The sequence below is a fragment of the Anabas testudineus genome, chromosome 15 (assembly GCF_900324465.2).
Source record: "Anabas testudineus chromosome 15, fAnaTes1.2, whole genome shotgun sequence".
NCBI lineage: Eukaryota > Metazoa > Chordata > Actinopteri > Anabantiformes > Anabantidae > Anabas > Anabas testudineus.
The window spans coordinates 18126240-18270418 of NC_046624.1; the positions used below are offsets into that span (position 1 = coordinate 18126240).

The 144179-nt window shown below is 39.4% G+C and overlaps 1 protein-coding gene across 1 annotated transcript; it reads right to left on the reverse strand.

The window, feature by feature from the left end:
• Positions 1-25512: 25512 nt before the first annotated feature.
• cdh11 (cadherin 11, type 2, OB-cadherin (osteoblast)) lies at positions 25513-98108 on the reverse strand. The gene is made up of 16 exons (XM_026354589.2): positions 97618-98108; positions 65627-65692; positions 50168-50494; positions 49071-49210; positions 47887-48181; positions 45770-45889; positions 44437-44604; positions 39565-39752; positions 34331-34444; positions 34013-34152; positions 33463-33599; positions 31635-31756; positions 31370-31487; positions 29314-29565; positions 28337-28488; positions 25513-28076 (listed from the first exon to the last, which is right to left on the reverse strand). Exons 3-16 carry the CDS (start codon positions 50313-50315, stop codon positions 27711-27713), a joined length of 2460 nt encoding a protein of 819 aa, XP_026210374.1. The 5' UTR covers positions 50316-50494; positions 65627-65692; positions 97618-98108; the 3' UTR covers positions 25513-27710.
• Between the last annotated feature and the right edge of the window lie 46071 nt (positions 98109-144179).

The window sequence follows — 144179 nt, forward strand, 5'->3', positions numbered from 1 at the left end:
TTGTTTCTTTAACATAAGGCTTTAATCTTAAAAATTTAATCTGTCTCATGGTTTACTGTAAACTGTACATGCAGCAGCCTAGAATTGACTAGTGGTCTAAACCCAGTACAGTTGGGAACATGTTGGCTGTATTTAGCATTTTTAGCATTTTTTTAAGATTTAAAGTTACTTAATGGTTTGTAAATCCTAAAGGATTATGAAAGTGTTTTATGATGCAGTTTTTCTGTTCTCCACACTATACTGTATTTTTTCTGGTAGCAGTGACAATGAGCAGATCTTTAAATTATTACAATTTTATAAAGATTAATTGTCTTTTTGCATTTTCAGTGCTTGGTTTGTGAGCAGTTAGCTGGTTTATGTTTTCTTTAGATAAATATTTCTGAAGGTTTGTGCTGCTTCTGTTGCACTGAGTACAGTATATGGTCAGTTGATGAAAATTAACTGCATTTGACCATATGCTTAAAGTGCTTTGTTTTTACAGCCTGAAACTTAACTGTTTCAGTAAAGATGTTGTGAAAAAGTGGCTGCACATATCTCACCCAACACTAAACTTGATGCTTTTTTTACTTTGGGATTTTGCTGACCAGTAACCTGCAGCTTCTCATGTTTCTCATCTTCTGAACCTGCATCTTTAGTGCAAAGGTGTTCAGCTATGCTTTGTTTTTGAACCCCGAACCTTCTGCATCCAAAGCAGTTACTGCATATTACAAAGTGTTAAGAATCAAATGAACATTACCAGAAAAAGTACCATGCTTTAAGTATACACTGTTAAAAACTATGTAAAAATTATGTTAATCAACAACCAGTCATGTTTCCAGTCTAGAAATATGTAGTGCATCGGCACAGGAACAGAACAATTTTTATTAAAAATAATTTTTGTTCTTTTAGTGGTACCTCATTGCAGCTGTTGATGTTATTGATCATACAGTGTTAATTGATTGCCTTGAGCAGTAGACGGGCATCTCCAATTCAGCACTGTGCTGACTCAGGTTCTACCTGTCAAACAAGCAGGTTTTCAATAAAAACAGGCAATTCTTCATGTACCTCAGCGGATGTCCCTTTTGGGGTCCCTCAGGGTTCATTTCTAGTCTCTATCCTCTACTCCCTCTGTTTGTTTTTTGTTGCTACTATCTTTCAGAGGTTCTTTTCTTGCTGCTGCTTCTGAATAACTGCATTGCTCTAAATGTATCTCTGCGCTCTCTGATTAAGCTAATGGATGAAAACTATTATTGGAAATTACCATCTGTAAATATATGATATTTACAGATGGTAGAAGGTCTTTCAAGCTCTCATGTCATTTTGAGTTCTACAACAATGGCTCTTACTGCCTCGCTCAAAAAATGCTCCTACACCTGCAAAAGCTGAATAAACAATATTTATTCTGTGTACCGGGATGCTCTTATATTGTTGGTTCTTCTGGGAAACGTAATTTCCCCAACCCTCAAAAAATCTATATGTGAAATCAATCAGTGCCTGACAGATCTGACAGAAGGGAAGTTTCAGGTTTAGATTATTTAATATAACCACCACAGAAACTTGTCAATGCCTGTAATTGTCAGTGCTCCAGGGGACAAAAGATTTTGTGTTTTGTAGTGGGTGATTGATTAATTCATTATGTGCCTGCTTTTAAATTGATATGTAGTATATTGTGAATAGGCATACAGGACTAAAACTGCATTTTGTAATTAGTGACAATAGTTTTTCTATCATAACTTTTTCCAAGGAGACATCACAGACGCCCTTATTTGCATTCATTTTATGTTCATAGTTCCATCTTGACCTCATATTTTATATTGTCTAAGTTAGAACGTATTACTGTTATTAAAACCAGTATAAACTGCAGGCATCAGTATGAAGGATTGTTGAAACACATGCATAGATTTCTGTTGTCAAGAGTCTGATTATGAGAACAACATTACTTCCTGGGGAAACTCCAGCTGTGACTCAGCACAGAGTTCGCCTTATGTGCTGAGCAATGTGGGTTTGGGTCTGCCTCAACATGTTCAACACTTGACAGACACTGGTTCTCTCTCAGCAAGTGTCCGACAGATGGCAGCTAGTAGGAGGTGGCCAATTCAAAATCAACCAAGAGGATTTTCATGCTGACATTTTGACAGAAAAATATATATGAAAGGAAAAAAAATCACTGTGTTGCTCTCAAATCATCGGTCTGATATCTTGACTTCAGTTCAATCAAGGGGTTGTTTTGACATTAAGTTATATAAAATTACCTTTTGATGTACCATTGTTATCCCGTCTTTGGATGAATCCGTTGTTGTTTCAACTTTATTTAAAAAATAAATAAAATTAGTTCTCAGAATTGTGTTGAATTATTTATATAAAACATATTTGCTTTTGCCCCTATGTTTTTCTTTTCTATACTATAATAAATCACAATGAAATGCCAACCTTGAACATTACAATAAGTCAAAGAGAACACAATAACTGAGTCAGCTGCTTCCTAAATGTTGTTTCTTCTGAGGAACACAGCAATAACAGGGCTCTTTGGCTTTTACTGCTGGCAGTAACTTTGAAAGCCACAACAGAGAGCTTGACATACTGGCTGTGGGAAAGCGCTTCAATTCACTAGCACCAATGACAGAAATATCAATTTGCATGTATTTTTATGTAAGCTAAGAAAAGAAAGGTGAGGGGGCACACAGGAAAAAAAAAGGCTGAGAAGAAGGAGGAACAAGAACAGACTGTGCTCTTCTTTATTTTAGCTAACCCATGGAGTGTTTGAGGAAAGGATGAAATTGCTTTAGTCCTGACTAAAGCTGTAGATGATGCAGTTACAAACCATATCTGGAGTGACAGCCATAACAAATATACAAGTATACAAGGTTTTCACTCACTAGGGCACAGTTTCTTGTGATATTAAATAAATCAGTGGTTTGCAGTGTGGTTGTTGCTTGTTATTATTATTTTTTTCTCCTTCAGCCTTCACTCTTAGGATTTCAGTCAGTGCCTCAGATAACCAAAGAACCTGGTCTAATGTGGTGCCAGGATAATTCCTTTAAGTGATTGTGATGCTATATTAATGACATCAATCATCACAATCACAAAAGTACAAGCAGTTTGCCTAAGTTAATTGGCTCAACCTCACATCATTCACATCATTGGTCAGAATCAAAGGCAGATCACATCATAAAGTACTTTTTGGATAACAGACTGACAACTGGCAAATGACATGTGCTGTGGAAAAGGCTTCACTCAATTAAGTTCATATAATAGCTAACATTTTACCAATAATAGCATTTTTTTATTCAATATGATTATTATTAGTATTCTTTATGACTATGACAATACACCTTGATGCCATGTCTTGTTTTACATGCAACACAATTCAGTTGTCTTGCCATCAGTCATATTCATTTTCTTTCTAGACATTGTGCTGTATCCCCCACAATATCAATTCCAACCCAGTAGTAATCTAACATGTTCATATCATGAGAATCTGTATGTGTTCGTCTTTGTCTGTGTGCCTTGACAATGTGATAGATTCAATACATGCTGCAATAAATCATCACTACTGACAGAACACACACACACACACTACAGATGTCAACATGACAAGGCCAGATGTATGTGTTTGTTTGATGTTTTGCGTTATGTCCAGATGGGACAGTGCTGCAAATTATCAAGTAAATGATGAAGAGATGAGAAAAGATGAGCGATGGAGAAAATATGAGAGAAAAACACAAGAATGAAGCTGTGTAATCATCAGTCAGGGATTTGTTAGACATTTGAACAACATCTGTGTATCTGTGTATCTGTGTGTGTGTGTGTGTGTGTGTGTGTGTGTGTGTGTGTGTGTGTGCATGTCTTTATTTCCTTGTGTGAACACATTTTGTTTAAATGCTATTCCTGCTAGGACATTTTGGTCTTGTGTCTACACAAATTGTGAGTGGTTGAGGTCACATACGTGTTGTTAGTCCAGCAGGCTGTCCCGTGAAAATTGCATCTGTATGCAGTGACTCCTAACCTAGGGAATGGATGTCAGGGCAGCATTGTAAGTGACTAATAAGTGTATGGGTATTTATTTGCACTCCTATTTTTTGGCTATGATTGTCCTTGACATGCCACTGCCTCTAACAATGAGGCTTTTAATTAACCCTGTTACCATCAGTAGGTGTTAAAGCCATAAGATGTGCTTTTGAAGACACCAGTTTATGCTAATTTGCCTCTTTAGCAACGGTGACCTTTATAAAAGGGTTTGAATGAAAACCACATTTCTGCAGTTTTGACCTTTTTTGATGAGCTTCTTAATTGAAACTGAAACTTTACCTGCCAAGTGATGTGCTGAGTCAGTTCTTACGATCTAAGGCCTGTAAAAGTCATTAACATGAAAACAAAGTTGTTTTCAAAACTGTTAAAACCTGACTTTTTACACATTCTTTTGCGACAAATGTAGTCTTTGATTTGTGTGATTTATAAACCCCAGAAAACAGACACAAGTGTGTTTTAATTCAACACAGACGAAGGGAGGAGGTCCTTGGAACCTCCTGTTTTCACTGCACTCCTCTGGTTAGAACTCATGATAGATAAGGGCACAAACCTGTTTCTGTCTGTACTACAATACTTCTGGTTTAATGCACCTGATCCTCTCCGATATCAGCGAAATAATCATAAGGCATGCAGCATATATCTGAAATACAAAATGAGTATTTGATTTAATGATTCAATCACAATGCCTTACATTGAATTATTGATTCTTACATTCATAACGTGTAGTACCCTCTCTGTCAATGCCTTGAGATTGTTGAAGATATGCAGTGTGTTCATTCTACACTCACACTCATCATAAATTTACTGTGCATTTGTCTCATACTCTCTGCATGTTTGAGAAGTGAAGTAATGAAAGTCAAAGTCCAAAAGAACTTTTCCCATGGGAACAATAAAGAAAGCACACATAACGCTGTGAACCAAATGTATTTAGGACGCTTGAAATATGAGATATATGGTAGGCTATATAAATTAAAAAGAGAAGACCAGGAGCTCTTCACAGCTAAATCCAGTCCACATTACTCAAACATGTAGACCTCTCTAGTGGTAATGGAAACAATAAATAATCTTACTATGTAAAATGCTTTAAGATGATTCTTTTTGTTGTGAAGTGGCACTATATAAATAAATTGAATTGAAATTGAATTAAAAGACAAAATGTTCATGCAGCCTCACATGTTGCTGTTGTTATGCTTCCTGTTGGTCTGACTTTCTCCTCCTCCTCTATAATGTCTGATATCTTTTGTTACCAGCAGCTGTGTTGAACTGTTTACAGGCTGCTATCAGTTGAATGTATGCTTATGTTAATATGGAGGATTTCTAGTAGTGGTGGGTCATATAGGCTCATCATCATTTTTCAAACAAATTTACTCACTTACTCAGTGAAGCAGCTTTCTCCAGTAGCAACCTAATTACTGGAAATCCAGCTATGTATGCAATCCGATTTCTTCTCCATCAATTACTATTTTTTAAGCATTACAGACTTTAACAAGCTGCTTTCTAACTTTCTTCTCATGTGCCAGGAAATGTATATACGCCATCATGTTTCTATATCACTGATCTTGTAAAATGACACTTTCTTTATCAGGTAAAGGTTTATGTGGAACTTCTAAAATGCACATCTGGTATTTTGTTTCTGTGTTTTGTGAATCTGATTTAAAAAAAAATACATACCCTTGATTTAAAAAAGATATACACACTCGAAGTTACCTCAAATAGTACACAGTAAGTAGGTTCTGATCAGTAAATCTGATGTGTTGCTCAGTACGGGTGAGTCATTGCTTTTGCCAAAAAGTGTTTTGAAAAGAACCTCTCCCCAAAAATGTGAAGACATTTACTGTTATATAGAAGTTGAGGAGATAAAGGGAAAAAAAAAGAGATGTATGAACAGAAGAAACGGAGAGGAGAGAAGGTTAATGAACACTATTCTTAGAGAGTGGTCTCTGGATTCCCCAGAGGAAAATCTAACATCTGATTTAACCCTGCTTTATCCAAATGAAAAATGTTTTTGCATTAAATCAGCCTTTTAAAAGGCATAACTGGATTACACAGGGTTTAAGATTTTACATTGCAGGGGTTTTCTAAATATAGGCCTGTCATATTCAAAGGATTTGTGCGAACAGCCATCAGTTCTACATGTTACAGAGCAGCAACTAATGAGCTTTCAGTATAGTTCAATACTTAGAAGGAGAAATGTGAGCTGAAATCCAGTTTGTTCATAGAATTTATTTTTAACTCCTTTGAAAGCAGAAAACATGTACAGTAAAAAACACATGCAGAAAACTGTGCTTTCTCTGTAAGCTGTATATTTTAATATTAACATTATTGTACTGTTCTTGTTACTGCAAGAATACAGGGTGTAAAGGTTCTGAAACCAAACTTCCACCACCAGCCTCCTACCACAGGCATCCCACCTACTGCATAGTAGTCGTAGTCAAATTCAATACGATATTCCAGAAATCTCATATTTCTACAACTATCACTTGGCTTTAGGTAATGAAAGTAACACTGTAGATTTTTAGTTTCCAACCTAAGGTGATCTAGAGAAATTAATCACTAATGGTGCTACCCTGACGACCATTGATGTGTAGTAGTCTTCAAATTCAGGTCTATGTTGTCAAAATTTGGGGGGGGGGGGCCGGAGGATTCAGCTGAACAAAAAAATAGTCCTCATTTTGCTGTGCATTAGTAGTAGTTTTCTTCTGTAATTAGATTTTAAGATGGACATTTTATCACACAATAATGTATAGTGTCATACATATTTGTGTGCCACTGCTGTTAATAAACAGTTTTAATTAATCTGCCATTTTGTTTTATGTAAATCCTGGAATAATCTGATAAATCTTAAAATCAGAGACACATGACTGCCAAGGGTATTGGATGATCTGCGTAAATATCACCTCTCTATTTTGAGTGAGGATAGTGGTGATATTGGAGCGAACGGCTGTAATTTACAGCCTGTGATTAGCTGATGAATGGGGAGCAAAGTCGCAGAACTAAAAGCCCTCCAGCCAACTGGAAGAGTCAAGATAATCATGTACGCTTAGCCATTTAATATCAATACAGTAGATATGAATTTCCTCATCCAGAAAAACAAACAGTAATGATAAATTGGGGACAGAATTGCCATTAGAGACATTCAATGTAAAAATTCACTGAATAATTCAAAGTGTTTGTTCTTGGAGGGAAGCCACAATATCACTGTGATTGAAGCAGTCATCCATTATTATACACATTACAGGTGTTATTATGTACAAAGATTACACTGGGACATTTATATCATTAGAGGGACCTTTGATGACATGCTAGTGTCTTTCTGTAAAAGTTTACAAAACTAGTAAATATTGATTACCTGTAAAATAGCATATTAGATGGTGTTCTCCCGTTCCTCTCATGGGAACAAACTGCGTTATTGAAAAATAAAACAACAAAGTTACTGTGTTTGTTGTGTGATTTATCAGTGTTTACTCTAGATATATGTTTTTTTGGAAGTTATATTTTTTTGTACTGGACGTGCTGTCTCTGTGTAGCTGCTGTATCTACTGTGAGCATGTAGAAGTTAATTGCCTCGCTAAGAACAGCAATTGAGGACATAGGAACATAGGTTGTTTTTTTATCACACAAGCCTGTTAGAGAATGAATTCCTCAAGTGTTGATGTGGAAGCAGAGGTGTTCAACAGGATTTCCATATATCCTCTACTGCTTGTCAAGAGCTAAATAGCCCCTTTCAATCTGACGGTGTTTCATTCAGTCATGTCAGTTTTTACATTTAATACAACTGAAGTTTCTATTAAGAATTAGGAACAGTTGAGATATAAACATGTCCTTCATTCTGCTCAGGAATATTTGAACAAACCTATGCCTTAAGTAACATAACATACTAGAATATAATTTTCCAGGTTGTGACAGAATTCTATAATCTGTTCCTCTTAACACATTTTATTAATGATTTCAGCATCACACACTTTCAGGCATCTAAAGCACAAATATTTGGAAAAATTCAAATGTGTTCTTTGTCTGACTGACAGCTGTTTACTGAATTTAGAATTTAGTTCTGTGTGCCCATAATGGCAATGAAAGCAAAAGATTATGACATAAAAATGACACTAAAGTTTGCAATTTATATCAGTTGAGTCAACCACAGTGGCATGTTTTAAATTAGCTACTGATTCACACTGACTGGCTTTTTCTTGTAGGCTTTATAGAATTTAGTGGAGTCCGCCATACCAAACCTAATGTAAAAAATAATCAATTATAACAACTTTGCTGTGGGTGTAATTTGACTCAAAACTTTCAATTCAGTCTGGTGTATTTATTCACTTTCACTATGTGGCCGTCTTTTGATTGGATTTTAAATAGACTGTATCTTCAACAATTCATTGACAGCAGGTGCTGCATTGACTTTTTTTCCTGCTCTTCAAATGGTTCTTCAAAATGGTGACTGTAAGATGTCTCTTTTTCATTTCACTGTGGCCTTTACCTTTACTCAGATCCATATTTGCTTGGGATGGAGAAACAAAAGCCACTGGAAAAGTCACTGGATAATAGGAGCCAAGAAATGCATCAGTAATCCTTAAGAACAGCCAGCTATGAGGAACTGAGGTATATGTTTTAATTAGCCAGCAATAACAACTGAAGGTAATATGTTCTAATTAGGCAGTAATCATCACACAAATGTATGATTAAATTAGCTATTTTTGCCGATTGAAGGTGCTATATGTTTTAATTAGCCAGCAATGAAATGCTGAAGATATACATTTTAATTAGCACCGTCTCCTGTGGCCTTAAGGCCTCGGGACTTAAACATTACGTAGAGTGTTAATCAAACCTGCAGAAATGAGACTAATTGTTTTCATACAGCAGTCCTCCTGTGGCATGACAGAAATAAGCCTTTCACATCACACAGCTTTTTGTTTTTTTGTTTTTTTTATTTTAAGTTTCAGTACAGTAGAGGTGCATCTCGTGCTGGTTGGCCTACTTTCATCTGCTCCCAAGTGACCTGTGGGCTTCAGCAGGTATATATACAACTTCATCCCATGTAAAACTCTCACATCCTGTTTTGATTTTCACAGGAACACAAAAATTATCACTTGTTACTTTGGCAGTTTCCCAAAATATCAAGATGGTTTCTCTAACTGAACACATTAAAATACTCTTTTTATTCATGAATAAATCTAATTATTTAGCTATTACCCGAGTCATTAATCAAATAAAATACATAATCCCATGCTCTTTTTGGGAAATAAACTTGTGCAAGGTTATCATCCTGTCCGCAGTTAACAGAAAACCTTTTGATTTTGATATGCACAGTAGTAACGCAAACCTTCAAAGTTCACAAAGTTCAACAACTGGTAGAGCAGGGTACTGACAGTCACTTAAGTAGTCCATCAGATGAAACATCATGTCTAATTTTATTGCTAGAGATACTACACAGATGGATGGTAATGCAAATGAAAACTGATATCAAAAGTCTAACTTCTGCACTGCGCTATTTTTGCACACTAAGGTTCCACAGACATACATCAATCAAACACTGACGACTGCAGAAGGAAACCTGTGTTCACTGTGATGGATGACCTATTTCACATAAGTTTCAAGTCTCTGCAAGTTAATTTCCATAATGTGCAGAAATGAGTTAAAACTACTATCTGCAGTAAGATAGAAACATATTCAGAACACCACAGTGATTGTCAGCTGGCTAAGAAATGCACAAAAGCGTGTGTGGTCCTTTCCACCCTAATTAAGAAAGTCACTCGCTGTATATTTTAGCATTTATCTTCACATGTGGACTAGAACAAAACAAACACACACAAAAACACACTAGTGTAGTCAATTACATACTATATTCAAGGAATTACTGTACGCTGTGTCAACTGTCTGTATTCTTTTTGTTTCAACAAATCAGATACTTCAGTTTGTGTTTGTGACAACATATAAATTGGGACTTCTGTTCAAATTTGTCTTGCGCTCCCTCTCTCGCCCTCTCTCTCTCTCTGTGTAAAGAATTATTTGGCGATACATGGCTTCTGTTGAATACGCAGTGTTGTGGGTTTGATAGGTTCCAGGGACCTGCTCTCTGTTGCATTTGCCTACAAACACATACACATACACACAGAGTCACCCACACTTTATCTTTCTCCTACTCACATTATGTCATGTCCTGTTGAATTGATATTACCTCCATTCAGCCATATGGCATGGTACAGTATATTGTGTGCTGTGACTGTGAGAGAGAAAATTGAAAAAGAGCAGTGTATGAACAAAACAACAGGCGCAGGTAGAAATATCCTGAAAGGCCGAAGAAGAAATGTGTCAAACAAATAAACACATAAAGAAAAGCCAAAACTCTACATCCTGGGTCACCTACCAGCTGACCTAATCACCCTGTATGTTCTGCTTTGTTTTTATATGTGAGGCTAACTTTCACTGTCTTCTCGAAAATACTCGAAAAGCTAAATGCAATGTTGAATTTCACTGTGGACTTAAATGAAGAAAAGTCATTCCACTTTGATTGTTGATAGTATTTACATGTATAGATACAGAGTAACAAATGGGTTTAAGATGGATTTAAGAATAGTAGTAGATAAGTCAAACATAAGAGGAGAAACCAAGAAAAGAGGTACACACAAGACATCATGTCTCCGATTAGTTGGCTCAGATGGCCGCCCTCCTTGAGCCTTGTTCTATCTGAGGTTTCTTTGGTTTAAAGGAGTTTTTCCAGTCTGCTGTTGCCTTGTCCTAGTGATGGGAGATCTATTGGGTTTTTGTCTATAATTCTGCCAAGTCTTGACATTACAGTGCCTTGAGATGATTTTCACTGCATTGGTGCTATATAAATAAATAAAATTTAATTGAATTTAAAAACAACACACATCAGAAGACCTTGTGTTCCAGCATGTTAAGTCTTCCAAAATTTTCCCACACAGTGGGATCTAATCATTCCAAACATGAAAAAATATATATACAGAAATATTATTTTTTGCTGCTTATCAACATTTTTCTCCTGGGGACTTTTATTTTGCCTCCAAAATCTGGAGCAAGTAATATTCCTTATAACTAGACCTCATTCACATATTACAACTCACTCAGAAATACAGAATACTGCTTGACTCTAGACTCTGTCTTCTATTTTCCCGTTAACAAAGTAAAATTAAACATGCTTATCATGATGTGGTATTTGTTGCTACCTTTTGCTGCATGAAGCGTGCTGTTTGTGTTGACATTATGCTCTTTTCTCAATGGTTAATGAGACCAAGCTAATGTGCTGTCGGTCTATAATACATAGAATGGCCTGTATATGTAGTTAGACCTCACTCGCCTCAGTCTTTACATGCGCCTACCTTAAAATGTTATCAATTTATTACAGCCTTTTGACAGCAAAGGTCTTAACACATCAGTGTTCCTCGAAGAAATACCAGCTGCAGTAGCTAGCTATCAGGCAGACAATAACTGCATTGCCTGTTGAGTATTTATGCTGATGGAAAAAGTTATAACAGATGATTTATTGTTTCGTCGTGAGCTAAAATTAAGAGTCAAAACCGGAACAGCAACTAAAATGTGGCCTGGAAAAAAATAGCAGACAAGCTTCCATTTGTGTCAGCATGACAGTAACGCAAATATAATTTTTAGTGTTATATCTGGAGACGAGCACAATTGTATCACAATATATGGCACTGCAAAAAAATGCTGCTAATGATAGGAATAGTAGTACTGCTAATAATAATAATTTGGGTAAAAGAAAGAAAACAGATGTCCTCTTATTCATTAGCAGCGGACACAAATGATGACAAATGGTGGTTGTGGTATTATTCGTGTCAGCCAACCCTGTTGCTCTGTTCAGGGTGTAATAGCAGGGGATAATAGCTTCTCAATTATTCATATTGCCCCTGCACTCTATGGAGAATACTGTCACACAGCCACTATATGTCTTGATCTAATTAGCTAGAGGAGAGACACAGCAGAAAGAAATGAGTGGATGGAAAGAAGGACAGGAGAACAGCAGGGCGAAGCGAGAGCTGTGGAGGGGGTTGAAAGACGGGAAGGAAGAGGAAAGAAATCAAGCAAGGGGAGAAACATGAGTGTGGAAGTAGTGTTTTGCCTGGAAGCTTTGTAAACACTCTTCAAACAGTGTTTGTTGTACTTCCTGAGTCCTACGGTACTTTCCCTGTGTGACTTCCATAATATGTAGATTGTGTGCGTTTGTGTGTACGTCTACTTGTACAACATTCATATATGGGCTGTGTCTCTGATGAATTGTACTGTAAGGAACTTCATTACCATGTTAAAAGCAAATGTTTTTGTTTACCTGTCTCTTTCTACCACTTCAATCGTTCCATCCAGCTATGAAAGCATCATTATCACATTAACATAAAATAATCATGGACTTTATATGTGTGTTGTTTAGTGTGAAGATTTCTGGTATAAAACTCAACTGTTTTATGAGCATATATATATTTTACATATATTCTTTTACATTATTTTAATCCCTGTTTGGTAAGCCCCCAAGCTAACAAGCTGCTCCATTGACATTTATTTAACTTAAATCAGAACATGCCAAACAATCCAGTCCAAACAATCCATTGTGTCAAGTGCACATCCACCATCTTGACCTTTTCATGACTGTCAGTGACATTTAGTAGCTTCATAACGTGCCCCCAGTTCTGCATATTTACAGATCAAAATCAATGAAGCAAATTCACTTTACTGAAAAAGGAATCCGCCTTTTACTACAGTCGTTCATGCTCATTTTCAATCCTACAGAGCGGTATGCTAAGGTTAGGTTTAAAAGAGAATTGGCTTGGATTTTGGCCTCACTGTTCCAAAACCCCAAAACAGACAGATTCAGTCCACATGCAATTTAACTGTATTCTGTTATAAGTGCAGAGAAAAAAGAGCTGATGCATAGACCTGCAGCTGTATCTGTGTTATTGTAACTTAATCAGAGCAACGGATAGAATACAGCCAGTAATGAAGGTATCAGTATGATTTGGGAAGAAACATGGATGTCAATAAAGTCTTTAAACAAAAGAAATGTAGTATAAATAATAAAGGTGTCAGTGTGGGCTAATAACAGTCACTGCTTGCAAATACGATGAAAAACTAAAAACGAGACATTATAATGCACACATGAGCTATTGGGGAAGTTCAGGCTTGACAGGAATCTACATTTCAAAAATAAAACTTTATGTAAAAGAGTAGAGGAACCAAAAAGACAGGTATAGCACAGCCTCCCTCTATATTACTGAGAGATGAAATGGGATCCAGAGACCTTAATTGTCAGTTATATTGCAGTATACAAAGTGTTCCCTTTTTGAATTGTCTTCTGCATTTTTGTGTTTACGGCAATAATTGAAAAAAGTTTGCTAAAGTAGCACCAAACTCACATATTTCTATTCTATTCTGTTCTATTCTATTCCAAGCCCTCGGTCCCTGCTGATAAATGAAGTGGCCAGTCAGGTTATGCTAATTGATGTCTCCTCCTTTGCTTCCTTCCTCTTTTCTCCAAAGTTCAATTACACTCATCCACTGCCATCCATCACTGGAATGAAGCTGGCTGTGGGGCTAAATTAAATGTGCCAATTTCAATTAGCCAGCGTGAAGCAATGCAGGGGACAGAGGTGACTGTGGTGGAAATTGGTTAGCAGAGGGGATTCAAAAATAGGGGTGGTGGTGGGAGTGGGGTTAGCAGTGTGGAGAGGTGTTCATCAAGGAGAACTGCTGCTGAAAATTGCGCCGCTCTGTTTATTCTTAACGTTTTATTCCTGCTGTTGAGGACTTAATGCAGCCTCTCAATATGTTTTCATCAAGTCCCTCTAAAAAGGGCAGTTTGAAGCTTTTGTCCCTCCAGCAAAGCTCTATGATGTAACGGTTGCTTTACTGTCCTCGTGTACTTTTTCAATAGACTACATGTAATCTGATCCAAATTATGTGAACAAAGTGCAACAGCGTGATTTCAACTACATCTGTCAAGATCATTTGGTGCTTAAATGTTCAATTCAAAAGAAGATGAATTTTCAGTAACCTTACCTTGGGGATATCTCATAAATACCTGCATGGCCTTCTGTGACCTGCTGTAAATAGAAGTAGCAACACCATCAGCAGAGTGTGCAACTGAGAGCATCTGCCTGCTGTCTTCATGTCAGCTGCATGAATATATTTTAGAGTAAATGAGGACAAATCTTAAGAGGAAAATACAAAGTGGGATAGCGTTTTGAGGTGAAGATCCTGTGCTGTAAGCTGTAACTCAACAAGGTTAATAAAAACACGCAGAAGCATCATGTAAAGGAATTTAATTAAGATCTACAAGAAATTATCAAGATAAAAAAGAGCTGGGCAAAAAACATATTGGACGAAAAGAAGGAGTGTGACTAACTCCAAACAACATCAAAGCAAAGCTGCTGAAGGAAGAAAAATATGGAATATATTGTGTTGCTGCATGTTGCTAAACCAATATTAAATACCAGTCACACATCTCTGCATGCTTGTGAATTTTCTAAATGCTTGTAAAAGCTTGCTGTTGGGATTTTTAAATTACAACATATGGAGCTCGGACATGTGTCCTGTCATCAACTTGCACGCTAGGAGTGCACTACACTCAATAGTTCAATTGGAAGAGAACTATGACAGATTTGAAGAGTTAAGTGTGCGCCAAATGGCAATGATTAGGAAATACAGTGACTTATTAACAGTTAGTTAATTTTGTATGGGATGGATACAATAAAGAAGAATGAACTCCTCTTGGTCTTAAAAATATTAAAATATAAAGTTTGTATGTTTTATACAGTATGGTTTAAAGATACAGCCATTGGAATGAATTGTAAAAAAAAAGTATTTTTATTGTGGTATAATTTGAACAATGAAATGCTTTTGTTGTATAAAAGGCTAGTGACACTGTAATCCATGTTGTATATATATTTTGTGGAGTTAATTAAAAATAAATCCAATTGTAGTGAGTTTAGATGAATCCCTTAGATTATGTCATTAAGTAGACATAGATTATGTTATTAAGTAAAAATCATCCCAGCCTTGGCAGAAACCCACTGCTTCCAAACCTGATAATAAATTCTGTTCACACATTGAAAGGTGTGCCGCTGCACCACAGATCCTATCCCGAAATAAAATAAACCTGCCTTCACCTCGGCTTTACGCACGTTGTCAAAGCAGCTTGTTTAATAAGCAGCAAGCCAAAGACATTGCTTTGTTACCAGCTTGTTATTAAATCCGCAGCGGCATGACGACGACAATCAGAGGAGTTTCTTTGTGTTGGTGTTCAAGCGCCTCTCACATGATAACTAGAACTCTCTGGGCACCAGACAGGAACGGCTGATAAATAATCTCCTCTTTACTGGGGACTGGCAGACAGCAGGCCAGAGGAGAAATAATAATTTCCCCCCTTTTCTCTCAGTATCCACAGTGACGGACCTGGTTTTAGCCATAACCTCCTCCTCCCTCCCTCAGGCTGAAACAGGCAGATACTTTACAGAAAAGTGATTTCAAACTTTTAAATGGTTTCTCTGTGACTTGTATATCCTCTAATTGTTATTCATAGCTCTGTCGGGAGAGGAGGAGGAGAGGAGAGGAGAGAATGAGGAGGAGAGGAGAGGGGAAAAATGTCGAGGACATACAACGGAGGAGAGGGGAGAGGATGGGAAGGAGGAGAGGAAAGGAGGGCAGATGGGCAGACAGGAGAGATGAAATGGAGGAGAAAATGGGAGGAGAAGAAATGAAAATGGATGATCTCAAGATGGTGGGGTAGAAGTAATAACAGGAAAGAAGAGAGAAAGCAAATATGGCAAGGGATTAAGACAAGAAAGAGGACAAGAAAATTAGGTTAATGCATACCCTCTGACCCTTCTTTTCCTTGTATATTATGGTTATTACTCTTTAAAACCAAAATACTTTGATACACGCAGACAGGCAGACAATTAAGTTGTATTATATGCTGAGTGTGTTGGTTCACATTTCCTAACTGTAAATGCGTTATCACATCTTAAATTGAATTCCAATTCTTAGAAGACTAGAGAAATTTTACCAAATGTGACTTGTAAAAGATTAAAGTACAAGTAGTAGTTGATGTAGAAAGTTAAACTCTCTGTCAGTTGTACATTTATTTTAGCTTTCTCTTTTAACTTTACCCACATTACAATATCCACTCGTAGACCTTTCCCAACAGTAGTGAAAACCTCAGATCTCCTAAAGCCACCAGTCAGTCATCTCCGATAATATTTAATCCTAACAACAAACAATTTGTCTGATTTGAGAAAGTCATCCAAACTATCATGATTTCCACTCCCAAACGATTTCAGTTTTATTATAATGCACTTCATGTTATAATTATTAGTTATAGATTGATCTGCAGTAGTGGCAGTGTTATTCATCTAAATTTAAATCTACAACACAGTGAAGTGTACAAAACTGCAGTGTTACATTAAACGGGACCATGTCATTCTGGACATGTATTTTACTCATCCTGGAGTCTCCTTTTTTTTTTTTTTTTCAACAAATCAATTAGCAATGTCTTAACTGCAGTTACTGTGTGCCTGAAGCTTCAATTAAACACCTTAGTATAACCTGTCACATCCAGACCTCTAGAGACATCACTATGTGCTCAATTAATCTCAGTTGAAGGAACATTTTTCTTTCCTTTTACTGTTTGGTTATAAAGCACTCAGGGTAGAGAAAAACTGTAGCGGGAAAATAAGTCTCTAAATATACTTGTTACCTTTAATTGTTTAAATGTTCAGTTTAACAAATAATTAAAATTGTTTTATTCTAGAGAAGCAAATTCGAATTGGTTCCAATTCAGGTGTGGTTCAACTTATTGATTTTGTGACTTTTAAACCACTGTTTAGACTTTGACATCACTACTTCTCTTTGTTCTCCAATCTAAAGGGACCCCCCTCCCCCCAGCAGCTCACTGTACCTATTCTCCATTCTTTCCTTTTTTATTTAGCTTTTGCAAAACTTTTGTTGCATGTGCATTGAGGAGCATTCTCATTAGTTATGCTTAGGAACTCAGTTCCTTTTCTTTTTCAAAGAAACTTACACTGGCAAGAAAGAATTTCATGCCAAGGCATTATTGGTATTTTACACTGAAACGTAAAAGAATAAATACTACTAAAACCATTTCTTGCTCAGTGTCAGACCTGAAGGTTTTGAGACTATATTTGGCTCTACTCTCCATAGGGAAAGTGACCTGTCTCTCAGTCTGTGCTGCCTGTCTGCAGAGAAAATCAGTGTGTGCTGGGTAAAGATTCCAGTCTATAGTTTTATGGAGCAGTTGCTGCCAGTTATTCTCATAAAGATTTTTTTTAACATGCTTGATATTTATCACTGACAGCAACCATTGATGGCACAACTGGGCAAACCTACAGTAGCTATCTCAGGGTTGGTCATTTTACCTCCATTTTTGTATGTAGGAGTTCATAACTAGTCTTTAGGTTTGCACAGGCCTTTGCTGCTGCAGCTCTATACGGTCATGCAGCAACAATCTTTAGAGTTAATCTGTTTTATTGTACTGTTGGTGTTGTGGTGAGCCATGTCCCTTGTTTGCTATAAACCCCCAGTAATTTATTTTAGTGTCTGGATGACTGATTGAAATTACTGGTGTGCATGACAAAACCAAATTACCAGCATCCTTTGGTAAAACTAATATCCAGAGAGTGCTTTCGCTTGCATGTATCTTTAACCATTATATGTCAAGCAACTCTATGGTTTAGTGTTAAAGTAAGGAAAACAGGTCAAAAATAGGACTTCAAGGCATGAAAGACTAGTTCTAACAAAGACTTCATGGTGCTGGATTCACAATGAAGGAGCAGTGCATAAGAAATAAACTAAAATGTTGAAAATAAGCCAATAATGATACTATTTCTTTCTTTGTTTCTGTGTGACTGCCTGGCTGGCTGGTTGTCACCCTATTCTTTAATCTGTTTAGGGTCTAATTGTGAGTAATGACGCTATTGGCGGATATGGCTTGTAGCTCAGCCAGCCCTTCTGTGCCCAGTCTGCATATCCAACCCATCTGTGAGCCACACACAACCATAGCAGAACCCGTAACCAATACACACACCAAAATAACTGTCATGTACACAAAAACCCACACACAAACGCAGAGACTCTGTACATATCAGTACAGAAATCTCTCTTTTTAAACAAACACACATATCACAGCAACCGTCAGCGTTAGTATGTTGGCTAACCAGCTAAGAGGATTCCTACCAAATTAGCTTTAGATTTGCAATGAAAGATCAGTTCATTAAAAATGCATTAAATATGAACGGGTTCAGTTGATGCTAAATGGAAGAGGGGAGGGGGGGATTAATCTAGACTGTCTCTCCTCCCTTTCCCCTTTTTTTATATTTTCTTCCCTTCCAACCTTCTGCTTTTTCTGCCTTCCTGGTGCCTGCAATATAGCACCCCAAATGGCTGTAATATCTTCTTTGTGTCAAAATCAGTGTCTCGTGTAAACCATGATGGTGCAGAGGCGTCCTTTCAGCCTGACCATCCACTGGAGAGGTTTTTTTGGACCTAGTTGTTGATCTGATGACTTTGGGTATGAACCAGTCATGCACTAGAGTTTTTTTCTTTTTCTTTAGATTCTGGTTTGGCACATGAAACATCCGAAGGACAGTTGGATGTGGTTTATTTTACCAGGCTGATTACTACTGTTGCTGAGACTCTTTTCAGTTAATTGCTGTAAATTCCAGTGTTTATTGCTTGTTTGCTGCCACTTGGCCAAAGCTGTTTTAGCTGAAAGGGGTCAGGTCTGTGTCATCTCTCCCTTTCTTGTTTTACTTTTGACTTTGACAGGATGACACTCTTATCACAATGCAAACCAGAATTCTTCCCAGGTTTTTGTAAATCCAACAATAATATGAGCAAAAGACACATTTTACTCTCTTCACATCTGCCGAATGCGAGCCAGTAAAATAGGATGATAGAAGTCACAGGAAGAAAAAGGAGAGTTACTGCAGGCTGGAGACCCGGCAGTAGTTTCCTGAGGAGACAGGGAGGCAATTTTGTGCTGGATTATGTGAGACAGAAAAGAGGAATGTGAGACAAGTTATTTGCACAACCATTCTTATCTTTGTGCAGGTGCCAGTGGTAAACAATGAGGTCACAGCCTTGCACAGTTTGAAGTGAACTCATCCATGCTATGCTATAACACTGTAGGGACCAATTTATAAACAGGGCTTTCACCTTAATCATTTGCAAATACACAAAATTCTGGTCCAATCATTAACAAAGTCTATTTTGGAACATACAAATGTACCAAACTGTGATGGAATTTAACAGTGTTTGTCATTCTGTTCTTATTAATATCACATCTCACAATTTCTATTTTTCCCTTTAATTTGATAAAAGAGCCTAATATTGACATCTCAACCGATTCCATGTTTAATGTTAATCTTTCATTGCTGCGGTGTGTTTTTTTTCATTCTGTGGCAATTAAACAAAAACTGTTTCTTTTGTAGTAAATAAAAGAAACTGTAAAAATGCATCAAGTGGAGAATTCTACCTAAACTAAATCAGAAATTACATATATGAAGTAGAATGTAAGATGAAAACTAGAAACCACAAAATAAATCTTAAAATATAACTTTTATTACCACATCCCTCAAGTTAATTTCAGCATTTAATACTGTTCCCACACCTTTGCATACTACAACTTTTGTAACTTTGCCTCTAACAATTATGTCCACTTCATGCAGCACTTGGTTAGGTATGCAGAGATGAGGAAGTCGCCAGATAATTTCCCTTGCAGACTCTCTTTTTTTATTATTTACACTGAATCTTAAATGCTGATGAACGTCCTCCAGGAGAATCCGTTAGAACTGATTGTGTCTTACTTCTCTGAATGATGGCAGGCTTTTCACCTCCCAGTTAAGTGTGGCTGGGCAGTGAGACCAGAGGAGGATAATGAGGACAGATCAGGGGAAGGGGACCAGAAGAGATGAGGAGGTGGTCTCACTATCCACACAGACTTTACTGTCTTGAACTGGTGGCTATGCTGCAAAGCAGTGTGGAGGATCATGGAAAGAGAGATGATGATTATGGAAATGAGCAAGCTCTCTTTATGAAAGATTAAACAGGCCACTGATTGCTTTTACATAACCTTCATTTACTGACACACAGGCTTGCTCGGCCCCTCACTCCCTCACTTTCTCTCTCTGTCTCTCTCACTCACTCACACACACAAACACACACATACACACACACACTTTTTTTTAAGGTCTTAGTGCTTTGTCTGTTGTCCCGCCTGTGTAAAAGTGCCCTCTCCCTAACCTCCCCTTTGTTTGCTTCATCTTCAGACACACACCAAAACATCGCCATACACACAGACGCAGAGAGCTGCTGTTTGATTCATCAGATCTTAGAGGTTGAAACATGTTATTATAGAGCCTGACGTGCCTTCTCTCTTTTTAGGCGCATGGTTCTGAATGTATATACTGTACTTCTGCAATAATGTGTATGCGACTATGCAAAGTAACAGCTACAGCTACTGCTACTGCACACACAAAATTCCTTGTTGCTACTTGACCAGAAGTCATGTTTATTGTCTTCTACTGTATTCTGTTGTATTATAGGACTTCCACACATGGATCTGTATAGGAGGTTCTAGCAAGAAATGTGCCTAAAATAGTTTTCATTCATGCTTTTCATTTTCATTTTGACAAACTAGGATTTTCCTGCATACTGCACCATTTGGAAAGATTTTCAAAAATAATTCTGCCAATAGGCTTGAATACCAATTTGTCCTCAATCATTTGGGGACTCAGCTTAGAGTACCAACCCAGATTTTGACACATAATAGTCCAGCTGGTGGCTTCAAACAGTGCTAAGCTTTTAAATCAACTAATTGGCAACACAACCTTTAATTTTTCTAAAATTGTATGGGAACTCCATTTTTTGCCTCATATTTCCCAAGGACATGCAGCAGGTGCCCCACACAGCTGAGATTTAGCCGCTGCACTAACTCGGCAGAGTTGGCTGCTGTGATGGTGCCTATTAAAAAAAGACATTTCCCACCTGAGGGCATAATTGTCAGTGTCAGCATTCACATCATTATCAACAAACAACTACAAAATATGATGAAGTCAAGTCTATGAAGAAGTTTTTAATTATAAAAAATACAATTTAAAATAATTAGTTGCTTCAACCTTGACACTTGTGATGTACTGGTGTCCAGTTAATCTAATTGCAGTCACGATGTCAGCCTGTGTGATGATATAGCTGAAAAAAACTGTGATTTAATTAAACGAAGATGTAAAAATGTGTAAAAATGACAACCTGTTCTTTGTTTGTGTGCAGTTTGCTCATTATCAGCGCTCTAAAACAAGTGGAACATGTGGTCATGTGTTTGGTCAGGTGACTTTCAGATGTGCAGTGTTGCCAGTCAGACTGCTTTAGCTGCTTTTGTTCTTTTTTTTTTCATTAAATTGTGCAGTCCTACTGTGAATATACAAAAATAAAATAAGCAGATATAGAAAAAGGAGCAAGTCAACATTTATTATGTAAACAGCATGAACAGCACAAGTGAAGCGATAAAAAATGTTATTTAGAAGATTTAGTACGTTATTTTTACTGTGTAGCATTATCTTATGAGAATATGCTCTTTGCTCTGTGTTCAACTTGGCCCCCCCCTCATGCATTTAATCATCAGAGCTACAGTATGTCTGTTGGATTAAGGTTCATGCTTGAAAATCAGTCCAACTGCCAAAGTGGATGACTGAATGATACATACTAAAATGTGGGATTGGCTGACTTCTTAAATAACGGCGTAACTTTCCATCTCCCTAATTTACTGACTGACTGACTGATGGGCTAATTTACCATGTGAGCGGTTTCTTGCTGTGTTTGTGTTTGCAGTGCACTCAAGGACATCCAGTTCATGCAAAAACACATTCCCTGTGTATCTAACTAACTTACAGACTGACTGGCAAACTTGAATGAGTAACTACATTACTGACTTGCTGCCTGACTGGTTAATTAACTTACTGTCTGTCTGTTTGTAGTGTATCCAAGGACATCCATCCAGCTTGTACACAAACTGTTTCATGCATACATCTCTCCTCTCTGGAGTGACGGGAAGAATATTTCCCTGTTTACTCAAGTGCCACTTCATGATTAAAAACTAATCAGGCTTCAGCCAGTCTGGGATTCCCCTACACACTGACACAGAAAGAACTGTAATTATCTTAACAGGGGATAGAGGAGCAAGCGGCAGAGGGACATGGACAGAGAAGCAAGAGGCATGTAAGAGTAAATAGCCGAGGGTAAGAAGTCAACTGTCAGTGCCACATAGCGAAAGTTCCTAAATGTGACATAAACAAATATGAACAGAGGAAAAAAGCCTGCAAATTTTTAGTTCAGTTACATTCAGTAATACAGATGCTCCGTATCCTTCACTCCATGTGTAATTATCCCTCCCCGGAAGAAGGGATTTGTCACAAAGTCAGTGTACTAATTCATGAATTTATTTTTGGACTGCACAATTGGTGTCTCAGTTCATCTTTTCTCTCAGTGGCCTTTTAAACATATAATCTATTCTGTGTAGTAATTACAAAAAACTGAAAATGAACAAATTAAACTTAAATACAACTACAATATGTTTGCTTTTTAGTATTTTCAATAGTGATATGGGTCATTATGTATGTTGTGGAGACGTATTGATGTGCTCTGCAGACTCACAGAAAAAACATAGGTCTAGAGATATTTCAATTTCAATGTTTTTGAGGTTCTTCATCCTAAACAACCAAATTACTTCAATAATTATTAGCTTATTTAGCAGGTTTTACAGCTTCTTATTTTTTAAAATTTGAAAATTGAATCCTGTTAAAAGCGTGACGGAGCATTGCAGACTGTAGAAGAGCATAGTGAGGCAGGTAAATTGAGGGCTGGTCAGAGCAGAGTGGATTGATTGCAGTTGTCATGCTTGTACTCTGTTAAATTACATATTGTAGTTAAAATGTCATTAAAAAAACTAAAATTAAAATCCCTGGGTAATGATGGATTATGACGAGTGAGAAATTCAAATTCAACCTCCGGCCTGAAGTGTCTTTTACTGATGATGTTAATGTCTATTTCACCACCATATATGGTAAATATAACGATAATTACATTGGCTCATCATCAACCATCATCATAGTAATTCTTTGGGGGAAATTTGTGGACTTGCGTTGATTATACTTTATGATCATTTCACATTTGTTTGTGTACTGGTGGATTTGTATGTCAGTACTTAGTTTGTTGGTACAAGTCAGTTACTACCTCTTACACCTATTTCTACCCCCCAACCAAATCCTGACTTTCAAACACACCTTTGAGGAACTGAGAACAAAAAAAAAATCCTTACCTTGACCAGTGTTCTTATTCTCAAAGCATAATACACAAGTACACCAGCCCTGGCTCAAACACCCACACTAGAATTACCATGCAGTGACAAAGGGGTTGACTGGGGGTGTTCTATTTGTGGTAGAAGTACCTGTGTCAAATCTACTAGGGTGTTGAATATTTGCATCATTTTAATATCAATATCAGATTATTACTGTATTTTTCTGGTGTGGTTAACCGTACCAAACATATATGAACAAACAGTAGAGATAGTTTCCATCTTAAACTATCCTACTCCTGATTACTCATTACACAGAAAGTAGTTGCTGCTTATCTCCTGATGGGCGCTTAAACTGTTAAAATATTTGATTACATGCCTTAATAGGATCAGATTTGGCTCATTATCTATTTAAACTTTTTTTTTTCTTTCTTTAACCAGGCAAACTTGATTGTCCTTGTCTTTGCATCTGTCTCTCTCCCAGCAGGATATGCTTAGTTTGCATAAGCGGGTGCAAGAGTTCACCTCCCCTCTCTTCCTGCATGCTCTACTCACTTCTTTTTTTCCTCCCCTGATGTTGCCTCTTCTGTCTCCTCAGTCCAACTTTCTTCTATTCTCTCAGCTCTAGCTGGCACAAATATTGTTTTACTACCTCCTCCTTTTCTTGATCAAATCTCCTTCGATTTCCCTTTGTCTCTTTCTCTCTTCTTCCAGTGGGAAAAAGTGCGATAGGTTCAGTCGGGAGCAGAAGTTCACTTCCTCCCTCATCTTCTTCCACCGGCCTTCTTCACAGTGGGACAACAGTTAGCAGGAGGTGCATAAGTTCACCTTTCTTTCTTCTGTTTTCTTCTTGATCTTTCTTCATCTTTTATTTACACTCCCCTTCCCTCTCTCTCACATATTTTACAAATTTTTGTGTCAATATTATTTCCTCTCCTCTGTCCACTTCCCTGCATTCTCCTCTATAATTTTCCATGTTGAACTAAGTTAGCCACAGTTCAGCTCCTCCTGTATTTAGTTTTATATTTACTCTTTTTCCTATTGTTTCCATTACTGCCTTTATTTTAAAACGAATGCCCTGAGACTACTGCATTCCCTGAGCTGCAGTTCATGGTAAGGTATTTATTTAAAATAAATACAATGATGCAACACATGTATATGTATATTCTATTAACGTCACATTGTCCTCCCCACGTCAGAAAAACACAATCTTAAAAATAAAACTGCAACATGATCTAAGGTCAAATTTTCATCATCCCTTACCTTTCTCCCACTCCCTACTCAGTCTGATCTATTTCCTCTCTTTCCTTTCACTTCTTTGTGTCTTCTCACTGTCGCTCACTTTCTATATCATCTCTTTTGTGGTTCATCCAAAGTGCATCCTGACCTTTCTCAGTGTTGCTCCCCCTGGGAGTGAGTGAATAAAATCTGTGCGTGGGTGTGTGTGTGTGCCTCTTTGTATGCTTAGTGTGTACGTGATTGCACATGGACATGACATTTCTTTATCGTGTGTGTTTAATGATGTACTGTGTTTCCAAAGGTGTGTTTGTAGAGTCTGGCAATAGTTTAACCAGCAGAATCAATTTCTAAATACTTGGTATTGTTTTCAACTACATAAGCATAAAATAAGCTTCTGACACACTCAAAAAGAGGTTTTTTCTTTAGCTATGGTGGATGGCACTGTTGGCCTGTCTTTGTACTTTTCATTTTTGAGATTGTCCTAGACTTTGATTTATGACTAAAACCCATGTAACCCAAAACTGAGCTGAGGTCAGTCCTACCACCACAGCTGCACAACTGCTAACTGTCAGATGTTAGCATGACAGCATGCTAAAATGATCCAGAGAGTTCTGATGGAGCGGCTTTACTCTTCTACAAGGCTGTCGTGATTGTAATTTATCTGTTGTTTTGACCACCATGAGGAAAAGTAGTGAAAACATATGGTTACAAGTATTACACAGTAGTCTATCATGATGTAAGCATGTATTTGATTGGTCACTGCAGGTTTTTATGACATTGCTGTGCTGTCAGGTTGGAGCCTGGATCAGGTGTCACCAGACTTAATCTCATTCAAATGAGGAGACCATGTGTCTGCCACTATATAAGCGAATGTCTTCTCATCACAGTGAAAGCAGGGTAGTGCCCAGTGCCAACACAAAGTTAACTTCCACTTGGTATCATTTTATAAAAAGAGCATTTATTTCAAAGTTTTTTTTCGCTTCGGAGATTGAAGCACATAGTAAAGCAACAGTACAATGTTCAGAAAATATAAGTGTGATGCTGTAACATTTTTTCAATCTTATCTTCTTAACATGTTTTTTGTTGTAATACTGGAATATTTTGCATGTATACTAAAATAAGAACTTTTAAAATTGTACAAATCGGTACCATAAAACTTGACAGAATAAAAACGAGGCGTTCTCTCACTGCAACAAACACAGATTGCTAGTTTTCTTTGAACAGGGAGAAAGAACAAAGAAATGTCAGATAATGAAAAAGTGATAACAAAAACAAAAGAAATGAGAGAGGTTCACACAGGCATAAACCAAAGCGGATATTTAACTCGGAGTTTCTTATAGCTGTCCAAAAAGAAAATTGAATACTATGTAGTTTCTGCCCATGTTTAGACAACTATAAGAACATCAGATCAGAGCTGCAAAAAGTAAAACATGAATTTGTTCCTGTGCAGCTGTAGCCAAATAAAAAAAAAACAATTGTCATAATAATGTTGATAATAATAATAATAATATTAATAACAAAAACAACAATAATAATCATAATAATATAATAACATTAAAAAAAGAAATTGAACAAGAACCTACACACTTAAAAAGGGTGCTCTTATTTCAGCCTCTCCGTATATGTGGCTCAGAATACACACCTGTTATTTTCCAATGTGCACAGTTTATGTTTCAGAAGCAACATATGTTGATACAACAGATATTGCTGCCAACATAGCTGGTGTTGGGGAAAAACACAATGCACATTTTCCTGGGCTACATTTACTGTGCTGACCGAAACGGCACATCCTATTTTAAGAGTGCATGAGGCGCAAGTGATACATCACGTCTGCACATTGCTCTGTACATACCTATCATGGAGAATAGTTTGCTTTCTGAATATACTTCTCAAGTTACAAAAGGAAACAAAAAGGAGAAAAAAAGAGAATGCACTGCGTTGCAAGAGTGTCCATTAAGTTTAAGGCGATTTTTTGAGCTCACAGGTTTTTACTCATAGTGATTAACCATCATTGGTGGACTCTGAATGAGGAAATGATCATTCATTAGTGGAATTGGTATGGAAAGTGATTGTTGATGGGAGAAGTGGGGGCACGGGGTGGATGGGGCATCGCATCTTCTCTGCAGTGAAGAATAAAAACAAAGAATCATCCACAGTTTTAGAATTGAATCCATGTTGAGTCTGTCTCTTTTTGGGAGTACAAAAAAAAAAGAAGAAGAAAAAAAACTTATTTGTGTAGCATTTTCACAGACACTCAGTTCATGTGTGTTCATTTATCTGTGTTTAGCTACTGACTCTAGCGGTCCTTATCAGTACTTGTTGTTGTGTCTACCCCTGGGGTTGTTGTTTATTTATTATAAGGCCACCATACTGTGAAGATGCTGTGAGCGTCTTCAGAGTATCAACAACCCAGAGTCTGTCATGCCATCTAAACCGCAGAACCTGCTTGATTCTGCACAAACAACAATACATTTCAAAAAGCATTTTGTTTCAACTGTTTGACCTCATGACACATCTCCTTTACCTTTAATTTCTCTTTTACTACTACTATCTGACAGTTGCTGGTTCCTAAAACATTCTTTTAATTTTGCTTGTGTCTCTTTTTCCTCTCTTTCTCTGTGTCATTAACATACACCACGAAGAGAGAAACTATGGAAAGTATAGGAACCTGTTAAGGGATTAAAATCACTCTCAGGAACCATTGAGGAAGTATGTGAATCCAGTCCACAAAAGTATATAGAACCTCTAATCAACTAAACAGTTTGCTAGAAGCAAGTCATTTTGATCATACAGCAACATTTTCCCAGGAATTTACTTCCAAACCGACAAACGTTGACATAACAAATCTCCTAGCCCTGCAATGCTCAAGTCTGTAGAAATAGAGAGAGGGAAAGATACATAGGAGGGAAAGGAGAGGTTTGAAAAAAAAAAACTGGATCGGTTTGAGTCCAAGCGTTCAGTATGTGTTCATTAACAAATCGTCTTGGAGGACCAGGGAGGCGCCATGGGAGGGAGAACTGTTAGCATTCATTGACAGATTGGCATGAACTGATCAGTTGGTAGTTGTTAACAATTGGGAACGGTGAAGTGTTAACAAATCCTCATGGAATCAGTAATTCAGAACAGAAGACCACTGTTAAGAGTCTTCACCATCATCGGCATCATTAATGGAACAGTCTTTGGTCCCGTACAAATCTGCCAGCTTCTTAAACCTCGGACCCCAACTCTGCAGATAGTCATAATCCAAGTCAGACTCTGTTGTGACAGACTCGAGGGAACTCAGTGACCCAGCCAATGATCCTCTGCCTTCGTAACCGTAGATCTGAATGGAGTCGTAGGGAGGTGCAGTCGGGTCACTGTCAGCCTCTGCAATTCGAGTCTTGATGAAGTCATCGACGTCGACACTGTTGGCTGCAGGACGGCCAATGCCAGGCCTGATGGGATACTGGAGCTCTGGTTTGATGTCCTTTCTTGGCAGGAAACCGTTGGCACCATCTGGGTTCTGTGAAGTCAAAAAGAGCACCTGGCTTTAAAATCTTACCATTACATTCGTCATATGAAGAAAATTTAGAGAAACACATACAAATGTTGTTTGACTGTCCTATAGTAAAGTTGAGTCAAAACGACTTCTTGACCACCCATCATATATTATTTATTTATTTATTTATTTATTGTGCCTGGGATGTCATTCAAAAGAACATAACAACAACAACAACAACAACAACAACAACAAAATTCTTGTTACCCTCCTGTCTTTCATACCTGCAATGTAGCAATGTCGAAAGCCTCGGTGTCCTCCTCTCCACCTCCCTCATCGTCATAAGTGATGATATTCTCCCTGATGTCCTCCTCCTCAAACACTATCAATGGCTCCTTCTTCTGACGCCTCAGGGCAACAAACAGCACCACTATCGCTGCCAAATACAAACAAAACCACACTCAAAAATTGTTCTGCGTTTAGTGATTACATAAAAATCTTCATGCTACCTCCGTGGAAAAGCAGAAACCTGAGCATTAGATAATTAGTATGCACTCTAGAAGATGTAATTAGACCTTGGACAGTTCAATTAATATCATTATAGCTTTGTGCTATACACACATTCCATTTTAATTGCAGGTGGTTATCAACATGTCAGACCGCTAAGAGCTTCTAGTTGTGCAGTAAAATGAAAGTGTAGTGTAAACTGCAACTGTGAGGATACAATTTACATTATAGTATGTGGAACAAAGGAAGACAGATAACAGCTGCAGTGTGGGGTTACCCTGTGGGCTGGAGAAAAAAAAAAAACGAAGGCTGGAGATGCAACTGACTTTAGCAGCTCTTACACTGACACATTTTCATAAAAACAAACTGTTCTTCTTACAACAATGTGCACACACTAAATGACTATATACATGATGAGGTATTAGAGACAGTAATGCTGTAGCTGCTGAAACAAAGGTGACTCCGTGGCCTCTAATCATAATAAACTCGAATGCTGAAGTGCAATTTGAATAAGGGAGGCGATGGAGGCAGACAGCATGACTGAGCTCCCTGTGTTTCACCTCAGAGTAAAGTAAATATCAGGCATGTTTGGTATTATTGGGACAGCGAAGTGAAAGACTTGATTAAAGTCTAGATTAGACTCATTCTGTAAACAGAATGGATAATCAGGCAAACAATTGAAATTTCATGTTGCAACAAGGGACACTCATGTAAATCACTAATCCTTTTTTTGGTGTTGTCAACCAGCTCTTACCCAGCAGGATGACTATACAGGCTAGTATAGCTATCAGTGCTCCAGTGCTGAGACCGGCAGGTAGGACGTAGGGCTCCACGTTACAGGAGAGGATGGTGTCTTTGCTGTCACAGGAACACACTCTGATGGTCAACGTGTTTGTACTGCTCATAGCAGGGAAACCATTGTCGTTTATCTCAATGGGAAGGTAATATACATCCTGCGTCAGACGGCTGAATCCTTTACGGAGCACATAGACGCTGGCTGTGCTGTCTGTGGAGAGGTGGAAATATGTTGGTAAGGAGATAGAAAGATCATTAGGTAAAATGGTAGAAAGATAATATATTAAAACAGCACTGGAGTGTATAAGGCAGTAAATACATGTTGAGATTTTCCAAATCCAAATGATTACTACTATTATTACGTGGTCTTCATCACACATAATGCAGTTCTTTTTGGCTCCCTCTCACATTTTCCTTCTTAGTCATTGTCCACACACAGCCAGTATCATCCACCAACACACACAGACAAGCACAAAAGCCAATGAGGTGTGACTTTGGTGATATTAAATTCCTGTTTAATAGCGGGTCCATTCATCAGCAGAGGAGGGAATGTAATCAAAAGCCACTCTTACTGCTGCAATGATAGCCTAGCAGCTAACTCTGCCTCTGCAGTATCCTCCAGCACCTGCCCCCTCCGAGCACACTCCTTCTGTCTGCCTCTTCAAACAGTTCTGTCCTAATGTCACATAAGCTTTATTGCCAACAAAGAATGGGATGGGGTGCTTTGGAAGAACTTCAGATGCTTCATCACCAACAAACAGTCTTTAACATTTACATTAAAAATACATTACAATGAGACATGAACAAGCTTTTCCATTGTGCTGAACACAGTACTTGGAGCAGTGTTGGCAGGATGGGTGATAATTATTGCATGGACAGCACATTATATTAAATGTACACTGATTTATTACATACAATATGTACAACTTAAAAGTTTAACAATTATCTTGCTTTTTTGTCAGCACATACTGCATGTGAATGAACCAAACTTTGTCTCTCTTCATTTCCCGAGTTCTTCTTTCTGTGTGTTGCAGGTGTGAAACCCACTATAGGATGGTGCAACACATGCACACACACACCTACACACATCTGGCATAGTGGAGTTTCTTTTGCTGGTTGCATCTACAATAGTTCCTTAAATGACCCCATTCTATAGTGTCTTTCTCTGCAAGGTTAGCTGTACAGTGAAATAACAACAGTAATCATCTTTATATATTGGTTCAGGTCAGTTTAACAATATAACAGTGTTATGAACAATGCAAAGAAGAACAAAGTAACATGTATCACCACAAAGAATGTAGAGCACTGAGAAGGAATCACTAAATAGTTTTAGCTCTAAAGAGAGTGAAGGTAAATCGGAACTCTCTCTGCTGCTGATGTCACTGTCATCTGTTTCTATCAACCTCCTGCCAACACTTCCCAATCTGATAGTATCTGTACAGATGGAAGAAATCTATGTATCTCTCTCTCTCTGTGTCTGAATGACATACTTAGGTGTTGATACATAAGCATTAAAGACACACTCCCTGATACAGTATGTTATATTCCCAGTATGTCTCTCCGTACTGTGTTTGTCAATTTTTTGCTAAATTCTTTTTGAATCTCACATATTTTCTGTCTATATTCCTCCTTTTCTCTCTTGCTTTTATATATTTTTCTTCATTCTCTCTCCCAGTACTCACAAAACTTAATTCAATCAGTTGCCCCCCAAAGATATATGTACAGACGGACAGAGACACCCACTGCAATTAATACAGCCCGCAGGACATGTGTGCATTCGCGTGTGTGTGCGGCAGCGATTTAGAGCACCTGCTGCTTTCTACAAGGTACTGTAAGCCTCCATCTGGTTATGCTTTGATCTAATCTGAGTGAAAGGGGAGAGAGACGGAGAGCTCAGATGAAGAAAGAGTAAGATTAGCAATTAGAAAGGGCTAAAAACTGAATGTTAAAAAGGAAACAAAAAGGAACAAGGGAAGCGCGGAGATATAGAAAATTATATTTTAAAGGTCGTCTACCTCTGTTGTCTTTGAGGGAGAAGTTGTGGTTGTGGGCAACTTCCGGAGCGAGGCTGAATGTGAAGTGTTGTCGGTGAGCCATCTCATCTTTGTCCACTGCACTTACTGTTTCAATAACCTAAACAACACAAATCAGAAACACATTAGTGCTCAACACCAGTTGGAGGGTTGTTTATTTTAATCTTGTATAACACCCACATATGATGGCTGTATATTTCTACACAAACATGCACATGCACACACACTCTCACACAGATGTACATACCTTCCCTGGTACCACAGTTTCACACATGAGGACTTCATTGTTGGTAGCAAACTCTGGGGCATTGTCATTCACATCTTTCACTTTGATGTTAACACGCACTTTAGTGTCTTGGTGGTGGCCTCCTACATACACATACAGAGCAAAGGGCACAATCATGAAAATTCAAAGCAGTTTCAGTCATTAAAGACAGAACGCCATTTGTACTTGAAAGTTTGTGATTGCTTGTGTGTCTGTATTCTAATCCATGTTTGGTGGCTGAGCGCAAAAACTAAGTGAATATTTTCAGCAGGATTGCCTGTCAATCAGTCTGCCACTCAGCCTGCTATTTGTTATTTTGATTGCAAAAATTACAGACATGAGTTTGTGAGACATCAAAATATCCAGTCTGCCACTCAGTTAGTCTGATCCACCTTTTTTTTTTTTACCACACCTTTATTGGTTACATGCATTAGTGACAAACATCAGGTTGTGCTGGAGATTAAACTGAAGAAAGATGGTGTGATGCAAACAGAATAATTTAATAAACGAAACATCCAAAATGGACACATAAAGCGAGCATGATCTCCTGATTCATCCGGACTGTTAACTATAAAAGATGAGAAACAGTTTGGTTTTTTTTCACTATCCATTCATCTTAAAAATCCACTTCTGTGCTGCCTTGCATATTTGCAATTCTAGTCAGTATGATTTTTCCACTACCCTGTCATTACCAGGCATTTATTTAGCTTCCCAGGGCCTGTTAGCGGTTAGCGTAGCCTGAAATGGTCCTAGCTTTGTGGGCGGTGGGCCTGTTTCCATCTGGCCGTCTGGCGTCTAGCACGCCACAGGGAAACCACGCGGCGCTCTGCTAGTTTGAGCCCCAACCACAGAATACCAGGGTGGGGCCACTGTGGCTCGCTGGCTGGAGGGGTTGTGGGGTTGAAGTGAGGGAGAGAAAGCTCTGGAGGTCCTGTGGCTCAACTGGCCTACCCCCCTTTTCCTCCCCTCAGTTTCTTTGTATGTTTAGCAAGACTGTTTGAATTTGCAAGAGATGGATAGTTAAGTTTATATACTGTAACTGTTTTTGTGTACTCAGATGTTCTTTTGTCATATTTTTATATCTTTGCATCTTTTCATGAATTCAGTCAACAGCAGTAACCGTAAAAAGCATTTTAAGTCATAGTTTTATTAGTTAATCTACTCATGAAATGTCAGATAACTTGATTGTCTGTCAGTAGCCGAGCCCTTCACATACATGATCTAAAAAGTCACATGAAACAACATAATATGCTAAGTGGACAAAGTACATATTAATGCAACACATCAGTGCAACCAATACTTTCACCGACCTTAAACGGTGAACATTAACATTAACATACTGTACTGCAGTCTTCAAGTCACTCCTAGCTGATGCTGAATGAGTAGTTTAGGCAGTTGTTTGCCAACTTTCATTCAAAAATGACTTAATGATAACTTGAGTACCACTCACAGGAAGCAAAAACTAAAGACAGCATCTTCAATCCACTTTCATTCTGTACATAAGCTGTCATGAACCAGCACTGCAGAATGACAGGCTGGGCTGTGGGTGCCAAAAAATTGTACAGCCTTGTGGCTATCTGCAATTTTTCCATCTGTTTGCTCTCCGTCCTATATCAGTAGCACAAATTACACACAACAGCCAAGACCAGACACAGCACACTAACTGCTCTCTTGGACAGAGCAGGCTCAATATACAAACCAGTAATATGTCCAAATACTTTTTAATATCGTATAGTGATGTGTGTGATTCTATTTGAGGCAGACATTTATATTGATATAGGTTTAGATACAGTATGTGTGACATACGTACCTATCTCTGTAGCTGACACAGATATGTTATGCCAGGCCTGCGTTTCTCTGTCCAGTGGTCTCGTTGTGGTGATCATGCCATCCTCTGAGTTTATGCTGAAGAACTGCTCTACGTCTGTGTACCGAGGTATCATGTACCTACACACAATTAACACAATTACATAACTGCTATTAAATGTTGCACTATAGGACATTTAATCAATAATTAAGAATTAAATATGTGTTTAATGTATCTGTAGCTTGTATTTAGGACTGTATCTGGTGATTGTTTTTATATGGTGTCTGGCTATGCTTTTGTAATCCTGTTTTGCATCCCTATTTTTCATCCTCCATGTTGTTTCTGTTTCTGCAAAAAAATGTGAGTGTATAAAGCCAAGTTTCTCTGAGTCATGCTGTTTGTTCAAGGAAGGAACGCTGTTTAATAGTTGTTTTTTTTCTGGCAGTATTCCATGGGTGTTTACACTAGTGTGAAAATTGAATTTTTCCTACCACTACAATCCTATTTTAGTGAATGTGCAGATATATACTGTGCGTATTTGTGTCAGTGTTACCTGACAGGATTGTTGGCAACATCAGTGTCCTTGGCGTGGACTCGTCCCACCAGGGTGCCTTCAGGTGCATTTTCTTCTACCTCAAAAGTGTAACTGGGAGCTACAAACACGGGAGGCTCATCTGCATCCTCCACTGATATCTACACATAAACACAGAGAATAGTTTAAATTCTCTAGTGGTATATTTTTCAGTCACACTCAAAAACAAGCTCCTTCTATTGCACACAATCAAAAATACTTCACATTAACTCGTGTGCACATAACTAAGGACACTCTGACAGTAACACATCAGCTTATAAATATATTGTGCATGAATACCTTTATTGTAGCTTCATCCTTATAAGGCCCCCAAGCGAGAAATTGAGGGTCAACATAGGTGTTGGATCCCTCTACCTTCAAAGTGTACGTCTTTTTAGTTTCAAAGTCCACCATCTGAAAGACAGAGAGAGAGAGAGATGCCAGACTAATCAGATATAAACTCTGAACACTTGTTAAAAATGGTTTATTATCTTTATGCTGTGTATTTATATCAAAATGATGAAGAAAATGCCCTGTTTATCCCCTGCACAGATTGTAATGGCTTTGTGAAATGCAGTGAGAGGCTAGTGCCTGTAATCTTGTCTTCTGGTAGGGGGAGCTGTTGCTACATGAATGAAAACCAGGATATTATCAGTCGTATTGACAGCAGTGGTCCAACCATTACCACAGACACACAGAACTATGACTTACCTTGATACTGACTTTAATTTCAAGATGTTTTGTATTACATGATATTACATGCTATGATATGAGTAGTTTGGGACCAGAAGGAATGATTTTGTTGTTTCTGTTGGGATGTTTTCATCAGCAGGTGAAAACAATACTAGTCTGATTGTAATGAGCCAGGATTAGGTTTGGGATTTTGGGATGCTACATGATAAAAGAGATTGTTTTGGGTCACAAGGTGGAAGATGACATGTAAGTCCCGGATCGATTCTGCTGACAGTCATAGCCTTCTTTACATTTTTTTTCATATCATATTACACCGTTATAACCTCAAGATAGGTAAACTAAGAATATGTTATTGTCTGAAAGCCTTGGAACGGCTTTTTAATATTACAACATCAAACCCTGAGATTGAATTGAGTTGTAATGAACCAAGCTTTTGTACACTTACTTTATACTGGAAGAAAACCTATTGACTTGTAATGGCCTTGACAGTGAAGTGTGCTTTGAGGTATGCTGTCCTAAACCAAAACTAAAAACATAATATTATAATGCAACCATTAGAAAAATATATCAATGACAAAACAATGACCCTGAGCCAAAAGGTTTACTATATGGTTTTTCTTTTTTACCAACTTCTGTTCTCATCAGCTGAGAGTATACAACTATCGGGAAAACCTTTATGTTAACAAATGTGTTGGCAGTCATTGGATAAAAGCTGTAACACCCAAGAGATGCTCTATGCTCTGATTATAAAGGCCTCGTACTTTGCCAGCAGCGTTTGGCTGCGACTTACACTCTGCAGCTCCGTTGTAGCCATGAATACAGTAGTCGTAGTAGTAAGACTCTTTTCAGTATCACTGCTGTATTAGAAAGCCAGATACAGTACTAACCACTTTCCAATACCACTATTACTTTTGCTGGTATTTGGATGTTGCACTGGTAAAATCCCAGGAGCAGACTTGATCTTTTCATCTCCACGTTGCCATCACTTAATGAAATCGTAGGGGGAGAAGAGAGGGCTCAGAAGCCCTGTGTGGAGTGCTAGAAAAAAGTGAAGCTACTACACATTTGAGTTCGACACGCAAGGTTTAGTAAGTGCTACCAGAGATCAGGGTCGTCACCAAGACTACCTTTTTCAAATATTATGCAATAAGGCTGCAATGATTCCAGACACGATCATTGCTTATTAATAATATAAGGTACTTTATAGTAGAAAAAAGGCCAATGTAGGGGCTAGGTTATAATATTATTGTTTCCTTTTCCTGGATGCTGGTTCCCTGGATCTGATGGTAATAAGTTTGAAAATGGCTTTTAAATCTACTAGAGTAGTTTCATGTGATGTACCTGCAGAAGAGAGGTTTCCTCTCTCAAATAACTGTTCAGAACACAGCCAGTCGCAGCAACATCCACCTCTATGGTGTCTGTGTGGGTGTTTAACGTGTTAATCACCAGTACATTGCTAATAAGACAGATGTGACCCAGTTCTTTCATTTTCTGTTTTTTGGTCACACCCCCTCTATCTCTGGGTCTCTTTCCTTTGCCCTCTCTCTCTTTACCTTCGTCTCTATAGATCCACTCTCTCTTGCTTCTCTCCGTCTTTGCGTAATCAGTGTGATATAATAATATTCACAACAATACCTCCCCCTTCTCCCTCCCTCTCTCTCTCTTTTTCTCTCTCTCTCTCACACACAGCTCCTTAATATTCTGTGGACTGCTTTCGTCAGGACACAGTTGAAAGAGAATAGCTGATTAAAGCTCATCCCCCTGTGCATGTGCATGTGCGTGTGTGTGCATGTGTGTGTTTGTGGGAAGGAGAGTGAGAGAATAGAGATTAGCGAAGGCTACTGTCAATGCTGATTTGAAAGTGTTTTTAGATGGGAGCCTTCGTGTGAATGTGTGTGTTTGGCTTTTGCTTAGAACGGCTTTCAGGGTGCAAAAGGAGTTGATTTCCCCTGAGAGGTATTAAGATGCAATAACGCTCACACACACCTTTTTACATATAGTACACACAAATATACACACATCTGAGTTGAAATGCTATAATCAGGTTGAGAGGCACAAGAGTGTGGCTGCGTGATTTGACACGTTATTATAGCATTATAGTAACAGTAAGTAACCAGCGCGTTCTTAAATTACAAGTTGAAAAGATTTTTACTGAATTGCTGGTTGAATATGTTCATTATTTATGCTATTGTGACACTGACTTATTGAAATGGTTATGATTGTAAGTAGTGTCTAACTTGACTTCAAACAGTTGAACAGCTGAAACTGAATTATTGATAAAAGATCATTGGCTCCTTTAACTGTTCTGAGGCTACATGTCTGCGTGGGTATATATCTACTGTAGTTTCATTCACCTATGCTTAAATTCACTGGTTTTACAGAGACGTCACTGGTTGTGTGTAGTTTTAGCTAAATTGAGTTTAGCATAAGATGCTGACACACATTTGTCAATTCTCAGGCACTCAGTTTTTCACGTTTAGCTGGCTTTTAGCCAAACACATGCACATACACAAACTTGGTGCCCCAGCAGATTGTAATCAGTCGCTCTTTGATCTGTGAGTTGATTAGGTTGTACTGCTTTGCTCATATAGCTTTTTAGAAGGATGCTCCTGAAGAAAGTCCACATTTTACCTGTGCTTTATGTAAATTGCGATTATGGAATATATAGTAAAAACTTCCAGGTGGTTTGTATGTCAGCTCAACTTCAAATCCAGACAGAGTTACAAATTGCCACCTGAGAGCTGTCCTGTGCAGCCACGTCGTTTTCTAGTATTGAATGAGGTCTGCTCTGTGGGTTTACTGCCTAGCTTTAGGGCACACAAATTATAGTTGTAGAGAGACTACAGGGAGCATTACTTATTATCATTCACTCATTTCCCTGCTCAGTCCTCCTGAAACCAGAGGGAGGAGAGCCCCTAAACCTGGCAGTCTTAATGCCGTGCTCCAGTACTGAGCTCCAGATGAGTCCCTCACGCAGACAGTTGTGAGAAAAAGCATGAAACAGACTTGTATCGATTGATTCAGACAGAGATTTTCCCACTGCGTCAGTAAAAACAAGCTGTAGGTTAAGGCTGGCTGCTCTTTTGAGCAACGTCATAGCTGTCTGGATGGGAACTGCAACTTGCCACAAATGCTGTCATACGTATAAGCACATAATTACATATTTAAATGCCAAGTCTTTCACTGTATAAGGATATGGTTTGGAAATTCTGGGGGAAAATACACAACTGACCACCTCCATGTGATTCTGTGGGTTGAATGTCTGACAAACCTAAAACTGTTTCACAAAAGTGTCTTTTTCCAGCATAATCATCTGAAACAGAAGAAAAAAAGGAGCATTTTCCAAGCCTCTGGTTTACATTTCATTCTTATTTTCTCTCACATAACGATAACTTCACTGTAAAGACTATTACTTTTAAACTCAAAGACTCTGGGGTGCAACGCCACAGGAGGGAAAAGCAGGCTACTGCAGCTCACTGCAAGATTCAGCTCATAATCCTGACCTACAGGTACACAAACTGTGTGTGTGTGTCTGCAAGAGAGCAGGGGGGAAAGAAATTAGTGTGTTTATGTGTATTTGACAGAGCACAGTGTGTGTTTGAGATGGAGGGATTGACTGTGTTTGTTTGAGAGAATATGAGACCGTGTGTGTAGTACAGAGAGGGAAAGAGAGAGACGGAGGGAGAAAAAGTAATTGTGTGTGCTGAGTTGGATCACTGAAAGCTATAGTCACAGTTTGTGTGTGTGTGTGTGTGTGTGTGTGCGTGTTTGTGCACGTATGGGTTACAGTCACAGGGCAGAAGATGAGCTCTCTGGTCTAGAGAAGCATGAAAGTTAATGCACTGAAAGTCAGTGTTCATATCAAACACAATAAGAAACTGTGAGAGCTGCCAAGTAAGGGAACAAAACCTCTGTGCCTTCCATACTGCACCATATTTTTCTTTCATCATCCCTCATTTTCTTTCGTTCTTTCTTTTCTTAACACGTAATATTAACAAGCAAATGCAGACACAGACTTAAATCTGAGAGAGGCTCATACTAAACCACTTTGTCCATAGAAAATGTGCTGTCTCAACTGCATTTCTGTGCTGGTAAATTGAAAAAGTGGAAGATGACACACACACACGCACACACACATAGTTTCCATAAGAGCTAGCTGTTTCAGCAGCCACTATCAGCTAACAACACTTTGGTACTAATGTTCTTTACTGGAAACTGTCAAACTTATAAAGTCCAACAGACTTTTTGTGATGAGGAACCAACAAAAACAATATCCCCACTGTTACTTTCTCCTTGTTGGTCACGTTGTCATGAGCTGTCAACTTCCAAATTAATTCTTAAAGTATTACCTCTTATGTCAGCTTTAGTTTTTAAGTGGAAATCTAACAAGGTGAATCAGAACAGTGCATCAAAACACAATGAAGACAATATAGTGAAAAGGAATGCTTGTTGTGAGGAACCTTCAGAGATTTATCTCGCAAATCTGCAGCTCCATTAGCCTTCACTAAGCTTTATAGCAACTTTTGGTTCATTATTTGGCTGCCAGTCCTGTAAATCTTCTGTTTTGTTTAACTTCTTGCTCTCAAAGTATGGTTATTGGCTCTGGAAAGCAGCTGTTTTTAGTCTAAAATCACTAGAATCCCACTGTGCAGTTGCTGCTCAGCACCAAATGTCAGACAAATAGTTCTATATATTCCCCAGTGGAGAGCAAAGCATAGCTAAAAGAGGGTGATGATTGTGCTTAATTTTGCATGTACTGTGTGTAATGTTCAGTTTGTTTCTGCTGCTGCCAAATGGATGAAAGTTAATGAGTTAATGAGCCTCTTTCTGTCTTTTCTTACCTTCTTCAGTTTAATAACGGCCTCTCTGGTCTCAGAGTCGGTGCTCAGTTCAAACATGCCCAAACCGTCTCCGTCTATTAAGCGATAGTTCACCAGTCCGTTGTCTCCAAGGTCAGGGTCTTTGGCTTTTAGACGGCCCACCTCCTCCCCTGGCACTTTATCCTCTGATACAGACATGGGATACACACCTGCCAGAACAAATGCAGAGAATTTAGGTGGCTTTGGATGGCTTGGTGTCGATGTGCACTTATAGCTTGCTCTGGTATTCCACACTCTTCAGTCTTTAGAGAATTCCTGGCCGGTTGCCACTGTGTTTACTATCTGAGGCAGGGTCAGTTTTAGAGGGCAGAGAGGGACTAACATGAACTATACCATCTGTCTCATATGGCCCAAAGGATTTTAATATCCCCTATGGTGTCAGGTGTGTGTGTCTGAGGGTGCAGACACCTGGCTTGCAGAATGAGAGCAGTAGGACCATATGTCTGCTCGCTCCTCTTTCATCCTTCTCCCATTTCTCACATATTCTTTCCGCCTATCACCTCACTCCTCCCCTAATCTTTTCTCTACACTTCATTTCATCTGTCTTCTGTCTTTGCTCATTTTATCATAAAATCCTGCTTGCACCTCTCACCTCCGCCCATCATTTTCCACATCTGTCATTTGTTCCTTCTCCTTTCTCCTCCTACACCTTCACTACAGCTCCCCATTCTTGTCTGTGTTTCCCCGGCTCCTCCATCCTTCATCTTCTCCACCTCCTCCTACTCTACGTTTCAGACACTGAGCCCAAAGTGAAATCATATTTTTGTGGCTCGTGCACCATTAGCATGTTTATCCTGCTTGTCCAGGTGTAGCATTCCTTTCAGTCATGAAATTCATTTAGTCACGTGGCTTTCGACTAAATACGAGTGGAGGTGGAAGGTAGGAATGATCCATCCAGCCCAAATCCCTCCTTCCACCCTCCGGCCCTCAAATCTTTTCCCCCTATCCCCATCGATCCTCGCCATATTCCTCCTCTCAATCTTTCCTCTTCATCTCATTTTACTCTCTTTCCCTTCCTCTTCAGCTCACATTTGCTTCTCCCCTTCCAAATCTCCCCGTTCATCCTCACCTCACCTCTCCTCCTCCTCCCCGCCCTATTTCTCTCATGCCTGTTCCTCCTTTTCTTCTCCTCTTCCTTTCTCTCTCCCTTTCCTGCTAAAAGCACATTTCATCCCTGCTCTCCCTTTGCCCTTTTCCTCCCTCTCTTCTCCTGTCGTTCTATTCTTGCTTTGCTAAGTAGCTTAACTTCAGTGGCTCCTGGCAGCTGAGTTAAACATTGTATGACAGAACACACAGGCAGCCTGGCATACCTGGAGGGGAAAACGAAGCACAGCACATACAGGAAATGTATATTTACATTCAAGGACCACAGTAGAATCATTTCTGCCTTTCACTGAGATCGTCACTAAAATGCCACGCACTCATAAATCACTCATAAATATAGTGTTTTCAGAAACATTGCTTTGTTTAGTCTGTTAGTCTGTGGGAAAATGAATATGAGAAGATGAGAAAGCCAGTACTTGCTTTTATTACTCAACCAAAAATGATTGTGGTGTTTATGTTGACTCGGATGTCCAGACTTGGGAGGAGCAGTAAACTTTCTATAGAACACCAATAAAGAGCCTCATGAATGTAACTCTTGTAATGTCCACAGTCTATTAGATCAGTTATTGTATTCTGATTACTGAAAGTAGAGCAATTATGCCTTGTATTACTGTATAATTAGGATCATCAGATATTTAAATGATTCACAGACTTACTGTGTCTCTGTGGTTTATGTTTAAAAATGCTGTGGTGGGTGTGGACTAATGCTGTGATCAAAACATGCCTAAAGAACATACAGTATGATTTATATACCTCACTTGGATGCATGTAGCTTCAGAGTCACCTCATTACTAATTTCCAACACAATATTAGTTGTAATTCTATCTCAACCAGGCAAAAGAAATATACCGTAAGTATAAGTTGGCTTAGATATTTTGCTTGCTTTGTACCTCACTTGTAAGTTGCTTTGGATAAAAGCGTCTGCCAAATAACTAAATGTAACTGTAAATGTAGGTTTTAAGATTGATTTGACATCACTGCAGCAACATAGAAATACCTTCTGGATGGTAATCATATTTTGAAATCATGTTAGGGAATTCTGACTGACACATTCTGATTTGCTTTTTGCTACAAGATGAGATGGTTCTGGTATAGCAATTTTAAAATACACAGCAGGTAAATGATATGTGCAAATACAAAGTCTGCAGTGCCAAAAGACTACCTTCCACAGCTTTGAACCTCTTTACTTTCTGCATTGTTCTTGTTTAAACGGGAACATGAGCGAGCTGCCTGTGAAGAACTGTGGCTGACGTACACTGTATTAACAGTATTTAACAAAACTCTCTGTCATGTCAGTCTAATAAAGACTGAAGTCTGAGAGAGTGTAAGAACAATCGCTTGTTATTTGCCTTCGTTTTTCTGCTCCTCCTTTTGTCTGTGCTTTGATGGATTTTCGGGGTGGCAAACGAAAGATGCTTGATAATGAAGTGAAAGGGAGAAAATTACAGGGACAGAAAGTCTGTGAAAAAGAGACAGAGGCAGAGAGATCAAGCCTTAGAGTGAAAGAAAAAACACAACAGCTTGAATGGAAACTGAAAAGCTGCTGGGATACATGAGAGGGAGTCACGCTGTGCCATATATCTTTTTCTGTCTGGTTTTATCTCTTTAGTTGTTTTCCTCTCTTTGTATCTGTTTTATTTTTGTCTTTTTCTGCCTCCTGCTTCAGCTCTGTTTTTTTGTTTCTTGACTTTCTTATCTCATTTCCCTTTTTTTTTTATTCCTCTTTCTGCCCAGCTACTAAATAAGTAATCACTGTCCTCATTCACACCATCTGGGAGACTTTTCTTGCAGGTGTTTGTACTGCTTCCACTTTTTAAAGCAAGGATCCCTACTACCACAGCATATTGCTATTTGGTGTACTGTCTTGTATCACAGATGTAAAATGCCAGTGATGCATAGCCGATATTTAGAAGGAAAGCGAGAAGGTACTTTGCAAACACTTATGCACGATAATCTGTGGTTGTAAAAGCTGCTTTCTGCTGTTAATCTTATTTTCAACATGTTTTACATCCACATTGGGAAACTGAAGGTTGGTCTGTAGTTAGAGAACCCAACTACAAATAATGATGTTTTTTACACAATGAGGCAAACAACACTTGTGAATGTGCCTGTGATTTAGCCTTTTGTCTTGAGCATTTACCTGGTTCTGGTCATTTCCTTACTAGATGAACCTGTAAACGCTAATGCTGTGTCTTCAGTTTTGATCGAAAGACAAAAGACGATGATCCCCTGCACAGCTGTATGCTTCTCCAACCTGAACATTATTATCTTAATAAAACGTACTGGATATTACTTTGTCCTGGAGATCATGTAAAGGCATGGAAAGGTGGATTTCTAAATATGGAAACTACTAAGAATAGTGCACATAACATGCTGTTGCCCATAACCATCTCCTTCTAAATTCCCTATTGTCCATTTGTCTACAGAATCTGATTTTAGCTTTTCATTGCAGGATACTGAAACAGTGTCAGCTTGTTGGAATACACTGGAGCTGGATGATTTTGACAGTCTCTTTCTCTCTCTCTGCATCTTCCAGTCTTTCACATTCTCGCCCTCACTGCTTCTGCCTGTGTCTCACTCTCTCTCTTTTCTCGCCTATTCAGCTTCTCCACAGGTTAAATCCTGAGTCCTTGTCTCTTTTTTCTCCCCTTCGTTCTTTCCATCCATTCCTGAAGCTACTCTGCTGAACCTCAGCCAGGAGTCCCTCACCCCAGCGCTGCAGGGGGGATGAAGGTGAGAATGAGAGAGAACAAGAAATATAAGAGGCAGAGACAGGGTGAAAGATATGATAGATACTGACTGAATGAAAGGGGGTTTCTGGACATAGAGGTAGACAGAAAATACAGTGGTGCAAATCACTGCTGTGGTTTAAATTCTTCCTGTGAACGAGGAAGTTCCACCAAAAACTGCATTTGAGAATAGAGAGTAATATTAGGCACCCTTACAGCAGCCAACTGAACAGACGCACAAATGCCAAACAAAATATACAGTAAGAAGTCATACGTAGGGTGGTTGACTGATTCTTTAGGTCTAACAGTCCAATCATGTGTTTTTGTTGTTGTTGCATTTTTGTCAAGAGTGGGAAATCCAACACCACCAAATGATTGAGTATATATTATTGTAACTGAGATCCATACACCGATCTAAAAATACTTCCGAGTAATACTTGACTTAAAATAAATAAATAAAATAACTGGGTTGTAAAACAAATTGTGCCTTTTCAAATATTATTACCAAAACACATTTGGAAGTGCTTCTCTCTGTGCCTTTGCTTTTTAAAACATCAAATCTACAGTTCTTGACAAACCCAGGCTAAATATTTTACTTCTTTTTATTGCTCAGCACATCAGTAATTCCACATATCCCAAGGAGACATTTAAACACACAGAGACACACACATAGAGAGACACACACATGCCTGGGGGCATTGCAGGGGGCCAGTAAAGAACCTTTAATAATTGATTTCTTAAGTTATCTTTCTTGCTTCCTACAGTGACTTCCCTAGTTTCTATATTGCTATCTGGCGACATGTTCTCTGGGTTTTGTGCACACACGCTCACACACAGACTAATGCACACACATGCACAACGTGGGCATCGACTGGCTTGGATTACACAAACACTGCAACGTGGCTGATGTGCCATTTGGTAGAAAGTGTGTCACTCCCACATCGCTAAAGAAAACCTTGAGTCATGGATATCGATATATAGATATGGTGTTTGTACTCACTCTGTGGGAACTTTGGAGGGTTGTCATTGACATCTGTGAGGGTGATTTTGACCTCTGTGGTTCCAGACAGCCCACCCATGTGACCACCCATGTCTTTGGCCTGAATGACAACGTCGTACTCCTGGCGAGCCTCACGGTCCATGTTTGGCAATGCAGTGCGAATAATACCTGAACACACGTTTTAACATCAAACCTTTGTTCACACCAAGCAGTGTGTGTGAATCATTTATATATTATGTACTGATAAATGTTGTTATTCCAAAGTGGCATCAAGAGAATTTTAGCACTTCAAAATTAATAAGTTAATATGTCACAGGCTTAAAAAACCATTTGCTTAGCAAAAAAATTACAATGTCATTTACTTTCATAAGAGTAGGTGTAGTTTATTCAAATATATTTCATTTGGGAAGAAAACACATCATTGCTCATTGTTCACATAACAGAACTGTAGTTAAATATGTGTGAATTCTTATTTTTCTCTATTTCAAGCCCCAGTAATCTCTTCTTTCTATTTAATTCATCACCCACTGCTCTCGTTCCATCTCTTTCTTTTTCCACATGTCTAGCTGAAGTGTCAGTGAGTTGAGGCTTTCTACTGTCATATAATGCCAACTGTGTGTGTGTGAGACAGAGGGAGAGAGAGAGAGACACACCATGAAAAGCTGATAATCTCCAAACCAATTAGAAATGTGAGCTATGGATTTGAGCCAGTCAAATACCCAACACTGGTTTGATTAGACAGATTTACTCTGCCCAAATCTCTCTCCCTCTCTGTGCCCTAACCACTCTTTTTCCATGAACTCACTCTCTCTAAACCAATTTCTCTTTCCTTCTCTACCCTAACCTCTGTCTTTCTGTTCTTCTTTACTCTTTCTGACCCAACATAGCTCTGTGTGTGCCCTAACTTCTCTCCTTACATCCAATTTCTTCTTTTAATGCAAACCCAAATATTAGGCTTGGGCACTACAGAGACCAAGCTGAATGTCCTCTAGGGACCTTTTTTTTCTTTTGCAGCAGTGCCTTCTTTTCCTCACCAATTTCAGTAGAAAGGACTTTCTGTTACACAATCCCTGCTGCAGTGAGGCTCCAGCTTTTTATATTAAGGCCGGTAGAAGGTAGAACTATTGCATGAAACAAATGATTCTGAGTTGGGTCGTAGCAACAAGCAGTTTCCACAAGGTGGTAGGTAGACACAGCAAGGTAGAGGTTTATAATGCTGGAGTGCAGAATTATGCAAATGTCTTTGCATGATACTACATCAGGGCTGGGAGCCATTGTTTAATTGTGGTGCAGATGGTTGTAGATTCAAGGCAGGGTTCTGTTTCAGTCTCACCTGTCTGAGGCTCCACAGAGAAATATGGTTGTCCTTGCAGTATGCTGTACACCAGCCTGGCACTGTTGCCGTAGGTGGGGTCATCAGCATCTGTAGCTGTCACCTGCATCACTGAAGTACCTACAGGACAGACACACAGACATGACAGACAAGTCAGGAGATGACTCTGCCTCAGTGATTCGGTCCAAGAATGGTTTGACAAACAAGCTTGTCACAGAGTGTGTGCCTATTCCCCTGCCTTCACTGGCTGGATGGGAAATGAGAATGAAAAACACTCTTTCAGACACTGCAGCTGAACTGCTCCTATGGGGCTGGTCTCCAATTTTATTTCTCTACATTTCATCATTGTTGGGTGGAAACAGCCACTATTCAATTTTGGTGATTTTCATGTTTTTAATAAAACATTATATTTCCTTCTTGCGTTGACAGAGTTCATCAAACCCTGGATTTATGGAACCCTTTCAAAACCCATTGGATAATCTGAAAAAATGCATGGTTGTCAAGCTCAACAACAAGGCCGTTTATCTTATTCCCCAGTAAATTGACATTTTGAAGACGTGGTGTTTTTTTCAACAATAGCAATTTACTTTCAGAAAACTCTGTTAACTGAATTTGACAGAGTTAAAATGAGAAAATAGGCCAACAAATTTAATTTGCAGTAGTGTGAAATACATTTTATAACTTCTGAGTAGTTCTTTAAATTTTCCTTTTCAAATGTGACACAACCCATAAAACAAAAACTGAGAATTGATTCTCTGCTGTATGGTTCTTTTCATAGCTGATCCACAGCTGCCAACATGCATAACACCTCCTTTAAGAAAAGTAATATGAGCAGCAGTTTAGACCTGCAGATGTAGACTCCCTCACCTCCTTATGGTATTTATAGCAACAGCAACTTACACAACCAAACATTTACTCTGCCTGCAGGCAATGGATATCATACAGCTTCAGTTCTAGTCAGTTCTATTGTGTTTATGGCTGGTTTTGTCTTATTAGGTTTTATTCGAATTTTGAAATTATGAATAAAAACAGAACAATAACAATATGTATTACAGCTTGTCACTAAAATGTCACCACCTTATAAAGACATTATTCAGTTTTCTTTATTTGATGGTAAAGTCAAGCAATGGCAGAATTTAGTCAGTCTGAGGTCGTAGTCTTTCCTATTTTCAGGGTTTTCCATCTTCTTTGCAGAGGTAAAATCTTTTGTTGAAGTAACTGGGAGGGCCATCTCTGAAGATGGGGGCTCCACAGAGTGTATGGACATGTTAATCTTCCTATATCAGCAACAGATTTTCAATGTTTTCAGTGTTTAAATGTTTCATTTAGCCCTAGTTTGAAGGATAAATTACCAACAATATTGTTTAATTTCTTCTCTATCCGTTCTTCCTCTGACATCCATTACGCAACATGGGCCTATTTAGTCAAATTACAGTTTTCCTTCTGTTCCCCTTCTGTGGTTGAGGCTGGTGGCAACCGACGACCCCTCCCTGCCAGACTTCTGTATTCAGGTTTCAGCTAAAAAAGCAGATTGGAGGAAAACAGCCGGAACAAAACTCATTCAAAAGTCCTTTCTGAAGTTCTTTCTTTGCAAGTCCAGTCCATTCAGAGAAGGGATTTCTCTGGCTTTCAAAGTCTTAGGCTGCACCACTGCCAGCGTAGTTCACTTCAGGTCAGTGTTGAGGGGGTGAGAACTCTCCAAGACCACATAATATTTGGAAAGAAAATCTTTCAAGATCAGAAGCTTTTAGTAAGGAGACTCTAAGGAGATAGTAGGAGCTCTTGTCTGTGCCAACCTTGTGCTAAACATTTCCTTACTTCTGCTCTTGGTTGATCCCATTTTTTTCTTTTACATATATAAAGAAAGAAAAAGAACCAAAAGGCTCTTAAGTGTGTGTATCAGCTAATTCTGCTCTTCTCTGTCACACTTCCTCTGTTCAGATTTCAGTGATAATTAATAATGTATGGAAAAGCCTGTTTAGCTGACAAATAACACTGACGGTGAACCCCACCAGTGCCTTCATTAATAAACATCACTCAGTATGTGATGAAGAGCCTAGCTGTGCAAAAATTTGGAGATTTGATTCTTCCTTTTTATCCCCTCTTTTACTACTCACCAACATTGGACATCTCAGGCACCCTGGCATAGTATGGCCCATGTAGAAACTCAGGTGGATTATCATTGATGTCTTGAACTTTCACTATGAATTCTGACGGAGGCTCTAGAGGCTTATTGGTGTCTCTGGCCACTGCCTGGGCTGTTAAAGTGTACTGGGCCTGCTCCTCTCGATCCAGCGTTTTGGTGGCGTGGATATTGCCCGTCTTGTCGTCAATAACGAAGATCGTTCCTGCACCTTCCCCTGACAGGATGTACTTGATGTTTCCGTCGCCTGAGTCTACGTCTGAGTGGAGCTAAGAAGAAAAGGCCAATGTGAGACAAACCACAAAGCAAACAAAAATTTGTACATAGGTAGTACATGTGTGGTGCTGACAAAATCAGGATTTTAGATGGCGTGGAACTTGAAGAGAAAGAGTAGGAGGCTCTTCGTTACAGAGTTAGACAGATAGTCTGACTACCTTCCAGGCTGGGCCGGAATACATACAATAACTTTTCTGCTTGGCAGATGTGACATGATGCTTCCATTTCTCAAGCCTACAAATGACCCCATAAGAACCTTCTTTACACAGTTTTTTTGTTTATTTTTTTATTTCTTTCTTTATTTTTTTTATTCAGACCATGTCTCATAATTTTCCTTTCGGTAGTGGGTCTGGGTTGTTATGGATTAAAGGAGCTGAAAGACTGAGATAGATGGACTGTGCTGTCTGACACAGGCAAAGACTAATAAGAGATTTAAAACCTTATCATCCAAAAAAACTCTCAACATTCAATTAAACTGTTGACGTATTGTAAATATCATTTGTTGTTTGCTATGAAAGCCACTGATCAGTTTGACTGATCTTGTGGAGTAGTACCACCAATCATTCTTGCATATTAACATGGCTTTCTTTCTTTTTTGTTTCTTTCGTCGGTTCTCTCTCTTTCTGTCCTTCCATTCTTTCTTTCTGTCTTTCATCTCTCTCCTTGATAAATGTGCAAAGCACTTTCAAATCCTATTGGTGTAAGTCATTTTCTGTCACCCAGCATGCCCCCACTGCGACTGTCACTGGAGGGCAAGATGGCTATTAATTAAAGAGCAAGTCAAATTTTAGACTGTTATTCAGTTACTAATTTAGTTTGACTGAAGAGAAGAGACGCTGCTAGTGTAACAACACGTTTTAAGGCACACTATATTATACTCACCCTGCCCACCAGAACCGGGTCAGGTCCGGTGTACTCTTCGATGACAAAGAACTGATTCCAGACCCATCCTCGTTTGGACCTGTGAAGTACCTGCCCTTGCTTCCCTGCCCCCTGTTTGTGTCTATGCAGTGCCAAGTGACCTACAAGCACAAAAAAACCCCACATCAACCATTTTCAGTCAGCAACACATTTATTGTGGGCTTTCATTGAAATGTTAAACGGTTTGAGGTAAAATTAAAAGGTTCATTCAGGTAATATTTCCAGTGCACTGAACTTAAAAGTGGGTGGGAAGCAACGACCTGCTGAACAAAGAGGCCCACTTTTGAATAATGGGTCACTGGTTCAAAACCCAGCTGGGAAAATGTGGGTGGGTGTAGTGAACGACACAGGCTTCAGCAGCTAGTTTTTACATGACTCTTAGTGAAGCACTTAACCTCTGCTTCAGTGGCTAACATGAGCAATCTCTACAGAGCAGCTGCCTTGTTTTAACATTTATGACTGAAGTGTGCTTTGGACAAATAATGGCTGAAAATGACAGTAAATATTTACTATGTAAATTGAGGTAGAGCTAAAAAAAATTGGAAATTTTAGTTGGATAATACACAGCTGCATACAGTTCATGTGTATATATTCTCAACTTCCAAAACCTGATCGTACCAATCTTATCAAACAAGTCTTTAGATTCATATAATCAAGAAGAAAACATATTGTTTAGAAAGAAAAGTTTCCTATTTGTAAATATGCACAGAAAAGAATATTCAAGTTTACTTATGTCAACACTAGGTTCACAGTTTGGAATGGATGATAACACTAGACTGCCATGACCCTCAAATACAAAAGCTCATGGTCACTAAGGCTAAAAATGTAAAGGTCAGTTTTTAAATTCACATTACCATGAAAAGAAAGTGGCATGCCTGCGGGACCATCTCTCTTTTGACAAGTTAAAGCAAAATAGTTTTTCAGTATGCGTCACAGTTACAGTTTATGCTTCTATCATCCACCCAGGTGAGAAAAAAAATCAGATTACATGACACATGTTAAGGCCAACTGGAAAAGGGCAAAGCCAATGTTGTTTTATTTATTTATTCTTTTTGTACCTTGATGTCTGCGTCTGAGACTCCTTTGATCCAAGGAAGCATTTCCTTTCCGGACTCCTACTGCGACATTGCACAGCGCAGAAACCCCCACAAACACCAGGAAAACCCTCAGCATCCCAAGGCCTCGCAGCTTCATCAGCATCATCATCTTGCCCAACCTGTGCAGTCGTGCACTTTTCACCGTCCCTTACTGTCTGGTTCCTCTCAGTGGAGCTCTGCTCCCACTGAGGTGATATCTTGTATTTACTAACAAAATGTTGTTGATGAACTTCTAGGTCATTAGCCAACAATCACCAACTTTCACGTTCTCTCCTCCAATCACAGAGCCTGAAAGACAGCAGAAAAGAGAGCAGCTTAGTCAATGGTATTCAGTTTAAAACCGTTTCTGCTTTAAAAGATATACACTTTCATAAAATAGGTTAATTTCACACTGAGAGCAACAACAGTTCAGTAATCACTTATTCCTGTCTGTTACTGAGTAGCGTTTATCGACTGCAGTTGATCTGCAGTGATCTGACTTCTTAAATGGCTATCGTGTTGATTAGGACATTATACTAATTACCCAGACAATGCTGTTTGTAAACTCGTTAGCTTTAATTCAATTAGACACAAACTGATTCAGCGTGGGAGGTACAGCTCATGTGAGACAACGGGTCGCTGTGTTGCTCTGTTTACACCCCTTTCTAATTAAAGTAATGTAAAACAAACATGACATACAGTAGCAAGAAAAAGTATGTGAACCTTTTTCGAATGTCATGGTTGTCTGCATTAACGTGTTATAAAATGTGATCTGATCTTCATACAAGTCAAGAGTATTAACAAATATAATGTTATTTTATGACAAAGGAATGCAGAAAACCATCAAAATCCACTGTCTAAAAGCCTTAAGTCACGTTTTGTGTCATGACTCTCTTTTAAACTCTGTTTTCATGGTTTCCGTTTGATCCATTAGTAGTACACTGATCACTGCAGATCATGATTCAGGCATCATTGCCTGTGCGGTAAATGAGTCAGCAGAAGATGAAATTTGATCTGTTGGAAATCCAATGTGTCCATCACCAGCCCTGACCTGTGAATCAAGAAACTGCCTGCTCATTGCAAGAAACTCTAGATGAATGTTGATGCCTTAGGTGCAGTTTTACTGAACAGCCTTAGCATTTTAGTGTGTTGTAAAATAAATGTGACGAGAACAGCGAAGGACTGAATCAAATGATGTAAAGATCAAATAGAAGAATAGAGGACTGTGTTGATTAGGCCTCTAGCTGCCGTTTGAGAGTTCCTGCACCTTGTTCTGCTGCATTTCTAAACATCAGATTTGACTGTTTGAGCAGAACAGAACAGGCTTGCTTTGTTCCTGCTGTCAGCTTTTAGGACCAACAGCAGATGGTCTATGTTGTCATTTATTCCACATAGACCTGTAGTGTCTCTCACTGAAGACCAAGGCAATCCAGTCCAATTAGACTTCACAATAGTTGTGTGAAAGCCATTAGTATTCCATAATCATTCAACATATACAAGAAGCAAACACACAAGGTAACTGATTCTGGGTACATACTGTTTTACAGCATCAAATTCTTTTACAGCAATCACTACATAGACGATTCTTATTCTGTCGCTGTCAGGGACTCTTCTTGTGCCATGTCTTTCTTTACCTTGTTCTTCTGTTTTTCTTTTGTCTCAGCTTACATTCCACTGTTCTGCACATGATCAGCCAACCAAAAGCAATGACAGTTAATCCCCAACTGCTTCATCATCTGGTTAATTATTCTTGAGTCGTCTTATTGAAATCCGAATCTGTTTGTGTATGCATATTGATGTCTGCAACTGTCTGCCATTTATCTGTATAAGCCTCAAAGCTGTTTTGTCTTTGCCACTGCTTACCACAACATGTCTGGGACTAAACTGAAATCACCTTGTGCAGAAATAAAGCATGTAAGAGAAAATCCTTGACAAAGTGGAACAGTGAAGACTGAAGCAGTAGTGAGGGAAAAGAGAAGAAGGGAAACAATATGTGAGACTTTTCATTAATATTTCTAATTCACCCTGAACTGTATTTGCCTAAATTTAACTTCAAAACAACGAGACACCACTAACAGCATCTGTAGGGGGCTGCTACTGTCTGAATGATTATCTGGGTTGACAATTTATAACAAGAAAATAAAAGCAATACAAAAAAAAAAAAAAAAAAACAACAACAAACAAACCAAAAAAAAAACAAGAATATCTATTCTTGGAAGTTGTCACTTGCAGGTGAAATTTTTGAATTTTGAAATCAGCGACTGAGCAAAAACTTGAAAGAATTCGTAAGAACAACAACAACACCAAAACAATTATAAACTCTGGTCTTCACTTGTAGAGCAATAAGTTGACACCTGCTATGCAGAATCTATTAGCAAGCTCTCAAACTGTCATTTACATGTCAAATTAAATGCCAACTTTAACAAGTAAAAATAAAACCAGTCCAAAATAAATTGCTTTCACCAAAATCTCAGTACCCTGCTACCAGTTATCTGATGTTTGGCTTGAACACTGTCAAGTCAAAACACATAAAAACAACAAAAACAAAATTGATTGATGGCGGTGTGCAGAGGTGGGGCTGTGAATATGATACTGTGACTTGCTTGATGACAGTAAAATCACCCCAATGTCATAAGAAGCGATAGTTAGACATTTATCTTCAAAAAGAAGATCAGTAAATGAAAACACGGTTTAAATTTTCTATCCAATCAGGATTTTTTATGCATTTGGTGAGTGAGTTCTTTTCTGACACACACACAGACACACACACATGCACGCAGTTACTGATAATGACTCCCCAGGGTGAGCATGCCTTTTGGCCTGACCACTTCATCTGTCTGAATACATGACTCAAGATTAGAATAGTGAACAGCGTGTGTGTGTGTGTGTGTGTGTGCGCGCGCTCACTATTCCCTTGGGCTTTTAGAGCTGCTGTGAATCCATGAGTCAAGTGTCGGACTAGACTACTGTGATACATTGATTCATTCATTGACTGTGTGCGTGTGTGTCACACAGCGGTCAGAGTAGTAAGGTTAAAAAAAATAAAAAATCTGTGTGACAAGTCCTCCTCACATATCCTCACTAACGGACCAATCACACCACATGCATGTGTCCGTTTGTATCTTCACATTAGTTTGTGTACAAAAGCAGGTTCCTACTACTATTTCCATTTATTGAGCTGGTGAGTGTGGCAAACTCCCAAGTGTATTTGAAAGAATATTGACTGATGGCTAAGAGTTGGAATCACTCCCGTAATATCCTTCATCTTTCTGTCGTTTACTGTGCACCAGAACCTAACAATGTGGAGCACAATGATTAGCGAACAGTTACACTAATCATATTTATCAGAGAATCTGGGCCTACAGTGAAACGTAGTTTGAGTAGGTAAATACATGTTGGTTGAAAATGCATTTCTTTTCTTGGCATCCTCTCTTTCTTTCTCTCCCTCTTTGACTGTGTCTCATGCTGTGCCTCCTTAGTCAGAATAGCTGTAATGGCTGCCCAGCTGCAATCACAGTGATTATCTCCAGAACCGGAACATAGCACATACAGTAGGAGTGATCCACCAACTGTGAATAAATGGAGACAATACCTCTATTTCTATTTTAGCTAACAGTCTACTTCTTCAATCCATATTTTGCATTTCATGTAGAGCTGCAAAATCACATGTATGTGATGTGGTTTAATTTCTGTAGTTAGTTTCATTGTGTAAAACTAAACAAGCCTCTACATCACGGAAACAGCCACAACATACGTCATGTTTGATGCACAGAAATGCAATCATTACTTAAATCAACACAGTATTGAGACTATATTCAGTGAAATAGTTCAGATACTACTGTTCCCTTTCCAGGTCAAAATGGAACCTGAAACATGGAGTTCAGTAAACTTGATTAAACTGTACTCCCCAAAATCACTGGAATTATCATTTCCACCACCATGATGCCTTTTACTGTTTCCCCGTCTGTGTCCTGGACGTGTGGGAGGCTAGTCTCTGAAAGTCGACCATTTAACGACTGTGACAGCTGTTTTGTTGTTTTGTTCTCTCTCTTTCTAGAGCTCTCACTTTATCTCTGCCTCTCTCTATCCCTCCCTGTGCCATTCCTCCTTTCAGCACTCCCTCTGTCGGTGTCTCTGTTTGGACTGTGCCTTTATTTCCATCTCTACTCGCCGAGCCAAACCACCAGCAGCAGCCGTTAAAATAACGTTGGAAAATACCTGAGAACTATACAGAGAAGACCATGCCCACCCCCCTCGCTCAAACTTTCTCTGTCTCATATCTCTAGAGGTCAGTAGTAATAAAGGTGATTCATTCATATACGAATGTGATATATATCCCTGTCTACCTCTGCACAGTGTGTGATTTTGTGTGTATATAGCTCACTGTGTTCTACTTTTCTACTTATATTGCCCGAGTCAAGGATGTGTATAAGCAAACAGTGATCTCACTATACCTTGTCTGCACAATGTGTACAAAAGGAATAATGTATGTTGGAGAGATAGGGGTGTGTTTGATGTAAGACTCTGTGCAGACAAAGCCTGATGTTGAATATCTGATATGTTTCCATCTCATCCCTGCCGTCATTTACACAACAAACCCTCCAGTGATTATTATGCAATAATTTAACTTTGTCAGGTGTTGTTTGTTTTTCTTCATAAAGCAATTATGGCTCAAAGGTGGATCTTCACAACAATCTGTGTTAAGATAATGAATGTTGACTGATGTAAACAGTGGGAAAGTGGATTTTTCGACAGTGATAGTTTTTGATCAGAGTTTTAGCTCGTCATGGCTGTCGGTTACACAGTTAAAACGCTGACTCATGCAAAGCCAGTTTGCCATTTCTGTTCTGAACTGACCAAGGTGAATATCAACCGTCCCCAGGCCATGAATCTTAAGGATGATGTTTGAAATAACTAAGTGGCCGACACGAACAGGAAATTGATGTGTAATGTGTTGTTTGTTCCCTCAGTGCAGCCTGAAGGCGACACTTGTCCCTTCTGTGTTCACATAGCCACTGTATCATCGCTTGTTCCTGCTACACTGGTGTCATTTCTTTTGGCACAGTGGTGAGTGTGCTCTACCATGAACACGCGGTGCACCAGAGAATTACAGGCCACTGCCTCGTTTTGAAGTTACATTTATTTAAAACAATTAACAAACTGTTTTTTCTAGTATTGGATTAGCATTTTGTATGATAAACTTACCCTGCTTCCTGCATCAAGATGGAGGAAGGCGATCGCTGCTCTGATTGAAAGGTGTACTTAGCTGGAGTCGTTTACAGTAAGCTACTCGGTATAGGTTTGTAATTCTGCCTCTGGACTCAAGGACACTACAAGCATGCTACGAATTGCTATAACCAGGATCAAGCTTGAAACCGCTCATTCACACATAGACTCTTTCAGCCATACGACAACTCTATAACCCTAAACGCCATTTGAAACAGATGTGGTATTTTTGCCCATGCTTGTGCTGGGATGAGAAAAGGGGTCATGTGAGGTTTAACATAAAAATTTCTCTTACAGTAGAAATCCATTCCTACTCACCCAAAACAAATCTGTGAGCTACTCAGCTGTAGATGCAAAGCTTTAGACTGTAAGGGTTTTTTTCTCTTCATTTTTTAAATGTCTGATTCCTTCAAATGATTATTCTGCAAAGAGAGATTTGAATATTATGAGGGATGGATGAAGAGAAGCAGCAGGAGAGCAAGAGAAATAAGGGAGAAAGAGATGAAATGTGGTCATGTTAAAGTCCAATGGCTGTAAAGTGAATTTGACACATTTGAGCTTTAGATTTTAGTATATATTATGTATGTTTGCATCTGCTTGTATGAAGCGATTACTATACTATCATAAAATATAGACTTGATAAGTAGCTATTGTCATGACTGTAGTTATCATAAATGTTAATATTGTGTAAAAAAGAATCCAGGACCAAGGATTTCACAGTGGGACACAGAAAGCTAAAAGACACATGTACAGACGGAAAGAGAATTGGTGTATTAAGGTTCACTTAGGGTGTCTTGTTTCAGTGGTCGGCTCTTTGTGGTCTGTTAAAAGCTTAAAAAACAGAGTGGTGCTGAAAACGGATACCCAGCATTTAGCTCACACCATGAAACCTGGGGCTTAATTGCCTTTCAATTAGAGAAACTAATAGGCGAATGTGTGTGTGTGCATATGTGTGTGTGAGTGTGCTAAAGTGATTACAAAGAACAAGCAACGCTTTCTCAGCACTCACGAAAATAGGTATTAATGAGAGGCTAGCAGCACAGTTACTGCAAAGTTCGACTTTGCAGTGTGTGTATGTTTGCATGTTTCAATGTCTGTGTTCTGTGTGTTATGAATGTGTGCGTGGGTGTGTAGAGGTTGCTGATTCCTGTTAAGCCATTAGTGAAATTGAGGTGCTAATTACCACCCACAAGACCCCACGTCTGCTGTTAACACGCACACAGAGTTTCTTCATGTAGTAGTATCTCTAATCTGCATCATTAGTATCCTACATGAAAGGGAATTAAGTACAGAAGTTCTACTGCTGTTTAATGTTCAGAATATGGAAATCTAAGTACTATGTATTACTAAATGCAATTATTATGTAATCTCATGATTGTGCACTTTCTTATAATGCTTTCCCACAAGTTCGTCTTTGTCAGGGTGTCGACCATGACAGAAATTATGAGGACAAGAGTGAAAGAGACAAGTCAAGACTAAATCTATTTACATTTAAACTTTTACCTGAGTCAGTCCAGGTCAGTTCAGGAACAGGTATGATAGTATAATACATGTTGAAAACATCCTAGTTCTGCTTTCTCCATCTGAACGGGTGGTGATATGGACATTACTCTCTCCATTACAAAGAAGGCATACTTTATACATGGTTTGGGACACAATGACTTTTATCAGATTAATGATAACATTACTACAATTTAGGAAGCTAAATTAGTATTTTCTACAACATTGCTAGTGGCACAACAGAAAATCTGTGCCATGTTTTGTTAATTTAAGAAATGCTAAGTAAACAAAGCAGATAATGATGCAGACAGACAATGTGCTGACAGCACACACAAACTTCTATTTGCTGTATTCAGTCAACTAGCATCTAATTAACTCTGTCATTGTTCACACAGCGAAATCATTCTGTTTAAAGCACTTTATTTCATGAAAATAAACTCAGTTTACGTGTGTATTTTGAGAACATTTTTGTTTTGCTCATTTTGATTAGCATCCTCAATTACTGAGAATCACACTAATTTGTATGGAAATAATATGCAATTTGTGGTAAATTATGTGCAATCAGAACATTTTTTTCTCCTAATGAGACAGAGATGGCTTTTTAAAATCATTTGGCAAACATGTTTCTGCCTTTTAACAGATGCTAGGGCCAGTATTCTTTGGGGTTTTATGTCACTGTGACCGTGATTCACCCTATAAAGACAGCTGCCACATAATTTCACATCATGCATTCATCAAAGCTCAGCTTGGTTGCAAGAGACAACCAGTAAAGGTCTATTCCACTATAGTGTTCACAGAAATGTAGGAGTGAAGTAAAATATGTTATTTCCATGCTTCAGCAGGGTGCGTCACTCTGCTATTTCTGATTTGGCCTTTAAATTTCTAAAGAAATCATCCGGGCTGAAAACAAGTTGATGGCCGACCAATCCGCTCTGTGTGCTCTTCCAAATGAGCCGCCATAACAGACAGTAAAACAACGGGCGAGCTGATGAGATGCAGTTAAGCCTGAAACAAAACAATGTAGCTCCAATTAGCCTGCTGACCACTGTTATTGGCTGTTGCTTTGCATGGGAATGCCCTATTCTTGGGTTTTAACTTTGTGACTAATAGGCCTTTCACTCTTGACAATTGGAAAGACCGACTCCACATTAGGGATGTTCACAGTTAATTATGCTGACTAATCTCCGAAATGGCCAGCAAGAATTAAAAGTGCGACAATTAAAAAAGAAGAGGCAATGTGGTGTAAAGGTCTTTTACGAACAACTATGTTCAAATTGACTTACTGACTTAAATAGAAACATTATGAATGTGGCGTTTAAGGGCATCCTTAATTAACTGGAACTTTTAATTATGACTGTCTATCTTGCACTCGTTGTTCCTTCCCCCTTTCTGTTGTTTATGTGTTCTTCCTTTTTTTTCCCGTTTCCTGCTCTTTTTTATAAATTTTCTCCTTTTTTGTCAGTCCAGCAGGATCCATCATAGCAATTATAGCTTTGCATTACAGTGTTAGAATGACACTGTAATTACTGCAGAATACTTTAAGAATATACTTAGGAATGTAAAATGAATATGGATAATCACATGGTGCTGCAGAAGATCACAGGTTTTTTTCGTTCTTGTTCATCCCATTTTACTTTTTATCTCTCACATTGAGAAATGACTCGTGACCACTAAGCGCAGCCAGACAGTTTCTTACACTGCTTTCAGAGACGTCCAGACTCAATCACCCTGTCTTCTTCTTCATGCGCCTACACATCTACACATGGTTAATGAATGAAGTACTTCAAAACCAACTCATTGAGGACATCTGCAGAGGTTCAGAGTTCACAGGCACGCACACATACTCCATCACAAGAGATTCATGACACTGTCACTGCACCTTTTAATCTGTGAGATAAAAAGACAGATGAGTATGGCAGGAAATGTTCCAAGACAGACACAGAAGAAGGAAAAGTAATGGAGAAGCATCACGGAGAAAAGATGCAGCTCAGTCAAAGAGGAAAAGACAGGCACACACAAACACGCATGTTTCCTGGAACAGAAGTGGAGGAGGGAGGAAAGTTTGAGGATTTTTTTTCTGTGGAAAAGCAAGCAAAACCTGAGATTCTCTATAGCTCCTGCTCACTCTGTCTTACTCACTCCATTTCTATGTGTGTGTGCGTGTGTGTGTGGTTTTGGTCTATAGCCCTTAAGGGAGGCAGAGAAAGAAAGAGTTCGAGGGGGTGAACAGGAAACGGTGGCGTCTGGAATTGATTTGAGGCTAAAGGAAAAATAAAATACTTGAGATTCTTAAAGGCTTGGGGAGGAGGGACAGACGACCACAGAGAAACGATGGAAGGCAGTATAGAGAGAAAAAGAGCGTGACCACACAACCACAAAAAACAAATAAATAATGGAGATATAAAGCAAACATAAAGAAGGATTTATACCGGTGCAGTAAAGTCTCTGAGGTTGTCATGAGTACAGTGGAAGCTATGTCGCATCTTATGTCTTTAAAAATGCATAAAACACAAAAAGGGTTATAAGATATGTGGACGTGGTGAGAATTCAGATTCTTCTGCTTGGACCCGTTGTTTGTTTCTAGTGCTGGTATAGATTGTTGTCAGGATAAACAACATTTGGGCACAGCCAGATGACGTTATAGCTGAGCATGAAAATGTCCAAAATATTAGATTGGACATCCATTTAGCAGCAGTGCCAATCAACAAATGAGGCCTTAAGCAAGAGTGTTAATTAGTCACTGTCATCATTACCTGCCAAGTTTTTATAACCACAATAACATGAAGAAGTAAACTGTACTAAACATTTAGTTGAGATTCTTTCTCTTCACGCTACAGCGGTGAAAAAGTATTTTTCTCAAACATGTAGGAAATGTTATGCTAGGAGTGGTCATACTGAATGTTTTTTTCGTTAAGTCCACGTTAGAAGCTAAAGATAAAAGCGATTTGTGTAGCATTTTCAAAACACAGGTTATAAAAAGAACATATAGTAATGCAAATTATTATTAGACAATGCATGTTTAGCTGTATGTGGAACTATAGAGTCATTTAAAAGATTAAATGAGAAATAATGGATGGAATAAATCTAAAGTCTGTTAAGACAAGAAAACATATGTGTCCGTGTGTAGGTTTTATTAGAAAACTTAATACGGAGTGTGCGTGCGTTCGGCTTTGCCAGCATAATCTGGACTTGAAAATGACATTCAGTTAACTCTAAGGTCAGTGTTTTCTCATGTACATTGTGGAAACTGTCAATCACTACACCGCAGAGGGCCTGCGAATGTGGCATTAACTGATCAGCAGGAAGCTCGTTCATCTTATTAGCAAAGCTCGTTAAACCGACCACAGCAATGATGAGCGCTGTTGTGTGTTATTAGCCCCATGCAACAGTTAGACAGCTGCAAATACCTCTGCAGATGGAGAGGAAAGAGGCAGGTATAAAAAGAACAAATGCCACATTCAAGTCCACCACAAACAACTGAAATTATGAGGAGATAAATAAAGGTTGATACCGATACAGAAATGAAGCGACCAACCCAAATTACAAAGCACTTGGGGGGCGGGGAGAGAAAGAGAGCAACAGAGAGAGACTTGTGTCCAGCTAGGTTAGCCATGTGTGTTCATGCTTTAGTGAGATCAGTGAGTCTGTTCCAACATGATGAATAGAGACTAAAGATATTAGAATATGAGACAGAAAGAGAGGGAGAGAGAGATATCAAAGGGATGCTGAGAGGATAGGAGGTGGAAATCCTCTTTTTCCATTCTTCCCCATACAGAAATGAGAGAGTTAATCCTCGGGGGCTTACAGTTGTTGTTTTTTTCCCCCACTATGTCTGTATTTCAGTATCTCTGCCTTCTGACATTCTCTCTGCTTCCTCCTGATTTCCACTTTTACTTTCTCCCATTCTCTGTTGGTGTCTTGCTGCTCTCATTCTGCTGTTAACCATCATCCGTATTTGCATCTCATCTTCCTCCTCTTCCACATCCTTCTCCTGTTGAACCCTCTCTGTACTAGAATCCCTTTCATTTTACTGTTTCTTCACCCTTTTTCTGATTCCTTGCAGGATTTTTGGGGTTTATGTTGCATGGTAATCACAGCAAACACATTTTTTACATTCGATTTACGAATATGCAACTTAGTTGAATGTGATGACTGAGTAACAAAAGAGGGCCGAACCGAACAAAACAGAGCGAAATAAAGACACATTCAGGTCACATATTGTTTTTGGAGTCCTCAAGGAAATCCAGTGCAGGTGGTTTTGTGGCAGTTGGCTTGGTTGATCAAACCAAGCCTCTAATCTCATATTGGAGGATAACTCCATATCTTGCATCCGTTGAGCCCTCAAAAGTAATTTCTATCCATTCTGAAATGCCATTTTCTCCTGATAGAATATTATTGAGCTTTTATATTCAAAACCTTTGAAACACTCTTACCTGATTTCACCACTCATGATTTCATACTATCACCTGTGTAGCCACTTTAGAAGAAAACATCTAGGACAGATGTTTACCCAAAATCAAAAAGAAGTGCACCCCATTGGTTAAATTAGACGTTACAGGTTTGCCATTTTTTGCCAAATGAAACATTCAACTTTTATTTCTGTGGAAAGATGTTAAATAGAGATACAAAGTGTATCAAACATCTTATCACTCTCCTAAAAAAGCTGAATTACCACGTCAGATGTTTTGCCTTTTATCTCTTTTTGGGAGTTTAAAGGCACTCAACATTTTCAGTTACTCAGTTGAATTTGCTGGTCTTTGAAGCTACCTGGTGCATTAAAATGGCAAAGAAATTGCAGTGGCATTCAATTGTAAATTTTAATTTAATGCCAGCGCTTGCTCTGTCAGAGGAAAGATTTCAACTTGGTAGATATTTTATGAAATGAGACTGCAATTATGCCATTTAGTAAGTGCATCATTCCACACAATAGTTTCATCATTGCTCACTTACTGTGCCATCAAGAAAAAAAAAAAAAAAAAAAAAACTCCCACTCCCTCACATTGGATTTTATGTGCAGTTGAAAGTTATCTAAAGCTGACAGATTCTGTCTCTAATTTACAGTACCTCATACTCATTTTAAACATTAAGCTGATGTTCTAATTCAGAATGACACCAGTAGTATATAATTGAGTGCAGTTGTACTTTAACTTTAAACCAGTGCATTGCCAACATTATCAAGGACATCCAAAGACGGGAGCGAAAGCATCAAAGCCACAGTCAGTTTTGAAGACAGCATTTGAAGTGACATGTTTCTGGTGCCTTTAAGTGATGTTGGAGAAGTGATAGTAGTGTGGGGCAGCAAGAAAGCGGTCATTTTCTATCCATGCAGGTTCTGGTAAAGGTTTGATATGTAGCTTTTACTTCTTTTTAAATCATTTATCCACCCATCTGCCATCCTCACCACCTGTTACCAGTTCTTTTAATTTGCCTCACATTCTTCAGGTATCAGTTTTGCAGCATACACAACTGATTAATCACCGCCACTGCTGGTTTCTGTTGCACTACGGTCATAGTGTTCCTAACAAACTCCGGCCTGTGCTATATCCTGTTAGGACAGCGTCAGAAGATGGATGGGGATGGGAGCACAACGAAGTCTGTAAATGAGTTACAAACACCCCGATCAGACACAAGCAGGTGGTCAGTGCATTCTTTCGGATTTGTATGTCCCCTCAAGAGCAGATGTGCTGAGGTTTTCTACAGTTTAATTTGGTTTGTATGTGTCTGCTTTTGAACTTCTGAGGTGTCAATATTGTTCTCAGTTGATTTCTGAAATAATTTAATTGGATGGTAATGTGTGTATTAATGTGTGGGTGGGAATGGACAGCGCCTTTAAAACTCTCCCCAGGTTTTCTAGAGTATTTTATTGATGCGTGCTTTTCTATATCTGGCTCTCAATCAGTCAGACTGCTGGGTAATCAATACTAGTAGAGGGCATTAAAACTCACTCAGCGTGTGTTTCTGTAAATCCCTGGAAAGAGAATCTTCTCCTCCCTAATTCCTGCTCCTTATCTGTCCTCCCAGACACCCATCAGTGTCACATGTTTAACAATATATGAGCCTGATAGTTTACAGGTTTTAACAGCATTTTTCTAGTCTACTTTACACTGGCGAGAAAGGGGCATCAGCACTGTGTTGCACCCTCCACTGACTTTAGGTGTTAATGCTGCACACACAGGAAACTGCTGCACTTGGCATTTTCTGCTTATTGTGTTAAGATTCAATGTTGCACCAAGTTTGTAATGTTTTACAAATGTCAGACATTTTCCTGTAGGTTAAGGACATAATTCCTATAATGCCACACTGGCAATGTGGCATTAAACAAAGCTTGAACTTTTACTAGTTTCCTTTAAAGACAATGTGTGTTGTAACACAGACTTGATTAGAACAAAGGATCCCATGAAATGCTCCGTGTGTCAGTCAGACCTGGTGTCTAGCTTTGGTCCCTGTTTGATTATGCTAGTGCAGCTCTGTGCACATGTTTCTTATCAGATAATTATTATCTTCTAAAACGGATTCCAGTGTGCTCCAGACTAAGCAGGAATACCCATAAATGCAAAACAAATAAGTCACAAATCCAGAGAAGAGAAATCATGAATTGATAAACCCACTATTTAAGTGTCTTACACACAGTAGATCTGATCACTTGTTAATCAGAAAAGTTAGATTTTTTATATGTTTCAACATAAACCTTTGGCAGAAAAACATTATAGTTACAAGATAAATCTCCCTTCAATATCTCATTTTGGAATTGTTTCACTGCAGCTAAACTTAATCTGCAATGATGCTGCTGTAAGCATTACATTTGTTGTAATTAATGCATGCAAAATCAGCACGCAAGTAAAAAGAAATACTGTGTGCATGATCTGCATGTAAACAAAGCTCGAGCAGTTATGTAGCAACAGCAGAACTTCTCAAGTGAAGTTAACTGGTATTGGAGACAAATGCGAACTAATTCTTCACATTCTGCTGCAACTACTAGGATGTCAAGTGTGTTTCACTCAACCTGAAACTAGAGGATTGTGCAGCTAAAGTTTGCAGCTCTGCCGCCAGACAAGATTAATTCAACCAAGCCTCAAGCCTTTGGGTAAGACAAAGCTCTGTGGCTGCACTGCTTGTAAACTGAAATAGAGCGTACTTTAGGAACTATCTTCCCTTATCATAAAGAAAAAAAACAGAAAGAGAGAAAATAGGGGTGAGTTCTAATGCCCTCCTGCTGCCTTCAATTGTGGAACTGGTGAAATAACTGAGAAATATAGCCCAGAGGCTGCTGCATTCATGCACACACGGCCGCACACAGGATAATAAACGTGTTGCTTTCTTTTAGAAGGAATAGGCCAAAAGGAGAAGACACTAATCTAAGAAAGAGAGGTAGTGATGAGCACTGAGTGACAGACAGAGACATGGAGAGAGGGATGGTGTGACCCGAGATGGGCTCAGAGAAGCACATTTGTTCCTTTATCTTTTTCTACGAAGCTATAACACTCAGAATCTCAGTTTCCCTGCCACAGTGTTGTCACAGTGACATAGCAGGGCACCTCGGTGAATGCATCCTATTACGGGATGTGTGCAAATCTTGGTTTGAAGGTCAAAGGGTTAAACATCCAATCAGCACACAGCATGGTTAAACCAAGAATCAATAGATGCCAATGATGACACAGTTCATGTTTAATCCAGGCAAAAAGAGATGGAGGAAGAGTTTAAGTGATCGTTTATGTCTAACTGATGTGGGTTTTTAAAGGACAACATCACAGTGTCCCATCAGGAGAAGAATATATATAAATATAGGCAAATAGGCATTTGACATACCAAGCCTGGTACTGGAAGAGTTTATTTTCTAATTACTGTTGTTAGTATCCTACATCATGAAGTGTATTTTTGAATATATTGCTTGAATCAGTGTAATAATTTGCTCGTCTGCCACCTTCGCTGGTGACACACCCAACAGAATGAATCAAAACTATTCTATGATTTGTTTTTTTACTGTTGTTCAGACAGGAGCGTCTGACCCACTGTCTGTGAGTCTTTTACCTATTTGTCTTTTTCCAGTTTCTAGCCTGCAGTTGAAGGATTAGACTATGCTGTTCTGAAATCGGCTCGTCAGGCTGCTAGCCACTGATAAGCACACTCAGGATCGATTAGATCTGCCTTTAATCTATTCAACTTTTTCCAGGCGAATGGAAAAAGTGCTTAGTATGGAAGATGTGAGGTGCGTGATACGGTGACTTTGGGAACACGTGCCCAGAGGGCAAATGCATTGTAATCCACATTTTTGGGCATGAGATCATATTAAATATGCATTTTTACAAGACATATTAAATAAGCTGCTGTAGGCAAATACAAGCTAAACAATTGTGAATGATTCCCTATTAACTGTGAAGGACAGAGATCATTACTGAGGGAGACGGAGGCAAAGGCAGCACAATGTCTTTATGACGAATGAAGAGAGGAAAGAAATAAACAAAGGAAATACTCATATTTATTAAAAGCAAAAAAAGAAATCGAGATAAAGCTCTCAGGAAACGGTGTGCTTTCAACCATCACTCTTAATCGGGCTCTATTTCGGTTTCAAGCAGGGAGTCAGTTTAACAGAATGCTAAACAGTCTAGTGGGGCTGGTGTGTCAATGCCAATTCACAGGCCTTTTTATTGCCCCCCAAAAACATAAACACACACATAGGACCAAGTGGCATAGGAAAAAATAAACGGTCGAACGCACCTTTAGCTCATTACTGGTGTCAGATAAGATGAGGGTTTTCTCCTCTGCACGGTGACACAGATCTGCCTGAGAGAAAGAGGAGAGGGGATTTAGATTTATCACATGTACAAAAGAGGAAATGAAACTAATGTACATCATGTAATTGGATATGTGTTAATTAAATGTACTGCATGTAATCATGCTGGGGAAATGGTTTGTGTGGCTTGTTTATCGCAGAATATTTATAGCAGAAAATAAAACAAAAACAGCAAACAAATGAAGTCGAGAGTAGAAATGACATAAGCTTTTTGATAAAGAGCACTATTCAGAATACCTAAAATAGCATCTTATGCAAATGTAAACACTAGCAACTACACAAACAAACCTCTTGTAACCTTCAAATGCACGCAAAGCTGTCAGACACTCCTTTTAATCCACCTTTCTTAAGTTTTGATAATGAATTTCCAACTTGTCTTCAACCCACCAAACAGCATCATCAACAAAGGCAGCAGCCGGCCGTCACAGTTCCACTTTCTTCCCAAATTTACTGCATTTGACTCGACATTCATAACAGCTACACTATGAAAGTGCACGTGTGGAGTGTATAGAATAATAATAGTAAGTAATAGATATGTAAATCATGTGTTTACTTTGCCAGAAACTGCTGCAAATTCGCCAAACCGCCTCCTGGATGTACAGTGCAGCCTACAGCCAGTTTATTTTTAAAATTGCCTTCTCAGTTTGGTCTATTAAGCCACATTTAGTCACAATAGAGAAAAACCTTGAGTCATCACAGTCAATTATTTACAGCATGTGTAATGTGTATATGTTAGTGGGACAGAAAACAAGAACAGCTTGTTAAAATCAAATAATTGGTATGTGTTATGTCAGACAACACGTGTCCAGCTACTGCCTATGTCACTATGAGCAGGAACTGAGAGTAGTAAATTTAACCGTGATGTTTCTTTCAAAGATCAGATTAGATCTGGGCATAAATTGTTTTCAGAGTTGTAACAAAAGCCACTGCTGTTTCCATTGCATTCCCAGATCACCTGGGGCCTTATCAGGGCAGGGAAATGAACAGGACATGCTCTCACTTCCATCAGTTACTACCATCGAGAAGCCCTTAAGCAAGCTACTTAACCCTAGCTAGTCCCAATGGAGTGGCATAGGGCCTGTGGTGGTGTTGAGTGGTTGTACAGAGCAGCTCCCCTGCGTAAGCGTGAAGCAGGGCGTTACTGAAAATGAAAATCTTTGATTTGTGCAAGCCTCCACCGGGTGAATGAGGGCAAAAACAGAAGAAAGCAGTCCAGCAACATAAGAAAGTGTTTCCTTCCATCCAGTAATTATGTGGGTGGAATGACACATGAGTCAAGAGATAAAGAAAAATATTCAGAGGGAGGTATTTTAAAACACATAATGGTTAAATATCAAAAGGCCAAAAACTGCCTTTATCTTCTGGATCACATCTCTTTTATTCAGATCTTTCTACAGTGAGAGGCTCCAAGAAGCAGGACTCTAATAATTTAACTTCCCTCCATTTTTCTACAGCAGCTAAAATCGGCGCCTAGCGAGTAGCTTTAATGGGAAAAAATATTGTAAGAAATTTTATATCTGTTTCGTCTCTGGTAAAAGACACAAGCCAAAGACATTTTATATTTTCACAACTACATGTGAGACTTTTGTGCCTTGAAATGTCTCGTTTTGTTCAAACTCACTCTCCTCCAGCACAAACAAAACTTTACTATTATATTATATTATAAAGATATTATAAGTATACACAAAAAGAATTGGCGACCAGCATTGTACTGTATTGTGTACATTTTCACAATCTGTACATATGATAGATCTTGACTTTCCTAAAATATCTAACAAGAAAACAGCAGCAATGCACGTTTACAGCATCACCCGAATTGTCACAGTTCTTAGCACAATTTACGGTGCTGCAAACACCTTCGGCAGCAGCAGAGCAACATATCGTTACTATTTAAACTTGCTAATAATTATACTGTCATTATTAACATGGAGCAGATTGACCTGCTTTGTATGTGGAGAACTCTGGCTCCTTTCACCTCGTTAAAGAAGAAAAAGAAAATAGATTTTTATCTGTAACAACAGATGCCGATGCAGCGCATGATGTCAAAATCAACACTGCATTGTCTACACTCCAAAGATGTTTAAAAATAAGTCATGTTCTCGAAGCCCTTCACTAATTTGTGATATTAGCGATGTCGCTGTGAAATACCCATCACTATTGTTCTATGATTATTGTTATTCTGCAGCAGACTCTGTCTGCTTTGTATGCAGAGACGATTGAGCTCATTCCAACCAGAAAATGACAGCTTGTTATGTGAGGGGAAAATGGATTTCACTATGTTGTGGTTTTGCGAGGGACTCTGAAACAATACTGTCAATACTATAAAGCACTGTCTGAATTGGTTTTCATGTCAAATGTGCAATGCATAAATAAAAGCCTATTGATTGGTAGACCACTGCCAAAAGCTCTGTTGCACACATGTTTCACTGCATGCACACCGACTTTCAGAAAGTGATGATATTTTGTATTGATTTATTTTGATAAATTGCATTCATATCTGAGAAGTGTTTTTTTTTTCCCTTCATTTCTCACAATAAACATGGGGAGGACCTACAAATCGAATGTTTCATTTCAACAATAAAAAATAATCAAGAGAAAATATGTGAACGATTTTTATAATTCATGACTACACGCATCCCTAATGGCACCTAATAGGACGGTGCTTCAGAGTGTGTTAGGATGTGATCTGTACATTGAAAGCACTCAAGCACACACTGCTGCCTCTCTATTACTACCATTCAATGGCAAAACACCTGCACTTCAGCTTTTATTACATTCTGCAAGATTGGTATAGTGGATACTGTTACATATGTGAGTTCTGTTCTCTCCTGTTCAACAAAAACAGCCAAAGCAGGTATGAAATGATGAGGCTTGCAGCTGTTGGGAACGAGGTCATTTAAGGTTACACACATCATCTCTCAGCTTAGCTGCAGAAAATATCAGAAAATTAGATTTTATTTTATTTTTTTTAATGTTTTTGGACCAGGCTGCAAATGTTAGGGCTGCAGATCTTCTCAAACACACATGCACAGACACACACACACACACAATATTTGAGCATGCATCTCATGTACACACATGCAAATAGACAGCTTGAAATCTAGCCATTAGTGTTGTGTCTGTCATTAGCTAAAAGGCCTGAAGCTGGAGTAAGACCAGAGTAATTATTATGATGATAGTCCTCTAGCTGAGCTCTATCCAAACACATTACACTCTCTCGGATTAAAATCTGGTGTTTCTAAATCAAGATGCTCGGATTTGTTCCATGATAGCCGCCAATTGGAAGCTCAACCTTACAAAAACTGGACAAAAGCCAAATTTGATCTTCTCTCGATAGCAATTTCTCATATTCCGTCTGTAAGGGGGCTAAAGTTTGAAGCCGTTTTTACTCTGCACACAGCTACTGCTCTGTGGCTTTGTAGGGCAATATAACAGATGACCTTTTCATGGAGAATCATGGCCAGATCCCACGGCCCTGAAGTCATCCTTCACACACAGTTTTTGGACTCTGCAGACCCACTTGACAATAATGGATGGTTATTGGGGAGGCACCTGTCGTTCTGAGGCTTGTTTTGTTTGTTTCATTTTAACATCTTTCTGAAATATGAGTGTTACAACAATCAAATTTATAAATGACATGTTTGATATCAAGCAGTGTGTAATCATAATATCTCATGCCATATTGGAGTGGGTGTTTATTTGAGAATGTCTTATAACTGTGAGCATGTGTTCTTGAATTTGATACTTAACTTCACAACTGCAGTGAAATGATGCAAAAACAATATGATGCGGGCTCTGAGGATCAGCGCAGTAGGTGCAGCTGGTAGCCACACATGCACACATTTGCATAAACTCATGTGCACACACACATTGGCTGGCAAGCACTGGTGGATCCCAGCTGTGTCCGGATTATCCACGTGCTCGTATGCATTCACAGGTGTGTGGGATTTCCACAAGCACATTTCATTGCATGAATGTGAACACGCTGCTAAAGTGTTACCATCTACTGGTCCCTGCACACACATACAGTACACACATTGTCCCTTTGCTTTAACTTCCCTGTATGATTTCCACACCTATAATCTCTGTCGCATTCAAGCATTGTGGAAAAAAGTCGAAACCTAAGAAATGGGTCTGGAATTTGTGAGACCTGTCCAAATTTGGAACCAGTCTGTAAATACCTACTCTATTTAACAATGTGACTGTATCGACACTTGTTTTGTTCCCCAATTCCTTTCATATATATTTCTTTTTCTTCAGGCAGTCCTCCTCCTCCTCTTCCTCTTCCTCTCTCTCTCTCCTCTGACTCATTGCTGAGTCTAAAATAAAATGCTACACAGGAGATGCAGGTGCAAGTGGCGGGCAGCTATTTTACAGGGAATTGGCTGGTAACTATAGGCTTATTTTTTATCCTTGAGCTCAGACATCCTGCTCCCACAATAGTGCTACTCCTACAATACTTACTGTAGACAGTCATGTAGTTTTCCACTTCCTCGTCTGAAAATATAACCTGCTTCTCTGTCAGATGCTCTGAAATAGCTCTATGCGGTTAGATAAGCTTGAAAGATAGAAGCCAGTATGATACCCCTCATTTCCAATTGAGAGATGAGAGCTTTCTGTCTTTAGTTTCTTTGTTTTATTTTAAAAAGCCAAATTGTATATATAATATTATTATACTCTCTCATGTAGTGATTTTTCAAATTTTGTATGTAATGGAGGTAAAGCATAAAGATATTTTTTACTCTGCACACGGAGAACTTTAAGCCCTAAAGTATTTGTTCCTTAAAGACCACACAGAATTAAATTAATATTTAAATGTGCTCCTACACTATTAAAGTAAGCTGCAGCTACTGGAGAACACAGCTCAGTGTTATTGCTAAACGTGCAGAATACGTGAGCAGCAGGTGTGGGTGTAAGGTCACGGACAGACATGTATGCCTCTTAAAACAGTTTGATCTGAATAAACACAGTAGGATGCTGAAGACTGTGTAACATGAGGAGTTAGATTTATTTAGTGTTACTCTCTTTCATAGAGACATGAATTCATTAGTTTAACAGTGTTGATGAATAACAATTGTTCACATTATTGACCAAATAAATGTACATGCATTTCAAAAATGTCTAATATTTGCTAGCTGGTGAAATACACTCATGTACCAGGTGGCAAGTAAAGCTACAAGTTCCACTGTTCACTTTCTCTGTGACACTGCAAGTTGATATGTGTTATTGAAAGTCTACAAGGCCAGCAGAATACTCATGTGATCCATCAGGTTGTGGGGATTTAAAGGTAATAAGTGTCTGGAGCCTGTGAGCCATCTGCATTTTTTTCTATGATGATATTGTAAATTGTAGCTCATTGTATTTCCCACATTGATTTCTTGTAAAGTTAGTTCTGTCCTTAGGGAAGACAACGTTTATGAAAAGCTACCCATTTTAAATAGCTGTAATGTAATTTAAACCTCAAGTCTTCACCCTCTGCATTCCCTTGGTCACAAACTTCTTTATTGCCTTAAGGTGAAAAGTGTTTTTTGGCCCCTCAAGATTGTTTTTTTGCACAAACTAGTCATTTGTGTCTTGTTTATTCACTGTTTCTTCACTACATGTTTATCACTATGGAAATAAAATAGGGAAACTTAAATACTCAACTTCCTCAATTTAGGATTCAACAAGGATATGATGCAAAGGCAACCTAATCTGGAGTGGAGAATATGTGTACTGTGAATATGTATAAATAACTAGTGGAATAACAGATCATATTTGTACACTTGTATCACTTCTGAATGACCACAGGCTTCATTCTTTTACTCTGCTATTGCGACAAAGACCCTGCATTTCTACCTGCTGTTTGTAAATTTCAGAATAACTGCACTGCATCCTCACCTCTCTAATAATGTGCAACTTTGTGTACCAACAAGAAGAGACAGAACAAACCGGCGATGGAGATTATCTTTGCCAATGGGGAAGGCTGATGGAGAAACAAAGAGGGGAGGGCAGATCGGAAAATAAAACTGCAACATCCTGAGCCAGGAGACAGCAAATGTACTATACAACCTTCTAGGTACAAATACGCACAGTATACAGTGGATACTATGTGGTGGCTTAGACTGATTTGCATAAATAAAACAGAGAAGAACCTATATTATGTCTTTAGTTAAGAGTTAATGAAAGTATGTGTTACCACCAATGCAACTGAGGGAAGCGATACAGTATATCCGGCTTTTCAGTTGACAGAGAGACCGAAGGAATCGGGGTACAAGGAGCGACAAAGAGTGAGGAAGGAGATGGATGGTAGATAAAGAGGAGGAGGCAGGAGAGCAAATAAATATGCTTTTTAAATATTCAGTTCTGCACGGAGGGGTTGCTTATGTATGTTAGTGCACACTCAGTTATGACTTGCCTCACTTGTCAATGATTTTCATTTGGGTAGTTTATTATTGTATGATACGCTCTCTTACTCCTACAGTGGTTCACACGTAAATGCACCCTCACCTGCATACATAATAGCTATTCACAACTGTATCCTGATACAGGCTTGGCACTGTGGTTTTACTCTTTGAAGTGAAGCATTAACAAAAAAATATCTCACTCCAGCAAAACACCACACCACATTGTGTATCAAGAATAAAAATAGCTTCCTAACATTACTCACATTTTTAGGATGTTTAGTATAATTTTAAGATAGTCTTTTTATTTGGTTCCAATTTTTTAATTGTTTTTATTTTAAGTATTTCTAAAGATACTGAGCCACTCACTCTCATTCAACAATTTACAACTGTTACCATGTAGAACTAATCACCTGTGTCTCCAGGTGACCTTCTGAGTATCTTTTCCCTACCAGACACCGTTCTCTTGCTGATCTAATGTTCTCACCTGTTTGGCGAAGGGACAAGAAAAACAGAGGAGTCCTTTCCAAGGATCAATAACATATTACATTACTGCTCCACTGCTTTTTTATAGTATATAACCCAACAATGAAAAGGGGTATTTTTAGTTCTTAGACAAACTGAAGCTGAATTCCATCTAGATCGTGACTGGTCGGGTGTTAATTAGCTTTGTCTTCTACAGACTTTCCCATACCAATCATGTTGCGTTGGATGTAAAACTGTGGTTATGTAGATATTTGTTTTCTTTATGATCATCCCTAATTGGAGATCTCAGGCGCTCCCAGCTCTTTATTTACCGCTTCATCACATGGTTTCATGTAAAGACAGGGTATCATTGTCCTGCCCACTAATTAATGAGTCAAGTCAGAGGGTTGGATGCCTGCACGCTTAGTCTGCCTCCTCAGAGAAAACCACTGGCAGTCCTATGAATCACCACATTCAAATGGTCTCATGGTAAAAGAGCAAAAATGATTGAAAACCAAAAGGAGAAATTCATGAGGCTGGATGAGCGATGATAAATGTATTAGTAGCAGATGACATTTCCATCACCACCTCATCGATCACCTTGGGGACATTTTAAATAGTGGACTGTGTGTGTGTGTGTGTGTGTGTGTGTGTGTGTGTGTGTGTGTGTGTGTGTGTGTGTGTGTGTGTGTGTGTGTGTGTGTTTGTGTGTGTGTGTGTGCGCGCACCATATGCAGATTAAAGCAGATTAAAACAGCTCACACTCCTAAACACACAAAAACACACACACAGAATAATACATATAAAGAAAACCAAAACCAAATGAAGATCCTCTACTGAATGCAAAAGTTTTAAAGGAGAAGAGTGAAGCTCACTCATGACAAGTCGAGTTTTAGATGACAAAGTGCACTTTGAGCCTGGTGAATACGTTTGATAAATAACAGCAACCTCTCTAGCCCCAGGAACCTCCAGAGTCTGAAACAAGGTGCAAATGGCTCCGTAAATCTGGCTCTGACTCCCTGCACCTCTCTGGCCTCACACTCTCTCTCTTTCTTTTGGTCTGTCTCTTGGTATTCAGCGGCTGCTCTCTTGCAGCTCAGACTGTCTTATCTAAATCTCCATTCAGACAGAGAAAGAGGCAGAGCTGGGGAGAGAGAGTCAGAGATAGATAATACAGGTCACTCTCCAATGACAACTCTAAAAGGCATCTGGGGAGAGGAGAGAAAAGGAGTGGAAGGGAGAGGAAGAGAGAAGCTGCAGCAATAGACTACAGTATGTGGATTCCTGCTCTAAGCTGGCACCGTGAAAAACATGCAGACTTAATAACTGGCATATGAAAGTTACTGTACATCTGGTGATTTTCTAGGCTCACAGCGTCTTAGCTGTTTATTTTAAGATCCGCTGAAAGCCTGTCGCAATGAGAAATCAGCAAAAAATATCCACCATATGCCTGAGTAATGGAAAGCTAAGCTGAACAACAGTGAGCAGTATTAACTCTTATCAATTCAACAGGGAATTTGTACCTTTTGTGCCCTTTGTCATCTTGATGCCACAGAAATACTTCCTCCTCGTTTTTAACATGCGGTTGTGGTTGTTTGTTTTCAGCTTAAAGCTACAGAATTGACCAAAATGGTTCCAAATAGTGACTAGTGAGTTTTGTTAAGACTGGGATGAGCGTGTAGAAGGCTGGATGGAGAAGAGTGTGACGCTACTGCTAGCTTGATGCCTAAAAGTCGTATATTATAGCTTTGAGGCCCGATTATAACTTTAAATCTGAATAATTCAGTGAAAATAAGCTTAAATTGCAGCAGTTTCATTATACAGCATAATGTTGAACTGTTGCAAAAGAGGATGCAGGATGAGTTAATTGTGAAGGAAAAAGAAATCAGCTAGCCGGCCTGCCCACAACACAGCCATCAAAGCTTTAAAACAACATGGTTTACTGTGTTACAATACGGTAAACCTGGAAACAAATCTCCCTCGTTTAGTGTTACTTTTATTGACTGTGAGAGCGTGTGTCGAATAGATCTACACAACCAACACAACACTCTGTGTTTTTTTAACCCACTTGTTATATATTTAGCCATTTCTCCTTCCTCAGTCTGTACTTCTCTTTGTCTCTCTGCCCACCTCTGCAACTCTCTCAACCCCTCTTAGCAGGTTCTCTCTCTCATGTTGTGCTATCAGGAGGTTTGTAATGTAAAGTCAGCCTCGATCCATCTCTTTCACCCCCCTCACTTTCTCCGTGTATGTGCTATTAGATCTAGTTGGTATAGCTATAGTCAGCCCTGCCGTCCAGGCTAAATGAATGTTAAAAGCTTATCGAGTTTCTTTGTGCTAGCTGCAATAGCTTTGTCCTTATATCGGTAATACGATGTGCTGTGTGCGGGTGTGTGTATCTGTGCTTAGTGTGTTTGTAGCTTGTCTTTGTGTGTGTGTGTGTGTGTGTGGGTGTGTGCGTGCGTGCTGTATGAAATGTGATGCAGTCTTTTAATTTGGGAAAGGAGACACAGTCAGCGGTACAGGTTCCGACCTCTACTAGAGGACACACAAACGCTGTGACCTAACATGAAATTGATTTCAAGGTAAAGTAGCAGAACGTATGAGGCTGCTGCTGGTGGAAAGTGTGTGTGCTGTATGGGGAGTCTGTGTATTATCCATTATAGTATGCCAGGCAGAACAAGTGCATAAAATTGTCAATAAAATCCACTGATATTTTCAGTGATGCTACATTTGTTAGTGAAAACAAGTTCTTATACTTTAGCCACTTGATCGCAAAGCTTCTCAAAAGCAGAAAAACATCCAACCCTACTCAGTCAAGTAATTTCCAGTGTTTATTTTGAATCCCTTTAGATTAGGGAAACAAAACTGGGGAAACTGTCTGAATTTGCTTTAAATCTACATTAAAGACCACCCACACATCTCAGACAGGGTTTCACTATGTGTGAAGAAAAAAAGAAACTCACAGCTCAGACAAAACATCCTCCTTTAAATGGGAGAGAACTCCATCAAAAATCATGCTGAGAAAACGGAGGGTCAGGTTCACATTCTTCTGCAAACCAATGTGGCCGAAACGTGCATGCGAGTGCACTTTCACGGTGGATTACTTTGTAACATGAACACTGTGTTTCAGGTGTCACCACCAATGATGAAGCACTTGCAGCTGGGATAACTTTAAAAGTTAAAGTCCAGTCTTTTGAGTGAGTTTTGCAAACCACTGTGTTGCAGTTCGTCTTTAACACACGCTCACATGTCAAAGTCTCGCAGGTATTTGAACCCACACACAGTGGACTGGGTTAAACCTCTTTGGAGCGATCGCTCAGGAGTTGACTGACGTTTTACCTTGAAGTCATTTTTTTAGTCCACAGAGAGAAGTGGTCCTCTCCTTGGCAGTAATGACTAGGAGGATCACTTGGAGAGAGCTGAGCAGTGGCAGCAGTAACTAGATCAATGAAGACACTGCAGTTAGAAAATAGGGGTCGTGGTAATCAATTAGACTCTTAAGTGCTGCTGGAATGGTAAAACAACAGCAGATGGACAATCTCAGTCACTGTTTTACATTTCTACCTGTTTTCTTAACCATCTTTTTTGTTTATCTGTCACTTATCACTCTCTGTTTATAGTATTTTACCTCAGTTATGTCTTAAAATTGTTGCTTTCAATTTGCTATTTAATTATGAAAATTGTTCCCTTTTATTGCTCCCAATTAATCAACTGGCATGTTTTGAACTGTGCAATCTAGACAGCGTCATGGGGAATACAACGATGAAAAATGTCACTGCCCCAGGCACAAATTGGGGCTTTGTGTACAAAGTTTAATCCATTTGCCTTCAGTCTGCCTGTGTCCTTCGCTTTTATTCTGCCCTGCTTCTAATTGTTTTCTCAGATTTTCCTGATTTGTCATCACAAGACTACAAGCCGGGACAAAATAAAACACCCTGCAAGTGTCAAAGATTTTCCCTCTTAATTGGCTGCCTATTATGCCATCTTTACGCTCGCCTTTTTGTCCGGCTTATCTTTGTGTTTCTCTGCTGCTGTGAATGTTTAACTACCTGTTAACCATCCGTAACATCCCTGGAAACCCTAAGCCATCCCCATGTGGTGACACAGCAGATGTGAGGCCACCATCGTGTAAATGACTGAGCATGTTTTAAATTAAAGCCTCAAATCGCGTCTCTCGACAACAGCAGCCGATTCAGCTCGTGAGCAGTTTGTATATAAAAAATGCACCATGGTAGTTTTTCTGTCATTATATTTGGTGGGTAATGTTGTTCATACAACAGCTTGTGTTAGTTGAGCCATAAATATGTGAGTTGAAAGTGAAAATAATGTTTTTTGATGCTGGTTAAACATTAAGGCAGAGAATGCACAGGGGATTTTTTTACTTCTTATTAATCAGAGGAACTTATGGGAAATACAGTAGCCTCTCCTCTCCTCTCCTCTACTCTACTCTACTCTCCTCTACTCTCCTCTCCTCTCCTCTCCTCTCCTCTCCTCTACTCTACTCTACTCTACTCTCCTCTGCTCTCCTCTGCTCTGCTCTGCTCTGCTCTCTCCTGCTCTCCTCTCCTCTGCTCTCCTCTGCTCTGCTCTACTCTGCTCTGCTCTGCTCTGCTCTGCTCTCTCCTGCTCTCCTCTCCTCTCACCATTGTATTTGTTCTGCCTCAAACTAGCCTACACAGAGTATTTAATGTCAACAGCAATCACACGCACACATGTGCCTCCACTCAAACACTAGGACAGCACTATAAATGGTTTATGTCACAATCTTTGTCAAGCACCCCTCACCCATCACAGTATCACACAATCACACAGACACACACACACACACACACACACACACACACACACACACACACACACACCCTCAAGCATCAGCCATAGAATTGAAAACCAACTTCAGAAAAATAATGGAGCTGTGCAGCCCTGCAGCGTGTGTGTGCCTGAGTCTGAATTTCTGCAGATATTAAAGCAGAATCCAAGTCTCCGAACAGTTGGGTATTTATTTATTTATTTTTTTTTGGATCTAAGAGATTTACTTACATTTGTGAACGCATGTGTGTTTGAGAGAGAATCAGACAGGGTGTAAGCTGTGATTTGCATGTTCACACAAGCAAAATGGAGTCTCCCAAATGAGGCTATAATTGGTTTTAATATCCTCCCATATGGATTTCACACATGGACCAATTAATTTACAGTTTTGCATCCTTAGAAAAAGTCTCATCCAGAATGACTTATAATAGGAGAACAGCAGATAGGGCCTCCATTCACTGATCATTTGTATTCTATATTATAAAACACAAACTAAACAAATAGTAAAATGCAACAGGCCGTGCTTTATTGCACTGTCAATACGACTGTGACTACAGAAGGTCAAGTAAGATGAAGACAAAAAAATAAAAATAAATAAAGAGCTTAGATGAGTGAACTAAAGAGGATTTTCTTTTATCTGACATTATTCAGAGGCATCATTTAAATGGATAAAAAGATGGAGAGAATGAAAGGGTAGTTGCCTTACTTGCACAGACTTGGCCGATGATGAATAACCCCATCGTTTCTACTAGAGCTACTACTGGTGCACACATACACATACAGACCGATCCCTTTAAACTGCCTCGAGGGGATCTAGAGAGAGAGTAGAGATACTGGGTGTGTCATCGGCTGTAGATAAGCATAGAGAGGCTGCACTAAGGAGAGGAAAAGCAGGACAGAACACACTAGGGTTGTAAACACCTGTTCCCCCTCTCACAGATTTTCAGGCAAACCATCCTATTTTTAGTGCGCCATTAAACCAAATCTCTAAGGCTCTTTGTGCTTTTGTTAGGCAGTTGTGGCATTATCTGGCAGCAGTTTTAAAACTGTTTTAAAGCCAACAGAATGTAGGAGACACTGGTGATGCTATTAGTGAGTTAGCAATGCCTCCTAGGATCCCTGATGGCTTGTATGGATTTATGGCTTTTGAAATGAAGCCCTCCCATCAATCGATTGCGTGTTGGAGGTTGATTAGAGACATGACCAGAGGTCAAAGCAATCTAATAGAGGTTCAAGCTAAGTTCTCACTGCTACTTGTTCTGGCATTTTTCAAGGTGCACAGTGAAATTAAGACTTTGATTCATTTGTGACAGTCTTACTAGTTTAGATCAGTTACGACAGGACAGGAGAGTGAGATTCGTGAGGTTCGTGAGCTTGAAAATACTTTTTATGAACTTCCCATTATGTTGTGATCTGGCCAAATGGTTCATTTCCTGAACTTGAATAGTGGAGATAACCAGACAGTTTGGTTACGGTGAGATTATAGTTTCCTTGGGCCAGTAAAAGTTTGTTTAGCGTCACAATATAACTATTGGTTGTGGTTCAGTAAACTGTTAACCTATGCCAGTTAACCAGTGTACAACAATACACTTATAGTTTATCACTTTGACAGATAGAGAAATGCTGTGAAAATTCTGGATTTGAAACTTTTTCAGTCTTTGTACAGTGAATTAGAGAAAATAGAAAGTGGATTGATTCACTAGAACCTGCAGTATTTCTCCAGGAGATGCTTTTTGGTTGTAGTCTATCCACCTTTTACCAATTCCACACAGTTTCCTGAGAAACCTGCTGATCGTTTTTTTATTTTATTTATTTCTTTATTTTTTTTTACAATTTTAGTGTTTGTAGCAGCTTGCAGTAATTTAAATCCCTCAAGCTGTTTTTGCTTTTACAACACAGTCTGAAAACCAGAGCAGAGGGCAATTCTCTTCCAGTTTAATCAGTCCTGCAAGTGGGCAGCTTGTAGGCTTTAAAATAGCAAACAACTGGAGGTCATGCCCAGTGTTCACGCTGCATCAAGAGACAGGAAAACAGAATGAGACAGGTGAAATAAAAAGCAAACCCACCTAGAGTCATTTTATCCATCCTATAAAACATAATTTATGGCTCTTTTTTTTTTTTTTTATCTACCCATCACTTACTGTATGTCACATCAAACCTGCATGGGAATCCTTTATTGTGTAGTTTCAATGTTTTGATCTAGAGATAATAAACACTGTAACTAGACCTCTTATTTAACCCTTTGCTTTGTTTACTACTACACCAGAAAGTGGCTTCACCAACAGCCATTCTCTTTTAAATATGCTTCGAACAAGGCTGCTTCTGTCGTACTATCCTGATGTATACCGACACTTCCACCCACACAAACACAAAACGCCAATGTGTGATAACATCTATATGCAAATATATGTGCATCGCTCCTTATACCTGTATCTCATCTCATATGTTGATCATTTGATGAACTGATTAGTTATTTGACAGTTAATAGTCTGGTTAGAGCTACATGTGAATATAAACCACCTCAATGAGGATTTACATAGCAAAGAACTTGCTTTCTGGCATTTTACGTCTACTGCTGGTAACATATTTGTTTGAAAAGTTGAATTGAGCATCTAGTAGCACCCTCCAGGATCGCAGGACTGTCCTTTTCTGTATTTGTTTGGTAAATCAGAGACTAAGTGGAACCAACAGTTGACCTCCATTCAAATCAGCATCTGTGTATTGTGATACACCAGGAAGTGCCCTTTCCCCGATGTGCCACAACACACTAGTTGACCAGAGAGAATGAGAGAAGACCATTCATATTTGGACATGCATTCCCATTGATTTTACCACACCAGAGAGCAGCCTGTCTGGCTTCTTCTCAGCCATTAAAGAGGTTAAAGTTTAGGGTGAAAAGGTTCAATGGCTGGACAAACTGCCGCTGCCTGTTCAACAGGAACAAACAGTAGAGGTAAAAAAAAAGGACTATGAAAAGATGAGCCATTTACATCACACTCAAGTCATTTGTTAGCCATTTACTGTGTGTGTGTGTTCTCTAACCTCCTACTGTGTCTCCCTGCGGGTCCAGCACACACACTATTAAAATAAGTGTCCCTTTCACTGCAGTTGACGGTAGTGTTATGTAAATGAGTGACGTTGCATGGCCCCTCACTCTCACTCTGTCTTCCTCACACACAAAACACTTTACTACATTGTCATTAGCATCCACCCTCCACTAAATATGTAACATTAAGGAGTTTTTACCAACCACAGTTTGCACAACAATAGACCCGCCACCTTCAGGACCACCCAGAGTATTAGTGCGGAGAACTTATCGAAGTTCCATCAAATCACATCAAAATATTTTTTTTACATTGCTTGTCCTCCATCAAGGTGTCTCAGTGTCTTTTTAAGATCATTAGGAAAGGCACGGCTTCTGCTGAGAGCAAAAAACCTAATTAAAATGCATTCGATTAAATCAGAGTTGGCATTTGGAAAGCTCTCGTAAAGGCTCACAGGCATTATCTACAGCATTTTGAAGTGTGCATGTCTTTGGCTAAAGTTAGAGGTATTTTAAACATTTGTGTGCTCTGATGGTTAGTAGACATGAATCTTTTTGCCCTAAAGTGTAAAAAATTGTGACTTTTAAAATGATAATAAATGAAAATAAAGAGTGCTGAAGAGTTTTTGTTTCTGACTCAAAAACTGAGAAGATGTGAATCAGATTTAAAAACCTACCATTTTAGTCCCTGTAAAAGCTATCAAGGATTTATCATTTTTGCAGACAGCCTTCCAATTTTCAGATTCTTTTCTAAAATCCTGTCTCTCTGTTTTCCAAAACAGATTATTGTTGAGTTCCTCCATAGTGTTGTGTGTTTTGTTTGTAAAGTTATTACCCAAGGACAAAAAGTATTTATTTCAATATGTTCGAATCTACAGTTTAACAAAAGATAGTGTCACTTCTTTCTCCCAGTCGCTGAACAGTGCATCTGAGTCTGAAAGTATTTTAGTTGAGTGGTAGGACTGGGAGACAGAGTGGAAATAAAAGGAGTGAGAGAGTGAAAGAGTTAGTGAAAGAAAATAGAAATGTGAAATATGATAAATAGTAAACAATATCCAGACTTGCTTAGCATGTCCAGTCAGTGAAGAATGCCAGAAATAGCTTGTCCTTTTTGCCAAAACCACACACGAGCTCACGCTCGCTGAGAAACTCGGGCTCCAGCCATGGAAAACTCATCAAATAAGGAGCTGAGAAAGCCAAAAAAACACAAAGAAGTGAGAACAGCATCCCCTCAGAGCAGGTATTTTCAGTGTGTGTGTGTGTGTGTGTGTGTGTGTGTGTGTGTGTGTGTGTGTGTGTGTGTGTGTGTGTGATTGCTGTCAGACCAGGGTTGTCTCAACAGATCCGTTCACAGCTGGAAAACTAGCAACACACACACACACACACACACACTCTGATGTCCCCACTGCAGTGAACCTGCACCAGTACAGTTTCCATCCCTTGTTCTCATTTTGCCTCATTTCTTCTTTCTATTCTTTCTCTTCTGTCTTCCCCTTTTTTGTTTTACTTCCGACACATCCTTCCTCATTTTGTCTATATTTTGGTTTCTCTCTCCTCCTCTTCCTCTTAAATCATTCTTTCCATATCCAGCAAACAAAGATGCCTGCCACATGCACTGTCTAAAGCTACAACATTGTCCACACAATGCAGTTATAATTGAAGTCAAGTAGAAACGACCTTTCCAATCACAGCTCAAGCCATACAGTCACGTCTTCACTGATTCTTGCCGGCTAAAAACCAGCTTCATCAAGAACTAATAAAGCATAGCAGGACCCTGTACTTGCCCTAATATGCTCTTATCTTAGAGCAAAAAGTTTTCTACTTCACTGCTTTGCTCTAATTCCTCTGCTGTGGCTCTAACTCTGACACTTTACTACCAAATGCTGCTGATTTGTGTAATCTAGGAATTTTACCATAACCCTCTTTTGTTATAAGCATGTGATTTGCACATACTGAGGGTACATACATATACTTTGGACAAGTTCAACAGTTTTACCCAACGATGAGGTAGGGAAACAGGTGTAGAGGCTTTGTCTGTATTGACAACTTGCTATAAGACTTTAAGAGTTTGTCAGTGACCCGAATGATACAGCTTTGTTTTTTTTTATCTGTCTGCATATCTTCCTGGTGTCTGTCGTATGTCTGTTCATGTCTGTGCCTTCAGGCTTCCATCTTTTATTCTGCATAGATAAAGAGATTGGGCTGCATTGAAAAGAGGCCTACAAAATCACTCACACACACACACACACACGGAGGCATGCACCACCACAGACACAATCAGATGGTTCTTTGGATGAAAGGGTCATTGTGGTAGCGCAGCTACAAATCCTGGCAGCACTCAGCACTCGACAGCTAAAACACACACACACACACACACACTCACTCACACACACACACACACACACACACACACACACACGGTCTTGTTGGACAAAACGTTCCTTGTCTTAAAACCTGAGAGCCTGACCCGTCTAAACACACACACACCCAGCACAGGGACTCATAAAGGTGGATTACCCTCATTTACAAATGTATGGCTTTGTGACGGACCCTTTAGTAAAACTAGAGGGAGCACAACCAGTGAATAATTCAGGGCCTCCTTAAGGGTTAAAACAGGCGGAAAATCTGCTTGTTGATATCTCAAAGAAAAGACAAAATACACGTTAAAAGAGGAAAGTAGAGACAAAGCAGCAGAGAAGAGGACAGAGGGAAAGAATGCCTGGGAGAACTTTTAATAGTATTAAAAGTAAAAGTTGTATTTTATCAATCAAAGTAAAATTATCCATTGTAAAATATACAGTGGATGCACTTTTAAAGTTTCAAAAAGAAAGCAGATTGTTTTCTTTTCCAAAGGCTGGAACAATATGCTACTGATGAAATAACATGAATTATTCAAATACTCCTTAAGAAGGAAAATACACTTTTTGAAATATTAAATTAAAGGGACAAGTTATAAATTAAAAATATTGTAGATTTAAATGGCACAGTTAAGAATATGTTTCTGGATAAGACAAGAATATTTTTATGAATATTTGAGAGAGAAAAAATACTATACTATAATTAGAATACACAGCATAGAGCACAGATCCAAATCCTCCTGATGATTACATGACTCAGTGGCCTTGAAGAGCGAGGTAAATCAATCAAAAACAAATCTCTCCTCTGACTCCTCTGTCTCGCTCTCGGCCTCTCCTCTCCTCACCCCTCCCATCCATCTGTCCTTCTCCTCCCTATTTCTGTCCCCTCTCTACGTCCACCTCTTCTCATCGAGCGTCTCTTTTTTTGTGTGTGTGTCCATTCCTGTCTTCCTCAAACCTTCGATCTTTCTTTCTGTATCCACCCAGGCGTATGTAAGCAAGGGTGGCAGGCCTGGTTGGTGTGTCTTTGTGCATCACTGCCTTAGACTAACAAAACCCCCACCCAATTCTCTCCTTTCAAACACACTGGCGCACACTTAAAAATACAAATTCAAAAGGCTGGAGAACTTTTTGAGAGTCATGCCAGATGTTCCGAGCTTCATATTCATATACAACAACATCCTCGTCTTTGCCTCATTCATTTTTGATACTTAAAACCTCTCTCTTTTATTTGGCGTTATCACTTCTCATTTTCACTCTTTATTTAACCCTCTTCTATTTGTTCCACTTTTGTTTTTGTACTCTTTGTGTCACTTGCATCCTCCACTTTTCTCCCACATCCCTAATTTGTTTGGATTTTTTGTACACCATCTTCTTTCTTTTCTCTCCTCCTCATTTCCTCCCCTCTTTTTCTCATCCTCCCCATCCCTTTGCTGTCAATGCAGCTCCGTATACTTTAGTTCTACAGTCATTCACTTTCAGCTCAATCAGCTCAAAACATTAAAAGGAACAGTGGCTTTTTGCTTTTCAGTCTCAATTATTTCCTAATAGTCTATGACACATGTGCCAAAGTGTTTTAAGATCTTCATCCTTCCTTCCTCTCCACTCTACTCAATGTCCCCTCTCCGTAATATTCTATCATTCATTTTCATTCTCCGGGTCTTTCTCGATTTAAATGACTTAACTGACTTCAAACTGCACTGATGCAGCCTTTACATCTTTTCCAAACCCTTTCTTTCTTGCTTGAATTTGATGGCATGTTTTTATTAACCATCTGCATCCCTATTGCTCCCCTCTTTTTCTCATTTCCTCTACTTTTCTGCATAATTTCTTGCCGCCCCTCCTCCCTTTCCATCATTCTGTTTCTGGGGCCTATTGATTCTCTACTGGGTTCTTTTTTTCTCTGTCTCAGCTGTCAGTAGGAGATGGGATCTTCTTAAGTCCCCAACCATGATAAAATCTATCTCTCCTGCAGAACTTTTTTTGCAAAATAGCACACACACTCACAAATAGATAAATGTAGTACAGATGGGAGACAGTGAGAGATGATCAGGAAAGAGAAGGAGGGGGCTAATTTGCACACCTATTCATTTTTAACCTCTCCCGGGGTTGCAAGCTGAGACTATGCTTTATTATGGAACTCCTGTTTATCTCTCCACATCTTTTTCTATCTCGTTTTTTCCCCCAAATGTCTCTTTACATCTCTCGTTCTCCTCTAACCATCCGTTTGCAATTTCTCTGCATACATTCTTTTTTTTGTATGTCTGCATTTTTGTGTACTATTTTAATCCGTCAGGATTTTATCACAGAGATTTTGTAAGAAGTGATACAAGAAGCGGTAAATTGTCTCTTGACATCTAGCATATGCATTTTCTTTTTACATTTAAAAACCATCTGATCTCATCTTATTTGTATTCTTTTCTCTTTTTTAATTAATCTAACTATTCCTCCTGTCTCCGCCCATCAGACGTCCTTTATTTACTTTCTCTATCCCTTTCTCCCTCTATCTTGCCACAGTGCCAGCCTCAATCCGTTGATCTGTCCCATCTTCCACCCCACCCTTCCTCCATTCTTCTGAGTATTGATCTAGCTGTCTATGATATGTCATGGTGATTGACAGATACTAATTGGCTTAAACCCACCCTCAGGGGATTGTGGCTGTTTGGCTGATCTGGATACAGCTGTCCTATTGTCCAACAGCTGACACTATGACCCTTGGGAGTCAGTCAGGAATAGAAGAAAGAATAGATAGTGAAGTAGAGAGAGAAAAGTGCATATATTTGTAAGAAACTACTTAGATTTTCATTGGAACAATATATACATACACACTATTCTGAGGAGTATATTTCAACAAGGAAACCTGGAGGAGACACTGGATTCTTTTGAAGATTTGTGCATTTCTAGCTTTGGCAACTCCTGTAATGATGAGGGGAAATGTTGGTAGAAAGAGTGCAGAGAGAGCAGACAGATGATGAAGTGGGTCTGACAAATGGAGCTTGATGGAGACCTCTGTCCACTTGCAGCAGGTTTTCGCCAAGCGGTTTGACAGGCAGAATATTCGACTCAAAGGTCAGCACGTCTTTCATTGAAATATATGTGCATCTACAAACCATGTGTCCAAGTCAAATGGTCCTTGAGTGCGACAGTGAGTCACTTAGGATGAGATGAAAAAGGGGGGTAACTAGCAGAGAGGGAGGGAGACAGCCGCCCCTGAGACGAAAGAAGCAGCCCTAAGCAGACCCAGATTAGCTTTGCTCTATTGAGGAGGCAAGGGGCAGAACACAGGGTCTTAATGGACGCCACTAAGCCTCTAAGGACCACCCTTCAGTCTGGGATGTGCACTCTTCATTCCCCCAATCCCATTTATCCAGTAACTGACATGGAGACCTCGCTGCCTGAACATTTAGGCTCAAAGGCAGGTCATGATCTGTGCACCTAGAAGCCATTAGTGGTTTTATAGATTAGAAATTGATTTTATTCATAATGATAAAGGTGAAAGACTTGACTCAGCCCTTAGGAGCATGAAACATTCATTACAATACAGACTTGGTTAGGTTAAGAGCAAGATACTGGTTTAGGTTAAACTGAAGTCCTCCGTGATCATGGTTACAATAATAGGCATGTATTTAAGGTTATGGAAGAGTCAGGATGTCTCCTCTGCCAAAGCTGTGTCTTGTTGAACCACCTCCCTATACAGACTTTGCATTACATACACCGCATCCCTTTCCTTACTTGTTATTCTTTCTTAACACTGATCTGTAAGTAAGATTTGTCTTGTCAAGTATTTGTATGGCCTGAAAATATATAACAGCTTAAGCAAATGTCCTCAGTCAGTTCTATAAGGCACTTTAAAGATGAACAAGTTATGGTGAATTGACCGGAACAGGGGTAGGCATTGAGGTAAGGGGAGGAATTGATCAGTGGTGTTGCAGATCATTGCACCCACCATGCCTGTGTAGTGACCCTAATTACCCCTCTGCCGCCCCTCATCCACAGACAACCTGACAATCATTCGGCTCAGTGACAAACAGGAAGACACAAGGGTCATTGTGCATGTACATCCTCCCCTGCAAAATGATCTGTCTGCAATTTCATCTCCTTCCTTGTTTTTGACACGGTGGATACTTCATAATAATCCCCCTCTTCCATTAGTGCCCCACAGGGTTCTCGAAGCCAAGTCCCCCACCTTCTTTCTCCTGGTTGACACAGAGCGCTCTTTGTTGTCCCGAGCTGCAATCACATTTCTCAATAACCCTGCGCTGTTGTTTTTCAAACTTCCCTGTAGCCCGAGGCCCACAGAACTCAACAAAGTAGATCCTTTTGCTGAAGGTTTCCCAAAGTGACGTGTGTTTGTCTTAGTGCAAGTAGCAAGTAGTAAAACATAAATTTTATAAGGACAATTTTTTTATTGTATTGTGGAGAAGAGAGAGCTTGGAGAGCAGTTCATGCTTCATGATACTGGGAGCTCCATATTATCCAAAATCTTACTGTTCTCAACACAAGCAACACCATTATTGCAGTGCAGTGTACGCAACTGAACCGGTTCCTTCTCAGTCAGTCTAAGTTACTTTGAATAAAGGCATCACATGAATACTGTTTCTGAAGGATAAATAGAAAAATGGTGATCATAATAAATGAGGGTAATTCTTTCTCGCTTTATGTCACAGAAAGATATTTTCTTTGATGCATTTCTTTTAATCTCAAGAGTGAAACCTGGTGACACATAGTTCTTTTTGCTACAAACCGCTCTCAAAAATCACTGCATTGCCTTGTTGAATAAAATATTAGCATGCCCTGTGAATAAAACATCAAGGCTTTTTTCTTATATTAAAAAGGTCAAAACAGGTGTCTAGACAAGCAGTGATATATTTACGCTTGCATGCTTGCCCCCTTGTACGGACTGTTATTACAGTCTACTTGTAGAAGCTTTCCACCTTCTAGATCCACTTAACAAAGTCCAAATCCATTCTCTATCCTTCATCACTAAACCTAAACTCAAACTAAGTCTAAAATGAGTTTAGAAAACAAGAACCATATCTGCACTTTGGAGGATTTCCTATCTCTTTCTGTGCTTATGGAAATGCATCTGGTCCTCATGAAGATAAGAGCTCAAGGCATGATGTGTGCTTTAACTTCCTCTCTAATGCACACGCTCATTCTTTCTCACATACAAACACAGCCCAGGTTGAATTTGCGTATCTCACCTTTAAGTGGCCTGGACACATGCAGACATACTGCCTGAAACAACTTTAATTTGTTGTTCTAGTGATGCTCATGCTCCAGTGCACGGGCATGTGCACAAACAAACACAGCATATACAATGACATCGCTTGGTCAGCTTTAGGACGCGTATGTGAAAACACCCACATGCATGGGCACATCGGAGTGACACGAACTCATACGCACACTGTGACCTCCTGTGTGTTCAACCTTGCCACTAGAACATGAACAACATTGTGATGGAACTTGCTTTCATAACATCACAATAAAAATAAACACGTCTCTGACAAATTTGATGTCACTCCACATAAACACTGAAAACACATACAATGTATGAAAATGGCTCAAAGCAACTGCTACTCGGCTGGTTTTAAAAATAACTCCAGCTGGATTATCTGCATACATTTCAAATAAATAGCAGTGACAACCACTGCCATTAAATCATATCCATGTGGTGAACAGCAAATATCTTCTGTTATGCACTCTGAAGTAAGCATGGCTTTGTTAAAGGTGGATAAAAGTATTTTTAAAAAGATCTCAGCGAGGTTTCCTGATATGATGAACATCAAAACCTTTACACCTGCACAAAAACAACGTGACATCAGGAGAAAGCTGGAGGAGACCGTCTTAACAGTCACACACAAACTCATCAAAGTTCAGAACAAAATGTGTTCTTCTTCAGGCATTAACAATATTTCACACATGGATAAAAACCAGCGTGAAGAAAACTGTCAGTTACTGGGCTGGACAGCGGAGAATCCGTATCAGTCCGTCCACCTCTTTCTCTATATTTAGCTACAGCTTTCTATAGTGAAATAACAATTAGCCAGTCCTCGAGGAGGCTATATCTGTCGCTCACTGCTGTCCTTTCACTGAAAAGGTCAGTGTAGTCACAGCTGCAACTGAAGCCTAAAGAGACAGTGGAAGAGAGAGATAAAGACAGAAAGAGAATGAGAAATAAGAAGAAGAGGCACAGATAGAAGATAGACAAGAGACAAACAAGCAGATGACAACCTACAAAGAAAGTTTGTTTGTTTCATAAAAGAGTTTGGTTCATATAAGTGCTGCTCTATGAGTCTCTGAGCCATGGCCAGGGATTAAGGCATGAAGGGAGCAAAGAAATAGACTGAAGTCAAGTCGTTGGCATGGAAAAAAGTGAAATTAATACTGTCCAATGAAGAAGCAACAGTCATATTCAATCATATTACACCATTATAAGTGTCACGGTCAATGAAGCATGGCTAGAGAGAGACGGAGAGAGAGGAAGATGGGAAAGAAAGCATGAGAAATGGAAGGAAGGTGGGGACAGGAGTCAGGAGAAGATAAGGGGAGTTTGGGAGTTAATGTGATAACGGAGAGAGAAAAGATGGCAACAAAAAAAATAAAGAAGTGCAGAAACACAAACAGAAAGAGACAGAGGGAAGCAAATGGAGAGAGGTTATTATGGTAAAGAGGTCAAGCTTGCAGTAATGCTCTGTCATGTAGAAAAGAAAACAGGCTTTATGCCTGTGAATTATGTGTGTGTCAGAGTGTCCCGTGTGCCCTGTTAGCTCGCTTTCTCCCTTTCTGTGCACATGCATATGATGAGCCATCATCTGCCACTACACCATCACATCAAACCTTATAAAGTGTGTGTGTTTGTAACAATGGTCATAAAATCTCATGGCTTTTTTTTTGCTTTGTGAAGCTGCACAGCTACAGACACACTGTGTTACCTTTCAGAGCAAACCTGCATTTCTACAGCGCTAAATCAATAAACATGTATTTTTTTCTTTTGAGTGGCTCATTAGCAAGTCCGCTAATTATACAATGAGAAAATAAATGCCAACCCAAAGAATGCATTTTTTATCCTGGTGTTTATTTTAGAAAACATCCTATTAAGTGATAATACAGAAAGCAGCTATTTCTAATAAATTAACCGGAGCAAGGTTTATATTTGGAACTTTTTCAGGTGAGTCACTGTTCGTCTGTCCGTCTAATGCACAGTGAGGATAAATACAGAAGAGATGGGAAAAAGGCAAAAGAGGCATATTGAAGAAGAGGAGAGGAGGGGGGGGCAGAGATAAGAGCAGCTGTTGAGAAGGAAAAGACGGAAGAAATATGAGGAACATGTAGAGAAGTAAGGTTGAAGCAACGGAGAGGACGAGAGAGGACGAGGCAGGAGAGGATGAGAACTACCAGATAAGTCCCACTGTGATCAAAGCACTACTTTGACATCAAGAGCAAGTCTTGCCAACACGCTGACTGGTTAATGCTAGAAATGCACATACACACTTTGAAACATTAGAATATGTGTGGCTAAGAAGGCTCTTATCATATCTGACTACGTGATCCTAATATACACGGCGAGACGGACTACTGTTATAGAACTACAGACTCCAAGCATGAACTAAAACATGAACTGTGATTGTCTAATGACTTTAATTGTCTCTAAAAACAGGTAAAAATGAGGAAAATCCTATTAATACCCACTCCTCAACGCAGATTCTATAACCTGCTTTTCTCTGTTAAAACCAGCTCCATACGCACGCAGACAGGATGAACCACAGATCTTGCCTGAAAAATTAGTTATCATGACTGTTTTTGTGACATTTTCCAAAATAATTCAAGCTACAAAATGGTTTACTGGTAAATCAGTTCAAATGTTACAGCCATAAATCTTCCTTCTCCATGGAAGGAGCTGCAGAAAGCAGAAGGCAACAAACCCATCTTTTTAGGAACTCGGAAACAATATAAGAAATATTAGAAACAGTGTCTCTCATGGAAAGCTTGAGATGCCATAGTTAATGTTGTAAACAATGTAGTGAGAAAAAAATTGGACACACTAAAAATGGAGATTAGGCTGCTTATTTCCAGAGATAAACTTCATCCAAATAGGCGCCACAGCCCCTCCTGTCACCGTGACATCGGGCACCACACATTATATCAATTTGTTGCGTGTTGTGCCTTGAAGCTGTATGTTAGGGATGTTCATTATCCAGCTATTTCTGTCTTCTGTGCACTGTGTCATCCAATTTAATTTCTCACTTTCTTGTTAGTGTAAACTGTGACAAAGCAAAGGGAAAACATGCAGGGGAGGGACACATGACTAATGTTCTTATGCAGACAGAGGTCACTTTTCCATGTTTTTTTTTTTTTAGACAGAGATGCCACTCTCTTTAGTTAAACCATCTATCAGTCTGTTTATCTGCATATCTCTTCATCCAACCTACGAAGCAGAGTCCTCTATCTAACCCTGTCATAATCAGATAAGCCCTATGCAGCATTTCTGTTTTGGCTGACCAGTAAGACTCTGTGTGTGTGTGTGTGTTTCAGCTTTTGGTTTTAGCATCAGTGTGTCGGTCTGTGTCAGCACACGCGATGCAACGTAAATTCTGTTCGGATACCTGTTTGCACGGTTCTGACATGCTTCACACTTTCTAAAATGATGATTTAAATACACACTATTCATCAAGAAGTCTACGTCGAGGGCATGGCCGCCTGTCCGCAGAGTTCACCTTTACAAATGTGTACTATCAGCAAAATTAACTTACTACAATTAACATAACCACGTTAATTATGATAATCCAAAACGCACTGTCTGCAAATACACACACTTGCGCGTGAGTGTGTGTGAGGCACACACCGGCAGCTTTAATAGAGACAAATTATCTGTCATTTGTCAAGACGTCACTTTTTTTTATTATTTAAATGATCAGAATTACACCCGAGAGGTTTAATACATGAAATTCTTATTGGAGTCTTAAGGTGAGTGCGGGTGGGAGGTGAAAGGTGGTAGAAAGACGGAGTAGGTGACGTGAGACAGCTATGAATGACTGCTCCACTGCTACAAAAGAGAAAACACACACACACACATACACACACAAACACACACTGTTAATTATTATCCAGAATAATGAGAAGCAAACGACTCATTAAATCTCTCCTTGACCCGCATGTGGCAACTAGCCTCTTGTTCCGTCTTCCTTTCTTTCTCACTGACTCTACTGTATTTCATACAGAATGTGTCAAACCAGAAGCCTTTTCACTTGTGAATGATTAATTGGCTTTAACTCAGAATCCTCGCTGATCTCAATCTAGATCGTTTTTCTATCAAACTGATGACAGAAGTCAATGAAAACCTTCTAAAATTCATAAGCGAGATGAACTTTGTTCTCAACCTTCATCCCGCATCTCGTTTCTTTCTCCCTCCTTCACTGTTTTTCAGAGCCTCTCTCTCTGCTGAACACTGTCTACCAAAGCAGAAATGCAGTTAAAATTGGCCGTAAAAAAGCAACCTTGCTTTTCTTTCCCTCATGTGACTGGTATCATGAGACCACAAACCACCTAACGACTGTCACAGAAAACAAATTACACTGGATTACACAGATATACTCTCCCTGACACCAACGCACGCACACGCACTTATAGAAATCTACACAATATATACACTTAACATCTGCAAAATGACATTGACATTACATCTGAGGTGCACACAAGGTGCTCTGACTGATATCGCTCTCTGTCTGGAGTGATCAATTCTCATTCTGATCCAATCAATAACTCTGTCAACACTGTATTCTGATCATCGATATTGAAATCGATGAAATTGCTCATTAATCCTTAATTAACATTGATCCAACACTCCACCATCATCACAGTTACACCACAGCCTCATCATCCAGCAGTAAATCCACGCAGCCTCTCCTGCACACGCTCCCTCTCATGTATGTAAGAAAAGGTCACACTAGCTCAAGAGCAATATTCAGCTACACATGGAGAACAAAGATGACAGAGACAGAGATTTATTATATTAAAAAACAAAAAAAAAAGAGGAGCAGCGTCTGGCACCATGTTCCCAGGATGAGAGGTGATAAAAAGCAAATCAGTTTTAAAAGTCAACATTTAATTGATGCTGGAGTGTTTCTGTGCCGCAGCATGTTTTTTCTTTAATTGCTCTAAGTGGTGTCCTTGTTATTTTCTGGTATTATTGGTGGCACTGTTTCCTTTCTCCGAGTCCTTATGTAAATCCTTCCAGCTTGCGCCTGCACTACTTTAATGACTTCAATGTGACTTTGCTCATCAAACAATGAGAACATGGGACATATGCATGAATCATTCTGCTACTGATTTGTTTCTGTGCCTAAAAATGAAAAAACATTTTCCAGTCTACTGACTTCATCTTGATATTTAATTTATTTCTTTTCTTTTGCCCCTTTTCGGGGTTACAGGGATTGGATTCAATCCCAGAATGCATTAGAACGAAGGCAGGGGAACTCCCTCAAGAGGTCACAGACAGGCAGATGTTGCAGAAACTTTGATGAAATGGCTTTTAATTCACACAAGTTGTCTAACTGAGCGTAGTTTGGATTGAAAAGTGAAGTTGACACTGTTTTCAGCTTCTCCAAGTCGTGTCCTCTAACTTGCACTGGAATGTCGAACACTGGAGGACTAATTGAAACCACATGAGTACAAGAAGAAAAAGAAAACATACAAACTCAGTGGTTAAAGGCCAAGGAAACTAAATCCCAGACATTATACTGGAAGAGAACTGTGTCAACAACGGTGAACCACCTGTGCTGCCCCGGTCCTGCTCCCTGTACCCTCGTTAAATGCAGACAAATCAGCCACTGTCCTTTTTTACTCTCTAAACAGCAAGTAGAGGGATTAGAGGTCAAAAACACTAATTACTGACTCTGCAGTTTAATCTGGTTGAGACCGGAGATTAGAGATATAATCCCATCGTACTGCCGCAGGAAATGATATGTCAGAGTAACTTCTACCTGGCTTCTCGTTAACGTTGTGTATGGAGAAGATGGAGAACAGAAAAAACTGAAGGAGAGCTGTGGAGTTAGATAAAGGGCTTTAACCAGCTGTCTGTTATGTTTTGCTTTCTACTGACCCCATGGATCTAAACCAAGTAGTGGAGAACTAACTCAACTTCCCCCTCAGTGTCCCCCTTCTTGACTGCTGTTCCCCCGTCTCTCTCTCTCTCTCACTCTGCAGGAGGTAATGTGAATCTGACAGTAACAGAAGCCAGCAAGGGTGGACACGCTTATCCAGACAGACTAGATGCTTTTGTGCGTGTGTGTGTGTGGTGCTTGTAGATTGAATCCAGCATCCCTGCAGAGCCTAACTACTCCTCCATCTCTCTGGCTGGCCCTCTGAGAGAGGGAGAGAGGGAGGGAGAGCGAGAAGGAAAAATAGAGAGAGTTTGGGGAATGACTTAGAAAAGAGGAGAAAAGAGAGAAAAAGGAGAGAGCAGAGCCGTGGATACTGCAGCGAAGCCCAACAGCTCCCTCTGTCGTCACACTGAAAAGCTCCACAGCAGAGCCTCTCTCTTCCATTCCCCTCTTCACTCCTCTCTCTGTCTTCCTTTTGGATTTTGTCTCTTCATCTGCTGCATCTCCCTCTCTTACTGTCTTTCCAACCTCTTTTTCCCCCCTCGGTCTTAAAGAAACTAGTTTACAATGCCACAGCATACGAGAATGAGCAGCTGGCACCTAATTAAATATAAATATGACAATTATAGTGTAATAAATTAATCCCTCTATCTTGCTGCTTCCCTGGAGAGCTATATCAGCAGTGTTTGCAGTCAGGTTTCTTTAAATTCCTTCCAATATACATTTTTCCCTTAAGAATATAGTGCATTTAAAGATTGTGGGAAAAATCTACACAACTTTGCTCACAGCATGTGAAACTTACCTATACAGCTGGATGTTTTATGTAACCATGAGCCTCAGCTGTGTCTGTTGTTTGTTTTGTCAATGTTGTAAATTTAATATGAAGAACATTAGTTTCAATTTCTTACAAAAACATGAAATCCAGAAATGAAAGGAGAAATCAATGTGAGATTACAGCTTTTAACTTTGATTGAGCTCAGAGGACCTGATCTCTTCTAAACAGATTAGAGCTCTCTGTGCTATTATGCACTTATTATAAACTCGTAAAAACATAACGTAATGTAACCTTGATTTGAGTGTGCAGCTTAACGTGATCACAGCAATAATCACTGGCCTACTTGTGTCTTTTCAAACATAGCTGAAGGAAACTAATTCCTTCCTACTGGCTACTCATAGGTACACGATTGCAGGTTATATTTTCACTAACTATATTTTTATATCTGACGACATTTCCGTGTCAGTTTCTGTATGATTTCTTGGCTGAACATCAGTGAAAAATCTGATACCTCACCCACCCCCCTTTCATCTGTCATCCAAGCCAGGTTTCTGTATGCGTCTCACCCTAAATAGCACAAAGACGTCCTGGTACAAGGGAATTCTGTGTTTCTGTCTGCTTTAAAATTATACAATCACTTTCCCAGACATGAAACCACACTTTTGTAGGTACTGAAAAAGGAGCCATGTTCATTCCCGAGATAGCTAAGTGAAGACAGGTAGTTTCTAGCTGCAGGTCTCGTTTCAGCCCAGACAGCAGTAGCTCTCATAAAAGAGTGAGACAAAATACACTGCTGATAGAAGTCACACTGCCCTCCTCTATGCAGTCGCCTCGTCCTCACATCCTGATACGAGTCACGCTCTTTTCTACTCCTCCGATTGCCTGCCTCGTTTCCTACACTTCATCTTCTCTGAAGATCCTGAAATGCTATAGCTACAATAATTAATTAGCAAATTAATCTAAAGCACAGAACTGTATCTGTCACAGAGCAAATAAAAGAAGTTCAACACTGAAAAACACTTTTTTTAAGTGGCCAATGAACCGTGATGTAAACTCTGTGTTGACTGGTCACTGAGAAGTGCCCATATAATAAGGAAATGCAAAGGAAACCCACAACAACAAGCTTACACATATTCTTTATCTACCTATAACAAACTTGGGATGGCCCGTCTAAAGAATTTCTCTTTCTGTGGCTCTTTCTTGAATGTTGGCTGCAGACTTTTTTTTTAAAGGTGCTCCAGCAAACAGCACTGCAAACCAGCCAAGCCTGGCTGGCAAGAACCCCCTGTCGAATAAAATACAACAACAGCAAATGATTTTCTCAATGGCTCCCACAAGGCTGGAGAGTACAGAGAGAGACACAGGGATCAAGAATAGACGAAGAGAATGGAGGAGAAGGAGAGGAAGAGGAGAGTCGGGAGACAGAAGGGGAGGATGAAATGCAAGAGGGAAGACGACAGGTAGGGGAGATGGGGGAGACAGCGCAACAGTGTGGGAGACAGGAGAGAAAGGTGAAGAGCGAGGGAGGGAGAGAGATTATTGCCTGCTTGAGAGCAGCAATCTTGAGCTGTGCCATGAATACCAAAGACTATACAGCCCCATAGTCAACGCCTCTCTCTCTTCTGCTCACCCACTGAATACGCAATGGAATTGCAGCTGCCCAAATTATACACCGATATCTCAGTTACTCTCAGCTCAGTCCTTCTTCCATACATGATTATTGATATCTAACGAGCTGGCACAAAGACTCAAGCAGCAAGAACACATTTCATTTGATGTCTGTGCAGCAATTAAAAATATCTATGTGGCCCTAGAGGGACAATAATCCAAACGCAAAGACCTAATTGAGTGTCGAATGAGTCTGACTTGGCCCAAAGGGAAGTGATCTGTATGCATTTTTTATGCCTTTTTCACCGGCATTGGCGCACACCAGCAGGGCAAGAACGCAGCTGTGGCTGAACTATCTAAATGGACTGAAGCTTTAGTCTTAATAACACAAAGCAATAATGAACGCTGCAGATAGTCTGTGAACATTAAACAAAAATAACAGAGAAGGAAAAGAAAGAGACTGAAGAAGCAAGAAAATGAGTTAAACAGTAAAAATGACTGACTGGATGGTAAATTGGAAGTGGGAGAAACAGGCCTGTGTGCCTTAGTCAATGCACATTTAACTGTCACTCCAAAAAGTAACTAGTTTATCTTCTTCGCTTTACTGGAATAATTCAGTGAATTATTTCCTTCGGTGCGTTTTGACCGTGAGCTACACGCACAGAGACACCGTCGAAGCCTCCGTTGACGGAAATCCAAAGAAAAGTTGTGCGTCGCCGTTACGCGGAGCCGCCGGGAGGCACCGAGACAGCGAAAGAGAGAATACACCGAGATTAGCCCCCGTACGTGGCCAGACACACACACATACACACACTCACACACACACACACAGGCAGGGAGACGCGCACACCAAACGAGCGCAAATTTGCAGACACACCGATTCACACTGCGCCCGAAACACGAACAAACCAGCTGTGTAATACTAAAACCGCACAAGTCCAACCGTCATCCAGTGGCCCCGAGGACTGAAGAAGGTTCACTGTTACCAGCAAGCAGCACCAAAAATACAGCCAAGTCAAGATATGTTGCTAGAGTCGCGAATGCGCAAAGACTCAGTTTGATTTCGTAGCACATCCCCAAGTCCGATATCCCCTCACTGTGACTCTTGTGATATATTTTGAATATGTTAGAATGTGACAGCCCAGTGTTTGGATTCATCCACAGTCAAACCAGAATCTCCTCAGCATCCCGGGAGCCGAAACATTTCACTACATTCTCTCTGGCGTGTTTTACGCTCAGCACAGCTTCTGCAGAGAGAGACGCACGGACAGCGAGAGGAGAGAAACAGGATAGGAGGATAGGGAGATGATTGGGACTGTGTCGAGGTGCCACCGATAAAATCCCAGTCCTTCAACTCAAGCGGTCCTTACCTTGGAAGTAAGACACTCCGTGCGCAGCCCGTCTCTCCAAGGAAATCTCCCCAAGACATACACGCCAGCGGAAAACGGTCACTTCTCTCAACTCGTATTGCTTCTTCAATCTGATGTCCAACACATCCACTGATTAAAACCCCAGTTTTTTTCTGTGTGTGTGATCTTGGAGAAAACGGAGTAAAAAGCGGTTCTCCACAGACCCAAAATGTTCGTTCTCCTAGTTTTGTTATCCTCTGGAGCGCATAGGCAAAAAAGACCAAACCAGCCAAGCGCGTTGAAAGACGAATGGAAATGATAGGAGCAGTGCGTCTTGGTAAGGTTCCGAGATGGAAGTAATGAAGGGGAGAGGTGGTGGAGGAGGTGGGTGTCGGGAGAGAAAAGAGGGAAATCACCGTAGCATCCCTCCCTCCTTTGGGTGTCAAATCCGGTACCGTCAGCGCGGTTTATCCGTCCTCCCTCCAAGAGCCTCGGAAGCGATGTGAGGGAAACTGAACGGGCGCGCAGCAGCAGCAGCAATGAGAGAGAGAGGGAGAGGGAGAGAGAGAAGGAGAGAGGGAAGGTGAGAGAGAGAGAGGGAGAGGGAGGGAGAGAGAGGGAGACAAGGAGAGAGAGAGGGAGACGTCGACGGAGGGCGTTGGAAACTAAAGTAACCCCCTCTCCTCCAGCTTTTTCCTCTCTCTTTAAGAGGGCTCGCTATAATATATATTTTAGTTTTAAGATGCTGTTTAATAGCTTGTCATGCGACTATGTGAATGAGTTGTGGCACCATTTGCCACCAATAGGAGGCAAATACAATGAAGTGGAATAAGATCTAACAGCAGCCACGTCCCCTGATCTGGCTACACTGAAAATATATTAGTATAAACGTCTCGGATGGTGTTTGTTAAAAGCCTTGGTGCTGAGTAGGAGGTCTGGTTTGTGATTCATAGGTGTTTTGATGTGATTATTCAACTTTAACATACTGTTTTGGTTCAACATTTATGACAGAGGGGCTGCAGCAGCAACAGTCCTGCAGGATGGGGTAAATTAATGCAACAGTTGCTCTTTCCTCATTGGCTGAGAGCAGCAGCCAACCAGTGCCCAGCACACTTGGAATCTGAAAGGCAGCCAGTGATAGGACAGGAGGGGAGCGTGAGGGCTGGGGCAGCAGTGGAAGAGACTTCTTTCTGAGTGGAGATTGGCTGAATCAAGCTTTTAGTTTAAAATATCTTCTGGCCAATTAAAAACTAGGAGAAAACTTTGAGTCAGGTGAAGCAGATGGTTTATGACTCCACGTCTCTACTGTAGGAGTCTACAGTACATTTTATTTATTCATGTTTAGTTACATTTTAGTCAGGACCTGACTCATATATAGTTATTTTTGCTGTAGCAGGTGCATTTTCATATGCTTTTCAAAATTTGTTTACGTAAAATGAAATTTCCTGTAGACAGGCTTGGCCGTTAAGACCTTAAAGCCTGCTGTCATGTTATAATGTTGAACCCTGATGACACTATCGTGCAAACTAAGAAGACTGCATCGACTCATGTTCTGATGAAACACTCTGAAAAGCTGTGTGGATGAAGCAAGCCTCTAGTCGTTGTTTCCTGAAGAGCAGACTATTGTTATACTGTGATTTATCCTTATGTTCAGATCAGATTAAACTGACATCTGCATTCTGTCCCTACAAATCCGAAAGGCTGTTGTTCAGTTTACAGTAACAACAGAGCAGAGCTTAGAAAAAGTTACCTCCATTTTCCTGTGGAGGTCAAGAACATTTGTCAAAAAGCAGAAGAGGAGCTACTGTCTGCATCACAACAACTAGAAGCTAAACTATAGTTTCCTCACATGTGCATTGCAAAGTTAGTTGCACCCACTGGCTGCAAGGTGCTCAAAACCCAGCAGACTAAGGTGTTTACAGACGTATTTGCCAACAATATGCAACACATGAATCATATTGTTGGAGCCATTTATAGAAATCTTTCTATGGTTTACTTGTGTGCCGCGACGAACTGTATTTCCAAAAGCAGCTAATTTCCAAATGGCTCACCGCTCAAAGCACTCTCTTTTGTACACTTCTGTTTGCATTTTACCCTTAATGGCAAAGGTTTGAAAAGCGCTGATATAGTGCTCATTTGCAAGAGGGACAGCAGGGGCTTTCATTCAATAGGGAGCAGTAGATGATAATACACATTTTCATTATGACATTCAGCAGACCTTTATTACTGTGGATGCAAAATGACATAATTAGATTAAGATAAAGGGCAGGTTGTCAAATGTAATTAGAGGGTATTTTTGCCCATAATGAATGAACATGTAAACAACTGCAACCCTTTCTCCACACAGTCTTTTCATTTCAGGTTATCTGGTACGGTATGCAGATAGTTCAGAATTAGTTTCAATAAATAAGTCTTTGCATATATCAACAGTCTTGTCAGTGAATGGCGTCTTATCATCAAGCTTTTCTTTCCTCTTTAAATACAGAATCATTTAATGTTTTCATTAAACCTTACATTATGGACACACTCACCTGTCTCAGTGCTGAGTGAGGAAAAATTACTGTTCCACAGATTTTCACTCCAGAAAAACAGTTGAACCAGCAAATATTAGGTCATCATCGTTTTTAAACATCTGATTCCTATTTACTTATCATTCTATAAGCAAACATACATTATACCAAAACCAACATAAAGCGTATGTTTTATTAAGCATCAAATACTGTATGTTGTTGTCGTTTATCCAAAGTGTAAATCTCCCCAGTTTCTCTGCTCAGTAGCTGTTTCTTGTCTGTTCTTCACAACAGTGTGAAGTGTTTTCGTCCTTCTCCTGTAAGAAGCTGGTACAACAGAGTTTAATTGTTGTTGTTATGAATAAATAGGCAGGTTGTTTGATGCAACAAGCTCATCATTTTGTCAGTGGTTTTGGAGTGTGAGCAGTCAAGTGAGCTGATTAGTCACCGCGGTCAACACAGGAGTATAGAGCTAGCTAATGTGAGATTTCCTCTGAGGGCATGTTGTTTTGCATGTGTCTGTGATTCATGAGGAGGCCTTACTTTCTGATCACCATCTATCAAGCTTCTTCATCTAATCAGCATCAGCAGCCCCCACACATCTTCGTGCTGTAATGAATGTAACTAAGAAGATGTAAAACCAAGTCTTTCTCATTCTGTTTCAACACTGTTCACTGTGGCTTTCTTCACTCTAGCTGTCATTTCATGGGTTAACTGAAAATTAAACACAGACATTATGTTAGAAGAGACATGCTTTAAATGCCTCTTGGGCTGGATTTTCTTGAGTGTCCCCTTTGTCTTAGGTTTCCATAATGGAGCTGTGGACCATGGCAGGCAGGGTGTAAAATAACTCTATGGTTAGCATATGGTTAGTCAGCATATTTTCAATCGTAGAATAGAGGGGAGAAAGAAGAGAAAACAGAGTAACCATTTAAAGGAGGAGATTGTGTTTCTCCTAAGATTTACTTTCTCTGAAATTTGAACCACAGCCTGAGAAGTGTGTTCTTAAAGCTTTGAGCAATCCAGCAGCCATGGCATTTACATTAATGCGTGTCATGAAGAGCATCTGAAATATTGCACATCGGGGTTAAGTTCAGTAATACTGTGTGTGGTGGAGAGCCTGCAGTCTCGTATTGTAACCGTTCAGCTGAGGCAGCAGTTCCAAGAGGTCTGGAGTTGAAAGATGAGTCTGCTGTTGTACATGCTGACCCATAAACCCTAAACAGCAAGAAAATGTACAACCACGAGCTGGGCCACCCACACTAGGACACAAGGGCATATATAGACACAAGTGGGGGCAGTAATTGAAAACAATAGAAACAGAAACTAAAATTACCCTAAAAATAAAGGCAGGTTAGAAGAGTTTGCAGGATAGGAGGCAAAAGATATGAGAGACAGCTCCCCTCCCTGGCTGATGTCATTGCTCAGATCATTGGTATTCAAGGTTGGTGGCTGGCTCCCTTTTACCTTTCTTCTCTTGTCTGTGACTCCAAAATTCTTGTACACTCCTCATTATAAACCATGCAAAGAGCAGAACCGGAAATAGTAACCGTTTCTTCTTTGCATGTTTTATGTGGCTTCTTTTGATGTTAGTGCTCCACACAGGATCAGTTTAGAAGGAGAATTACCTGTTTTACTGTCTATCTGCATTTTAATGTGGATGGAGGTAAATGCACTAACAACCTGGGGTGGTTGCTTGTTGTTTTACAAAAGGACCCAGAATAATGTAAATGATGTAGTCTCAGTGTGGAAGGAGTATCTGGAGAAAAAAACACGTAGGGGAACACATGCAGCCTTCATCTGTCAAGGACTCAGGTGCTAATCACTGTACTGTATCGCTGCACAGAAATTAATGTGTATTAGTATTTAAATAGAATCATAGTTGATGTGTACGTGTGCACGTGTAGTTCGGTGGACACGTTTTAATTTGATACCATTGTTGTGACGAGCTTCAAAATCTCTAAAATTCAAGAGCTCTCTGAGGTTAAGACTTGTTTTTTTAGTGTTAAAGGTTTAGAATTACGTTTAGATTGGAGCTATGGTAAAGGTGGGGGTTAGATATTTAGTTGTGATGGTGTTGGTCAGGATCAGAGCCCTGAGCCCTGTGAGTGTCCTCGCAGCTATAGACATGCAAATGTATGCATGTACATAAAATGTTAATGGATGAAATTATGTTTGCACTTTTACATAAAGGGGAAGAATTCGATAGATTGGCCACATGTTCAACATTGACACCAAGCTGTAGATGTTTGTATTTACTTTGTTAGTTGAAAATACTTTCTGCCTCACGTCCCGAGCACAGTGTCTCCCCCCTGAGACTTACCACTAACTCACTTCTTTCATTTCAAATTTTTGTTAAGAGTAAAAATTACACTTTAATAAATTGGTTGAGTTATACTTTATTTGCATAAATTCTACAAGCAAAGAAGATCAATGTGCAGGGAAATAGGATGCAGAGTGGCTGGTAAAAATGGTATTTGTGCAACTTGAGTTTTACTGGGAGATGATCATTTCATCACATGTGTATTCAATAAAACTCTTTCACACAAAATGTTTGATGGCATAAAAATAATATGAAAGGTATCAAGTGCTTTGGACACCGTGGCTTTTCTTTTATTCTTTACAGGAATTTTGGATTCAACCTTCCAATTGCAGTTTTATAAAAAAAGATTTTACCATTAAATTTCTCTTTTGTAGCACATAGACTGTGTGATTCTTAGTTCTTAGGAGCATCTTGGTATTTCATTGCCATCATGCTCACTGTTCACTGGCCTGTTTGTCCTCTATATAAAACCCATAGGACTATAAGGTGAGAAAACCGTCTGTTCTCCGGATACCCCAAAAGGTGTTATTTTCACAGTTTGTGTTGTTGATAAAAACCTGGTAGGTCAGTGTTATCTCATGTAAAAGGTGGCTAACTCCTCGGGGAGACACTAAAGACACAGCTTCAGTTCACAGAGTGACCTCGAATAATCCTTTACTTCATTCTCTATTGTTTTATATATAAAAGAGAAAATGAGCTCTTATGAATTTCTCCGAACTCATCAGGGTTTAAAGTTTTTTTTCCAGATCAGTTCTCCTCTAACTTTTCTGAACACTGCAGAGAAACAAAACTCATTGCAGCTTTCAAATTACATTTTGGGCAAATGTTCAGCATAATATAGTAGTTAGAGTTTTGCTCTTTCATGTGGAATCCAGCCAATTCATTTTAAGAAAAAAAAAAAAAACACAAACACACGTATATCTCATTCTCATGTTTTGGTTATGTGTGGTGAGGCTGCCTCGGTGATTACACAGGGATTATGGACTGGGCTTTTAAGGGCAAGGTTGTTTGTTTTAGCTTGAGCCTGAAGGATACAGGGGCTTTAAGGGGATAAAAAGACTGGGGTGCACATTTCTTTTATTCCTCTACCCTCTTAAGTTACTTCAATCTTAACTCCTCTGCTCTTCTTTCCTTAATTCTATCTTTGTCATATTGTGCATTTTACCTTTCTATTTCTGTGCGTTATCTCTCTTACCTCTCCTGTCCTTCCTGCTGTGCTCACTTAATAGAGAGCTGCAGCGACCAATCGGTGGCCTAGGATTATCACACAGTGTGCCATAATTGAATTTGGGCTGTCAGCACGGTAAGTGAGTGGGGGGATATCAAGGGAGCTGGGACAGAGAATGGCAGAGACAGACAGAGAAACAGGGGATGCCAAAACAAGTGAGACACGACGCCAGGCCGCAGTAAACAAGAGACTAGAAGAAAAGAGATCAGTCTATCTATATTCTATAGCTATTCACTCATAATCAGGTTCACTGCAAGGCCGGGCCGTACCCTGATAAAAGGAAAGGTCTGAGCAAATGCCCAAATGCCAGCAATGATGGAGGGATTGAAATTGAGCTTCCTTCTTAGGGGGTAGTGAGAGGAAAAGCCAATCAGAGTGACACAGAGAAAGAAAGATTGAGAGAATTAGTGAGGCAAAGGGGCAAACACAGAGAATTAAAGAAAGATCTAGAGATGAAGAGACATGGAAGGGAGAACAGAGAGCAGCCTTGTGTATGAGTTACCAGTGAGGAGCAGAGCTGCATAGCAATCACTTGTTTGCTATGCTTTAATCAGCCAGACAACGCTAAACATTAGCTCGCCCCCAACACTCTAGACTCATTTAATCAGAGCCCTAACTCTGTGCATTAGCGAACACTTTATATATCAGTGTCTGCAGCAGTGCAGGGACAGGGGAAAAGTAGGCTTTCAATGGATACACTTGAAAAAGAATGCGAAGGACGGAGCCAGAGAGAGAAAAAGAAAAGAGGCTTTTGACTTTTACCCTTCGTTATTGAAACATGTCTAGCAATTGAAAGAGGCAGATGAATTTTAAGAGACAAGCAACTCGATTTTGGGCAGTTGAGAAGCAGTAAACACAGGGGAGGGGTGTAAGGAGGGGAAATTTGTAGCCAAGAAAAAATAAATAAAAAAGACGAGGAGGATGTTGCTGTAGTGGCTAGACCCAATACACAGTAATGATATTAAAGTTATCCTATATCATGGACGATTTGACTTTCTGCTAGTCAGATATAAGTGTAGCCCGACTATTTTCAACATGAACTCTCCTGTAGTGTGCTGTGCCAAGCTGTGATTACATGTGTCTGCACTTCATAGCAGAAGATACCTGTGCCAAGCCACGGTGCAGTTTTCCTACTGGATATTACACAGACTTTGTACTAGAGAGCTCGCAGGATAAGTCCTGGTAATCTCCGAGCGGACTGACTTGGACCTGGGTAAAGTCTGGAGAAGTTCAGGGTTCTGGTGCATGAAAGCAGTTCTACTGTGGTTTGTGTTGTGATGGCTTACCATCAAGGTAAGCAGCCTGAAAGAATACCAAAACGAAAACATGTTCTTCATGTGATCAGGACCCAAACATGTTTTTAAAACCAAAACCTGGAGCAGTTAGAACTGATGCCCCACTAAAAAGCAGAAAGTGAAAGAAGGTGTGCACTAAATGCACTGATTATAATGGAGCATGCACAAAGATCTGCACCATGGACCCACTCTTGGTGTGTTTGTATTTGTTTCTTGCTCGTCCTCATAGTTTTTTGTTTTGGAGCTGATACTCTTTCCTCCCTGTTCCTCCTTATCTCTGGTAGCATGTTATGGCTGGTTAGACCATGATGGGAACTGGGCCAGTCCTTTTTGGTTGAAACGGTGGGAAACTGCACAAATCACACAAGAGTGGCAACACTTAGCAAATAATGCACAACACACATTAACAATAATAATTATTCAAAATGATATAATGTAGAAATAGAATATCTTACACTGATATAAAACTGTTAAAGCTGTAACAGGGCCAGAGGAGGTATACGCATAATCACACCTTTCCCATACACACACATGCACACAGAAGCAACACAGCAAGCAAAGCACACCACATTATACAAAATGAAATTCTCACACACTCACCAGACATGGGAGATTAGGCTTCTGACAAAATATTGACTTCTGGGTTTCACAGTGTAAGTATCATTCTGTGCATGGCAACTCTCTTTGTCTTAATCACACATTCTCTCCTTGTCTTTTTCTGTCTCTCTCTCTTTCTCTCACTGTCTTGCTGTCTTTGGCTTTTTCTCCAGGTCTTCCCATCTCACATACAAAGACACAGCATGCCCTTTAACACTTTTTTCCCTCAATTCATTCTAATTAGACGATATTGACAGTAACTTGCTGCTGCACGCTGCGATGAAGGACTGGGTCAGAAGCATTTCAAGTCTCTGCTAAATATTCCTAATGATGACCTTTTTTTCCCCTTACTAAAACCACACTTGTCTTCAGGACATCCAAATTGTTTTCTATTTGCATTTTGTATCCAGTCAGTGGTGGAACCTAAAGTATTTCAGTCTTAAAACCCCATGGAAGCTGTTTAGTTTACGCTCTCCAGTTTCTCTTCAGTCGTTTCATTATTTTAACAAAGGTTAACTTATATTAAGGATATCAGTTTCTGTGGGGGACTGGCATTTTCCAGTGGAAGTCAATGGGGATTTAAAAAATAGCATTTTACTGAACTAGATGAAACCGTTTTCTAAATTTAGTGTCGCAGTTGCCTACAACTGAGTTTTGCTGAGGCACAAATTCCTGATACTTCTCATGTCCTTGGAAACAAGCTTTTGCCAGTAGCATGGAAGTCAACCCTCAGTGTGAATGATTTTTAATCTCTTTGTTTCATTTAACATTTTGCCTTGCATTGCACTCTATTTATGCCATGAAAAAAAAGAAAATATAAAAGGTTTTTGTGTTTTTCTGAGGTGGAAAGTTTGCAAAAGGAGACTCATAAACAGATTTTTAGATTTGGCCTTGATGTTGTGCTGCTTGCGTTTTTTTCTTCTGGCAGACTAAACTTTAATGCCATGCTGCCACTATTTATTACCAACCTCCCTTACACTAACAAAAAGCCTGAATTGATTATGGCCCAGGCATTCATGTTGCATGACACACACCCAACCTCTATCACCCATGGTGGGTGATAAAAACACCACAGGGTACATGTGGCAAATGTCATCTTAGGTGGGGTGCAACAGTGAAATGTCACAATCTATCAGAAGTAGTGATTTGTGTTTTATTATGCTGAAATTTCAAATACTTTCATAAATTATACAAAGTTTTAGAGTTTCTAACTGTCCACATTGCTATGCCATGTTAAAACTACACTGGGGGTATTTTGGCAGTATTATCTCCACTCACTAAGAATGTACATTCTCTGGCTGATGGTAAGCAAATTTGCTTTTCAGGCATTCAGCTGACACTGTAGATCATATGGGATAAGTGCAAGTCAGTATCTATGAATCCCACCATCACAAATAGTCTTGAGAGAAAGAGGCTCAAGCTAAGATATCCTGCCTTCATCAATAAATAACAAGCAGATAAATTCAAAACTTACAGCGATTGCCAACAGTGGTGAGCCACCTTTGAAACCCAGCAGACCTGCCTTTCAACGGTCACACGCCCACAATCAGTTTGAGGTGTGTTTTGTCAGTCAGTGGGGGGCGTAGCATTTTGTTGATGTTTAGATTTCAGATCTTTTTTTAAAACAGTGAATGTAATTAGAGATTTTATCAACTGTAATTAACTGTGACAGATCTAATCCTATTTATTAAACTTAAATATGTGCCGTTACTAACTTTGTTTTACTTAAAGGGATTGCAAACACTTATATCTTGACAGTAAGCTTTTTCTCTCCACTTCGCTCTCCTTTTTATCACATGACAGAATGTCCATTTCAATCAGGACTTGGTTTGGTTTTCCACTAGGCTGGTTAACGTGTGAAAGCCTCCTGTGTTTTCTCTGTGTGTGTTGTATATTGCCGGCTAATGTGTGAAAACCACTTCTGTTTTCTTTAGCCGTAACCCCCTGCTGAGCACAGGCCAAATAAGATACAAACACACACTCAACCTGTTTTTTCTGCATCTTCTCTCTCAGCAGGACCCCTCTCTTCATCCATCTCCTGTCATTATCTCCCACCCCTCAATGATGACTGAGTGGGCCCTGCCTGAGTATGTGTGTCAGTGTGAGAGAGTGATAAAGGAAATGAATGAGTAAACACAGGCTCTCTGATCCCTCTTGCGATTAATGTCCATCAGAGCTGCTTTGCCTTTTCTCCTTTACACCAATGCTTTTGTCTTTCTCTGGCTCTCTTAGCGTAGTTGTTTCATCAGCACTTAGTTTATATTACATTTCTCCCCTTTCTTCTCTACAAAAGTGTTTATTTTCCAGACACTGGGTAAAGTTGCAATTCTCTGCCCTCAGGGCAGCCCGATGCAACCACAGTCTGCTTCTGCCAGCCACTAAGGAACGTCACTGGAGCGTTCTTTTGCTCAAAGGTACTTAAATGGTGATTGTTCAGTTAAACCGCACATTTTCCCAATCTAGCCAGGGAGTAGAATATTAATGGTCGAGGTGATTAAATTTAAAAAGATAAGGACAGTAATACAACAGAGAATTTGCATTTATCTCATACCATCCACTATTGAATTAAGTAAATAAAGTAAATCAGTGCTTTGTCCATTTTTACTTCCATCACTTTACTTTTTTAATTTATGGAGGAGTGTAGCAGATGCCACTTTGTTATCGTTTGTCTTGCACAGCATACTTGACATGACAGAATAAAGCACTTTCCAAGTTTGATTCATCATGTCACTGAGTTACTTATTTATTTAAATCTTTTTGCCTCTGCACTGGTGACAAATGATTGTTAAATCAGGCGTAAACCTTCACTTGGATTCACATATAACGTAACGGATTATAATATGACCCTGGACAGACGTGCATGTAAACTACAACTTGACTAGTTGTCAGAGGTGTATTTATAGTGACATGCTAAATTTCCTGTAAAGTACAAGAACATTTTTGATAACTTATGTAGAACCCAGGGCTATATTTAGAATGACTTCCCAACTCTGTCTGTCATATAACAGCAGGACTTCACTGTTAGTGCAGCAGTATCTTAAAAGGAGTTGTGTGTTTGGATTGTACCAGACAAAACACTTTGATTATGTTTCCAAAGAATCTGGTTGAGGTCTAATTTATTAATTTAACCCTTATGTTCCTCAACCTAACCTAACAGAGCACTGAGGAAGGTGTGGGTGTTGACTAAAAGTCCTCTGCAGCTTGATATCTCTTGTGCTGTATTCACTAGGTAGTGGACCGTTTTGTGCTATCAGATCAAATCTGTGTGATGTGATTTGAATCTCTCTTGTAACTATACACTGCACACATTTATTAAGGATTTAAGCAGATTTGATTGACAGCCATCGACAGCAGTCCACCAGCTGTTGTATTCAAATCCTAATCCTGATTCGAGTATGTTAATATGTGGTATCGTCTTTTCCAACTAGCCACCCACTTCAAAACAGTGAGAACGGCACATAAAAAAAAACAAAACACATGTATAATTCAGTAGAGGAATGTTATCGTAGCGACTCATCACAGTTGCTTCCAGGGAAAAGATTGGAAGATTAAAATTTAATATGTGAATACAACAGTATGTCTGTCTTTGAAGAAAGGAAGGACACAAGTCAGCAGAGAGACAAAAGAGAAGGTGGGAAAGGTCTCATCTTAGAGACTGGTTGTACTTGGTTTGTTTATGAATCAGAGTACTATTATCTTTAATCGTAAAGAGGAAATGATTAGTATTGCTCAAATTGTAAATAGCTCCAGCTGTTTCACAGTATCTTCCAGACAACCATCTACATTTATAAACACTGGGTTCTGACAGTTAAATGCAATTTGTGCTCAAATGTGAACCAAAATGTATGCAGATGTATGCGTGTTCCGAGCATTTTGAGAGTTATGTTAAGGACAAGTTGTTTTTGTTTTCTCAAAGTATTTAAGTCGCAGTTCCTGTGTCCAATAAGGCAGCTCCCAGTAGGCAGCAGTTAATTGCCCCTTTAAATGACTCAAATGAGAGTGCGAATTAAATGAGTTGACCTCAGCGTCACTGAAGTTTTGAGGGTGAGAATATCCAAGTGGACAACTGTTAACAGCTTTGAAGAACCTTCTGGATCCCTGGTGGATTACCGTTTATTTTTAGGTAATCAGTTATCTATTATGAATTTACTTTTAATATTTTAATAACAGTGTTTCAGCCATGTGCATATTGTTTCAGCTCACTTCAGTGGATTGTGCATTCCCTTTGGGTGACAATTAACTCACAACAAGCACTTGTATTCCAGGCTCCAGGGACAATTAGTGAGCAGCGAGTTAGCGATTTGTCATGTTTGTAACACAATAGCATAACACAACCACCCACTGTGGAATTGGTTGAGTTATGAAGCTGCCATGTTGATCCTCATAAGCAGTCACATACACTCTCAGTTTCTGACAAACGCATACACACAAATAAGCATATAAGATAAAAAATGGGCACATAAGCCTGCTACAGGCCACGGATTAGATGACAGGCCGATGTAAAATCATGAGGGTACTCCTCTTTAGAAGAGCCCAGACCCTCAACAATGCTTTGGTAAATATCACAAGAGAAGAAACATGTGGGTTGTAGGAATGAATCAGCCATTTTTATACTTCTTTCTTGCATTAAAAAAGTGTCAATCTTATTGTTAGACACAGAATATTCTAGCAAAGAGTGGAAATGATTAGCATTCATCGCCCTCGCTGCAGCCTGCGACTGTGAGAAAATGTCAGACAACCACTGCTAAAGGTAAAATGCCAGAATCGCATGGGTGTCAATTGGAAAATCGAATCAGAAGTTGATATTGTTTTCAAGTCTCCCGAGGTGTGAGAGGAGTAGTGAAAACACAATGTGTCTATGTCCCATTTATCTGAAGTCAGCATTTGTCTAATCAGCTTTGTGTTTCTCTTCAGTCAGCAGTTTTACAGTATATGTTACTCAAACCTTGGGTTAGTCTGGTTCACGAGTTCCACCAGTAGCACATGGGCGAAGTAAATGCTAATCTTTAAGGAATAATTCTTATATAGTATTACAAGTTCTGTCACATGCTGTTAACATAGATAAAAGCTGATTTTCAATTATTCCTAATCACTGTTCCAGAACAGCGTGTCTGCAAACGGAGGAAACAACTCAGTAGGACTAACGCACAGTGAAAATATAGTGGAGACAAACTGTTTCACAGCAGTTTATATATTTGCAATGAATGAAAATATGAAGTTTTATAGATTCTGTCTGAGAAATTTTGCCTCTGCTTTCAGTATGTTAACTTTCTTCCTCCTTGTCAGAAACATGGAAGCATTAAAATACTGTGCTGGCGTCTCGTCTTCTCAGATTATCACTGGTACGGACGAAAAAGGGGTTCACTGCATCCAACCACACACGCTAATTACACAGCAGGGAGTACAAACAGGCCACCAAGTGTACAAAAACAAAAAAGAGATGCTTCTTGGTGCCCAGATTGTTACATAGGGATTCATTTTTTGTTGGCTTTTGAATTATGTTTTCATGTTTGTTTCACAGGTTCTTCATTTTAGGTTGAAGTTAACATACACTCACAGTGGACGAATATCATGGCAATGCTGGGCTGACTTTTAAGCATTTTGTTTAACATGTCTTTTACGGTAAAGATTATGGGAAGACCATTAAAAAAAACATGTTTTATCCATGCTGCGACCATGTTTGATGTGTGTTTTGGATCCTGTTGGAAGTTTCAACCATCTTTCTTTTCCAAATGGTCAGCTATAAACTTAAGTCGAGCTTTAAGAGTTTGATTTTGCAGCAGAGGCGTCTTCTTAACTGCCAACGGTAAAGATATGAAAAACTGTGCCTTCTTCCAGATCTTGGTGGCTACACCTCATATTAACTTGTATTTATTGTTTATGTATTTATCTGTTGTTTGGAAATGGCTCCAGAAGATATTCGTGACATGTTAAACTACTGTTGACTTCTTTCTTACATCTACTTTAAGCTCTTTGGACCTTCCCTGTGTTTTAGTAGATCCAATGTGCTGTTAAACAAATAGTTTATATGTTTACACAGAGAATCCACCAGCTGTAGTCAGTCATGATGATGCCTGATTTCCTGGTAATTCAGAAACATTTAGTTGACCATCATAACCTGTCCTCCTTTTTGAAGGATAAAAACATATTTTGGCGCACTTAACTTCATTCTCTCAAGTGTGGACAGGGGTGGGCAGTACTGTTTTAACTGTACCAAACATTGCAGAGATAGAAATTATTAGCCAGTGATGCCACCAGTGTGATTTTGCTCATTTACAGCTTCACATTTTGTTCTTGCAGACACCAGCTGAAGCGTAGCAAACAAATGATCTTGGCCTTGGATGGAATCCACATATTTGACTTCTTTATTATGAAACAAACATTCCTGATGTGCGACGACTAACAGCAGCCCTTTGAATGAAACCCAAGCTCTACAAATGAATAAGAATAGTGCAAGAAACCTGATTTATGTCGATGTGTGTCAGTCTTCTCTTTTACTGACTTCCTTTGCCCAACCATTGAGGAGCTTCACTCTCACTGTTTGGCCTAGTGTCACTCTCATACTCTCTCCCGTGGCTCTTTTACTGCCTCCTTCTTTCCTACCATTGAGTAGCCCTTGACTCACTCTCCTTCTATGTTTGGCTTTATGTCTAACTTTCTCCGTCTAGTGATGGATGGCTCCGGGTGAGGGCCAGTGACTTCAGCTGGATGGATAACAACTGATTCCTCGCACCCTCCCCCCCCCACATAGATTTGCTCCTTGGTGGTCCCGTTTGTGTGTTTATGGTCAAGCCAGTTAAGTGTGTGATTGACAGCTGGCATCTACCTCCCTTAGATATAGAGCGTACACAAACTGGAACACAGGGATGCATACAGAATGCAAATCAGCATTCTCTTCTCCTTTGATGCTTGATGTTAGAAAAATACTGTTAAATCTGAAAGATGATGAATGTTAAGTCAGTAACTGGCAAACCCAAATCTGTTAAATACGTATATATCTTTAAATACCATCCAAGAGTGTGAGTCTAGAAGCTGAACTGACAACATATTTATTTCTATGAGATCAGATATGAAACTTAATTTTTCGAACCTTCAATATCTGTAGTGTGAGCGGAGCTACTGTCATTTTAAATCCCCGTCTTGAACTCCAAAATGATGTGATTGACTCCTCAATAACAGAGTTAAACCCAGAGTCCTTCACCTGGTGTGTCTGGCCTTGTTTCTGGCAGCTGGGAATGCTGTGACAGTGTGTCAGTGAGTGCGGTCATGTGATTGCTATTAGTGTGTACTGTCCATTCAATCAGACCTGACTATGTTCACGGTCATCATCATACTGCTTGTGCAACCAGGTCATTGCAAGTTGAAGATCAAATAGTGAAATCAGTCAAAGACACACTCACACACACACCGGCTGCAGAAACACCCGGTGGAATCAATTTAGTCTGACTGCCACTTCTTATAACATATCACAGCTTTGAGCGGACTGACTTTACTGCAGAATTCTGATCAGCGATTCTTTAAATTCTATTCACACACAAACCCCTTCTTGCTTTTTCCTTCACAGATGACTTATGGCATATCTGAAAATGCATTACATGTGTGGGAGGGGGAGTTCTTCTCAAAGTTCACATTTTCAATTTTGTATACCAGTATTGTATTTGTATTGGCATGGAAAACCAATATTGTCTTCCAGACAGACATAAAAATGTTTTATTATATTGAGGCCCAACCAAACCTACAAAATTATATTATAAAATCTTAAAACATACTCTTTCCCTTAAAATAATAACCATGCGCCCATTTGGACTTTGCTTGCAGTGATCGTACTTGCCATTAAATAACTCTAAACAAGCCTTCAGTGTAAGTGATGGGGGCCAAACTTCCCAGGCGTCGAGTTTTTGTGAAATGTTAGATGAGGCTTCAGCAGTCTGAGTCAAATGAAGTGGGTATCTCCAGACACCAAAGTGTTCATTTAAAATTTCCTGATTTTGTTATTGCCCATTACTCAAATAGGAAACACTGTCCAGGGAAACAAAAAGGCGACTGTGTACAAAATCACTGTCTGATTTCTGTATTAAACCAGACTGTGATCCCTTCCTCTCTAAATCAACATTCATTATCCATGTTTTTGGATCTTTCCAGATAGGCTAGGGTTTGTTGTTGTTTTGCTCTTGAAATATGTACTTTGTTTCTGAAAATTATATGTATAGTGTTTACAGTAATTACTCAGAGATAAAAACAAAGCAACAAACTCAATTTAGCTAAAAAATACATTAAATCTTTGCTCACTGGCCATTGTATTAGGTGCAGCTGTCCAGTCTAATCCAGTGGAGCAGTTCTTTCATAAATTCTACTTTTACAAGGTTATAACTTCTCTGTTATGGTTGAAACTGTCAGACAGGTTACACTCAGATACCATCTGTAAATGTTTCTGGATGTAAACCACATACATTTGATTACACATAGTACACAGACTAGGACTAGTTTTGCAGTTTTGCACATTACATCTTACAAGCTGCCATTTTCAGACTTACACATTTAAAACACTGCTACGGGAAAAACTCATTTTCAGAGAGAGGGAAACACCTTTAGAGAGAGGGCCAAACCGACGAGAACAACATGCGTTTACAAATTTACCCTGATTAATGCGGGTGCAGCATAATTGAATGACAACAGTCATCAGTGTTCTTCACAGCTGTACTTTAAAAGATGAGACACCTAGCACGATTCAACGCTTCTGTAACTGTGACGACCTGTAATTTATGTGTGAAAGTAGAGAATTCCAAATGATTTAACAAAACAAAGCATTAAATTAAATGAACAGAATATGCTGTAGAGTAAACTGGATTCTCAGTCAGTAGGGTCTCAGGTGAGAAAGAACTCTTATCTCTGACAAGAAAGGTACTTAATCATCACTCACTTCAAAACCAGCCTTTGTCTGTCTGCCTCTCTACATAAATGGCACAGCAGTTCCTGCAGAATCTGCAACATGAGCATAATTCCCAGGGACACTGGGCTAGAATACAACACCGCTTATGTCCAAAAATTACCTGCATGTCATTGCACATAACGCGCCCTGTTACAATGTTATAGTCTCTATGTAAAGCCTGAGTCATTTGTTCAAGGTGAATTTTACCAGTGAGAAATAGTTGTCCTACCAGGTTTCAGAAGGGATTTAAAGCCAAGGAGAACTTTATTCTATTCAGTGGTAGCGCGTACACATCAGTGCACTGGGAGTAAAGGGGTGGGTGGGTGGAGGGAATAAGGGGTGAGAAGGAGGAGAGAGGGGTGGAGGTTTTCAAATGTCAAGCCCGGGGAGATTAACAAGCTAGCTAGGGAGAACTGGGCTCAGTTCAACTGTGCTGTCTACCTCTGCCTCCTCGATTCGAACATCCTGTCTCTCTCCCAAACCCGTCTTCAACCATGTACCGTCTCTCCTCCTCCGTCTTTCTCTCTAGTGTCCCCCTGTCTTTTGCACATGCTCATAAGCATGCACACATTCTAGTATCGCTCCCTTTATTTCTTTTACTCACTTCCTCTCCCCCTCTCGGTGCGCATATTTTAATACCCATACAGTGTGGGGATTTGGTGAATGAGAAGCAAAGAAAAGGGGAAAAAATGTCAGAATAAATTTTAGAAAGGGGTTAGTGGTGGGAACAGAAACACGGTGTCTTATTGTTATGCATGAAAAGTCTGGCAGACTGAGGAGAAGGGAATGTTGGAAGAACACAGGGGTAGAGCAGAGGAAGCAGAGACCAGTTGCTGTTTTTTTGAATAGGAACTTATAATAGACTGATAGGAATAATCTATTCAGCTGTAAGGAATATTGTATTCAAGGTGATGAGCTAACAATAGGAGAAGACCACATAAATGCAGATAAATTATGGAAAGAATTAAGACTTACAAGATTCAAAACAGCACACAAAAAAAATGTAGGAAGATAAGAGCATTCACTATAAATAGAGCAGGAAAGTAATTTTCGATCAGCACTAAATTATATAATTGCATAAAAAGAGATGTTGCTTATACTAAACCTAAATTATTATCTGTTAAAAAGCCTAATTTCTTAGTGTTACTTAATGACAGGTGAAATAAAATCACATTCTCTCATTCCAATTATTCCTACCTTCTGATCCAGGTTACCCATTACTCTCGTTTCGTTTGTAAAGTGGACCCCGTTAACTCTCTTCAACTGTCACCAAATAGAGAAACGGGCATGTGCATGTGCTGTATTTACAGTTTACTCAATAATAGCTTTGTCTTTGTACCTTGTACCTCACCTGTAAGTCACTCTGAATAAATGCGTCTGCCAAATGACTGAATGTAAATGTAATAGCAGAGTGACAGTTCTTCTAAAGTTTGGCTTTGTGTTAGAAGGTTCATTCATCTCCAGCTCTCTGTGCAGAGTTTACATGCTGCCTACATTTATCCCTCTACCTTTCGACTCGGCATTCTCTCCTGTTTTTTTGAACCATTTCTGTTCAGATAGACGTAGGTTTTGCCTTACTATGTTTCAAACTTGCAGCTACTGATACCTTCTTATAATCTTAAACAGTATGCATCAAATTAGCTTTGCAGACTAAAGCAGCCAGACAGGATTATTATAGACCAGACGTGAGTTAGGACAGCCCGATGAGCCTAGCTCTTAGTAAAGTGAACCCCAGCCAAAAATGTCTTTAGTCTTGCCAGGGCTCTTGAGCACTGGCCTAAGACCTGACCTGGCATTCAGTTCAACATTTGGCAGTCTGTGTACTTAAACTTCCCTCTGCCACTGGAGGATGCAGCAGATGAGGCTTTTGAAAAGTAGAAGCTCAGATACTCTGAGATAGCAGCCAAGGGTGATCAGTGAGGTTTTTAGCTCATGTCTCAGCCCCTTCCGATGGAGATGGATGGTGGTTGGTGTAATTGAATTTAACAAATAACTTTTATACAGTAAGTACCTGCACATGGAGGACTAATAACAACAGTGACTGTGCAGGTAAGTAAGATGAAGATTTGGAGAAACATCTTTCTGACTGAGCAAAGGTGAACTGGATGAAATGCACAGCTAATTACTTTTATCTGATGAAGAAAACAGGAAGGAGCTCCACTAGTGCTGTTCTACTATTCCACTGAGAATATTCCACAAAAAGACATATTTCAGTTTTGTGAGACGAAACTGACAGACAGGGGAGAGAGAAAGTTTTATTGATATTTTTTAGATGCATAGGGAATTGGAAATTCTGTCTTCAGTAGTTTTTTGAATATTTGGTGTGAGGCTGCAGAGTTAGGAGGGAAATCTGAGCAGAAAAGCTTCGCTTGGGATCTTTTCCTGTGTTGCAGGGACACCACATGACGTTCATTGGCAGAGTGCAGTGGCTGAAACCTACGGTAGATATAGATTAGGGTGCTTGCTTTTAAGAAGATGCTGTTGAGTTGACTGCTCTGCAGGTGAGTGTCAGAGCTTTGAACCTGATGCTGGCAGCTAATGGGAGGGAGTGCACAGTTGAGAGCAGTGGTGTGGCACATCGTTTGGATGATTTGGAGAGGTTTAATTGTGCATGTTAGCAACCTGACATTGAATTAGTTAAAACAAGAGATGAGAAGAATCTGCAAAAGGAGCTAAAAGAAGTATATCCAGAGATGTGTATATGAACATATGAACTTCAGCTTCTAGTGACTGTGTCATTTTGTTCCATTTAGCTGTATTTCAATCTAATAAATGACAATATAATAAGCGATTCCAGCTCAAGCAGATCTGACATTACTATAATTTTCCTTTTTCATTTTCTCCTCTGTGGCATGCCTCCCCCTTTTTCCATTTAATGTATACAATCATCTTTTTCTACCATAAAACTGAGTTTTTATGTCCATGAAAGGATCTGTTTTAATAGTATGACGACTGATTGTCCTAAATTGGGAAGCAACAAAAGGAGTGTGTGCTCATTATTGAATTGCAAGACTGCTTTGAAACAGTAACATTAGCCAGACAATAAGCCTGACACATGCTGCATCACATACCGCTCATAAAACCAGGATAATTAGTTAATAATTCATAACACGACAATGACTGTGTGAGAGAGGAAAAGCTGGTGTCAGTGTGTGAGTTTTAAAAAAGACAGTGTGTATGTGTCTGTGTTATGTAGAGAAAATGCATAAGTGCACAGGCTGATCCTGAGGCAGTGAGCTAGCAACCAGGTAATACCGTATCTCCTCTGCTCCACTGTTTATTGTCTTTTCTTACTCCACCTCTGTTTTTTCACATTAGAACTGAACTATATGGCCACATAAATTTATGTACTATATTTAGTTTTGGGGATTTTCCTCATCACTCTGTTGACAGTTGAAACTTAAGAAACAAGCCACAGCAATCTTATAAACACACACTAGACACCCACACCCATCAAACGATGTTATTCCTTAGAATGACTAATCATTCTCCTCATACAGTGTGTGTACAAACTGTGGATTCAGCAGTTCTGCAACATCTGCAGCTGTCTGACTCGCTGTCGATCTTTGTCACACACGCACACACACACACACACACACACACACACACACACACACACACGTTCACCCATTCCCCCAATATCCAAGCACACATATAAATATAAACACACACAGCTGGAGAGTTCACCGCAGGTATGAGTGGTGGTTTTTAGAGGCACATGAGATGTCACACAGATGGGTACATGTAAGACAGCATGTGCATCTGTGTGTGTGTGTGTGTGTGTGTGTGTAGCTTTGAAGTGAACAGTCATTATCTGGAAAATCAAGCTGCTTTGAAGACCTCAAACACACACACACACTTCAATATGTGCAGCACAGAGAGTTGGTTAAATGTAAATTGCCTCAAGATGGTTACAGCCAAACACCCCTCTACACACACACACGCTCCTTACCATCCTCACATATACAAGAGTTTATTTGTTTTACCTCACATGCTGCTTCTTGAAGGCTGGAGCATCTATTCCTAGCTTTTCAGGGGCACACACCTTTCCTTTTTTTATGACCTGTTGTCATGTTAAATAGCTGGTAGCAACAGCAGGTATGTTTAGTTCAAGTCACTGTTTGCTACCAGGCTGTCTACTCTCATTGGAAGTCATAGAGATATGACACAAAGAGACACGGCTGTGGAGGAGAAGGAGGAGGAGTACAGACAGAAACCGACAGCCCTCCCTTCTGTGTGTGTGTGTGTGTGTGTGTGTGTGTGTGTGTGTGTGTGTGTGTTGTGAGACAGAGGTGGTCTCTGCAGACCAATCAGGCGGCTAACTAGCTGCATTTATAATGAAATGCAGCTGGGAGCACTGTATGCAGACTTAAATTTTAGCCAATACAAACCATACTTACTGTAAATATGTCTGTTTCAGAGGCCTTTTCCTTAGTTTTTCTTTCATAATGTTCACTTTCGTCGAGTGTTTATAGTTACAATCAATCTAAATACATGTTCTGCAGTAAAAGTGCATTTAACACATTTGCTTGATTGCTATATACAGTCAGCGCACCTACTCCAGGCTCAGACAACCGGCTTCCGCCTGTATACAAGGTGAACTCTGGTCAATCAGAGAATAAACAAGATCAGTGGTGAGCTGCACATTAGCAATTACACAATTTTAGAACAATAAAAGCCATTTTCACTTTGCACTGAATTGAATTTGTGTGAGTTGAGCATGTGATTTATTAAGACAGCAGCTGATTATGCAGTCAGCTGCTGGACAGACGCACTCTGTGAATGAAGGAGAGCTTATAGGCACAATTCAGATGTGGAATTCTACAATATACGATAAGAATAAACTCAGGAATGAACTTTGGCACCTGTGAAATTAGTTAATTAATTATATCTTTACTATATATTGGATTTGTATCACATCAGATGTAATACACATTAAATCAAGACAAATGGAGAACACACTAAATCTGGGTACACACAGCTCCACAACCAGAGAGATGAGTGTGTGTGTATTGTTTGATGTCTCTGTCAACTCTGATCCACTACGTTTTTTGACATGCATGTTAAATACTGTATCTTCCTTCTCCTACCAAGTCCAGCTGACTTGTAGTGATCTGTCAGGCAAGAAGAATTTGGAAGATTAAAATGCAGCTTTGAGCTTTTTCCCATTGCTGTAAATTCAGCATCCAACAAAAGCAATAAAGTTATATTCTGCACAGGAACATATATTAAGCTCGCCAAGTAGTCTGGAGCTGCGAGATATTTTTATTTTACAGCTTTCTTGCAGCACTGTTCATCGTTATTTCAGTATATTGGAGCCTTTTTTATAAAGGCCTAATAAGACTGATTTCATCAAGGTGAAACTTGAGCTGGCGGAGACAGGTGGCAGCACAACAGAGCAAGTGACATTGCCTGAAAAGTATCAACAAACACAATCTTTAAATGAAAATTAAAGTGTGTGTTGCACTGATTCAGTGGGCTGAACTTCTCACCCTCTCAAATGGGAGATTTCAATGCAGCCAGTCTGTCTGTTCAGGCCCAATTTCTATCCATCGCAAGTGAAAGTGATGTGAGGAGTCAACTGTTTGGCTCATATCTAGGGCCGGTGGTTGGGTCATGAGGTTTACTGTAAAGGATAGCAGAGTCATGTTGTGGTAAATGATTTCATAAAAACAGTTTGGCTTTTCAGAAACAATGTGAACAAACAGCCTGAAGGCTATTCCAAACCTTGGCGAGTTGACAGTTCAAAAGAAACATGACCACAAAATCAAATAAAGCACAGACACAGCTAAATCACAAAACAGATCACAAGGCATGTGTGTAAATGTAATTAGCCACTAAACCAGTTAGATGATAATACAATTTATAAATCACAAAGTCGTTCAAACAGGGGCTGAGTATATTTTCACCTCTGAGGTACTAGGCCGTGTTTCCACTGCTGCAATGTTGTAAAATGGGAAGTTTGCTTACACCCAGCGTGAACACTGCACGTCTCACAGAGCACATCTGATATCTGAATGTCATTAACTGCTTACATCTGTGCTCAGGACACAACAACACCTGTTCACACCGATCTTGTGAAGTTGCCTGCTTATATAATTACCTGTCTTACTGTGAGAGTTTTGCTAACAGCCTGTATAAAGTTTTTAGTGCTGTGCAGTGATTAGCGACAAATGATGCCAGATATCAATGCGTTCTGATGGAAATGTCCTACAGAAGCCTCGCTCACAAGATGAAAAATAAGGCTGCAAGGCAGAGAGTGGCAGAGAGAGTAAATTAAATAGATTTTTAAAAAGGTCAGAAGAGCTGCTTTTCACAGGGTTGTAGTGCTTGTCCTGGATGCAGTGGGGAGCTAATCCATTCTCAGGGTGGGCGGACTGCGGTTTCCTGGACAAGGTTTCTATTATGGACCGTGTTGCTTTCAGCAGGGGTAGAAGCTGGTAAATCAATACAGAACATACAACAGCTGCTGAAAACTTTGTCTCATACAACATACCAAACCACATCGCCCCTCTGCCACACGGCACGTAAAATCACTTAAACTGAAAATGTATGACAAACCCTTAACACAACGGTCTTTTCATCAAATGACTAATCTAGATTTTTTATTTACTTTAATACTCAAATTCAGACCTCTAGGCTGTGATCAGAGGCTAGAACTAATTTATGCTCTCTTCCAAATGCATCTATGTAATATTAGCGTGATACTATTTACCATAAAGTGTAGGAGTTTAGGTTATAAAGAGCTACATCAGTCTCAAATGATGGGAAAATTGCATCATGTTAGCTTTATTTACACTAGATGTCTGTTCTTGAGGTTGATTTGTTTACATTTCTAACATTTAAATGAAACATACCTCCCAGCTGAGTTACTCAGGATTGCACATGTTTATATTCCATCAGCAAGTCAAACTCCTCCAAAACCATATCTGAAGATAATTATAAATATACTGAATCATTTACATGACTAACTAAATTCCAGGCCAGCACAGATTCAGAAAGAATAAAAGCAAATGTATGCTGGCCCTCACAACTACCAATGACAAGGGAAACAAGGAGAAACATTTTATAGCTTTCTGTTAAGAGAGAAATGATCATTGTGCTGCTGCTGAAAACTGCTGAAGCATAAAATGATGAAATAAGAAGTGAATAATGAAATATGCTGAGCTAGTCCAGCCCATGTTTCATTCCTTTCACCACACAGACGTCGTATTACATCATCAGCAAATCCTTGTATTGGATCAAGTCACTTTAATTCCAACCAGCCCTGGGGTCAATCAGTTTCACCAATAATCATTTTAGAACATAAACAGCAAGTGTGGAGAATTTGTAAAAACATTAATTCTCAGTTAATTATTGTTAGATTGTGCATTAAAATACATTTGCTCAGGACCCCCTTCCTCTTCAGAGCAGCTGTTTTTGAAAGCCGGACTAATGTAGACTCAGAGTCTACTTCATGAGTTCAGCCTTTCTGACAGTCTTTAACAATGAGGATGGAGATAATGGACCTCCATCTGATGTGAGCTATACACCTCGTCATTCGCCAGCTGTTAAATATTTCCATGCAGGACTCCTTCCTAACCAGAACCATGCACACATGCAAACAACAGCTTCCTACCTGGAAACACAACAGTAACATCAACAGCCACAGGTTTTCACCCACAGGGCAAAGAGCAGAGGAGGACAACGGCAAACAGACACAGTTATCATTGCTGTCTACATACATGAGCGTCTGTCTTGTGTGTGTGTGAGTCTTTTTGTTAACACGGGGCACTGTCAGCTTCCCTGAGGGTGGCACTGGCAGAAAGGGATAATTTGGCATTCATTAAACCTCTCTCCACTGACCTCATGACCCTGTTCAAGCTTACCTGAAAACAGTCCATGTCCTCCCAGTGATGTATGATTACCGTCACCGGTCATAGCCTCGGTCAAAATTTAGTTCACCTGTGCAGAAAGGAAATCAGGCCAGGGATGTGCAGCTGTGGCTGTCTCATTTGGCAGGAATTACTTGCTCCTCAATCTGCCCCGAAAGTCTGTGAGTCCGCAGAAAAGGCTGTCTGAAAAAATTCTCAGATTGATTGGTGAGGTTACTAGGCCAGAGTCAGACAGAGAAAAGAGAATGAAAGGAAAAGAGACAGAAATAAAGGCTTCAGATGGAGGCTCGGAGGCTGGGTTTACGTGTTTTTCTTTTGTTATTCATGCAGTGTTTGCAAAGATAATTCATTTATTTTTATTTCTTGTTTATATATATTTTATTTTTCTCATTACAAACAAAATTGTGTTTAGAAACGCTAAACACATCCCTCCCTAAGCACCAAAGCAGACTGTAAACTGGCTATTTGGTGACGTGGCAGTCTTTACCTTTACCTGTAAATGTCAGGTTTTATCAATTAACTTCCAATATAACAGAAAACCCTGGGCCCTGGGCATGGACACAACTGTATGATGTCAGACCGTAAGAGCCTAATTGACCCACCAATTTGTGTTAAATAATCATACAGATCATTGAAGCGTCACAAACTAATTACTAATATTTTGTATTCAGATGCATTTAGCATCACAGTCCAATCCTTTTTTTAACTTCATGTTCCTCTACCAATTCATACTTTCTATATCTCCATGTAATCTGTAAAGTGTCTGTGATGTACTTTTTGTCTCCACCTCAGTCTGAGAAAGTCAGAATGGACTCGGTGAACAGTGCCAGTGCACTGACTGTACCTGTGCCAGACAAGTAAACAAATGTTTGTTTCATCCATCTGACTTAACAACTTTTCATATCACACTACTTAATCTTATGCTTTGTACTGTGTGTGTGTGGAAGGTGTCCATGTCACCAAATGTGGTATGAATAGAAATGACCTTGCATATTTAAGGCAGGTACAGATTCATTTGGGGTGCAAATGGAAAGTAAATATTGGCATTAATGCTCACAGAAGCTTATGGAACCAGGAGTTGCTGGCCTCAAACATGATGTCGGTCGAGCTCATCCATTCTTTTTAAACTTTTGGACTTCAACATCACTCGAGGTGTCACTTGGCTCCTTGAAGCTGCCCCCACCTGAGCTACAAAAGACATACAACTTTTTCATATAAGCAGCAGTGCTCCCCCAAACCTTTAACAGTAAGTTCACTTCTAAAATAACTTTGTACTGTTATATTTAATTTCTAAAATGATAAACACCCATTGTTGTTGGGATCAAGTTCAAATGCAGGATATCATTGTTCAGGCATATATCTGAAAGGCAATAATCTATGTCTATATAGCAAATTGCTGCCTTGCTCTATGCAGGCAGACATAGACGCACATGGAGTAAAATAATGAGACATAATGAAAGCCAGACTCAGGTGCAGTTAGAGTCCAGAAAACTTCTTAACCTTGCTGACTTTATCCAAAGTATTTGTACAGTAATTGTGCCTGATTGTGCAGGCCTTCACTAATTAGACCTGTAACCTTATTGCAGTTATTACAATCAGAAACCCAACCACACTCTCTGCAGTCTCTTTAACTTCCATCCATCTTCTCTCTTTACCTCCATCTCTCTCTCTCTCTCTCTCTCTCTCTGTTTAGCTTCCATACTTTTTCATTCATTGTGCATCTCTCACCCCTCTTCCTCCCCGCTCCCTTTTTCCAGCTCCATCTGTTGTGAATCACTATAATGTTAATGGAGTCTGATGTACACTCCTTAACATATTGAACCCACTGACAATGACTTTCACTCTTTAATTCACTGGTCCTCATCCAAATGAAATTGCCATTCACTCACTGCCATGGAGCTGCTTCGCCAGGTCTCACTTTCTCTGTCCCTGAAAAAGGATTTTCGCTGCATAGCTGTGGTGTTGTTTACAATGTTTATGCTTTAGCTTGGCAGTATATTGATTCCACACACAATAAGCAACTCGAGGGACTGTAAATGAAAGCTAAGAAACACTAAATCTTATGCAAATTTGCTACAGAATGTGTGACCATGTTCACTAATTATGGAGTGTGTGAATGAAAGAAGAGATCATTACATGGAGCAAGGCTTCCTTGTTCCCAAAGTAAATCAGTCTACAGGCTGATCAAACCTGAAATTAATATTAATTTGCCACTAGAGGAAAGTTTATAATTAAAAGAAGTTTTATGTCTTTTTTCATATTCGTTAAATTCAGACACTATGAAAAGTCACCCTGAGCCTGATTCTGCTCGAGGTTTCTTCAGGGAGTTTTTCCTCTCCATTCTCCCCTAGTGCTTGCTCAAGGCGGATCGTTGGTTTCTCACTCTATAACTCTGTAAGGTCTTGATAACTTAATATGTGAAGTGCCTTGAGATGACTGGTTTAATGTGGTGCTATATAAATATTCATTCAAAATTGGGTCATGGACCTATAACAAATGGTATACAACCATGGTCTTGACTCTGGTCTATGAACTGTATATGCATAAAACTAGCATTACTTCACTAGCGATTGCACAGCTTAGTTATTTTTATAGCAATGTAAACTCTAGGATGCATCTTCTTGTAGAGGATACTGGGTAGATACCAACGAACTAACTTATCTTGTATGTGGAAATTGCATAAATATGTCAATAGCTTGTAGAAGTTGTTGGTTTAAAGTGTTATCCTGTGTAATGGTAATAACACAACAACTCTAGTTTCACTTAGTTATACCCCAAAAAAAGTACAGCCATACTTTTTGTGCATGTCTTTAAGTAACCAACTTAATCAACTTAACATAACATTGTCTTTTAAATGTGTATTTTTCAATATGTGTAATCCTTAGACATACTCTTAAAGTGCAGTTTTATTTGCACTTTTCCTCTGAAGGTATTTCAGATTAAATGCTCAAATCCTGTTGATGTTTGCTTTAATATTTTACCATCTCCAAACAGCTTTTAATGACTTTTAAACAGAGGTGGTATTCAAATTAAAAACAATAAACTTAGTGATGTTATAAGGAACAGACTGTTCCAGGAAGTGTACAATACACCAATCAGCAACATTAAAACAACTCAGTGAGTATAAAAAGTCACAGTAAAAGGAAAACATAAGCAGCAAGTATAAGAGCTTTTCATCTAATAGAAATCAGGTGCAGGATTAATGTAACTCTTAAATGATCTCTTTACAACACATAATTGACACTGGTTGACCCCTATCTACCAGTGCTCCTCCCAGGTGCACTCACAGTTTAGGCAGGGTCACTGGTGGGATGTCCTGAACTGAATGAAAAGAAAGTGAAATGACCCCAGCTCAGGTGCATGTAAGTCTATTTGTGTCCTCCATAATGATCTATATCCAAAGCCTTATTCCAGTGACTAGACACAGGCGATAAATCCTGGTTAAACTTTGTCCTTCCTCTTTTCACAGCGAGACAGGGTGCATGATGGACTGTGTCTCTCTGGCATACAATCCTCTCTCCTTTCCCTCCCTCATTTACTTCATCTGCCCCTCACTTCATCGATCCCTCCTTCTCTATCCCTCACCTGGCCCTCTCTCGATGCATCATGGCCATTCATCTCGCTCCATTTTACCTTCTTTTCTATCCTAAATCCTGCTTTTTAGTTTCCTCCCAGCATACCATAATTCTCCCCCTCCCTTACCAACTTTCCATCCTTTGGTTGAAAACAGCAGGAGCTGGTTTAGTGGCAGTCTAGGCAATGCTTGTCCACCAAATATCCATCTTTACAACCATACAACTCCCTGGTTCTCTTTCGCATTTCTCTGTCACATTAAGTTTCTATCAACATCAACACCTGAGGCAGTTATTTCCCTGTTTTCCAAACAGACCCATTGCTCCATCTTCAATCTAACGCACCACTCATCTGTTAAAACTTCAAGTCACATAACGGAGAGAAATTGGTTCCTTCAGGACTATGACGTGTACGTGAGCTCTTGTAGGACTTTAAAATTCTCACAATATTTCCACAAAAACCTAGCAAACCTGGAACAAAACCGCCAAAACAAACCAAACATTTTAAACCCATAAAACTATCTAGAGTTCCCTCATCGCGGTGAACATGAGGAACAACGTTGTGGGTTTTATTGTAACAGTTTGTGAGTTTTCTGTATTTAAGTCATCGACAGTTTCCTTGTCTATAACCTGTGTGCTTGAGACTAATGAAGATGAGTGGTAATTTGATTAAAGGAAGCACTTGGGTATTTTAATTGGAAAGATAAATATTTAAATTTAAAATAAATATCTTTACTCACATGAATAATGTGGCCTTGATCCCATCCCTGGTCATGTTGCTCCCATGCCAAACTTCTAGATCCACAACAAATAATGTGGATAGCTGCATTTGTTTCTACAGCTGGCTTACAAATGTTCACGTTAACCACCATACAACTTATAATAATTTAAAGGGGCACACACTTTAAAGCAGGTTCTTTGCAATTTTACTTAGTTTGCTTTGTAATAATCAAAAAAATATACCTATGGGATCCTGGGAGACAGCAAAACATTTATTTTTATTTTGCCATGGTTCTTTATCTTCTTTTCCTGTCTCTTTTGCTATTTAGCTAGCAGACACAACAAAACAAACTCTGGCCATGATCCAGCAGGGCTGGTGAAGGAGAAGAGATGTCTGTGTAACAAATGACAAAGTGTCAACACCGGGAAATAGCTTAGCTGGACCTGTGTGAGTGTGTGTGTTGCAGTTGGGGGAAATAGTCTGGCTCGCTTGATTACACTTCAGCCGGTCAGTCAGCTGCTACAGTCTGGCAAAGTTTGGCCTTTCAGGGCCACCACAGACATAGAGAAACAGAGAGGGTGGAAGAAATAGTAGACGAAAGGTGAGTCGAAACGAATAAACACAGATCTGATGCCAGTGATATCCACAGTTCACTTGTATCTCCACTTTGGGATTTTAGTCTGACAGCTGGCCTTTACTCTCACCTGTACAAAATGCAATTCACGACCCCTGAACCAAATCAAGCCATTGAAGAACATTTCAAAAAATAGACCTTGGCATCAATTGCACCACTCGTAGAAGAAAAAAGATGCAGTTTTTAGGTGTGAGGCTTTCTGCCACTGACACTCAAGGATCATTCAATAAATCTGCATTGGTAATTTTTGCTACTGCTGTGTTATCCCTGCAGACAATTTGATTTAATCTTCAACATCCTTCTTTCATTTTGGTGGCACATGTGTGGCAAGTGTTCTTGATTTTGACACTTGATGGTCTTGTAAAATACTCTCAGTCCTGTTATGTCTCTCTCTTCACTCATTCTGTCAGTTGAAGTTAAATTAGAATATTTACGCTCTTTCTCTGCCTAACCTACATGTCTTATGTTAACAGTGTATTCCAGTGTAATGGAAGAACACCTACCACATACTAGGTGGTAGTGCATGTGTTTGAGATGAATTTGGGTGTTTATGTGCAACCTGGCTAGTAAGCTACAATGCATCAATGCTTTTAACAAACACATTTAGACAGGGAGGAATAAGGGACGACTGGAAGAGAGAGTGGTTGAAATCAAAACGGGGAAGATGAATACACATAGAAAATAAATGAATATGAGAGAGATGGGGCATCGGCCAGCATTAATTGTGTTGAATTATTCAACTGACTCTAAGGCTGAAAGAACCACTGGAGCACTTCTTCCTCCTGTGAGTGTGTGCACGAGCTGCTATCATGTGCATGTAGATTTGTATGCTGTGGGTGTGACCAGGGAACCTGGTGTATCTTTCTCTCATCAAATTTGCGGTATCCATTCAGTGTCCTCCAGAAGCAACTACTTACTCTTCATTAATGAGAGCTGCGTGAATGTGTCAGGTTACATTAGACACACAAGCACACACACAGAGCCCCACTTCAGTACACAATCAACTGCAGTAGGTTTATATACAGTTAAACAGCAGGTACACGACTGTAACTGAAGTAACCCTGCAACTTCACCTGAAGCTGCTGCACTGCCACTCGGTTGCTCCACGGTCAGAAGTGTCCTAGAAATGACTCTGTGCCTTGCTAACATGCACTGTATGTGAAATATAGCTGGGTATAAAATAAATCTGCCTGTGATGATTAATTTTTAACGACTAAAATAATGTAACTGTGGGTTACAGCACAACAAAGTAACAACAAATAAAGAAAAACATGGAAATATTAACTGCTATAGTCAAAAAGAAAAAGGAAGGGGGAATCAGAACAACAAAGAGCCAGGCCCTGCCCTAACCTACAGTACTTTTTAACTGCTTTTCATACTTATCTTCACCTAAGCAAAGAGTAAAATCTACGTTGTGGCTGCTGAAACTAAGTCATCATAGTCAACTTAACTGGCTTTATAAGCACTTCCATCTGAATGCTGCAGTTTTGTCATCTAACCAGCACCTTCACTAGCTCTACAAGTAAGGCAGTACCTTTAACATTACTAGTGATATCAGAATGAAAAAAAACCCCAAAACCCTCCACACCCGGATCTAGTGCACTTTACTCACCTCACCTAACAATGTGGAGATACCTGGTGATTTACACAGTATTGTTTTTTCTGAGGTTAGGGTTAAGGTGTAGTATCTGACCCAAGTGGCAAATTCACCAGAGAGATCAACCTGTTCTGTTGTCCAACTTCCATCAGTGTATTTTTACTATAGTTCTATAATATTAAGGCAGGTTTGGAGCGATGGACCTCGCGCTGCTTACAGACAGGCTGGACTGCATCATGTTCAGTAACACAAGCAGACAGAAGCACGCAAGCCCTCCCTGATATGCTCTGTGCGATCAGAGTCTTTATTAGTCATCTCCCATTGATCAGCTGCCTGCTGCATTTGCCCTTCAGTGCCAAGTTAGCTTAGGTTTCCCATCTGTCTCTGTCTCTCCATCTCTTCACCTCTCTATTTCTTGGACATTAACATGGTTTCGGTTTCACATCTGTCAGTGAAGCTAGCAGGTGTCTCACTCGTTCTCCCTGCATCTCTCAGTCAAAATCCACCTGCTTTACACAGTGTTTTTTTCTGTTTATGTAAGAAATACAGCAAAACTACAACATAAGAATATAACTATGATGAGCTTCCTGTGGTTAGACAATGAAACAATGGAATAATTGGCACGGCAGAGTGTGTCCAGTGTATTCGCTTCAGGACTGCAGATGATGTTGTCCTGCTAGCTTGGGATTATTGGGAGCATCAATTTGCAGCCCATCATTCTTCATCTTCATTTGATCCCCCAATTTTTTTCTCATTTAAATAAATTTTTTTCAGAGCTGCAGAAATCCTCATTTTTAACTACTGACAACGTCAAAGTCAACATAAATGTAGGTTAATAAGCTCTAACGGTAAATGTTCTGCACTTAAATCGCACTCTTCTACCCAACTGGTACTCAAAGCTCTTTTACACTGCGTCCCATTCACACACTCTCACACACTCTGTCTAATGATCTGTTTCTGTGGACCCTCAGATACAAAGCAACAAGGCAACACTAATCATCACTGTACACATATGATTCTGTCCTATCTAAAGACATGAATATGTCCTTAATTACAGTGTGCAACATCTTTACAGTATACAAATGTCCAATGAAAAGTGATTTAGACAGAAAGGAATTGAGTGTTTTAATAGAGAGCACAGTGCTATTCAAGGGCTTTTAATGTTAATTCATAGACACAGTGTAGATATCCTTTTGCCAGGAGCCATAATTATGCTTTTTACATCTTTGTGGCAGAGTGATCTTAAAATTACTCTATAAAATGACTGTGTCCAAGTTCGATCACTGTAATGGTAGTTTACCCAGGCAATCATGACTTCATTCTATAAATTGCATTTAGCTTGAATTAAGTCTTTTTTTTCCACGTTGCATATCATTTTTAAAGGTTCATGAAAATGTTCATTATATATGGGGACTGTGCTTCTGTTACGGGTTTTACATTACAAATATTTGCCCAGCTAGCTTGTCATTCTTTACTCTTTTTCCTCTGTGTCTGAGTCAGTTTGTTTCTTCAAGGTACAAACGCACCCTTCTCATGAGATGTGGATTGGCGTAAGCACATGAATAATTTGTATCTAATATCCCTTCTCCTCTCAGCAATATAAACATGCTTTTCCTCAGTGTCTCACCTCTCTTGATCCCCTATTCTCTGCCTCTTCTCTCCTTTTCTCTTTCCCTCAGTCACAGTCTCTCTGTTTTCCTCTCTGTTGCTTCATCTTTTCTTTCCTCCCAGACTTCACTAAACCGGCTTAGAGAGAAAATGGAAGTGGTTTATCATTTAGCTCTATTATGTTAGCATTCATTACATAGGCCAGAGGACACCAGTATTAATTGAGAAGGTGTGTATGTGTGCTATGTTGCTGCAATGAACATCTTATATGCATGTAAGATGGTAGTTTTTGAGGAGTATGCAAGAGTTATACCACAGGTCAAATTTTTGGATGCACATTGAACAGTCCACTAGACTCTAGTGTCCTTGTCTTAAATTGTGAACGACTAAAATCTGCTCTTAATTCATGTTTTATGCTCTGGATTCTAATGCACATCCCTTTACCCCAAAAAGGACAAAACTGATGTATCATCAAAAATGGATGATTGCTGTTTTTAAGTTACCTTTTTTGAATAACTTGTTGTTGAATGGCTAAAAATATAATCCGCTTTGGGACACCTTACCTCACAGATACACTTCACAATTGACAGTACCTTCTGTCTGTGCTTGTTTTGTAAATTACAAATGCTCTAGTGTCAAGCTTATGGCACATGAGCTTATTTGATGAACGTTTCATGCTTTCATATTTTAAAGAATACTACCTTGTATTGAGTGTAATGCATTTTATGTGGCTCAACACCTGTCTGCCTCACCTAGTTCAGGTGAACACAGTGTGAGGGCGAGTCTATGCAGTAAATTATCCAGCTTAAGTGTAAGTTACTCAACAGAACCAGCAGACACTTTTAACCTCCCTGTGGGCAGCTTAGGGTCCGTGCAGGCACAGAAACTCTGAAATGCACTTAAGTGAGAAGTCCTCATATGAGGCAGGAGTCTGCATTTTAGAATCATGTTGTCCCTAAAAATAAATGCATGCCACCTTAAAAATTGAAAAAGGAGCACATGTACAACTTTCAATTCAAAGACAGAGTGCTTTTGGTTATTTTTTAATTTTTCTGTTTTTTTGTGACCAACCCATTACGATATACTGCCACAGACAGTGAGGAGCAATGTATTATTTTAGAGGCATTACATATAAATAAACATGAAGTAGGGATTTTAATGGCATTCTCAGTGGGTTAGACTGGTGAGACTGGCACTTCATGCCCCAGTCACTATTCCTTTGCTCTCTGGCTCACCATCTCTTTGTCAAGGGATTTGTCTGTCGGCTCAGTTTTAGCAGGTGTCACTGAGGACACAGGGAGGTGAGAATGAGGAAGGGAGAGAGAAGAGATGAGTACTGTGTCTTTTGGCGTCATTCTTACAGCGATGTGTAGGAAAGAGATGAAGAGACAAAAGTTGCAATGAATGGACGGCTTAAGGAGTCAGTGGAGTACATAGTACCAATGTTATATGTAATTTTTTGGAAAAACGTACTGTATTGCAGTATTGTTCATCTCATATGTGTACAATAGATTATTCTCCTTTTTGTGGTGTTCCCCAGTGCTCTATTCTGGGTTCTTTTTATTTACTATAGGTATGCTACCCTAAACATAGTAATGACATACTTTATTGATCTCCTTGGAGAAATATTTATTCATTGCTGTAGCTGTTAATCCTAATACAGCCTGGTACCTCAGAAGTGTCATTTATAACATCCTGCCTTAAACACATGACTTTTCAATAATTGTCTTCAGCTGACTGACTCCAAATTAGAACTAATTTTCTGTCCCATGCACTAGCAGCTTTGACAATCTCTAGTGTAGTCAGGTGTTTTACCTTATAACATTAAAAAAGGAAAAAGATTCCAACTGTATAACAATTTTTAGTTTACAGTGGCCAGTGTCAGTTTAGGTGCCCCTCCCTTGCCTATACAGTAGATAGCAATGTTTCTGACATGAGTCAAAAATGACTTTGAACTGTGTCCCCATTTCATACAACTTTTAACTTTCATACGGTATGTGTTATTTTAAATAAACACGACTTAAATAACAGTTTTGATTTCACAAGGGTGTCCATCAATAGCCTTCTCAAAGATAGGGGGATTTAATGTATACACAGAGTTTGACTTTGAATCCACTTGATTTAATTTAGTTACTTTTACAGTATGAACTCACTATGTGCTTTGGATTAGCAAGTATAGAGCTGGGATATGACTTTGTCCTCTCTCAGCTCTGTCTGCTTGAAATCTTCTCTCTCCCCCTTCTTCTCCTCTTTCTCTTTTGCCTCCCTCTCCTCATCCTTCTTTTTCATTCTCAGTACTCCATTTTTCTCATTTAGCCCCCCCAGGGTGATGTTCAAATGAAATTTTAGTTTGCAGAACACACATAGTGGAAGTCTTGACTGTTTATAAAATCCAATATTGAATTCAGTCCTCCCCAACAGCGGTGAAGGAGCATTGCCATTCCAGTTATTTGACAACGCTAATGGATACATGGATGGAAACACTCAGGATGGCTAAATGGATGCAAAGAGTGATTAGAGGGAAAGATGGAGATGTGCATAGGGTAATGGATGGATGAATCTAGCAATAGGAGCCCATAGTGCGTACTGCAGCAGAGATAAAGGACCTAAGGAGTTAGGTAGACAGCAAAGCAGAGCGAGGGTGAGGCGAAGAGAAAGCTTTTTGCAACCTGCCACCAGAGACATCACAGTTTTTCTGCTCAGAGGGTTTTTACTCGTTAGGAAGAACAGATTTGTGTGAGAGTGTGTGTGTGTGCACCCAACTAAGCCCCAACATGTTAGCACCACCGGGAATGCCTCCGCTCTCCTGTCCTCTTCTGCACTGCTCTCAGACTTGTTTCTTTGCGTTTCTTTTGTCTTTGTTCTTTTGATGTCAGTTTTTGGTTTCCTTGACCACCTTTTCTCCTTGCTCCATCCTTTCCCTTCTTATTTCTTTCTCTTTTTTTCCAAGTTGCCTTGCAATGTGTCCTTCTTTTAAAAGATTGAGGGTTTTGGCTGTTTGTTTTATTTCTTTGCCCCCGTACCAATGCCATTAGGTCCATATCCTCTACCGTTACACTTGAGTATCTCTGACAGGCTGTGAACACTCAAAGAAAAGCTTCAATGTCAATAATGGATTAACCAACATTTAAAAAGGAGTATGGTGCATAAGGGAAAGGGTGGAATGAATAAAACAATGGAGAGATGTTTCTTTTTCTAACGACGATGAAAGAGAAAAAGCTAGATTGCACATGAATACTGCTGAATATTCTATGTGTGACAGAGACAAAAAAGGCGAGTGGCAGAGAAGGAGGTGTTGCCCCCCCACCCAAAACAATGATATCAGGCGTTCGTCAGCAACGAGCTTCATGCCATTCAGTAAGGATTGTTTGTCAAACATCAAAACCACACAAAATGAGGAACGATACCTGGGCTCCAAGGGTCGTGGCACTTCAAGAGATAGGAATGAGATGCATTGTGACAGGCAGACAGATAGATAGACATATAGGCAGACATGGCACGAAATTGGTTGGTAGGAGGTAAAATTTACTCAGACGCGGGTCACATCAAACAGGGCATTGCAAAGACAAATTGCATTTTTCAACCAACTCAGTCAGACAGGCAGGTTTAGTGCACCAAGCAGCCATTTTTTCATGAGAACTGAAACATTATTCCATAGATGAATCTCCACACTCCTTCCAGTGCCTTTGCTCTCTCTTTTTGTGTCAAACTATCTCCTGAGGTTATGGTAGAAGTAATCAATAGTGGAAGAAGTTGGAGAGAAATGAGTGCAAGTATCACTTAAAAACAAGATCTCAATATCAATATTGCACATACATCGATACGAGTAAAGTCAAGTTCTACCTGATCCTATAGTTAAATTATATATTAATATTAAAATAGTTCAGATAAGAACGTGTGGAAGATTTTTCAGTTCAGATGATGTCATCTGGAGGAGCAGGTTCACAAGAACTACAACCTCTGTAGCATAAACAACTAGACGACACCAACTCCAGCAGAACCAGAGACATTTACGTTTTCTTGGCTGGAGTCTCTTGTACTAACTAGAAGTAAACAGAATCTCCCTTTAATTCATGATACATTCGTTTTTTCAAACCTGGAAAGTTCTTTTGGCATTTATTTAATCTTTCGCTGGAACTGTTACTGCGTAAACAAGATAATTATTTTTTACAAATTCTTTAAATTTCTCTTACATGCATCTTAACAGTGGATCTGTAGCCGTTGCATTGTCCTGTTTACAGTGAGTCACAGACCCCACAGTAGACCATCCTTTCTACCAAGGATATTTGCTCTTTGGGATTGAAATATTGGCACATAACCATGGCTTGATACCACAGGGGTCAAGTGAACTACTGCAGTGTGCTTCTAGCATGTCACATTTTCATTTTCTCCCTCTGCCCTCTTAATCTCATCCTCCCCTGCCTACAGTACATCCCCTTTCACCATCTCAATATCTTTGTCAACTCTTCTATCATTACCTCCATGTGTCTGTTTTCTTTTGCCATCACTGCACCTCTGCCCGCTCCCTGACCTGCACACTTTAACACACACACACACACACGTCTGTAATATGGCATACATTTGACCCTTGACGTGCAATATGTAAGATTTATGAATCTATAGTTTCCTGAGAACCACACGAGTGGAAAATCTGGCGTCTTTCTCTTTCCCTCCACATTAATAATGGTACAACAATTTCAAGAAAAAGTAAAATAGCTGTATATAGCTAATGGACACCGACATCCATTAGACAACAGATCTGGCATATTCTTTTTCTCTGTGTGTGGTTACAATTCAAATCAGTTCAGTTCTGTTATTGGTTAAAAGTTTGAACATCTCAGCACAGTGGGGAGATATTTAATTCAGTCATTATGTGCCGGTGGAATTGTGTGTAGGGTCTGTTCATTGTCATATTATCAAGGTTGTGATGCCTCATTCATTTCTTTCAATCTCGATACTCATTCTTTGTCCATGGCTCAGGGACGGTCTGCATAATATATAACAAAATACTTTAATCACAAACTATAATGGTGAATGAATAATATCATAATATGACTGAAGAGGTAAAACTGCATAAGAGAAGAAAGATGAATGTCTACTATAATGTAACATAAGAAATACTACATAGTTGAGGCCATAAAATATGGTGTGGTATATGTTTAACAATAAAAAGCTGGTGTGATTGCAGGCTTAGTGCTGGGGTTACAAAAGCTCACCTTGATGCTTTTTACTGTATTTGACTTTATGTTGAGGCTTTAGGTTTTATCTCTAAGGTGCCATATGCCTAAGCCCAGATAATTACCATGTGTATGTGTGTTACAGTATGTGTTATACCACTAATTGGATATCTACTTCAGTTTGTGCAGCTGACTCTACTCCATCCAGAATTACATGTCTTCATTGCTTTCCATTATTGTTTTTTTTTTTACAGCTGTAACAGAACACTGAGTTTCATAACTACTGGCAGCAGAGCTGAGGGAACTGCTCTTCCTCTAGCTCTGCTACCTGGAATAATGTTGCTTTTCACAGACCAAATACTACATTACTTTGGGCTATATGACTTTTTTTTTATAGCCTGAAATGTATGAAGCACTGTGCCTTTATTAGCAATAAAAGCGCTGACTGAGAAATGATTTTAATGAGAGAGGTCAATTATGTAAAACACTTTTACAGGTATGTTAAGGTGGTGTAATGTCCATTAATTTTTCAATTAACACTGATTTTCATATTCATTTTAAATGTAAAAAAGACTGTTGTATGCTTGGTTGAAATGTAAGGGAAAATAAAAGTCTTTGGTTTCCCTGTGTATCACAGCTGGTGTATGACATTTTTCACATCTGACATGTTGAGTATGCTTTTCAGGAAAATACAAGACTGGGTGCTAAAATCCGAGGAGGCTGAGAAGAAGAAAAAGAAAATTGGAATTAAAGTAGTGACCTTAAGCCGTCCTCATACAGTGGATACAGAGGAAGTTAAAAAATTGCAACTGCAAATTCTGCAAGGATCAGCAGAAATACACCACAGATTTACTGGAATAATCCCTAAAAATACAGAAATAATAAAATAATAATAAAAAAAGATAATTATAGTAAGCACAGGTGAGAAGTTACATAACGGTAGCACTGTTAAAGGTGAGAATGGCACGACAGACTGAGGTGGGAGGGTTAAGGAGGGAGATGATGGCAGCCAGCGAGCGGGTGAGAGGAAAGATGGAGGCAAGATATGAGGAGGAGGAGAGACGAGGACATGTGTGTTTAAACAACTTAAAAATACACGGGTGTGTTCTAAAAAAGAGCAGAAGGGTGTGAAATGGAAAGAAATGGAGAAATTGCCAGAAGCGACAGCGGTTACACATGCGAGAAGGTTTGCTGAGACATCCAGCTGGACTCATGTAGGAGCTTGATGGAAATGAGGCCTCATGCATGTTAAGCTTGTTTTTGAACCCTTATTTGAATAGAAAAAAATACTGGTTAGAATTTTAAACAACCAAGTATCCAAGGTATTGGTTTCATTTGTTTTCACTATTTAAATGAATTTTGTGCAGGATTAGGAATTCTGTGCAGTTCTACAAAAGCCCAGTGGAAACCAAAACACAAGACAGTTGGGTTACTTTAGTGTCTTTCTATGTTCACATGTTGATGTAAATGAACTGAAACCAGCTTCAAGAACTGGGCCGTCAAGGTGTGTTGGCAGCACAGAACTGTACCTGGATCGAGGAGGGACAAGTTCATATTTCCAGCACCCACTAAGTACCTCATGGCAGTTAGTTAGTTTCTTTTACAAAAAGACAAAACATAAAACAACAATTGTTAGGGTTTGTTTTTTTAGGCCAGCAACAGATTTTGACCAATGTTTTTATCTGTTCACAGCATTTCACATACGACTGCTGAGGGATGGTGCTGATCCAACTATGTTAGGGTGGGTGGAAGATTCAGGAGTAGGACTGGTTAGTACTCAAACGTGCATGGGCTGCAGATCACATCCAAACCTGATCAAAGACGGGGGTGGTGCTGACAACCACTGTTTTGGGCATAGTTTGGCTTACGAAAGCCTTTCACAAGCTGGCCAATCGGAGAAGAGCAGGACAGGAAGCGGGACATTAAAGACACAGTAGGGGATAAAGCATAAAGAGGCATTGTAACATGCAATGGAGCCCCTGAATAAAATACAAAATGTAAATTAAGATAAATATGACCATTTTAGATATACTTACAGACATTGCACTTGCTGTTACTGGACAATGTCGTGGGCCTTTGGTGAAAAGATTCACTTTTTCCACATTTCATTTCTAACTGTAGATTTTTTTTTCCTCATTCAGGTATTTGTTATAATTCAGTCTGAATGACTGTCAGCTAAAGGACTTTCTAAAATATTCTTTGTGGCTAAGAGATAAAGCATTGGAGAAAAATCCAGTCCTTCAGGCCTTTAGCACCTCAGGACCAGAGCATCATATTCTCCCCTAGGCTAGGTGTTCTTTCCTGGGAGACAGACAGCCTAATAGAGGGTCGTTCATCCGGAGCCTTGGGTGCAGTCTGGCTGATCAATAGGGTACACACACGCACACAGAGACACATTTCTAGTGCATATGCATTCAGGCACAAATTATTAATGCAGGGACAGCTGTACAGACAAAACCACCCACACAAGTAACTCCAAAGACGCATGTACACAAACACATTCACTGACATAACAGACACATAGTAGGACAACACAATAAGATAAAATAGGCATCTCAACACAAATTCACACTCTAGGTCCCCCCTCTGTCGTTCTCTCATACACACACACACCAGCATTACAGCTCAGGGAGGACATGTTGAACCCACAGTGATCTGTCTTCATAGCAGCAGCATCTGCTCTTGTCCCTGTCTGTCTGTACAATGTATGAGTGGGAGGTAATTGCAGTGCACAACACCATCACAGTGACATTAACACATGATGGGATTAAGTGAAGTCCAATACTGCAGTACCAATATTATCATTCCCGTCATTCTGCTTCATTCTTGCGTTCCTTTTTTGACACATATTTTGGATTGTTCTTGTGGACGTTATGTTGTTGTTTCGTCTTTCGATCTGCCAGATAAATGCAGTCAGTGGGATTGCTACTTTCATGGACCACTTGCATGATAACTAGCGCTATCATAGAGGCTGTCAACAGCTTTTTCAGGATTATTCTTTATGGTTGTGTCAAAGTGTATGCACAAACCATACAACGTCATTACTGCTGTTTGCAACACTGGTCTCAGGCCACTGGTCTCGCAGGACACTGTGTCCTAAGACACAGATTGGGCTGACGTGTTGTATAAGGGATAATGTGATGATACAGAATGAGAAAGTAAAAGAAGAGACACGCTTGCACAGGAATAATAACAGTTTAGAGACGGACAATAATAATAATAATAATGATAATAATAATGAATAACGTTTTAAAGAATAATAAGATAAAAAGAAAAACAAATGCTAAATTATCTCTGTGATTAAAACAATTTAATATACATTAACTATTGTTATTACACACTTTTAAACCATCTTGCCTCCAAATTGTAACAGGGGCTTTGTAACCCATCCAACCATGCCAGTCATAAATATTTTTATTTTAAAATTAAAATCCTGTCACATATAATCTGTCGCTCCCCCAACCCTGATGTGTCATTATTTCCACTAAATAATATCAAACAAAGGTCACAACAAACAATTATAATCTGATTGCTGTGCTTATTTCGGTAACTGTAACAGATTATAGCTTTAGTTTTTTCTTCCTTTCTTTTTCTTTTTAAAAAAAAATCACATTCCCATAATCCTGTTACATGTAATCCCTCACGTCCCAACTCTGATGCGTCATCATCACATCCATTAAGAAACAGTCACACATATTACACAGCTGTTATCTTACATGGCCTTTTATCTTGCTTTGCTCTCAGCTAGTTCCCTTATCTTCATAAAAGCAAGCTTTTATCCAATGATTTGCTCATAGTACTGTCTTGGGGGTAGGGTGGAGTGTGTGTGTGAGTATTCCCTTTACATCCAAAACAGCATTAGTGTCCATGCCATTGTCTCCCACTACATGCTTCTGCAGTGCACATTGGTTAAATGTCGTCGCCTGTTATGTGATTTTACAATTAGGGTCCTATATCTGTAAGACAACAACCTTTTATCCACTTTATTGTTCGTAACATTGTCTTGGTGGCCTCTATAATCTCATTCCTTGTTCTTATCGCATTCCTCTTGTTGCAAGTTGCACTATTTTGTTTCAAAGCTATTTGTTATGGCTGGAAGATAAAAATGCTGACTTATCGTGCTGCCTGCTCTTATTCTAAATGCTGTTCTTTTTCAGTTTGGTTTTAGTAACATTTGCAATCTCCTCAACATGTTTATTAGTGAGATACTGAAAATGACAGCTAGATACTGGAAATATGGCATAAGCCATTTGGTTTGAACTGTGCTTTATAGATTGTGTACTGTATTGTTTGATCAAGAAACACAGCAGACTTTTGCATTGCTAGTGCCACGTTCTTACCATGTGAGCACACAGTGACAAAGCTGACTTTTACAAATGTCTGCACTCATTGTAATTCAACAGTGTTGGCTGAAAACCTGAAACGTAAGTGTAGGAATGTAATATGTTACCTGGCACCTCGAGGAATGCATCACTGTCAATGTGGATAACACAGCAGACTATACAGCTTAAAAAACTTGCCTCGGGCACAGAGCAGCAGAATGAATAGTGCAACCTCTCCTATTGAAACCTACATCCGTGTATGGTCATTTGGCCAATGCACTGGCGATTCAACAGAAAGCGGATAAAACCTGCCTATTGACCTTTTGCTCTGTCAGAACCTTGATTGAAATCATCTTTACGGAAAAAAAAAATAGTGAGTCAATTTTTTTGTACTTGACCCAGCAGCATGTCTACTGTGCTGATAATTCTTATTATATAGATGTTTTTGTTCTTTATACTGAGGGAAGAGTCTATAAAATCATGGAGACTAGAATTAAAAAGTAAAAGAAATTTAAAAAGTCCATTAAAGGCAAAGTCGAAATCCATGCAGCGATAATGATCCAGACTTTTTGTAGGGCAGCTGTGGCAGAGGTTAGAGAAGCAGACGGGGTCAGCGGTTAAATATCTGAACAACCTAGAAAAATTTGGCAGCTAAAGTGAATTAGAAACTCTCTCTCAGCACCTTATGTTGACGAGTGCCTGAACAAGGCAGTTAACCTTCAGGTGCTCATTTGTGGACACTAAAACACAGTAGCTGCCAAATACAGGATGATACACGGTATTGGTGAAGAAGAGCACACGTACATGGTCTGTTAACCGGTGGCAGAATGAAGATGGATCCACAGACAAGGTATGTTGAGTGCACTATGTTCAGTTTCAGCAGTAAGAATTTAATCTTCTAATATCCCACAAATTGGACATGCTTTTTGTTGGTGCCCTTACTGTATGTAGGTGTAGGTGTAGGTGTTTTGTGTGTACATCTGTAGTAATATTAAGTTTCATGTCTGCCATTTAGTGCACTAATTAATCAGATCATAACAGCAGATATTGTATTCACCACAGTAACACTGCTGCCTTGACAAGGTGTTTTTCAATGTCCTCTTACATCCACCTGTGATTTTGTCTCCCAGTGTGCAGACAAGATATAATGTGGTAGTTTGATCCAAATGTCACATACATTACCAACATGCAGTAAACAGCACATATATTATTTACAAAGCATCTTTATATCCCCAAGTAGTGACTGTCTTGTACTGAAATCACTTGAGTACATGCACACAGAGATAGGGAGACAGACTAACAGTGCAGAATACCTATGGGGGCGATGAAATCTAACCAGGCGTGTAATCTGAAGATTTCTACCAGAGGAATATTCACTTTTTCCATCAGTCTGTTGCTTCATCCCCCTGTTATCACCATCCCTCTGCCGTTTGTTCTTACCTCCTTCTGCCTCCGCACACACGCTTTCTAAAGTAAACCTCACCAGATGGAAATGGACTTATTTTGTGTGTATTTGTGGTGTGTATTTGTACAAGTCACCTTGTGATAACTATATATATATCTTAGTTATTTATTATTTTTCTTATTCTGCATCATGCATCTCCCTCCCTCTTTGGAATAATTCCTAAAAGCTAATATCTATTTCCAGTATGCACATACATACATCACGTACACACACTCTTACACTCACACACACGCTTTAATGGACCGAAGGGCTCCCATGTGTCCACAGGAGGAAAGCCAATCGTCCCATCACGGTATTGCTGCTGTATGAAAAATGTATGATAGGATATGATACAAAGCAGAACTCATATTGACATAGTTGTGAATTAATCATTTAGTTTCAAAAGCACTCAATAAGACTGCCAGTTGCTTTAAAATCTTTTTATCAGTGTTTCCTTTAACTGCTTTGTTCAGTCCCGGGTTAGGCATCTCCCTTCATCCCTTCATCCCCAAGTTTTCATGTTCTTTTGTTTCTTGCTGTTTCTTGCCATTTTTAAATCCCATCTTTCCATTTATCTCATGCACCTTTCCCATAATATTGCACCACTGTCACCAGTTATGACTTAGTGAACATTGTCCTAATCATTCTGCCCTTATAAAAGTCTGATTGCCAGGTTCCAGTTTGAAATATCATCAATATTTAATTAAGTGATTATCTTTTTAGGACACAACACAGATAGGAAAAGGAAAGAGGCTTAAAAGTTGGCTCCAGTTCATGGATAATCCTCTTGTCAAAATGGCTGCCCCTGCAGTGGTGTTACTGTCCACCCACCTGACCAAACTAAAGTTCAGATAAAAAAGTTCAAACTAAGATAGGAGCAGAGTGTTTTTTAAATTCATTTTTCCTGATAAGCCAGGGCCTCTGCTTTCCTACCAGCTTATTCTGAGTTCTTTCTTATGGATTTCTCAGTATTCCACTGAGACGTAGTAACTATTAAAAGTGCAGAAAGGAAATATCTGCACAATTGAATGATGATGTTTATTTTTAATTGCACTTGTCATTAATATCATGGACTAAATATTTCAGTAATTTTCTAAGAGTTGGGTAGTTCACAACCACATAAACATGACTGCTGCCGCTGCACCTAACCATCGATTAACCCTGTCAGTTTGACGCCTTCAATTACCTCAACTGACTATGGCCACATAATGACTGAAGAGGTGGTTCTCTTTTGAAGACGGTTGGACTGGACTGCATCAGTAATTTCAGCAGTTGTCCTACTGTAAAATGGCTAACACCGTCCTATGATCCTTTGTAATTATGGAGCAAGAAAATCCTCATCGGAAGGAGGTTGGGGTGGATGAACGGGTCAGAAAAAGTGAATCAGAGAACTCAGGCTGTTCTGTCTTTATCTTTTTTGTTCTTAAGTAGGTCCTCTGATTGTAGGAAATATGTTTTAACTTTGACTATGTTCCCCTAAACCTAACCAAGTTATTTGCCTGCCTAAACTTTAACAAAGCATTAAAACGGGTAGATACTGTATGCAATAATGAGAGTTCTTTGAAAAATTAATGGAAGTTATGAAGTGAAGGAGGATATGAGGACATAGAATGTGGACACTGAAACAGAATGAGGATAATATCATCTGTAAACAGCACAAATATCACCTTTAGCTGTCTGAAAAGGGAGCTCTCAAGAAGTCAACTTTACTTTTATGTACTATGAATGAATATCTTTATAGGCCAAGGCCTTGAGCCACTCAACTATGACTTTATACTCTCACACAACCTTCTCCAAGATACCTTTTATGACGCACAGCTCTGACTTTCTCAGAGGTGCGTCCTCTAGACTGTGTCATATGCCTGAATTTGGTCGATCAGACTTCCTTAGATGCAGCCATGCTGGGTAAGATTTACAGTTACATTTCTGACCTAAGTAGTCTTGAAAAGATGCTGAGCATTGTGGTTATTTAATAATTGGAAACATCCTTGAGCCCCCTTTAAATTTTTAGGGCTGTTATTCAGTTGTTACTTCCTGGAGTTACAATCACTGGTACACAATTTTACCCATAAGTGTTTCATTACAGACTGAAATTGTAGCTTTTCTTGGGGCCATTAGGTCCTCTTATTGAACTATTAGGAGGGAAATAGATTTATTAAGCCCGCTGTGATTTTAATAGCAGGACTCTGTTAGAAGCATCCGGGGCAAACCACTAATGCTAGTATTCAAAAGCCAGTAACCAGGGTTGGCTATTGGAGTCTTAAGTGGCAGCCCTGTCAGTTTCACAGTCAGGCACCAGCTGACTGTGATGAGTAACATGACACTCGGGTAGACTGTTGAACTTCTCCTGCTGATGAAAATATGAAGGCACTGCACATTTTGAGCCATTGAGAAGCCTGTGCAAACAACACTAAAATGTGATTTGAACTTTGATTTAATGTTGACGTATAAAAAAACCACAGCAGAATCCTATAAACTTATCAGACATTTGCTAAGTTAGCTTTTGTTAGGATGGGTCAACACTGTCTTTGGCTCTACCTCTACTTTCTGCTCATAAATAACTTTGCTTTTCTTTATAGGTCTCCTTTGCTGGGAAGCTCCTGTACATTGGAGCTCCCATTAAAAACACAACTATTATGTCTGTGCAGTTGTTGAATGTGATAAATCAGCAGCACTGAATAATTTACCAGCATGAAGAAGAAGAGCTTTGAGAGATTTTAAGGTACTACACCAACATTGGAAAGCTATTGTT

Excerpts from the sequence above, each read along its gene's own strand:
- cdh11 (XM_026354589.2), bottom strand. The coding sequence starts at position 50,315 with ATGATGATGCTGATGAAGCTGCGAGGCCTTGGGATGCTGAGGGTTTTC. Across the intron at positions 48,182-49,070 it reads ACCCGGTTCTGGTGGGCAGG|CTCCACTCAGACGTAGACTC; the intron begins GTGAGTATAATA and ends TTTTCTTCTTAG. Across the intron at positions 34,445-39,564 it reads CCGTTATTAAACTGAAGAAG|ATGGTGGACTTTGAAACTAA; the intron begins GTAAGAAAAGAC and ends TCTGTCTTTCAG.